This window comes from Nymphaea colorata, chromosome 2 (genome assembly GCF_008831285.2).
Source record: "Nymphaea colorata isolate Beijing-Zhang1983 chromosome 2, ASM883128v2, whole genome shotgun sequence".
Lineage (NCBI taxonomy): Eukaryota > Viridiplantae > Streptophyta > Magnoliopsida > Nymphaeales > Nymphaeaceae > Nymphaea > Nymphaea colorata.
Genome location: NC_045139.1, coordinates 4547019 through 4661804, shown reverse-complemented (window position 1 = coordinate 4661804; position 114786 = coordinate 4547019). Strand labels below are relative to the sequence as shown.

At 37.4% G+C, this 114786-nt stretch overlaps 4 protein-coding genes and 1 pseudogene across 13 annotated transcripts; 4 read left to right on the top strand and 1 right to left on the bottom strand.

Annotated features, from left to right (window-relative positions):
* The first annotated feature begins 4990 nt into the window (after nt 1–4990).
* On the top strand, nt 4991–10858 carry LOC116247648 (protein DETOXIFICATION 12-like). Of its 2 annotated transcripts, none has more exons than XM_031619882.2 (7): nt 4991–5445; nt 6709–7253; nt 7367–7453; nt 8072–8128; nt 8228–8466; nt 10275–10480; nt 10562–10858. In XM_031619882.2, exons 1-7 carry the CDS (start codon nt 5218–5220, stop codon nt 10622–10624), a joined length of 1425 nt encoding a protein of 474 aa, XP_031475742.1. In that variant the 5' UTR covers nt 4991–5217; the 3' UTR covers nt 10625–10858. The 2 variants fall into 2 exon arrangements, with proteins under 2 accessions (XP_031475742.1, XP_031475741.1); XM_031619881.2 differs by having other exon boundaries at nt 5001–5526.
* Nucleotides 10859–27991: 17133 nt separating this feature from the next.
* On the top strand, nt 27992–104738 carry LOC116247223 (protein DETOXIFICATION 12-like). 9 transcript variants are annotated; one of them, XM_050076053.1, is made up of 8 exons: nt 27992–28452; nt 99950–100161; nt 101351–101895; nt 102019–102105; nt 102868–102924; nt 103033–103271; nt 103928–104133; nt 104301–104738. In XM_050076053.1, exons 1-8 carry the CDS (start codon nt 28371–28373, stop codon nt 104352–104354), a joined length of 1482 nt encoding a protein of 493 aa, XP_049932010.1. In that variant the 5' UTR covers nt 27992–28370; the 3' UTR covers nt 104355–104738. The 9 variants fall into 9 exon arrangements, with proteins under 9 accessions (XP_049932010.1, XP_049932008.1, XP_049932011.1 ...); XM_050076051.1 differs by lacking the exons at nt 99950–100161; nt 101351–101895; nt 102019–102105; ... (1 more) ...; nt 103033–103271; nt 103928–104133 and adding exons at nt 72638–72849; nt 74042–74586; nt 74724–74810; ... (1 more) ...; nt 75723–75961; nt 76556–76761 and having other exon boundaries at nt 28011–28452; nt 104301–104734; XM_050076054.1 differs by lacking the exons at nt 27992–28452; nt 99950–100161 and adding an exon at nt 72325–72849 and having other exon boundaries at nt 103033–103080; nt 103156–103271.
* On the top strand, nt 28518–38238 carry LOC116247650 (protein DETOXIFICATION 12-like). Its single transcript, XM_031619884.2, has 7 exons — nt 28518–28664; nt 35073–35617; nt 35739–35825; nt 36573–36629; nt 36745–36983; nt 37643–37848; nt 38023–38238. The coding sequence occupies exons 1-7, from the start codon at nt 28518–28520 to the stop codon at nt 38053–38055; spliced, it is 1314 nt and encodes a 437-aa protein (XP_031475744.2). The 3' UTR covers nt 38056–38238.
* On the top strand, nt 46090–68871 carry LOC116247651 (protein DETOXIFICATION 12-like; annotated as a pseudogene).
* Nucleotides 104739–109577: 4839 nt separating the features above from the next.
* LOC116249024 (sec-independent protein translocase protein TATC, chloroplastic) lies at nt 109578–114221 on the bottom strand. The gene is made up of 4 exons (XM_031622119.2): nt 113868–114221; nt 111585–111883; nt 110026–110316; nt 109578–109918 (listed from the first exon to the last, which is right to left on the bottom strand). The coding sequence occupies exons 1-4, from the start codon at nt 114109–114111 to the stop codon at nt 109709–109711; spliced, it is 1044 nt and encodes a 347-aa protein (XP_031477979.1). The 5' UTR covers nt 114112–114221; the 3' UTR covers nt 109578–109708.
* Between the last annotated feature and the right edge of the window lie 565 nt (nt 114222–114786).

Sequence of the window (114786 nt, the reverse complement as noted above, 5' to 3'; positions counted from 1 at the left end):
CGGATTTGGATTTAAAGTCAGATGAAAAAAAGTTTATACCACATCCGAATCCGATTTTTAAGTTATTTTTAAATCCGATCTGAATCCAAATTTTAAATTATATCTGAATCCGATCCGAATCCAACTTTTTAAGTTATATTCCTATCCGATTAGTTGACATCCCTATTGTTGGTTTCGTGTTTGGATTTCTTCCTACAGTCATCCTTGTTTTCATGACACGCACACACACACATATATATATGTGTGTTTGATGTGCCTTGGTGGACATCACCATTCAAAGACATATAACATATGTCTGTGTTTGATGTGCTATAGTGTTCTTGAACAATGATGTCCGCCAAGGCACATCAAACACACACACACATATGTTATATGTCGTTGAATGGTGATGTCCACCAGGGCACATCAAAAACACACACACACATATATATATATATATAGGCCGTCCAATCTTTGTGATCGGACAACCCAAATCGTCCATCTACTTTTTTCTTTTTCTTTTTTTTGGAAAGCCCAGTCCTCGATAAACAAAAAATAAAAGAATTAAGATTCACAGGGCCGTCCGATTAAAAAAGATGGACGTTGGATCTATAGTAAGAATCCAATCCTGCATGCTGGATTAGTGGAACAAAGTTCAAGCTTGATTAGTTTGCAGTGAATAATGGTGAGAGAGAAACGTGAAGACGGTAAGTTGCTGGATTAAGCCTTTACCTTCAGCTTTCTCATGATATTTGTTGTCCTATTTACGTTTAATGAGAAATACATAATTTAGGAATTTGGATCCGGAAAGGAGGCAAGGGTGTAGGACCCAATCTAGATTTTATTGGATTCTTATAATAAAAATCTAAAACCCATTTTGGATTAAATGAATAAAAACTAATACTCAGCTCATTCCTAGTGAAGCAACATCTTACGGTAGCTGCGGGATCGAATCTCAGTGTTGTCATTCCAAGTTTTTTCGTGATCTTGTCTTAATAAGGCGCAACTCAGCTTTGCCATGAGAAAGGCAAAATAAATTATCCAGGAATTAGGAATGGATATCATGAACAATAAGGTAAATGTGTACCTTCATTTAGACTGGGAATTTGGATCTGAGACTACTACCGACGGCTTTAGCCGTGGCAAAGATCCTTAGGGCCGTTGGCAATTCACCGCCACTAGGCCGTCAGGAAATTAATCCATGAATTTAAATAAATGCTGGGGAGCACTTAACACCTAATTGAACTAGTCATCTAATACAGGCCGATGTGTATAAGGACGTTAATATCTGATTTAGATCGGATATCCAAACCAGCCGTTTCAAGAAAAATCAGATATGAAAAAATAATTTGTAATTAAAAAATCAGATCAAATTTGAATTTTAGAAGTCATATTCAGTCAAATTTGGATTCGGACTAGAATAAACATAAATACCTGGTCGGGATCAGATTTGGATCAAGTACAGTTTTAGATAAATATCTTATATCCAATGCTTTTAAGTTTTAAAACTTTTCCAGATTGGGTTCAATATTTGGATTCAGATTCGAATATGAATGTAAAAAAAATCAGATCTGAACCATATCTGAATTTTGAAATGGATTTTTGATTCAGATTCAGATATGAGATTCAGATATGACTTTCTTTTGTCCTATTTGAATCTGAATTCAAACCTGAATATGTGAATATCTGAAAAAGAGAATATGGTTAAGGGTGTATCTCACTTGAAACTGATTCATAGACATCCTTAGATGTTAAAATTAATAATAGTATACACTGGGTGCTGCAATTCATTTTAAATTATTTGAAATTAAGATTATCTTTAATGAAATTTTTAGTTTCTTTTTAAATATTTTTAAAATATTTTCTCCAAATTCATATCCGATTCTACCAAAATGGATGAGTTAATTAACCGATTCGCTCAATCGGCTGCTTTACAAAATATTTTTTAAATTCTTTTCAGCATGTTCAACATGAACACCGCTGCACTCGAGAAGCAATATGATTACAAAATATTTTTCCATTCTCTGTCCCCCAACCTGCCTTCTCTTTAGGGCACATGACATAGATGTTTTAATTCATCAATTTTAGAAATTTAATTCCTGTTTTATCAAACACGTCATTTTCAATTTGAAAATACTGCCAAACACAAAAACAAACTAGAACTGAAATTTTTCATTCCAAATCTAGTTTGAGATGAAATTTTATTTTTAAAATTTTAATTCTACAATCAAAATTCAAGGCCGTTAAAGGCCCCTTTAATGAATTGCTTATTCGTTTCTCCATTATTTGTGGCTAATGATGTTTAGCGTTACTGCTAAATTTTGCAGGCTGAAAAAGCAAATGATAGAGTGATTGACAACCTGCCCACCTCAAAAAAAAAAAAACTTTTTTAAAAATTTACTTGTATATTTTAGAAAATTTTACTTATATTATATAAAAATTTTGAAAAATGATATTTCGAATCATGTCAAAATTTAAAAACTTTAATTCGACCCTCTTCATGAAAAAATTGGTAATAATTGTAGATTGCACCCTCACATATACCTCAAGCATATTTCTTACAAGTTTGTGATTTTGCAAATATGGATCTGAAGGAGTCCAAATAATTTTTCTTTCAGGGCCAAGAAGGTGTTAGAGATAAGGTTGTCGATCCAACATTCTTGCCAACCTTGTAACGTAAGTCAAATTTTGAATTTCAAGCTAAATATAGAAGAAATGCAATTGACGCTGAAAAGAGGAAAGAAATTAATGTTCCAACCCATGAAGATGCCAACATCTATTTCAAAGGGAAAAAAATTCAAATTTTTAATCAAGATCCAAAATTGATAGACCAACTTGAAATTTCTATTTAGCATTCTTTCCTCTCTAAAATTTTTAGATGATTCCTTTTCAGAATTGAGTAGGTAGAGTCCGACAGAACAACGTAATTTCTTATGGAAATTGTGTGATCTCTCTTTCTCTCTCCTTCCCTCTCTCTTTGTCTCTCTCGTTTCATTATTTTACATAAGGAACAAATAATGCTGCAAATGTGGATCTGGAGTGCAAACAGGAAGAAAGAAACAACATACTTTCACCGTGAATCCTTGCGTCATGCACACCTTCATAGTTCAGCCAAAGTCTATAAGTATTTCGGGTTAGACAAATGTCTTACTTTGGTTCAGATGTTTCAAAGTCTATAAGTATTTCGGGTTAGACAAATGTCCTACTTTGGTTCAGATGTTTGGTTCCGTGTTTGCATTTTTTTTGTACACTCATCGTTGTTATATATATATATATATATATATATATATATATATATATATATAAAATATATAATATATATATATATATATATATATATATGATTGAGGGCCGCCCATTTGATGATGATTAATGATTAAAAGAAAAATATAAAAAAGAATGTGAGAATTCATACTAGATCATTTAACCGTTTATCATGATCGATTGAATAGTCCTAGTTAGGTGATAAACGCTAGAGTCATCACCATTCAATTTTCTTATATGAAAATAAAGATTCACACGGTCATCCGTTTTTAAAAATTGGGCATTGGATTTATAGTAAAAAAAAAGAACCTTCTCCATTCCTCGATCACACCAAAAGAAGAAATTAAAAAGAATAATAATAACTTAAAAACAAATCAAATGAAAAGCTCTCCATCTTTGGATCATTGATGTCTACAAATGCCACCACAATATGAAAATAACAATAACAAAAAATGGTTGAATATTGGGAGGCTTACTACCTAATTAAATGGGTCAAATCCCTGTTTATTTTAAAAAAATTTACAGGATATGGGCTAGTGCAGGCCGTGTATAAGGATGTCAATATTGGATTTGGATTGGATATCTGTTTGAACCATTTAAAAAAATCAAATAATGTAAAAAAAAATATTATTTGATTAAGAAATTAGATCAGATTCCTATTTAAAGGAATAGCATCTAAAAATTTTTGGATTCTGACTAGAATATGCATACAAAAATTCTCATAAGCCCATAGTTTGAAACGGGCCTGCACTTAATATTTTTTATATAATTTTTATTATAAATATAAAAATAATTGTATTTATTCTTTTATTAAAATTAAAATTGGGTCGAGTTGGAAACGGGCCAGAGACCGGCACAGGCACCGGAGCGGGGTGGAGGCCGAGACGATACCGACAATAATTTAAATGCCGCTTTAAACGATGAAGAGAATTTCTAGTCCACCAAATTTTATGTGGAGCAGGAGCAGAGTTCCAAACTTTCTGGCACGTTAGTGGTCCTATCCACTTTTACAATGCCGTGGGGTTCAAGCATTGGGTCCTATCCACTTTTACAATGCCGTGGGGTTCAAGCATTGGGTCCTGTGGTTGGTGTGGTCAAAAAGAAAGCCCGACCACAAAACGATGTTCTCGCCGACCTTCTTGCTTTGTTCCACATGAATAAGATCTCATGTTAATCAATAAATGAACTCCTCTCGACAGTCATAAATACTTGAATTATAAATTAGGAATAATTTCATGGCTCTTTCTAGTAGTTTAACATATTCCTATTTCGGTTGTTGGAAGATTCTCATAAGCCCATAGTTAATTTGTCTGTGATCATAATAATTAGATACTCCATTTTGATTTTCATCTTTATTTTTTTGGTTAAGGGAGAAGCATTAAGATTGTAGTTGAAAGGACTGGATTAAGATCAAATGCAGCTATTACCCAGAAGAGTTGAGCAGATAAAATAACTTATTACTGATTCATGATGACTTATTTCCATGAATTATGGTGGCATTCAATTTGTTGCTATAAATTTACTGTTGACTCTGACAGGTATTGGTTGCTTCGACAGATGGAAGAAGGATCACTTCTAAACAAGTTGCAGGTTCGTGTGTAATATATAGTATAAAAAAAAATAACTTTGAAACAGCGTCAGATTAAATATCAATCTGTGCACGTAATGATATCGAGCTTTCCATGAAGAAAGCCAGACTGATCTTTGGACTACGTGAACAAAGAGACAACCTCTATTTTTCATGGTAAAAAAAGGTGGGCAGCGACGAGACGAATGGCACGGCAGAAACACACTAAAAATGTGTTGTAAAGTTTCTCTCCCGCTCCCTCTCCAATAAAAGGACAGCTCAAGAGAGCGGCCATGGTTCTGATCACCCACTATATAGAAAGAGACGATCGACAGAGCTCGCCTTCGTCTCCTTCTTCCAGAGGGAGTGAGAGAGAGGTGAGTAATTAGTGCAGTTAGTGAAGAATAATGGATGATGATCGGGTTTCGATTGGAGAGAGGCTGTTGGGGAGGAAGGAGGCTGTAGATTCTGGGGAGTTGAGGTCAACGGGAGGCCGAAAATCAGGCAGCAGCTGGCTTGGTGATGGGTGGTGGGGATCGGTGGCGGGGGAGTTGAGGAGGCAAGGCGCCATAGCTCTGCCCATGGTGTTCGTCAACATGTTCCAGTTCCTGCTGCAGGTCATCTCCCTCATGATGGTGGGTCACCTCGGCCGCCTCTCCCTCTCCAGCGCTTCCATCTCCTCTTCCCTCTGCAACGTCACCGGCTACGTCGTCCTTGTAATTAACCATCTTTCTTTCTCTCTCTCTGTCTCTCTCTATACACACACACACACACACACACACACACACCCCTTCAGTTAGAGGAGCCCAACAGACGAACAGCAGGTCCTGAAACTCCTCATTTGAAGCAAGGAGCTTAATTGAGTGACTAGTTGTGTATGCAATTGCAGATGATCAACATATAATTATGCATATATGTTTGTATATGCCCACAATGTATACATGCATGCTAAAGAATTGGCATCAATAATCACGCTGCTTCGTTCAGTTTTGAAGACATGTATCTCAAATGACTCCATCATAGCTCATTTACTTTTCAAGATCATCCTTCGATCCATTTTGAACTATCAACAGATCTGTACAGTAAATTAGCTTGAAGTAAAAGATAAACAACGATGCTCCAAAACAAGAAAACCTTCTTAGTTGGATAAGAAAATTTTTGGAACAAAGCCGACGAGAAACCTGTACAGTCGAGAACAGGAACTGTTCCTTTTATGTGGGGAAGTGACTTTCGCACTGAAAACTCTACTTTTTATGTGGGAAACTAACTTGCCGAGAAGCTACTTTACATGAACCTAAAACTTTCATCTTGATTTCCAATTTATATTTATGAAGCATTTCTCATTTTTGTGTTCAGCCTTGGCAGCCTAATGACATGCCGTACCTCTGGTGTTGGCAACCATGTTTTTAGGTATGCTCGATGAAAAAAGGAATTTGAAAAGCAATATTGTTCAATGAGTGGTTTGACTTGGTTCTATGTGAGCCTATCTAAAGAACCCATTAAGAGCATGCCCAAGTCATGTTATTGAGTGGATTTGCTTGACAAGATCTGATTAATCATGTTTAGAGGTTTCTATCAGGTCCAGATCCAAACTACAGACATCCATAGTAGGGATGGTGCTGAGAAAGGGTGCTTTCTGGCTGTTTTCATAGTCCTTAGACTTAAGGAGTATGTTTCAATTGAAAATAAAGCCAACCATCACAGCATTGTAGAAAACCAAGGGTCAATAAAGAAAACCATGGGATACAATTTAATTTCACTAGCTTAATTCACAGGATTGTTGCTCTACCTTTTTCTTCTTATGTTCCCTTTCTTGATTGCGTCTACATGAAGCTTGGTTCATTGTAAGTTCGTAAGCTTGTAGCTCTGACTTGAATCCTTTCAATTGGCGGCAACAGCTTGGAATGGCAAGTGCCTTGGAGACATTATGTGGGCAGGCCTTTGGGGCAGAACAGTACCAAAAGCTAGGACTCTACACACAAAAGGCTATAGTATCCCTGTTTCTGGTGTGCATCCCCATTACATTATTATGGTTCTACATGGAGAAGCTCCTCATTTTGATAGGGCAAGACCCTAAAATTTCCTATGAAGCAGGCAAGTATGCTGTCTGCTTGATCCCAGGACTTTTTGCTTCTGCACTTTTGCAGCCAATGGTGAAGTTTCTGCAGTCACAGAGTTTGGTCCTGCCATTGCTTGGTGCTTCTATTGTTACCCTCTGCTTCCACATTCCTGTGTGCTGGCTGTTGGTCTTTAAATCTAGTGTAGGACACGTTGGAGCTGCCATTGCTGTCAGTCTTTCCTATTGGGTGAATGTGGCTGCATTGTCACTATATATCAAATTTGCACCTTCTTGTAAAAAGACATATACTCCCTTCTCAATGGAGGCCCTTGCTGGGATATGCGATTTTCTTGGTCTTGCAGTTCCCTCTGCAGTCATGATTTGGTAAAATTCTTTGTTAGGTTCTCCTCAGTGATTTCTTTATTTCTTCCTCGACAACATTTTTTGTTCTTCCCTTGGACTTCATTCACTTTTTTATAATGCTTTCTTTCATGCAGTCTGGAGTACTGGTCATTTGAATTACTGATATTGCTTTCTGGGCTTCTGCCTAACCCTGAGCTGGAAGCTTCAGTGCTTTCTATATGGTATGGCTTCAATTCCTTCTCTTTCATAGATGATTTAGGATATTTGTAAGAGCACTGCGGAATAACTTTAATTAAATTCAGATATCTTCATGTGGATAAACATAAATTCATGGACCAAAGTTCTGCACTTGTAGATGTGATATGAAGATGTTGTATATCGAACATAGAAAAAGAATATATCAGACACTTTCTGTTTTCTTAGTTCAAAAGCTTTTCTAAAAATGGATACCTATTTTATGATTCTCATCACCATGGACAGTTTATGTCCAACAAATTTTTATAAGGATTGCTAAAATCGGATGCATAATTCTTCGTTCATTCATGTGCCATGTAGGTGTTGTCATGGAACAGATCATTTTGTTTGAATAGTTTAAGAGTAAACTTGATTTATTTGAGAGGCATGTTTTTTTAAGAAAACTAATGCATTCAACACTTATTTTATTCTTATTTTTAAAATTATTGAAGCAATGAATGCTAATGTGTGTTTTTAAGTAGCATAAAAGTTCTGTTTGCCTGTGGTAGAGATATTTAGTTGCTTTGGTTTAGAAACTCTTTGTTATTACTTTTCATGGTCAAGAAATTCTGTTTGGTATAACATTCTTTTATTTCCTTAAACAGTCTTTACAGCTTATATTTGGTTTATTCTATACCATTTGGACTTGCTGCTGCTGCAAGGTGCACTCTTCATCCTCTGTCACTTAATAATATTTCTTCTCAAATTGATTTTCATTCAGATCATTGGTACTGACAGTCATGGATGGCTTCTCATTGCAGCACTCGTGTTTCTAATGAATTAGGAGCTGGATGTCCAAGAACAGCTCAGTTAGCAGTATTTGTTGTTATCTTGCTTGCAGTTATAGACATTTCAATCGTAAGCACAACTATCTATGGTATAAGGTACCTGTTGGGGTATGCTTACAGCAGTGACAAAGAAGTCATCCAATATGTTGCGAAAATGGCGCCTTTAGTTTCCCTGTCAACATGCATGGATGCCATCCAAGGAGTGCTTTCAGGTTAGACAAGTTTACGACTTTATGGTTTTAGCCTTAATGAAAATATTTCTTTGGAAATATGATTGAGAACCAATATGATAGAGTTGGCATGCATCAAAGAGTAGTCCAGTTCCAAATCAGATATGCGTTCTGAATTGCTGAACTAGTGCAGTTTAGGACAACAGCAACTTCAAGACTGCGGCATTTAGAGGCACATTCAGCATGCATATGTGACATGTCTAAGAAATGGATCATGATTAATCGGTTAGCTCATGAACAGAGTTCCGTGAGAATTTTCAAGCCATCAGATCAAATTGGTATTTAAAGCCTGTAGCATTAGGTAGGCTGAGGTTTTACCTGCTGTAACTAGAAGCTTACATAAAAAACTGCATTTTCTGTTAATGTCCAAATTATATAATTAATGATCAAGTCCAATTCAAGACCATATTTTTCCTTGTGATTCCAGAAAACACTTGACATGATCCCATCAACAGAGTAGCATGAATTTAGACATCACAGAGAAGACTTGCGCAAGTCAATCACTTACTGAATTAGCTTCATGCTTATATGATGTTTCAGAGCGTTATGTGTTTGAACTTGATATTGTAATTTACTTATTTCTACTTGCAGATGTTTCTTGTGTTAAACTATAACAGCATATGCTCATGACATGCATGTATGTGTTGGTAGTTTGTGTGATCATTTTAGTCAAATCATAGTGCTTGTGTGTGCTATGATTGAATCATGAAATTCATCCACAGACCATCATAGATTGAATCCAGTGATTGCATCATTCACCAAAGCAGGAAATTTATTTCTTTTAAAAGCTGGCTAAATGACCATATTTCTAAATGCAGTACATAATGCCAACAAATTAACTTTCAAACATTCATTTTTTTGGTTCAACAAACAGACATTGATACTCAAAATATTAGACAAACACGCACATGCACTATTCATATACATATGTAGATATATATGAAGCAGTTTCAATTATTAGCAGTACCTGTCCTAATCCTTTTTCTGTTTAAATTCAAAATTTATTGCTCCTTTGAAATGCCATTTGGTGGACCTCGTACTGGCAGTGAAAGAGCATAAGTCAGTTCCAATTTATTTGTATAGGCGAGAAAGATGATTTACAGAAGAAAAAGAAATAAAGCAATATTCTTCAGCGACACACTAGAAGTTGACTATGGAAAAAACTGTTTCCATGTCAAGGATTCCCTCATTGTATGATAGATAGAACACCTATATCTGTGGCACGTTGTTGAATGCAATATCTACTTCTGTCATGTGAACTCCAGCCTCTTAGTGCTTGGGTATGGAACTTGCACAGTTAAAACTTACAAGAATCAGATCAAGTCATCTGAATTTTGACCAAATACATAAGAGAATCATGCATAAGGAGTGTATGATATGTTATGTGGTGCTTCAACATAAACGGAATTAAGTTTATGGTATCCAAAATTCGTTCTAAGGCCTTAGTTTAGGATAAAACGTGATAGAAAGGATCAACTCTTTTGTTCTAGAGTGACTAATGGAGTCAATTTCATTCAATCTATCTATTTATTTTTCTTTCTCTCTCTATATATATATATATATGTGTGTGTGTGTGTGTTGTGTGTGTGTGTCTCTACATACACACACACACACCCCTATGTACATATATATGTATGTATATATGCTGACAATATTTTGATGAAAATGAGGGATGAGCTGCGCTTTCTTTTCATCTATTTAACAAATTTCGTGTTCGTACATAATTTGGACTACTGGTCATCCGTTTTAAATTGAACAACAGATGCCCACATCTTCTTTTCTGTATGTAGGTGTTGCAAGGGGATGTGGGTGGCAGGATCTTGGTGCATATGTCAACCTTGGATCATTTTATCTGTTGGGAATCCCAGTCGCTTATGTTTTAGGGTTCCATTTTCATTTTGGAGGAATTGGACTCTGGATTGGTATACTGTGTGGTTCTACAGTACAAGCAATCCTACTCTCTCTTATAACAGGATTTACTAATTGGCAACGACAGGTCAGTAGGTTTTTATGGTCCCTGTTAATCTTTCATAGCTATAGCTAAGAATGCAGCAAATATTATCTGTCAATTTTGCAGGCTGACAAAGCAAGGGATAGAGTGCTTGACAAGCCCATACCTTTCAATGATGAAGCTGCTTGAAGTTGCTGCAGTTGAATATTGCACCCTCACATGGCCGTAGGGCGCTTCCTTGATAACAAATTTGTGATCCATAAGTGAGATTGAGGGAATTTTGCAGGAGTCCAAACCATTTATACTTGTTAGGGAAGGAACATATAATATTCAGCCAGATGGCATACAATCTATTGGGTATATAACTCCAGTTTGTATTTTTGCAATCATCAATCCAAATTGTCATTTTCCTTGCTGTTTCAAGGTCTGGATGTATTTTTGATTGGTGGCTTCGTCTAAATCTTCTTTCTGCTTCAGTTCTATCTTCTGACGTGATTGCAGAGAGTAAGAGAGATAATGATGTAATCTTTCAGATTGATTAGATGAATCCTTCAGTTGTCCTCTAATCAGTAATTGGTCAGGTGTAATTTCCAAACTGAAATTTGACCTTATCAGTAAACAGATGGTTTGGTTCAAATAGGCACCCAACTCAAACATGCCTCATTCAATATGGAATTTATTGTGGACATGAGCGTGGCGATCTATTTTGGATTTCTCAGTACCACATGGTGGTCCAATTTTAGGTGCTTCAATAACATGACAGTGAGGGTGAAGCTAGTTATATGTGCACATGGCAGTGCATAATGACCAAAATACCCTTGATTAAAATAAAAAGAAAGTCTTTTTTTACAAGCTAAAAAGGGCAATGGAAAAATCAAAAATCCAAAAAAGTATATTATTTATAAAAAATATCAAAAATACGTCAAACCTTTTTTCTTTTCTTTTTTCAGCGCGGGGCAGCTTTGGTACTTCAAAAGAAGAGATGCATATTTTGGTGACATTAAGGGGGAAGTGGACCTTTTTTTCCTTTCACTTTTTGCCTTTGCAGGAGATGGGTCCTTTCCTCACTTCTGAATGCATTTTTGTATTTTTTTTTTCAGCCCTAACATGTTGCCCTTTTTTAATAATTAGAGTTATTTTATGTGATTTTTCCATACCATAGAGGCAGGGACTTTGGTCCCCCTTCAAATTTAAAAATAAAAAATAAAAAATTTGTATATAAACTTTTAAAAATTTTAATTTAATCTATATAAAAAGTTTTTAAAATTCCATTTTTACCCTGTTAAAATTTTAAATGTATAGTTCCTGCAACCAAAAATTCCTGGTTGTGCACTTTTCAAAATCAGTGTTAAAAGAAAATGTTTCCTATGTCGATCTTCTACAATCACTGACAAACTTTGTAGATGGGTTAAATTAAAGTTTTTGAATTTTATCTAGAACCGAAATATCATTTTTCAAAATTTTCAAATAAAACAAGTGATTTTTTTTAAAAATTTACATATAAATTAAAAAAAAAACAAAATTTGAGGTAGGACCAAAGCCCATGTGAGACGTGCAAGGACCGACTTCGATAAAATGTGGGGTGATCGCCTTTTCAGTTTACGGTAAACTTTCAACTGAGATTCTCAGGACGTGTTTGTCATTTAAAAAAAAATTAAATTTTGCACCGTTTTTGTCCTTATAGGGAGGGCTTATTTTATGCTTCTGATGGGCTTTTTAGTCTGACTGACCTTTCTCTGGATCCAAAAGTAGCTGACAGCAATGTTTCCTAGTTACATTGTTGCCAATCAGCTCAAGATATATTTTTTCTTAATTAACTTGACGGCGCATTTAAATTTGGGTTTTGAATCATACCTTTAAACCTCATCCAAAATTTTGATTTCACCAATTTTGGGTTTTTTTTTTTTGACTAAGTGGCACTAATTTAAAAATTATTATTCTTTAAGGAGCATATAATATACAAATAAACAAATAATTTAAAGCACCAATCTAAACATAAAAATTTTGAAGCTAGTGTGGTCAGACAAACTTGGTAGATGAGAATGTCATTAAACGCCCCAAAGCTTTTTTTTTTTTTTTCAATGCAAGTGTCATTTTCCATATTGTTAGGAATATGGAATCTATTAATAAGATACCCCATTCATTTTAATACTTCTATTCGGAGATTGGATAAGAGTTGGACGTGAGTTTCCTGAAAAAGTTAGGCGGGCATTTGCTGTATTTCAAATGTCAGGCGCTCATACGTTATTTGGCAAATTTCGGCAGTTTTTTTATATTTTTTTTTTGTTTTACCGTTTTGTACTTGGTTACCTCCCACCTTGCCGTCCGACAGTCGGTGGCATAGCTATGTGGTTGGTGTCTCGGTGGCATAGCCACACGTGGGTTGGTGTCTGTTCTTTAAAACTCTTTTATTTTCTTTTAAATATAAATGTTTATAAATAGGTGTCTTTTCAATTAATTTTTATGGTTCTGCCATTGCTGATGGTACATTTTTTATTTTATTAACAAATTTATTGGTTGTGTTCGTAAATATAACCTGATGCCTAATCATGTTATATCCACTACTTCCATTTCCTATCTTACCTCCATTTCTTCCGATGATCTTGTTTCTATTTAAGGGACAGAAATTATTGGTTCCCATTATCCAACAAAAAAGAAAAAAAACAATTGACTCGGTCGTCAATTGGCAATAAAAGTAAGAAAGTGATCTTCTTTTGAAATGACAAATGGAAAATATTAAAAATTTATTAAAGTAAAACATTCTTAAAATATTTGAAAGTTAGGAAAATATCACAGAATCAAAACAACTTGATGCGATTATCCATACCACAAATTGTCATTGATACTGAAGGTCACTGGTCAGACAAATTGATGTACAACAAGGTATGATTGGTAGCGGCCAATTTTTATTTTGAATTTTTTGGAATATCAACTCTCTGTGTTGCAAAAAAGAGAAACATCATCGATACACAAGTTAAACGATGATAAAAGCAACACTCTAAAGCACCGAAAGTAGACCTTATATCCCAAGAAAATAAGAGATAAGGTGGATGCTTTGGCCTTCAGTGGAGCTGTGCGTCTGTCACTAAAAACTCGTTTACCTAAACTTTATATTATGACAAGAAAAGTGTAAATATATTTTGCAAGTAATACACACTCTTTGGAAGGGACAAACCTAAAAGCACAATTGATGATCAGAGACTGTTAATCTCTTGCTAATTTCAACCGATAACTTGCTTTTCTCCAGTTGTTTTGTCTTCTGCTTTGCCAAATTCTGCTTTGTGACAAGACCTTGGTAGTCTTTATCAGTTGATAGGAGAAGAAGTCTTACCAAATCATTCTTAGGCATCTTTCTTTTTGTGCAACCCCTTTTTCCCATTTGATTGTCGGGTGAAGTTTAACGCGGTAATTTTTTCTGGAAAAATTTACAGGATGAAATTTCTCCTTCTTCCAATCTGAGGCCCTGTTTGATGCACAAGAAGAATTTACCATGGTAAATTTAACCCTGTTTGATGCACAGGAAGAATTTAACATGGTAAATTTAACCCTGTTTGATGCACATGAAGAATTTAACGTGGTAAATGTTGTTTTTTTTTTATGTCTTCTCCTCTCCAAATTTGACGTGGGAAGAAATTGGAAGATAATCTTCCAAAACAACAAAATGTTTAAGGTGTATTCCCTACCATCTAGAAAACAACAAGAACAAAATGTTAAGGGTGTATTCTCTACGATGGCATTGGATTTCATCCTTGTGCAGAATAAATTCAGAAAATAATGCCAAAAGATCACAAAACTACGCATCACGTCCAAAAATGTCCCTCCAAGTTCTACTAGAATTTCACATCACAATCTGGTATTCAAATTGGCATTTTAAAATTGTGAGATCTGTAATGAAATGTTAGCAGTTGGTAATCATTTGTACTGAAATCCAAAATCCTAAATGTACATTTTATAAGGAATGCAACAGTTAATTATAGTGTCCTCCATGTAAGGGCTTAAATCTTTAGATTACGGTTTTGGGATTTTAGCTTCAGCCGGGAATGTTCCAAAGTTTCTTCGAAGAGGCAAATTCCTTTAGAATTTGAATTTAGTTCAGTTCGACTAAAAATTTTTCTTGATCATATAGATGACAATTGCATGTTGTGGCAAAGCTTTGAGAAGAATGGAAGTGCTGTTTGGTCATGTGTAATTCAAAAGGCAGCAGTTCATGCAGAATGGTGGCTGGGAATGTCTATTGTTTCATGAAGAGTCATCAGTTATTATTGCAGGATTCAGCTTGAGACTGGAACTGAAATATCCTGAACAGATTCAGGAGCTACCGGAATCTGATTTGCAGAGCAGATTATGGAGATCATTAACAGATTGCTCCTAGTGGAAAGTGATTTACTCCTCAGGAACCTGTTGCAGAGGTTGATCATAGAGTATAGATCATGCCGTGGACCTGTTGTTGTTCAGGAAAATGTACCACAATCCTCTACAATTTGGATGCCGCAAGCAATTAAGCTTTTGGATGTTCAAGGAGAATGTCTTAGAATCCTCTACGTTTAACTTTGCTTCTTTCAATTTCATCGGAACTTTACTTCTTTCAATGAAACAATGAGTACCTAACAGTGGAACACTTGTTACCCCAAGGGGGTTTGTTATCATGAGGCAGACAGGTTACTTGCTGGTGTCTTCTGATCCGAGGGCCACAAGCTATGTCCTGGGCAGGTTTGCTGTACTTTAAGTAGGGAGCCAATAGATTATCACATGTTTCTTACACAACCAGCAATTTGCTAATTTTTAGAAACTCAGAACATGTTTTCCATCTGCATAAGACAATGAAGAATCAGTCTTAGCATGCATTTTGAATAAAACCTTTTTGACATGAAGGGAAAACAGGGAATAACATTGTTCTTCTTTTCTTGTGCTCCTTTGTCTATCGTTCGCTATCTTGCATTTAGAAACTTGGCACTTTCCGCATGGGCCTGAAACTGGCTTACCGTTTTTTTTATTTTCAAGAGAATTATGATTTTTATGATTTTGTCACAGGTTGAGAATACGAGAGCAATCGCAATAGCAAGGGACACAGCAATAGCAAGAGACTTATTTTGTCTTACGATGATCTTACAGTGATAGAAGCAATAGCAAGAGAGGAAGGGAGACAATGAGAGCAATGTTTAAAAACAGAGAAAAAATCGATTTGGGTGTTTCTGAAAGGGACGCAGCGATGGAGAAACCCTTACTTGAGAGCGGCGATTGTGGAGTTGGCGAACCAGCGGAGGAGCGGAGCGGCGACGGCGGAGCGGCGACCATGGCGGTGGCGGATGCTGCCTTGTCTTCCCTGCCGGTGAGATGCCAAAGAAGAACAAGTTAGGGCAACAGAGAAAGGGAGAAAGGGAAGGCATCAGAGAGCAAGAGAAAAAGGGAGAAAGAGAACCGGCAGAGGAGCGGAGCTGCGACGGTGAGTGTGGCGACGGCGGAGCGGCGACGGTGAGAAGGCGACGGTGAGAAGTTTTTGCGAGGGAGGAATTTGTTTCGATATGCGACGGTCACAAAGCATTTCGAGCGGGTGAAATTTCACCCGCTCGCTTATACGTTAAACGGGGTGAATTTCACCCCGTTTGATGCATTTTAGGTCGGGCAGGTGAAATTTCACCCGCCCATACCGTTTTTTTCCCTCCCCTCTCATTTTACCCCGGCTATCCAACGGGGCCTCAGTTACCATTCAACTTCCTATCTTATTATTATTGTGGTGTTAAAATCATTTAGCTCGGCAAACCCAGACTCATGACCCAGTAAATGGACGATTCTACCCAACTCGCTCTCAATTTGGAACAATTAACAAAGAGCTGAAATCTCTACAAGCCTGTTTTGGTGTCTTATAATACCTCTTTTGTTATGCTTCAACTTGCACGTCGGTGATCTCTTTTTTTTATCGACTGGTCGTATTCAGCCATTCTACCAACTTCCTCAGGGTTTTTTTTTTCTTAATTCTTAACAAAGGTTGTGTTTTTAATGAAAATTATTTTGTTATGCTTCAACTTGCACATCGATGATCTCCTCTTTTACCAAAAACTAGTCGTACCTAAGCCATTGCACCAACTTCCTCGGGGTTTCTTTTTAATTCTTAAAAAAAGGTGTGTCTTTAATGAAAATGGTCAAAAAATAGCCTGAATTTAACTTTTGTTTCCTAGGCAATTATTTTCGTATTCAAGGTTACAGCTAAATTGTATTCTTACTATTTTAGCCAACAGTTTTCATTTTCTAAGTTAGCAGAAATTTATTTAGGCTCCCGTTTTACAGTTTTTTTATGAAAAATGTGTGCCCTATTATGGTTTTTTGAAACTCATAAGCAAAAGGTTGGTTAAAAGATGGAATTTTGGTTTTTTTTTTCTTTTTTCTAAAATTTGTCTCCAACATAGATCAATATCTACACCTTAAGTGGCATAGCGGCATAGCCTACATGGTCGTGCACACGTAGAAGGTGTATCGCCAGATTGATTCTTGTAGGTGTTATTTTGAACAGACAGGTGCGTAGAAGGTGTATCGCCTGCTCGATTCATGTATGTGTTATTTCAAGCAGACAGGCGCGTAGAAGGTGTATCTTCTACTCAATTCCTGTAGGTGTTACTTCTTTGGACCATTAAAAAAGGGAGCATGATATTCAAGTTGAATGTGTATCAAGCCCACCCAATCCCCCACATAACCCAAGAAGGCAGAGGCAACCAAGGGGCTTTTGGGTCTTTTTCGAGTGGTACATGACTACCCTCCTACTCACACCCTAACAGAGGTCAAATTGTGCATTCATGATGAGAAGACCATTGCAACATCACACAAGATTTGTCAAGTTTTCATTCCTTATTAACTTTGCTCGTGTTGCCATTCACGCCTCATATATCCGTTAATGGAAGTTGGGAAAAAATTCCTTCCTTGTAAATTTTTCCTCAACATCTACATATGCTTTGTAAGTCTGAAAAACGTGTAATGGAAAAACAGAGCAAGACTGCGTGATGGTCTTGCTGTGGATGTAGGATTTACAAATCCGAACCATGTAAATCCATGCATGCACTCTCCTTTCTTCTCTTTTTCTCAAAAATTATCATGGTTTCAGAGCAATGATAGCCTTCAAAGCGTCAAGTTTCCCCTTGGTTTTCTTACTTATCTATGGCGTCGTATGATGGAACCAGTGACTCTCATGGACAGATCGACAAATGGAACTTCTACACAACAGCATATTGTCGTGGAGACAGGTACCACTATTATCAAAATTACAAATATTCCATTGAATGACTTGAATTATATGTCATGGTTCAAAGCTGCTACTTTGTTTTTGGGTGGGAAACTTAAACTAGGGTTCGTTAATGGAAAGAAAGCCCAAACCAGCCATTGACGACCCTAACTATGATGAGTTGGAGTCTGGAAATCATATGGTTATGTCTTGGTTATTAAACTCCATGGATGCTAAAATCGCTAAAAGCTTTTATTACTTCGAAATGGCCGAAGAAATATGGAATGCTGCCAAAGAATTATATAGTGAAAAATATAGTACGGCGCGCATGTATCAACTCTCCCATGAAATCTATGAGTCGAAGAAAGGTCATATGTCCTTGAGTGACTATATTGCTACGCTTAAAGGAAAGTAGAATGAGATGGACTCGCATTGGCCCCTTTCAGCTGAGCTTGCTCGCATTAAGAGGCAGCAAGATCAAGAAAGAACTTTCAAACTCTTAGCTGGTTTAGGCGAAGATTATAAACAAGCAAGAAACCAAATATTAATGACTTCTGATCTGCCCTCTTTGGATATGGTGTGTAACACCCTTTTACGAGAAGGAAAAAGTACGAAGATTATGAAGACCGGTGACATTGTTGATACTAAAACCAGCAGTGAAAATATTGAAAAATTGCTTTTAATGCCTCGGTCAGCAAAAAATTTGAAGAAAAATTAGAGGCGACTGCCGTTCAGAAATAAAGGAAAATGACCAGTGTGCACATACTACAAAAAGGAAGGGCATGTTCGAGAAAAGTGCTGGAATTTACACGGAAAGCCTACCAACAAGGGAGATCCTCCAAAGCAGTAGTATAAGTTGCATGCCCAACTAGTTCAGTCCGATGAAGGTGAGGTTACTCATGCCACTATTGCAAAGATGATTAAAAACCTGAATGGCCAAAACTACACCAATACGGTAACAACCGCATCAGCGTTCACTTCACCCGGGAATCAGTCAGGTATGAACTCAAACCTCTCTCTTACTGAAAAATACTCTTGGATCATGGATTCCGGCGCATCTGAACATATGTAATGTTTTCACAATAACTTGAAAGGTATAGAAAATAAAAGTGAAAATAAAACTATCACTATAGCTGATGGCACCTCCCTTAAAATTGTTGGAGTAGGAAAAACAAATCTTTTTGAAAAGGAATTGAAGACTCTTTATATACCTAATTTAGCATCTAATCTTCTATCTGTCTCTAAGATTAAAATGATCTAAATTGTAATGTTATATTTTCTCCCACCAATGTAATCTTTCAGGACAGGTTGATGAAGAGGACAATTGGTGAAGGAAAAGAAGAAAATGGAGTGTATGTGATCAGTCAAAATCATGATATTGCTATGGTTGGTAGTTCGGGATTTGATTCTCGCTTATGGCATTGCAGACTTGGCCATCCCTCCAGTAGAGTCATGTCTTAGTATTTCCTCAAGAAAGTATTTGATTTACATGTGTGTGAGATTTGTCAATATGCGAAAATGACTCGCTCTTCCTTTGGTTTGTCTGAAACTATTGCTAGTAAACCATTTGATTTGGTACATTCCGATGTTTGGGGTCCTGCCCCAGTAACCTCTTACAATGGTTTTAAATATTATTTATCTTTTATTGATGATTTCTCTAAGGTAACTTGGTTATATCTTCTTAGTTCCAAGGATCAAGTTTTTGAAAAATTTGTGATTTACTAGAATATGATGAAAACTCAATACAATGTTCATATTAAGACTCTGAGAACCGACAATGTGACTGAGTTTAAAACAACTTTTTTGAAAATTTTGAAAATACGAGTGGCATGATGCATTAATATTCTTGTGTAAAAACTCCGCAACAAAATGGAGTAGTTGAGAGGAAAAATCGTCATATTCTTGAAATTACTTGTTCCTTACTTTTTCAGTCTTGTATGCCTAAATAGTTTTGGAGTGAAGTGATTATGACTGCTTGCTATTTGATTAACCGAACTCCTAGTTGCAGACTAAGAGGAAAATCACCTCTTCCCATGTTTACTGGGCGTGAGATCAGTATCAATCACTGGAAGTTGTTCGGCAGTATCGTGTATGTTATGATCGACAAAACTGAACGCGACAAACTTAGTCCAAAAGCTCGCAAATGTGTGTTTGTGGGATGTTCAGTCAACAAAAAGGGCTACAGATGCTACAACCCTCATGACCAGCCCATGTATATTTCTAGAGGTGTCAAATTTGACGAATCAGTGTCGTATTTTAAAAATCACCATCATCAAGAAAGGCGATAGGGGGAGACCACCTTACCAAATATTAGCATATATGATGATTTGGTCGCCATTTCTACAAACCAAGGACATCCTAATGAACAAGAAGAAGCTCAAGTGCAAACCTTGATCGGAAGCATGGAAGATCATGAAGTTGAAATTGAAGGTAACACAACTGAAGTCGCCGAGCCGAGAAGATCACAAAGAATCATTCAAGCATCTAGGCACTTGAAAGATTATGTTACATACAAGGCAGTCATGCATCATATCGAAAAATGTGTGACGTTCAAATTTTTTTTCGAAAAACACTACTTTTTTAGCCACCATAGAAAGAGAGGTAGAGCCAAGATCATATGAGGAGGCCAAAGATAACCCTGTTTGGATCAAAGCCATGCAGGAAGAGATTGATGCCCTAAACAAAAATCAAACATGGGAAATTACTCAGTTGCCTGAAGGAAAATGTGTAGTTGGTTGCAGATGGGTTTTAAAATCAAATACAACAGCGATGGTACAGTGGAAAGATACAAGGTTAGGCACATTGCAAAAGGGTATACTCAAATACAAGAATTGGATTATGAAGAAACTTTTGCTCTGGTAGCCAAGATGAATACAGTTCGAATATTGCACTCGATCACCTGCAATTATGCTTGGCCACTATTTCAATTACATGTAAAAAATGTCTTTTTGTAGAGAGACTTACAAGAGGAAGTATATATGAAGCTACCTCCTGGACGGTCTCAAGGGAACTCTACATCAGTGTGCAAGTTACGAAAATCGATATACGGACTTAAACAATATCCTCGAGCATGGCACTTCAAATTGAGCAAAGCTCTCGAACAATATGAATTCTACAAGAGAAAAGCTGACAACTCTTTGTTTATCAGTAAGAAAAACAATGACATTACTTTGGTGCTTATCTATGTAGATGACATAATTATCACTGATATCAACAATATCAAAATCAAGGAAGCAAAAGAATTGCTTCAGAAAACCTTCGACATAAATGATTTGGAAAGGTTAAAATATTTTTTGGGGGATAGAGATTGCTCAATCGAGGAAATGGTTGTTTATGTCACAAAGGAAATATGTCACTGATCTACTCAAAGAAACTGGAAAAATTGGATGTCGTCCTGTAGATACACCAGTTGTTATCAACCACAAGGAAGATGTTGCTGAGAGACATGAGATCCCAGAAATTTCAAGATATCAACGACTAGTAGGGAAACTTATATATCTCATATTTACAAGACCCAACATCACCTACGCAGTAAATCTTGTTAGTCAACGTATGCATTATCCAACTCAAAAACATTGGGATATGATAGAAGGGATTCTCAAGTATTTGAAAAAGTTTCCCGGCCAAGGATTAATATATAAACAAAATGGCCATGTCAACATTAGAGCATACTTTGATGCAGATTGGGGAGGAAGCATGGATCGTAAATCCACTACCGGTTACTGTATTTACGTGGGTGATAACCTGGTATCTTGGCAAAGTAAGAAACAACGAGCCACTTCTAGGTCCAGTGCAGAAGTAGAGTACAGGGCGATGGCTACTACAGCTAGTGAAATCATTTGGATTTGCACCCTTTTATCTGAAATGGGCGTAGAATTCAACTCTCCCACACCTATGCATCGTGATAATCAAATACACATCGTAGCAAATGCTGTGTTCCATGAAAGAACAAAACATATAGAAATTGATTGTCACTTCATACGAGAAAAGGTTCAGAATGGTGAAATTAATACTCCCTTCACACTGAGCTCAAAACAATTTGCAATGGATTAACCAAAGCGATATCAAAAAAGGAATTACATGATGCTATTAACAAGTGGGGCTGTCATGATTTGTACGCCCCACTTGAGGGGGAGTGATGAGAAGACTGTTGCAACATCATGCAGGATTTGTCAAGTTTTCCTTCCTGCTCGTGTTACCATTCTCACCTCATATAGCCGTTAATGGAACGTTGGGAAAAAATTCCTTCCTTGTAAATCTTTCTTCAACATCTACATATGCTTTGTAAGTCTGAAAAACGTGTAATGGAAAAACAGAGCAAGATTGCATGATTGTCTTGTTGTGGATGTAGGATTTGCAAATCCAAACAACGTAAATCCATGCGTTCACTCTCCTCTCTTCTCTTTTTTTCAAAAATTATCAATACAACATAGCCTCTGATCTTGGGAAATGGTTCGCTGCAGCGTTCAAACATGGTGAATTTCATGGAGTTGGAGGGTACAGTTTGGCTGCGTAATTTGGGGTATGTGGATGTTTACGAATCGGTGTATGGTAGACCAGAAAGAACTTTGCCGAGTCCTGAAAGTTTGTGAGGACAACTGCCTTGCAACTAGTCGGAATGATACTGAGTTCAAAAGCATCAATTTTTGGATTTTAACTGCATGTATCATAGGGGAGTGGCCGAATTCTGATTGTCTCGGCAGCTCTCAAACATGGACTCAAGTTGGCTTACGGTTTCAGAGATTCATATAAATAATTTTTGTGGGAGCGACCTGAAGAACATCACAGATGACCTACTCATGACAGAAACAATGATTTTGCAAGAAGTTCCCTCATTCATCTTCCCTAATAGATGGCAAAGGATTATTGCTATCTCAAACAATAAGAGTTAGATGCATTGGATCAGGAGCTGCTGTGAGGGGCGGCACAGGTTAGATCCCAAATTTCATAAAGTTTTTCTGTACGCTCAAAAGCGACAGATGGTTTTGGATGACCTTGCTAGTTGCTATTGATATAGCCAGTAGGTTGTTGGATCTGCAATCTTGCCTCCCTTCCATGTTTTTGAATGTAAGTGAAGGTCTCGATTTTCTTAATTCATTTTTAGAGGTGATCTCTTGAGAAGGGTCGTTTCTGCATACAACACCACCTAAGGCTGGGCGTCGGGCCGGGAAAATCTCGGCCCGGGCCCCGACAGCCAGGCCCGGGTCGGCCCGGCCCATTTAGGCCCGGTAAGTTAAAAAAAATATATATTTTTTAATTTTTTTGTTTTAATAATATTTTTTTATTCTTAATAAATACATTTTATATTAAAAATGTTATTTTATAATTAAAAAATATTTTTTAAATTTAAATGGGCCGGGCCGGGCCGGCCCGGCCCGATACCCACCCCTAGCACCACCTAAGCCACTTACTCAATTCGTATGCTGTTAATAATTGATTGGTAGCTCTTTCAACAATGTACGTGCAGTTCCCTCTCGCCAGACCCTAGTAATGTTCCACGGGCACCTTGTCCAACCCTTTCCGACAACATCGACCCACTTCATTTCTCCGACCTTTTCCACTGCATTTGGCCTTTTTCTTTTTCTTTTTGGCTGTTCCCTTCTATGCCTGGCAGCCATTTTCCGTCAGCCGAAAAAGGAAGGGTATAACTTGAAATTTTTTAAATTGAAACATACAATTTGTGCGTATCATATGAATCTATTTCCAAGATTGTGACATATTCATAAAGTACTAGTTGTAGTATGTCATGAGTCTACACCAATCTTTAAGGCATATTCATGAAACATTCAATGAGTGTTACGGTTGCCAACCGACCCCTAGAGGGTAGTTTGGCAGTAGGAACACATTGTGAGTATTTTAGGACAGATTCGTAAAACACTAAAATTGGTGTTTCTTGAATCTGATCTAATATTTGAGGCAGATTCATTAAACACTTACAAAATATTATTATTACCAATAACAACTTGTAACTGTTTCATGAATATGTCCTAGGAATTGAAGCACAAGTGTTCAATAAATTTACTCAACCTTTGAAGCGTGTTCATGAAACAGCTATAAACCGTTCTTCTTACAAAGAGTGTCTAAAGGGTTGTTTGGCAAATGAAACATCATGTGAATGTTTCATGTTAATCTTTCATAGCTATAGGTAAGAATGCAGCAAATATTACCTGTCAATTTTGCAGGCTGACAAAGCAAGGGATAGAGTGCTTGACAATCCCATACCATTCAATGATGAAGCTGCTTGAAGTTGCTGTAGTTGAATATTGCACCCTCACATAGCGTGGGACGCTTCCCTGATAACAGATTTCTGATCCGTAAGTGGGATTGAGGGAATTTTGCAGGAGTCCAAACCATTTATACTGGTTGGGGAAGGAACATATAATATTCAGCCAGATGACCTACAATCTATTGGGTATATAACTCTAGTTTGTATTTTTGCAATCATCGATCCAAATTGTCATTTTCCTTGCTCTTTCAAGGTCTGGAAGTATTTTTGATTGGTGGCTTGGTCTAAATATTCTTTCTGGTTCAGTTCTAACTTCTGACGTGATTGCAGAGAGTAAGAGATAATGGTGTGATCTTTCCGATTGATTGATTGGATGAATCCTTCATTTGTCCTCTGCAATATAAAATGGAAGCCGTAATTGGTCAGGTGTAATTTCCAAACTGAAATTTGACCTTATGAGTGGTTTGGTTCAAACAGGCATCCAACTCAAACATGCTCGTTCAATATGGAATTTATTGTGGACATGGCAGTACCACATGATGGTCAAATTTTAGGTGCTTCAATAACGTGACAGTACATGACAGTGAGGGAAGCTAATGTGTGCACATGGCGGTGTATAATGACCAAAATATCCTTGATTAAAATAAAAAGTAAGTCTTTTTACAAGCTAAAAAGGGCGATGGAAAAATCAAAAGTCCAAAAAATATATTATTTATAAAAAATAACTAAAATACCTCAAACCTTCTTTTTTTTCAGCCCCTAACACCGACCTTATATTCTATTTTTTCAGGGAGGCAGTTTTGGTACTTCAAGAAAAGATATGTATTTTGGTCACTTTAAGGGGGAAGTGAACCTTTTTCCTTTCATTTTTTGCCTTTGCAGGAGATGGGTCTTTTTCCCACCTTTGAAGGCATTTTTATATTTTTTTTTTCAGCCCTTACATGCTGCCCTGTTGGTTCAAAAGACAAATTCATGTATGTTTTTTTTTGTAATAATTAGAAGTATTTTATGTGAGTTTTCCATACCATCAGGGGCAGAGGCCGGGGGCCAGCAGGGGCCTTAGCCTCTTTCAAATTTTTAAAAATTAAAAAATTTATAACATAGATTTTTAAAAAATTTAGTTTATTTTATAAAAAAAATTTGAAAAATTATATTTTGACCCCTATTAAAATTTTAAAAGTATAGTTTCCCACTGCAACCAAACATTCCTGGTCCTACCCCTCCATGCCATGCTACTTATTATACGTTTTTGAAAATCAGTGTTAGAGTAAAGGTTTGCTACGTCCGTATTCTACAACCACTGACAAACTTTGTAGTTTGTCATTTAGACAAAAAGTTATTTTTTGCAGAGTTTCCCTTTTGTCCTTATAGGAGGGCTTATTTTATGCTGCTTAAGGGCTTTAATCTGACTGGCCTTTCTCTGGTTCCAAAAGTAGCTGACAGCAATGTTTTCTAGTTACATGGTTGCCAATCAGGAGCGAGATTTTTTTTTTTTTTATTTAACTTGACGGTGCATTTGAATGACATTCCGAAACCATGTCTTTAAAGTGTTTGTATGCCATCAAAACTAGGTTTATGTGGGGTTTGAAGAATACCCTATTTGTTTAATAAGACCCAATGTACCATGAGCGAGACGAACTCGAGCTTGATTAGTTTAAGCACGTCTCATTTGATTTACATATTTAAATAAAAAATCACTAAAAATGTGTCAAAATTTATCAAAATTATTAATATGCTCCTAAAGATTAACAACTAAGGAAGACATGAGTTGAGTTGAGTTTAAACGAGTCGACTTGTATAACTAGAACTCAACTCATTTATAACTTGAGTTTTAAATCAAGCTTGAACTTCATTCCTTTATTAAACAAGTGGAGAATATGTTTGAGCCAAAATTGAGTTGAGTTTTGAATACACAGGCAAGTTTGAGCCAAACTTGAGTTGGCTCGACTCATCTTAATTGTCCTTGAAAAGTGTACAAAGCTTTTCAAGCAGAGTTTCACAATGGTTGAGATCACTGACTCCTGTAAACAAGGAGCAGAAACATTTACATTTTTTACATGGACATGCTTATATTCAATAACATATCCAGAAATCAGTTACATAATTACCTGCGTAAACTCAATTTTTGTGAAGATCTCCATTTTTTGCTTTAAAATCTTAGCAAGATGACTTTCAAGCTGTTGGCTTCGAACTTGCTGTGTATGCTAATTTTTTCGTCCCGAAGAGGGTTACCGCGAGAGGAATTTGCACTACCAGTGCTGTCAAAGCGATGATGCTTTGGCGTTGAGAAGCGAACTAAACTCTGCTTGACTTCGCTTTCTGCAGCTTGCAGCTGGGAACAGGAAAATATATGATAATCAATGATGGCATGTCATCTACTCATACATTCAGAGAAGAAACTTGAATTTTCCTAGTTAGGATACAAAAAATAGTTTCTCAAAAATTTAATACTATATTCTTTTACTTCTACGACATGTATATTACCAATAAATACTACTGAAACTTATGAATACCCTTCTCCCTTCTTTTCCAATCATGCAAAGTGCAAGATCAAGGACCAATCAAATTGACTAAATTCTTTTGTAACTTGTTAAAACATAACATAAAATTGACAACCACTATTGATTAGAAACACTACCTCTATTTTGCACCCACGAACTAAGCTAAAGAAATTTCTGAGAAGATTATGATTGCTCCATTAGAAGCTCCATGATTAGATATGCCTTATCTCCTGCATATTGCAAAAACTTTGAAAAGCCCTAAATAATAATAATACAGAAACCAAAAACCCAAAAATGAATTTGTGAGCCAGAGCCAAATTAGCCATTATGATCTATGTGCTACAGTACAGGCCCACAGGGCATGGAAGATAGTACATGTCACTATAACACCAAATATAAACATTGAGTCACAACTATATTGTCCTTGAAAAGTGTTATTCCTTCTTTCATTATAAACATTTCAAGATCACTGTGTCTGATTATTATCTTCAACATTTTGATTATTAGATTTAGGAATAATATCATATTTCTTATAATAAGAATATGGTGGTTTCGCAATATATATATATATATATATATATATATATATATTACAAACATGATTTTCTTCTTAATCTTGCGTCCTCCTATCGATATTTTAACAGTCAAAGGTAATGCCATGATTGAAAAGCCTTGAATGATTCTCCAAGGTCAAATCCAAACATGAGAATTATGAAAACATGGGTTCCAGTTGTTAGGTTGGAAGGGATACAGCGTTCACGTTTATTGGACTTGTACCAAAGATGTACGATATCATCAGTAGCGAGGAAACATTTAATATAAAGCAGATGAAAAAGTAGTACATAGGAAACATTCAATATAGAGCAGATGAAAAAGTAGTACATAGGAAACATTTAATATAGAGCAGATGAAAAAGTAAACTATGTTTGATGTCATTTCAATGTAAAAATAAAGATGTAAGTATTAAAAGTTGATTGTGCTGCTTTAGAACAATCTTGTGATTTCATTTTGTTTTCAAATAATATTTAGAGTAAACGAACACCTTAGTTATCGTTGATCCATATAAGGCTATAAGCTCGTCTTGACCTTCCAAACAAGTTAAAAAATAAACTAACATTTAATTATTTTTATTAGTATATTGATGTATCGAACCATATTGACTGATATCAGTAGATTTAGCCTTATTAGCATCCCACTTCCTTATGTCAAAAGGTGGAACCAATATATTTGACATCACACCAGGCACCAACGCAAGTATGAATCTCAAATAATAATGTTTCTCTTCAAACCAAATGACATCTGCCAACATTTTAGGTGCAATAGAAATACTCTCGAGTTTTGGTGACAATGTGCTTAAGTTTTGATTTCTTTTGTTTAAGTGAAAATTATAGATCCTATGGTAACTTGAATGCATTTAAAAAATTGAACTCAAATACCTACAAAAATAAAGGACCTTACCATCTAAAACGTAACTCAAACTTTTAACAAACGACTTTCTTGATTAAGGACGGTAAAACACCTTATTCATATGCTTCTGAAGTATCTTTCAGGAATCGCACTGATTTGGGGTGTTAGCAATGGCCACTCAAAATGAAGATGGGGATGTGTGCAATTGAAAAGAAGAAATCGAGAGAATGAGAGTGATGCACGGCCGAGGCCGCCTTTCCAAACTCTGTTTCGGCATCAACACCAAGGCAGCTGCCTGGTGGAAATGGAGGGGCCCGGGTCCCCGTCTCGTCTTCCTTTGCACCAGTTATCTTCTAAATGCCTTGCATTCTACTATTGCTACTGTTTGTCAACTAGCGTTCGACCTCTTTCCACAGTGGTCTCTTTGCCCTTTCGTTTCTCATCAAGTAAGATACGGTGGTCACGGTTGTCATCCACATCTTCCTCTCTCGTCCTATATAGTTTGTAGAGAGGTACAGTGAGAAAGAGTACTACCACATGTTACTTTCCTCCTCCTAACGAGAGCGAGAGAATTTGTGCAGTTGGGGAGCGATGGAAGAACATGTTTCAATGGGAGAGAGCTTGTTGGTGAAGGGGGCGTCCGAGGCAGAAATATCAAGGGTGGGAGGGAGAGGTGCAACTGCTGATGACTGGCTGTGCTGGGGATTGGTGGTAGAGGAGTTGAGAAGGCAAGTTGTAATGGCGCTTCCCCTGGCGCTCGTCACCATGGTCCAGTTCCTGCTGCAGGCCGTCTCCCTTATGATGGTCGGCCACCTCGGAAGCCTCTATCTCTCTAGCGCCTCCATCTCCTCCTCCCTCTGCAATGTCACCGGCTACATTGTCCTTGTAAGAAGCCACAAGAACCGCTTGTAGATTATTTAATTAGAATATTTGCTCCTGACTCTTTAGAAAGATTCCAGAACACCACTGTGGTGATTTGTCATCTATTTGGTTTTTTTAGTACTACCTTTTTTCAAGACTCCCTTTGGTGGCTCAATTACAGAAAACAGTGACCATGGTGTAGTCCTTCCGTTTCATGCTTGACTGTTAAGATTTTGGATTCAGTATAACCTTACTGAGTTCATCTAAGTGGGTTTGCAGGTCAGATACTGATTCCGTGAAAATAGAACTCTACCAACGCGGATCAATAGCCTGAAATAGCTAGACATTAAGCAAGCGTTACAAGATTCCAAAGGCAAAATCCCGACTTTTGCCGAAATCATGTTGCTTGTTGGATTTCATCTGCTTTACGAGTTCAGATTCATCAAGTCTGAATGTGCTCTGCTATCGTACTGGTGTCAGATGCTGACTCAATCTATCCACACTGTATCAAGGATAATGGTGACGGCCTGACAGTGACAGAGGCTAAGATCATTTGCGAAAACTTTTTTGAAAAAGGATCTTACTTCCTTAGATCAGTTTTGTTTCGTGGAACCATTTTTAATGATTATAATGAGGCCTAACACAAGTAGTTAGTTAATGCGACCTAGAGAAATGGATGGGGGAGATCGTTAGTCTCCTTGTGGAAATGATTTGGCAGATTACCTGATCTGCTCATCTTCTGACTGTGTCAAAATGGTTTTCTGTAGGAGTGGTGCTCTAGAAAATAAACAAATTACAGCATACGGCAGCTCCTTGCACTCCAGATGGCTTAGGTATATGATAAATCATTGAATTTAGACGTCCAATTCATTTTCTGATCTTTGGAACGGAATGATTGGCAAAGTCCTGTATCATAGGCACATAATCACTGTTGACATTTCCATTGTGAAATTCATATTAGAAACTTCAAAGAAATGGTCATATGTGTTAAGATAAATGAAAATCACGATCAAATCTCTCGTGATATACCTGACAAAATTTGTGAAGAACAGGATAAAGAAAGAAAAGATATGTTTGGCATATCAAATGCTGAAAATCAGCAATTCTGTAAGCAACCATATCTACCCAAATGTAATCCCACGTAAATAAATAGTGGAACCTGCATCTCTCAAATTCATTGAGAGAAATTGCAGAATCGTGGATGTAAGCATAATGTTGAACCACATTAAAATTGTTGTTCTTCTTTGAGTCACTTTCTCCTTCTTTCTCTTTGAGTTTTAACATGGTATAGAGCACAAGTGTTTGCTGTGAATCGTTAGCCAAAGTCAGCTGTCTGTTACTGTTCCTTACAGTGCGTCTGGTCTTCTGTTCCCCACTGTAACCTGTGACAATAGATTTTGCTACTCTGTTCATTCGGATTCTGTTTTCCACAAGAGTGGTTTCTCTGTCAGGTTGAAAAGGTGAGGAAGCCAGGAAAACAGAGAGCTACGAAGGAGACCGGCTGGAATCGCCTCTTTTCTGGACGTCTGCCCTGTTACTACCAGATTTGGGCGTGGTTTCACGACAACAAAATCCTCAGGTGCTGTTTTCTCTGGAGATTTCTGTTGTCCAGCAGGAGTCCATCGGATTCCTAAGTGTCTGAGGAGCATTCTCACACTTGAGATCTTTGGAGGAATCTGTAGATTTTTGAAGTGCCGCCACTTTTCAGTTACGGCACTTTGGCACGGCACTTTCAAAGTGCCGCCATTCTGTTTCCACCAGACCTCTATTTTGACGACGAATCAAGGAAAATGAAAATCGGTTTGGAGTTCTGTATTTTCATATTCATGGCAGCATCAAATCCATCGTGTCTTGTTTCGGTAAAGTTAAATAGTTCCAACTATTTGCTATGAGATCACAAATAGAATCTGTCATGTTTAGTTAAGATCTGATTAAATTTGTGGATGGTTCTTGTCCTGCTCCAAATCAATTTATTGGCCAAGGAGCAAACAGAGTTGTTAGTCCTGAGTTTATTATTTGGAAGCAAGCAGATTAGTTAGCCTTGAGCTGGATCAAGGCTACAAGAGATAAATTTGTTTTGGGTCAAATCATTAGATCCCCCACATCTAAAGATGCATGGATTCAATTGGAAAAATCTTATGCATCACAATCCAATATGCGGATTTTACAACTAAAACGAGATCTTCAAGACGTGCGAAAGGGAGATCTCCCTATGATCGAATACTTGAATAAATTCAAATTTCTTGTTGATGCATTATGTGCTGCAAATGAAATTATTTCTGATGATACTATTGTACACCATACTCTTAATGGGTTATCCACTGAATGTGAATGTTTCATAACTTCGATCACTACCATGAAGAATCTGCCTATATTTGCTGAGATATATGATCTCTTGTTAAACCATGAGAAACGACTTCAAAATATGAATCGTCATTCCTTTCAACAAGTTGAAAATTCAGTGGCCTTCTTTAGCCAGCGAGGACGTGGGCATAGTCGTTTCCATAGAGGACGAGGTAGGGGCAGACAACATATCCACAGCAATATTCTCAAATATAATGGAAATCAGCCAAAAGGTTCTTATCAAAATCAAGGTAACTGTGGGTTTAAGAACTCTAACTCGATGAATCGGCCTGTAGTATGTCAATTCTGTGGCAGGAAAAACCATACAGCTCGTCAATGTTATGATATTCCTAAGGTGTTTGCCGCTATTGCCTTGGGACAACAACCTACGGATATGGCATGGTACCCGGATACAGGCGCTTCTCATATATGACTGCTCAAGATGACATCCTCTCAAATAAATCAGATTATATGGGTACAAATGGTGTGATGGTCGCAAATGGATCTAATGTTCATATCTCAAATATTGGTAATGTCTCTACCTCTACTAATGGAACAAAATTTAATTTACCTCATGTTCTCTATGTTCTTGGAATTGCTAAAAGTCTGCTATCTGTAGCAAAATTGACTAGAGACAATCACTGCTTCTTTGAATATTATCCTCATAAGTTCTTGGTTCAAGATATGTAGACCAAACACACACTTCATCAGGGACTGAATAAGCATGGACTTTACGTCTGGACCTCTTCGTTGGACTCTCATAGTGGGAAACGGGCTGGTGTGTAGCAGACACGAGAAAAATCCTCAACATATCAAGCATTGTCTACTTTAGCAAGGAATAAAGATGCCACAGTTTGGCATTGTCGCCTTACTCATCCTAGCTCTAGAATATTGAACCTTTTGAATCACACATCTTCTCTGTTTAAACATTTTCAATATGCTAATTTTTGTTCTAGTGTGGTTGAAAAATGCATTGCTTACCATTTGCAAGTTCCAATAAAGTCGCTAGTTTACCTCTTGAAATTGTGCATGCGGATCTGTGGGGACCAGCTCCTTGAGTCTCTAGAGAAGGATATTGGTATTATTTGTTGCTTGTTGATGATTACTCTAAATTTTCATGGATCTTTCCTCTCACCAAGAAATCAGACACCTTTCATTGCTTCAAAAACTTCAAAAACATTGTTGAAAATCAGCTTGGTCAGAAAATAAAAATTTTTCAGAGCGACGGTGGGGGTGAGTTTATGAGTCATGAGTTCTCTCAATTTCTTAATGATCATGGAATTATAAGAAGAATATCATGCCCACATACCCATCAGTAGAACAACGTCGTCGAACGTAAACATCGACATGTGGTTGAAATTGGTCTTACAATGATTTCTCATGCTTCGCTAAAGGATTTCTTATGGTATGATGTATTCAAAACTGCAGTATACATTATCAATCGTCTTCCATCTTGAAAAGAAGTCTTCGTATGAAATGCTATTGAAACACAAACCGGATTTAAAACATCTCTGTGTGTTTGGATGTACATGCTATCCTGCCTTAGAGCCTTATAGATCAAATAAGCTTGCTCCTAAATCCAAGGCATGTGTTTTCATTGGATATGAAATTTGTTATGAAGGCTATCTCTGTTGCGATCCAATTCTTAGAAAAACCATCATCTCTCGTCATGTGGTTTTTGATGAAAATCATTTTTTATTCCCAAAGAAGAATTTTTGTGCTCAAGATATAGCTAAATGGCTTCTAGAAGAAAAACTGCCTTCAACAAGCATGTCAGACAATGAAATTATTAAGCTGCCAAATCCTCTTCACAACACTCTTCCTGGGTCTCAACATAAACAAGATGACCAATTGATCCCTCAACAAGATTTACATGCGACATCCAATTATGCAGAAATCACAAATCACATGCCTCAACACACCCATCACATGGTGATCAGATCGCAAGATGACACAAGATGCCCTAAAGTTCCTTTCTCTTTTCTATCCACCCATCTCGGAACAAGTCAAGAAGATGAGGAACCTCACACCCTTCAGCAAGCTCAAAACAATGCCAAATGGATGAATGCCATGAATGAGGATATGTCAGTCAGCACTTGAACGAAACCAAACTTGGAATTTGGTTCCACCACCGATCAACAAAAAATATTATTGGGTGTCAATGGATTTACAAACTCAAATGCAATGCTGATGGATCTATTGCTCGACACATGGCAAGATTGGTTGCCAAGGACTATAGTCAACAGGAAGGGGTAGATTATTTTGAGACATATAGTCATGTTGTCAAGCCTACCACTATTCGTCTAGTCTTCTCTATTGCCGTAAGTCATGGGTGGACTATTCAACAACTTGACGTCAACAACACATTTCTTCATGGAGCACTACAGGAGGATGTCTATATGATAATACCCTTCAGGATTTGAAGATAAACGCATACCACATTATGTATGCAAACTACAGAAACCGTTATATGGTCTTAAACAGGCTCCTAGAGCATGGTATGACAAATTGAGGATATATCTAGAAAAATTAGGTTTTCATAACTCCAATGTAGATTCCTCTCTATTTATTGCTAATAGCAATAATCAAACAACACTTGTACTTATTTATGTTGACGATATCATTATCACAGGCAGCTCCAATTATCATATTCATAGTCTTATAAAGGCATTTGCTTCCAAATTTTCTATTAAAGATCTTGGATCCATTCACTACTTTCTTGGCATTGAAATTGGTACAAGAGTGAAAGGCTTAATTTTATCTCAGTGCAAATATATTAAAGAATTACTCCACAGATCCGATATGGAAGAAGTCAATCCAACGGTTACTCCTGCAATAGTTAACTTTACACCATCTAAATATAGTGGGCATGCTTTCAAAGAGCCCTCTACTTATAGGAGTATAGTTGGAGGACTGTTATATGCCACTTTTGCAAGGCCTAACATTTTTTTTACAGTAAATAAAGCATGCCAATTTATGCATGATCCGACTGAGGAGCATTGGATCTGTGTCAAACGAATCTTGAGATATCTTAAAGGCACTTTAAATCTTGGTCTTCATATTACTAAGAGTGATTTTAAGTTAGCTGGGTATGTTGATGCTAATTGGGCAGGTTGCCCGGATGACCGGCGATCCACTGGGGGTACCTTACCTTTCTTGGAGCCAATCTTCTCATGGAATTCATCCAAACAACGAACAGTGGCCAAGTCTAGTATAGAGGCTGAATATAAGGTTATGGCAGAAGTAGTTGCTGAAAACAGTTAGTTGCAACAAATTCATCAAGAATTGCACGTGACAAATTCAATCACTCTAGAAATATGGTGTGATAACTTGGGAGCTACATATCTTGTAGATCCTGTATTTCATGCCCGTACAAAACATATAGAAGTTGATTTTCATTTCGTCCGAGAGAAGGTCGCAAGGAAAGAGATTCAAATTCGTTTCATTCCTTCCAATGAACAGCTTGCAGACATTTTAACCAAGTCTCTACCAGGACCTCGGTTCACATTTCTTCGAGACAAGCTCAATCTCCTTCCCATGGAGATTAGCTTGAGGGGTTATGTTAAGATAAATGAAAATCACGATCAAATCGCATGTGATATACCTAACACATTTAGTGAAGAACATGATAAAGAAAGAAAACATATGCTTGCCATATCAAATGCTGAAAATCAGCAATTCTGTAGGCAACCATATCTACTCAAATATAATCTCACGTAAATAAATAGTGGAACCTGCATATCTCAAATTCATTGAAAGAAATTGCAGAATCATGGATGCAAGCATAAAGCTGAACCACGTTAAAATCGTTGTTCTTCTTTGAGTCACTTTCTCCTTCTTTTCTCTTTGAGTTTTAACAATATGCCCATAGTTTCTGCTAAATGCATGTCCTGTTCTGCACCAAAGACAATCAAAACAAAGCTAAAAACAATGAGAAAAGTCAAGAATCAACGAAGTAAAAAATATCTATTTTCATTTAATTAGCTTCATATGATACTTCTAGCATTGGCTTCGTTACAGTATGTGGAAGCAGCTTGCTACGCTGTAAGCTTGTAGCTCTAACTGGTTGGTATCATTTGGCATCAACAGCTTGGAATGGCAAGTGCCTTGGAGACATTATGTGGTCAAGCATATGGCGCAGAACAGTACCAAAAGGTGGGAGTATATACACAAAAGGCTATAGTAACCCTCCTGCTTGTGTGCATCCCAATAACTCTTTTATGGTTCTACATGGAGAAACTGCTCATTTTGATAGGGCAAGACCATGATATTGCCCATGAAGCAGGCAAATATGCTGTCTTCTTGATCCCAGGACTTTTTGGTGCTGCTCTTTTGCTACCATTAGTAAAGTTTCTGCAGTCACAGAGTTTAGTATTGCCGTTGCTGTTTGGTGCTGTTGTGACTCTCTGCTTCCATGTTCTTGCTTGTTGGCTGTTGATCTTTAAATTAAGGATAGGACACGTTGGAGCAGCTATTTCTGTCAGTCTCTCCTATTGGATGAACTTGGTTATATTAGCACTATATATCAAAGTTTCATCTGTCTGTAAGAAAACAATTGCTCCATTCACAACGGAGGCCTTTGCCGGGATACAGCACTTCCTTGGTCTTGCACTTCCATCTGCAGTCATGATTTGGTAAAATTTTTTATTGGATTATTCTCAGTGCATTCTTTCTATTTGTTTTCTTCATCAACTGTCTTATGTCATTCCATTTTTTACTATTTTTTTATATTGGCTGGCATTTGCTTCGATACAGTCTGGAATACTGGACATTTGAACTGCTGATATTGCTTTCCGGACTTTTACCTGATCCTGAGGTGCAAGCTTCAGTTCTTTCAATTTGGTATGGCTTCATTCCCCAGGCTTTCATCCATGAGCTATTTTATCCATAAGTGCATGATTGAATATCATTACTAATAATCACAGCCTCAGGCGCCTTACATCATTTATCCTTCTCTTTAGAGTACAATGTGTAACATGAATTATTGCTATAAAGTATAAAGAAACTGTGCTGCAGATTTTCATTAATGTATAGCTCTGTGGTTTCTTAAGCTAATAAAATTTCCACTCTTGAAAGTTAAAGGATTATGTCTGCGACTTGAACATGTGTTATGAAGATCCCCTGTGGATTGAATAAGAAACACCCGCACTTGCTTCTTTTGTACACCAATTCTACACTTTAGATGTATTTTATGCTTAAGTTCACCCAACTCATCTTCAACCAATCATAAGCCTGCTAAAAAAGCACATATAGCTCTTGTTGAATCAGGTACTGCATTGGTTTTGCTATGAAACCGATCAGTTTACTTTTCCTATTTTAAGTAATTAACCAAAGAGTGCTTTGATTTGTTTGAGAGGGATGTTCTTATCAAAGAAATCAGGAAGATTACATTTGTGTCTGATTTATTGTTTTTCCTGACATTATAGAATGAGAAATGGCATTGTCACATGCCTTTCCTGTGTATAACAGATGCCCCATTTTATCAGTGGGACCACAATTTAGTTGCTTCCTTTCAGAGGCTTATTTTAGTCTCCATTTTCAAGATCAAGAAATTTCTTTGACATAACTTCTGTTTGTGCTCCAAAACAGTGTTTACACCCTGAACGTGGCTTATTCTATACCATATGGCCTTGGTGCTGCTGCAAGGTGCACTTCTCACCCTCTATCACTAATATAAGAAGTTAAGATATGCTTAATCCTTAAATTGATTTTTTGTCAAATTTTATTGGTTTTAATGTTCATATGTTTGCTCTTATTCCAGCACTCGCATTTCAAATGAATTAGGAGCTGGATCGTCAAGAAAAGCTCGGTCAGCTTTTTTTGTTGTTATATTGCTTGCTGTCATAGACATGTTAACTGTGAGTATAACTCTGTATGCCATCAGATATCTGTTGGCATATGCTTACAGCAGCGAGAAGGAAGTCAGCCTGTATGTTGTAAAGGTGGTGCCATTAGTTTCCCTGTCATCATGCATGGATGCAATCCAAGGAGTGCTCTCAGGTTAGATGATTTTATGATTCGACGATTTACTCCTAAAGAGAATGCTCTAATTGAATGCTTCGGAAATAATTAGACACACTTGGCATGCACGAACGAACAGTCCAGTTCCAGTCACACATGCACTTCATGAATTGCTTAATTCATGGGGTTAAGGAATCAACCTAAAGACTGCTACTTGTGGAGAACTTTTAGCATCTACATGAGAGGAACCCTACACAACAGATCATGATCTAAATCTTGAATGAAAATACGTGCCTTTTTCAGGTCATTGCATCAAGTTGATAATGTCAAGCAAGACGTGTACTGTTTGATGCATTAAAAGTCTTACCTAGGTTTAACTAGAAGCGCACTCCGCTGAAAGGAAGAATCAAAACAGTTACATACTGAACTAAAGATTTTATCGCATCAAGAGTGGACTTGTTATTCATGCTTCAATTGTATAAAGGAATCCTACAACTGGATTCAATTGAAGTACTCAAACTTTCAACTCTTTGCAAGCCTACAGATTTGTCAATAAAATAAATGAAGAAAAATATTTAAACCTTCTAAAGCTATAGGTTTTGGCATCTTTTTCAACCTATAAAAAGTGGTAATTTTGGCTGATGCACCTAATTTAAACTATTAGCCACCAAATGCCGTTCTCTTTTTCATCTATTCAGGTGTAGCGAGAGGATGCGGATGGCAGCATCTTGGGGCATATGTCAATCTTGGAGCATTTTATCTGCTTGGTCTACCAATTTCAGCCATTTTAGGCTTCTATTTTCATTTTGGAGCAATTGGACTCTGGTTGGGTGTATTATGTGGTTCCACAACACAAGCAATTCTTCTCTCTATTATTACAGCACTTACCGATTGGCAGAAACAGGTCAGTAAGTTATACCAGTTAGTCAATTATGTTGTATGGCATCATTCATGAATTTCTTTAGTTAGCTGATTGCAAGAGTGTAGCTTTTAATCCCTGTTGTTGGAATCTTTCGTAGCTTGATATCTGCCTTATTTTGTGGCCAGAGTGTTTAACTATTACTGCTAAATTTTTCAGGTTGACAAAGCAAGGGATAGAGTGATTGAATGACAGGCCTACAGTTAACAATTGCTAAACTGTTTGAGGCTGTAATAATTGCATATTGCACCCTCACATAAACCTTGGGTACATTCCATACAAGTTTTGTTTGTTCTACAAGATGTAATAAGCAATTCTGATTGGCAAATTGTCTGCAGGCATCGAGAGAGAAATAGCGATGTGATCATTCCGATTGATATTGGATGAATGATGTGGAGCATTGGCATCTTCTACCCTCCCTTATTGACTATCCATAGATCCAACCCTGTCTTCTACTTAAGCCCTTCCAAACGAAACTACGGAATTGGTATTTGAAATTTTGTGTTCTTTCCAAGATGGATCTGAGATCTTTAGACATGCAACTATTACATCATTGGTTAAAGTGAGTCCCATGCCTAATCAGACCATTGGACCTAATCAAATAATGTAGATTTATATTTACCTATCCCGACGGTTTTTTTGTGATGAACTTCATAAAAACCCATGTAGGCACACATGGCATTAGGCAGATTTTAAAAATCCTTTTTCTTTCTCTTATAGCTTTTGTTTTTTACAGTTTTTGTTTCTTGTTTTAAGATGGGTAATTGTGTAAGTTACGCCTTTAAAGAGAAGTTTTTTATTTGGAGGTATTGATTTGAGAATCATAAGAAAAAAATGAATGCTTAATTACTAGGCTATAAAAGTTGGGACCCTTTTATCAAGCTGCTTTTATAACTTTTTTTTTAAACTTTTTCTTGGGTTTCCTTTATTAAATGTATAGCAAAAGATATTGAGTTATTGGGCTGTCTCAAGCGTTACCAGTCAACATCTTTTATACTATTATCCATATGTATTCTGGGGTTCAATTAATTTCATACCCTTATGCTTGCCAATCATGAAAATGAAATTTAAAATACACTAAATCCAGGTTTATTACTCGTTAATTCTTTTTTAAAATCACATGTGAATCCTTCTAAATTCTAATTGAAATTCAATTCAATTTCTCAAAGGAAATTCCAAATTATATTGCTATACATCAAAACCATATATTTATACCTAAATATAGGAAATGGGTCTTCATCAACCATAAATGAACAAAGAAATATTTTTCATATCATTCACAATATCGGGTTCTGTATAAGATATAACTCTCTTCTATGCCTAAATCATTTGAGTATAAATTTTCAGTTTAACCTGATACATAATCATGTTGTACCACTACTTTCATTTCCTATCTTACCTCCATTTCTTCAGATGATCTTGTTTCTATTTAAGGGATGGAAATTATTGGTTCCCATTATCCAAAAAAAAAAAATTGACTCGGTCGTCAATTGGCAATAAAAGTCAGAAAGTGATCTTCTTTTGAAAAGACAAAACAAAAATATTAAAAATTTGTTAAAGTAAAACATTCTTAAAAAATTTGAAAGTTAGGAAAATATGGACACATGGCATTCTTGGATATATGTCACTGAATCGAAACAACTTGATGCCATTATCCATACCACAAATTGTCATTGATGATACTGAAGGTCGTTGGTCAGACAAGTTGATGTACAAACAAGGTTGGATTGGTAGCGGCCAGCTTTTATTTTGAATTTTTTGGAATGTCAATTCTCTGTGTTGCAAAAAAGAGAAGCATCATCGATGCACAAGTTAAAACACGTTGATAAAGGTGACACTCTAAAGCACCGAAGGCAGACCTTATATCCCAAGAAAACAAGAGATAAGGCGGATGCTTTGGCCTTCAGCAGAGTTGTGCATCTGCCCCACTCACTAAGAACTCATTTACCTAAACTTTATATTATGACAAGAAAAGTGTAAATATCTTTTGCAAGTACTACACACTCTTTGGAAGGGACAAATCTAAAAGTGCAATTGGTGATCGGAGACTGCTAATCTCTCGCTAATTTCAACCGATAACTTGTTTTTCTCCAGTTGTTTTGTCTTCCACTTTGCCAAATTCTGCATTGTGACAAGACCTTGGTAGTCTTTATCAGTTGATAAGAGCATAAGTTTTACCTAATCATTCTTAGGCATCTTTCATTTGGTGCAACCTTTTTTTCTTTCCATCACATTTTCCATCAGTTACCATTCAAATTTCCTATCTCATTATGATCATGGTGTTACCATCATTTAGCTCAGCAAACCTGGACTCATGACCCAGTAAATGGATGATTCTACCCAACTCGCTCTCAACTCGAAACAATTAACAAAGAGCTGAAATCTCTACAAGCCTGTTTTGGTGTGTTATAGTACCTCTTTTGTTATGCTTCAACTTGCACATCGATGATCTCCTTTTTTATCGAGAACTGATCGTCTTCAGCCATTGTACCAACTTCTTCAGGGTTTTTTTTTCTTAATTCTTAACAAAGGTTGTGTTTTTAATGAAAATTATTTTGTTATGCTTCAACTTGCACATCAATGATCCCCTCTTTTACTGAAAACTAGTCGTACCTAAGCCAATGTACCAACTTCCTCGAGGTTTCCTTTTAATTATTAAAAAAACATGTGTCTTTAATGAAAATGGTCAAAAAATAGCCTGAATTTAACTTTGGTTTCCTAGGCAACTATTTTAGTATTCAACGTTACGGCTAAATTGTATTCTTACTATTTTAGCAAACAGCACCACCGAAGCAACTTGCTCAATTCGTATGCTGTTAATTATTCATTGATACCTCTTTCAACCATGTACATGCAGTCCCCTCTCCCTAGTAATGTTTCACGGGCACCTTGTCCAACACTTTCTGACAACATCGACCCACTTCATTTCTCCGACCTTTTCTACTGCATTTGACCTTTCTTTTTGGCTGTTCCATTCTCTGTCTGGCAGCCATTTCCCGTCTGCCACCAACAGAGAAATGGCTGGAAAAAGGAAGGGTATAACTTGAAATTTTTTAAATTGAAACATATAATTTGTGAGTATCATATGAATCTATTTCCAAGATTGTGACATATTCATAAAGTACTAGTTGTAGTATGTCACGAGTCTACACCAATCTTTAAAGCATATTCATGAAACATTCAATGAGTGTTACGGTTGCCTACCGACCCCTAGAGGGTAGTTTGGCAGTACGAACACATTGTGACTGTTTTAAGACAAATTTGTAAAACACTAAAAGTGGTGTTTCTTGAATCTGGTCTAATATTTGAGGTAGATTCATTAAACACTTACAAAATGTTCTTATGACCAATAACAACTTGTAACTGAATATGTCCTACGATTACGAATTGAAGCACAAGTGTTCAATGAATTTACTCAATCTTTGAAGCATGTTCATGAAACAACTATAAACCTTCTTTTTACAAAAAGTGTCTAAAGGGTTGTTTAGCACATGAAATATCATGTGAATGTTTCACGTCAATCTTTCACAGCTATAGCTAAGAATGCAGCATATATTACCTGTCAATTTTGCAGGCTGACAAAAGCAAGGGATAGAGTACTTGACAAGCCCATACCTTTCATTGATGAAGCTGCTTGAAGTTGCTGCAGTTGAATATTGCACCCTCACATGGCCATAGGGCGCTTCCTTGACAACAAATTTGTGATCCATAAGTGAGATTGAGGGAATTTTGCCGGAGTCCAAACCATTTATACTTGTTAGGTATACAATCTATTGGGTATGTAACTCCACTTTGTATTTTTGCAATCATCGATCCAAATTGTCATTTTCCTTGCTGTTTCAAGGTCTGGATGTGTTTTTGATTGGTGGCTTCATCTAAATCTTATTTCTGGTTTAGTTCTAACTTCTGACGTGATTGCAGAGAGTAAGAGAGGTAATGATGTGATCTTTGGGATTGATGGATGAATCCTTCAGTTGTCCTCTACAATATAAAATGAAACCAATAATTGGTCAACTGTAATTTCCAAACTGAATTTTGACCTTATCAGTAAACAGATCCAAAAAATTTATACCAAACTGTTTTTGAAATCAGAGGAAAGGTTTCCGACGTCGCTATTCTACAACCACTGACAAACTTTGTAGTGCGTTGGAAGGATCGACTTCGGTAAGATGGGACTGGTTGCCTTTTTAGTTTACGGTAAACTTTCAGCTTCTCTGGATTAGTTTGTCATTTAGGGCCCGTTTAATTGTCAGGTGAAATTTAACATGGTAAATTTACAATGGTAAATTTTTTTGAAAAAATTTACAGGATGAAATTTCTCCTTCTTCTAATCTGAGGCCCTGTTTGATGCACATGAAGAATTTAACGTGGTAAATTTAACCTTGTTTGATGCAAAAGGTAGAAAAATGAAGAGAATTTTTCATAACTGTTAAATTTAACGCTGAGAATCTTCCAAAACTACAGTAGACTAAAGTTGTATTAGCTTAATTCAATGACTGCTCCTGCCAAAAACTTCTGCAGGATCTCTCGATAGTTCATCAACAATAAAAATGAATGAACTGTCTAGGAAAAACAAGTCACCAGATAATCTATCAGGTGAGTAAGCATATAGCACCCAATTATCTGAGCTTTGAAGAGGAATGGTTCATGTGAATCTTTTATTAGACAGATCCAAGCTTCTCATGGACAGTGACATGAAGAAGTCACTCAAAATGGGTCCTGAAAGTTTGTTAAAGCTAAGGTCCATCACAGTTAATTTTGTGTATAATTTTCTAAAAAAATATGCACGCTTCAAGGAAAAAAACAGGACATCAAAGAATTGCAGGGATTCAAAAAAGAACCAATTTTCATATTGTTCTGCAAATTCTCAGCGTTGAAGATAGGCACATCAATGTTACCATTCTCCAATTTCTTCTCGGAAGCACCCAATTCATCTCCAATCGCCAATGTGAGGGAGCTCGTCGACTGCAGGAGCACCCAATTCAAAGACGCTTCACACGCTCCCAGCTCCAAATTGAGCGGGAGCACCACCAGCTTCCTCATGGCATTTTCCGTAATCCAGACACCACTACCATGAACTTCATCGACGTCATGGGGATCCCTTTCCTCCTCCGACCTCCCTCGCAAGTACCGGCCTCCCTCCAAAGCCCTGATATTCCTCAACTCGTCGTTTACTCCATCCCCTACTGACCTTCATTCTGTTGTGCCGCTCAAGTCCACCAATTCCCCTTCTTCGTCTCCCATTTCCGATTTTGGCCTCCTCTTTCGCCGCAAGCTCCTTTAGCTCGAGAGCCTATGGGTTAACTCCTCAGCGGCCATTGCGAAGAACCCCAATCTCCGGTCCGCTTCCATTGACAGCCTCAGAACCGTTGAGTCTTGCTTCCGGAGTATGGGACTCAGCCGCGATGACATCGGCCGGATCCTCAGCATGCACCCCCAACTCCTAACCTGCGACCTCCGTCGGGTATCGAGCCGGGCCCGAGCTCGATTTTTGGATGTCGGGATGGCCCGATGCTCCAGCCTACTTTAATCTGACTGGCCTTTCATTGGTTCCAAAAGTAGTTGACAGCAATGTTTTCTCGTTGCATGGTTACCAATCAGGCTCGAGTTTTTTTTTTTAATTAAGTTGAGCGCATTTGAATGACATTCCAAAACCAGGTCTTTAAAGTGTTTGTATTGCATCAAAATAGGTTTAAGCGGGGTTTAAGAATAGCCAGTCTTGATAAAACCTAGTTTTGAAGTAGGGCGTCCAAAACTTAACCCTCATTAGGTTATTCATAAAAATTGGGTTTTGGACCATGCCTTTAAACCTCATCCAAGCATTTGATTTTCACCAATTGTGGAGTTATTTTTTTCATTTTTGCTAAGTGGCAATAATTTAAAATTTATTATTCTTTAAGGGGCACAGAACATAGCTACAAATAACATTTTAGAGTTTTAAAACGGTGAGGTTTTCCTCATGCATAATACGGTGAACTTGAAAAAAATGAGAAAAAAATGGTAAATTTTTAAAAATTAAAAAACTAAAAATTAGAAGAAAATAAAATAAGTGAGAAACTAATAACACAAACATCAAAAGATAAGTAAATTTGAAATAAATAAAATGAAAAAAAAAACATTTGGCAATAAAAAAATAAAAAAAGTGAATCATTTTTAATAAAAAAACATGTTTTTTTAAGTTTTAAATGGTAATTTAATTTATCACGTTTTTTGTTGTTGAAAAAAACACGTTTTTGTGACTAGATTCTAAAGATAAAAATTTTGGGGCTAGTGTGGACAGATAAATAATAGTGTGGTCAGATAAACTGGGTAGATGAGAATGTCATTAAACGCCCCAAAGCCTTTTTTTTTTTTAATGCAACTGTCATTTCCATGTGGTTAGGAACATGGAATTTATTAATAACATACCCTGTTCGTTTTAATACTTCTCTTCGAAGAGGAGTTGAGTTTCCCCAAAAAGTTAGGCGCTCATACGTTATTTGGCAAATGCTAGGCGCTCATATGTCACATCATTGATTCATTAGAAATATAAAACGAGACGCGAATGTAAACTCAATATTGTTTGTGTTGTATCGTATCGACCCCACAAGTATCGCTCATCCGGTCATGTTACCGGCCAATTTTATAGTGACAGGTGTCGTATATTCAGATGCAACAAGTCAGCCAAGCTATAGAGCCGTGGCCCGGAGCCATGTACAACGAGCGAGACGAATTTGAGCTCGACTAGTTTAAAACGTATCATTTGATTTACATATTTAAATAAAAAAATCACTAAAAAGTTGTTAAAAAATTTATCAAAATTATTAATATGTCCCTCAAGATTAACAATCAGGGAAGACCTGAGTCGAGCTTGAACCAGTCAAGCTTGTGTGACTAGAACTCAACTCATTTATAACTTGAGTTTGCCCGACTCCTTTATTAAACAAGTCGAGAATACACATGCAAGTTTGAGCCGAGTTGGCACGACTTGTCGTAACAAGTTAATAAGACTGAGCCGCATCTATATTGTCCATGAAAAGTGTTATTTTTTCATTATAAACATATTTCAAGATCACTATGTCTGGTTACTATATTCAACATTTTGATTATTAGATTTAGGAATAATATGCATAATATCGTATCATACTTCTTATAATAAGAATATGATGGTTTCACAACACACACACACACACACACACATATATATATATATATAACATGATCTTGTTCTTAATCTTGCGTCCTCTTATCGATATTTTAACAGTCAAAGTTAATGCCATGATGATTATCCAAGGTCAAATCCAAACATGAGAAATATGAAACCATGGGTTGCAATTGTTAGGTTGGAAGGAATCTACCGTTAACATTTATTGGAGTTGTACCAAAGATGTACGATATCATCTGTAGCGAGGAAATATTTGACATAGAGCAGAAGAAAACTATGTTTGATGTCATTTCAATGTAAACATAAAGAAGATGTAAATATTAAACATTGATTGTGCTGCTTTAGAACAATCTTGTGATTTCAGTTTGTCTTCCAAGAATATTTAGAGTAAACGAACACTTTAGTTATCGTTGATCCATATAAGGCTATAAGCCCGTCTTGACCTTCACAAACAAGTTAAAAAATAAACTAACATTTAATTATTGTTATTAATATATTGATGTGTCGAAACATATTGACTGATAGTCTTCACATTCTGCAACAACAACCTGCTCATGATATTTTGTCTCTTTTAGCTCGTTCACTGTAGTTTTGGTTCATTTCCTTTGGTGTACTCTTGGTTTGTTTTTCTTTCCTGGCTCGCGCTAGCCCTTAGGGCGTTGTGACTACCTATTTTTGTTGTACATATTGACTGATATCAGCTGATCTAGCCTTATTAGCCGCCCACATTCTTATGTGAAGGAGGTGGAACCAATATATTTGACATTACACCGCACCAATGCAAGTATGAATCTCTAATAATAATGTTTCTCTTCAAGCCAAATGACCTCTGCCAACATTTTAGGTGCAATAGAAATACTCTCAAGTTTCGATAACAATGTGCTTAAGTTTTGATTTCTTTTGTTTAACTGAAAATTTTAGATCCTATGCTAACTTGATTGCATTTAAAAAATTGAACTCAAAATTTTTTTAGGTGAGCAAGAGGTGATCCTCCCGTCTCAATGAGACCTACAAAAGTCAAGGACGTTACCATTTAAAACTTTAACTCAAACTTTTAAAAAACGACTTTCTTCAATAAAGACGGTAGAACACCTTATACATATGCTTCTGAAGTATCTTTCTGGAATCCCACTGATTTGGGGTGTTATCAATGGCCACTCAAAATGAAGATGGGGATGTGTGCAATTGAAAAGAAAAAAATACAGAGAATGAGAGTGATGCACGGCCGAGGCCGCCTTTCCAAATTCTGTTTCGGCATCAACACCAAGCATCTGCCTGGTGGAAATGGAGTTATGGAGGGGCCCGGGTGGCCGTCTCGTCTTCCTTTGCACCTGTTATGCTTTGCATTCTGCTGTTGCTACTGTTTGTTAACTAGCATTCCACCCCTTTCTACAGTGGTCTCTTTGCCCTTTCGTCTCTCATCGAATAAGATACGGTGGTCACGGTTGTCATCCACGTCTTCCTCTCTCGTCCTATATGGTTTGTAGAGAGATACAGTCAGAAAGAGTACTACCACATCTTACTTTCCTCCTTCTAACGAGAGCGAGAGAATTTGTGCAGTTGGGGAGCGACGGAAGAACATGTTTCAATGGGAGAGAGCTTGTTGGTGAAGGGGGCGTCCGAGGCAGAAGTATCAAGGGTGGGAGGAAGAGGTGCAACTGACTGGCTGTGCTGGGGTTTGGTGGTAGAGGAGGCGAGAAGACAAGTTGTAACGGCGCTTCCCCTGGCTCTCGTCACCATGGTCCAGTTCCTGCTGCAGGCCGTCTCCCTTATGATGGTCGGCCACCTCGGAAGCCTCTATCTCTCCAGCGCCTCCATCTCCTCCTCCCTCTGCAATATCACCGGCTACATCGTCCTTGTAAGCAGCCACAAGAACCGCTTATAGATGATTTAATTAGAATATTTGCTCTTGAGCCATTAGAAAGGCTCCAGAACACCACTGTGGTGGTTTGTCATCTATATGGATTTTTTAGTACTACCTTTTTTTCATTTTAAGACTCCCTTTGGTGCCTCAATTACAGAAAACAGTGACCATGGTGTAGTCCTCCCGTTTCATGCTTATGGCTGTCAAGGTTTTGGATTTAGTATGACCTTACTGAGTTCATCTAATTGGGTTTGCAGGTCAGATACTGATTCCGTGAAAAATAGAAAAACAACTCAGATCAATAGCCTGAAATAGCTAGATATACAGCAAGCGTTACAAGATTCCAAAGGCAAAATCCCAACTTTTGTCAAAATCATGTTGATTGTTGGATTTCTTCTACTTTACTAGTTCAGATTCATCAAGTTTGGATGTGCTCTGCTATAGTAATGGTATCAGATGCAGACTTAAACTATTCATACTGTATAGGATAATGGTGACCGCCTGACAGTGACAGAGGCTAAGATCATTTGCAAAAACTCTTTTTTTGAAGAAGGATCTTACTTCCTTAGATCAGTTTTGTTTAGTCGAACCATTTTTAATGATTGTAATGAGGCCCAACAAAAGTTGTTAGTTAATGCTAGCTAGAAAAATGGATGGGGGAGATCGTTAGTGATGGAAGATGCCACATCTTATAATTGGATCTAGTTAAATTTTCTTGTAAATGGATTCAGATCCACAATCCATCCCTTCTCTATAATAAAGGAAACATTGGTTCATTTTGTAGGAGGGTGAATCAGAAATGCAATCCCTTTTAGTTTTCTCTCTTCTTCCAATTAATATAATCGTTTGCTTAAAGAAATAGTTTGCTGTTTTTTTCTCCTGTTCTTTTCTTTCCCAAGTTATAGTTAGGGTTAAACATAGTTATTAGTTTAGTTGTGGATGCAGTTGGATTAAGATCGCTTTGTTTGGTTGGAGGGAAAGGAAGGGATGGAAAGGAAGGGAATGAGAAGGGAAGGGAAGAGAAAGGGAAGGAAAGGGAAAAGAATGGAATGGAAAAGAATGGAAAGAATTGATTAAAAAGTTTGTTTGAATAGAAAGGGAAGGAAGAGGTAGTGTGAGAATAAAAAATTCTTCCAATTACATTTCTTTTCTTTCCTTCTCAATTCGTCGGATTTGGGAGGCAAGAAATTTACACTAAACAATCATTTTCTTTCCTTTCCTTTCCCTCTCCTTGCAGCCAAACACCTTTTGCCCATTTCCATCTCTTTCCCTCCTTTCTAATTAACTAACCAATTGCTCAATCCCTCACTTTCCCACCCTTTCCCTCCTACCAAACAAGCCCTTAATCTTAATTTTTTTGCATCAATTTATCAGAGCAGGGTTTAGAAAGAAGCAAAATTCTACGGTTAATGGAAGAACGAGTGCAACAGATCTTAGATCTCATCGATCAAAGGTTTGATGAGTTTAGGGACGAATTCAAGGGGATGTTTTGTTCAATTTTGCAGAAAGCACAGAGTTTCTCACCTGCTTACTAGTGTGAACCACAGTCATGCCATCTTCCCATCGGAAGTTGAAGGAAGCGAGCAGTCACGGGATCCCTTTCAGAGAGGCGCCATGGTTTTTGGGGAAATCTGAAATCAGGATTATGCATCAGTTCCCGTCGAAGCTCAGTTGGTGGCAGGCATACCAAATCCGACGCCAAGGCTCCCCGCCACATCCTCCTGACATCATTAGGCAGAAATCTCGGCCCTTGTTGGTCTGCCCACCGGTGAGCAGACGAAGGCGCCGTGTCCGGCGAAGGGAGCGTTGGCAGCGACAGGTCTTCCCATCACGTTGGGTGGACCAGGTGAAGCACGGCAGTTATCTTGTACTCTGAACAGGAGCTCCCTCTCATTCTGGTACTCTCTGCCCTCTTGCGCCATCCAGCTTCCTCGAATGCAAGAAACCCTAACAATGGAAGAAGAAAGCAAAAAAGAAAAAAGACACGCAGAAAACAAGGTGCAGGGAACGCCGCGAGGATGATGGCGGTGCAGGGAATGCCGCTAGGGATGTCAATATATCCGGTTTGGATAGGATATCAGACCCATTTGATCCGAAAAAAACCGATATGGATAAAAATTTAATATCCGATTAAGAAATCGGATCGGATTCGGATTTAATAAATGACATCCGATCGGATTCGGATTCGGATTCAGATTCGGATATACATGAATATCGAATTGGATTCGGATACGGATTCGGATCGGATTCAGTTTTAGACAAATATCCTCCATCTAATGCTTGAAAAATGGCAAAATTCGGTTCAAAATTCGGATTCGGATTCGGATATAAATATAAAAATCGGATTCGGATTGTAAAATCGGATTTCGGATTCGGATATGACTTTGCTTTGTCCGAATTCGAATTCGAATATATGACTATCCGAAAAAACGGATATGGTTGAAGATGTATCCAATCCGAATCCGATCCGTTGACATCCCTAAATGCCGCCAGCACTTCTGCAACCTGGAGGCAAAAATTGGAGGTGCCTCTGTCCTACCGGCCGCTGTCTGTCGCTCTGCCAGCCGCCGAAGTACGAGAACTGGGGGGGGGGGGGGGGGGGGGGGGGGTCGCCCGCCACCGCTGTCCACCCACCATCATCGTGGGAGGGGGGCAGTGGCCGCCCCACCCTCCGCCGGTGATTTCCCCTCTCTGCCTGAGGCGGAAAGGGGAACCCCGATCCCGACCTCTCGAATCCTTTCGAGAGGCCCGATAGGTCGAACTGGTCTCTCGTGAGACCGGTTCAAACCGATTCGGGTTGTGGTCCCCATTCGGACCGTATCGCCCGATTCCCGGGAATATGCGTTCGAATCCGGGTCTAGGCAACATAACCACCTCTTTTCAACCCGGTTTGGATATGATGTTGTCTCCTAACCTAGATCGGACCCAGTTCCTTCCATCATTTGAGAATGGATCTGATTTGGGGATGCCCAGAAATCATGTCCAAGCTTGCATTCCTTCTCCAAAGCCACCATTGAAGCTGCCACCTTGATCATCATAAGAAGATAATGAGCAAACCACCACTTTATAATACGCAGGCGGCAGGTCCTTTTGTTCAGCAGATCAAAACCTTATTCAAACCCTCTAAGGTGAAGAATCATTTTGGCATAATGAAAATTTAAACTCGTCGAGAGCGACCCTTTTCCAACTAGGGGAGTCTCATACAAGATGAAAGCGTAACCACATCTTATAATTGGATCTAGTTAAATTTTCAATACTTGTAAATGGTTCCAGATCCACAATCCATCCCTTTCTCTATAAAAGGGGGACATTGGTTCATTTTGTAGGAGGGTGATTTAGAAATGCAATCCCTTTTAGTTTTCTCTCTTAGTATAGTCGTTTGCTTAAAGAAATAGTTTGTCGTTTTTCTCTCCTATTCTTCTCTTTCCCAAGTTATAGTTAGTGTTAAGCATAGTTATTAGCTTAGTTGTGGATGCAGTTGGATTAAGATCAGTTAATCTTAATTCTTCTTGCATCAGTTAGTCTCCTTGTGGAAATGATTTGGCGGATTATCTAATCTGCTCATCTTCTGGCGGAGTCAAAATGGTTTTCTATAGGAGTGGTGGTCTAGAAAATAAACAAATTGCAGCATACGGCAGCCCCTTGCACTCCAGATGGCTTAGATGTATGATATATCATTGAATTTAGACGTGCAATTTATTTTCTGATCTTTGGAAGGGAATGATTGGCAAAGTCCTGTATCACAGGCACATAATCATTGTTGACATTTCCATTGTTAAATTCATATTAGAAACTTCAAAGAAATGGTCATATCCCTATATTTGCTGCTAAATGCATCTCCTATTCTTCACCAAAGAAACTCAAAACAAAGCTTAAAACAACGACAAAAGTTGAGAATCAACAAAGAAAAAAATTTGATTCATTTTCATTTATCATAAGATACTTCTAGCAATGGCTTCGTTACAATATGTAGAAGCGGCTTGCTTCACTGTAAGCTTGTAACTCTGACTGGTTGGTATCATTTGGCGTCAACAGCTTGGAATGGCAAGTGCCTTGGAGACATTACGTGGTCAAGCATATGGGACAGAACAGTACCAAAAGGTGGGAGTATATACACAAAAGGCTATAGTAACCCTCCTGCTTGTCTGCATCCCAATAACTCTTTTATGGTTCTACATGAAGAAACTCCTCATTTTGATAGGGCAAGACCGTGCGATTGCCCATGAAGCAGGCAAATATGCTGTCTTCTTGATCCCAGGACTTTTTGGTGCTGCTCTTTTGCTACCATTAGTAAAGTTTCTGTAGTCACAGAGTGTAGTATTGCCATTGCTGTTTGGTGCTGTTGTGACTCTCTGCTTCCATGTTCTTGTTTGTTGGCTGTTGGTCTTTAAATTTAGGATAGGACACATTGGAGCAGCTATTTCTGTCAGTCTCTCCTATTGGATGAACTTGGTTATATTAGCACTACATACCAAAGTTTCATATGCATGTAAGAAGACAATTTCTCTATTCACAACGGAGGCCTTTCATGGGATACAAAACTTCCTTCGTCATGCACTTCCATCTGCACTTAGACCTGGGCAATGGGCCGGGTATCCATAGGGTACCCAGTACCCGGCCCGGTCGGGTCCGGGTCCAGGCCGAGAAAACAGCCCGGCTCTCCGGGCCTGCGTTCGGGTCCGGGTCCGGGTTCGGGCAAAGAAAACGGCCCGTTTATAATTAAAAAATATTTTTTAATTTTTTTTAAATTTTATAATATGTATTTTATTATTAAAAATATATTTTATATTACAAAAAAATTATTTTATAATTAAAAAATATTTTTTATTACCAAACGGGCCGGGCCGGGACCCGGGCTATCGGCCCGGGCTGGGTCGGGACCCAGGCTATCGGTCCAGGCCCGGGCCGAGTTTTGGGCCCGGGCCGGGTTTTACCGGGTCGGGCTGACCCGGCCCGGCTTGTTGCCCCAGTCTATTGCAGTCATGATTTGGTAAAATTTTTTATTGGATTACTCTCAGTGCATTCTTTCTATTTGTTTTCTTCATCAACTTTCTTATGTCATTTCATTTTAGACTTTTTTTTTTTTTATTGGCTGGCGTTTGCTTCGATACAGTCTGGAATACTGGATAATTGAACTGCTGATATTGCTTTCCGCACTTTTACCTGATCCTAAGGTGCACGCTTCAGTTCTTTCAATTTGGTATGGCTTCATTCCCCAGGCTTTCATCCATGAGCTATTTTATTTTGAATATCATTACTAATAATCACAGCCTCAGGTGCCTTACATCACTTTATCCCAATGTTGTAAAACGTGTATCGTAAGCCGTATCGGTCGAGCTTTGAAATACGCTGTATCGTAACGTATCATAACCGCATCGTAAATTTTTTTAAAAATTATTAATAAATCAGAAAAATTTAAAAAAAAATCAGAAAATTCATAAAAAATCAGAAAAAATTAAAATAATAATTCTTCATAGAAAACATGTTTGAGATAGTGATAGACTTATTATTGCTATAAACTTACGCGTTCATCATTCAATGACATCAAAATTCATAACAATATCATTCAAGAAAGCATAAGCAATAAACTGATAAAACATTCAAGTATTCAACAACCATAGATTCATAACTCTTAAGTCGTTCGATATATATAAAATGAAAGCACTCTTGACTTGACTCTCATTGATGATTCATCATTCATAATCTTCATCATCTTCATCTTCATCGTAAAGAATTGGAAGATCCTCACCAACATATTCAGCACCAGCAGTGACAGTATCAGACTCTCCTTCATCAACAAAGCCTTCTGTTGCTTCAACTTTAAGGTTGAAGCATTCAAGATCTTCATCATCAAATATTGTACTTGGTTCTTCCTCAACCCATGGCTCTAGATCGTTAAAATTTTTCAAGCTGATAGGATCAAACTGAGATGTATGCTTCCTTGCTAATGATTTTTCTATTCTCTACGTTAAATAAGAGAAAACATGTTAATATATAATTTCATATAAATATATTGTACAAAAAATGTAAAAATTAAGTTATATGTCTATATTACCTTTGTTTCAACCTCATATTATATCGAACAAAGACAAGGGCATTCAACCTTTTATGTTCGAGTCTATTCCTTTTTTTGTTATGGATATGTTGGAACACACTCCAGTTCCTTTCGCATCCACTTACACTGCATGTCTGGTTGAGGACTTTGATTGCAAAACGTGCTAGGTTTGAACAATCAAACTCATACATATTCCACCACAAATCTAAACAAAAATATAACAAATCAATGTAAAAGTTTTAAAAGAATCAAATGTAACAAATGTAAAGTAAATTAAAAATTTCTATGTATTTACCTCAACGCATGGTTGTTCTGGCTCGAATGGCGACATGTTGTCTCATGTTTTGAAAACGAGTATCATATAGATCCAACTCATTATGCACAACATCTTGTTCTCTAGAATCTGTCACTAACACGTTAATACAATCCAATAAACCACCTAAGACTTCTCTGTCCTTCTTAAATGTAGGAAAAAATCTAATTGCAGGATTTAGATAGTAAGCTACTGCATGAAGATGTTGATGAAACTGTCTAGTCCACCTTTTATCTATAATCTTCCATATGGGCATATATAACTTTTTCTTTCCTTTCAAATTGTTTTGAATTGCCTCTTTTGCTTTATCCATAACCTCATATAAGTACCTTATGGAAGGTCTATCCTCGATGTCAGCTAACCTGAGAACTTTAACTAATGGAACACAAACCTTCAATAGATTCACACATGATTCCCAAAATTCGTTATTGAACACAATATCCACAACTAAAGAAGCATTTCTTTTATGAGCATGTGGATATGTAGCCCATTCTTCACTAGCGAACATCTGCCTCAAAGGAATTCTTTGTTTCACCACACTCTGCACAGTCAATACATTTGTGACAAATCTAGTTTGTGCAGGTCGTATTAATTCAACTCCTTTTGTAAATTTTCTCATCAAACTCAATACATATACATGATTATAGATATATTTTGTTACCTCTTGACATTGGTCAATGACTGATTTCATATCATGCATCTCATTAAGATCTTGAAGGATTAGATTAACACAATGAGTGGCACTATACTTTTGAAATAACAAATCTCCTGCAGCTCTATAATTTGCAGCATTATCTGTAATAAACTATACATTGTTTGCAGGTCCAACTTCTTGTACGACATTATCAAAAACATTAAACAAAATCTCAGCAATCTTAGGAACATCAAATAAGTCAAGAGATTTCAAGAACATTGTACCTTTAGGGTAATAAACAAGAAAATTTACAAGTGTTCTTGACCTTGTATCAGTTCATCCATCTGACATAATGAAGCAACCTATTTCCTTCCAACATAATTTCAACTCATCGCAATGTTTAGACACTTCTTTGACTGTATCCTGAAGAATTTTACCCCTCAACTGATGATATGATGGCATTTTGAATTTGGGACCTATAGAAGCAATTGCATCTGCCATGGCTTGGAATTGAAAAGAATTAGATGCATTAAATGGAATATATGCATCATAAAACCATTTACCTACCATCTTTTGTGCATGACATAGCATATCTTTAGATGTCATAGCAGCACGAATCTGCAGCTGAGCACCTGGGCTAGCATATGAAGGGAAAAAACTCTTAATAGAACCAACACTAGACCTACCAGTAGGAACTCTACCACTATGTGGTCGCATACCACGCCTGGCCCTAGTATTTGTTGTGTCTCTTTTCTTCCTCCCCGTTATGCTAGATTACATGATCCTTTTTCCTCTAAGATCTCTACATCTTGAGGTTTTCAAATCTGTTCTTAGACTGCTATCATCTTTATCATCACATTCATAAGTTTCTTCCTCTTTTCTTCATCTTCCAAAGGCTCATTATAGCCTACATCTGCCTCTTCAATTTCTTTTTGTATCCTCTTTTGATGTAAAACATGAAACATATCTAAACATTACTGACGCACAAATGAAGGCAAAGGTTTGTTTGGTCCTCCAACACAAGGAGACACATCTTTGGAGGTCCTGCCAAATAGTGTTTCATTTTACTAATTCCTCCTGAAAATGTATTCCCACAAAAGCTACATTTGAGTTTCAAGTGGTTATTCCCCTTCACCCTTTCGCACCATTGCCATGTAGGATCGATATCTTCAAAAAATAAAAACGAAATCCTGTGGTAAACTTAATGAAAAACATTCCAAATCTTTCAATGTACGATTGTACGATAAAAAATTATGAATATATGGTAAAAACATGAGATTTCAAACCTTACGAAGAAGAAATGAAGAAAACCTCTTTCCTCCCAACGAAAATCAACCACCCACGCACAATATGACCCTTTAATCTTTGATTTCATGGTGAAAATCGATGTTTTCACGGTGAAATTTGATGATCTCCCCCCTTGAATGCACAATCCCCACATTACAAATGAAGAACCCTCAGACGTTTTAAAGAAAAAGATGCGTCGGGAGCCTCTTTTTAAAAATTAGCACGTATCGTGTGATAGGGGCTTATTGCCCCGTATCGTACAATACGGGCCCTATATCGCACGATACGTGCGATACAGGGCCGATACACCCTCCATTTACGATACGGGGGGTGTTCGTATCGTAAAATGTAATCGATACGATACACTCATATCGTACGATACGGGCTTGTATCGTACAATACGTACAACACTGCTTTATCATTCTCTTTAGAGTACAATGTGTAGCATGAATTATTGCTATAAAGTATAAAGAAATTGTGCTGCAGATTTTCATTAATGTATAGCTCGGTGGTTTCTTAAGCTAACAAAATTTCCACTCTTCAAAGTTAAAGGATTATATCTGTGACTTGAACATGTGTTACAGAGATCCCCTATGGATTGAATAAGGAAACACCCGCACTTGGTTCTTTTGAACACCAGTTCTATACTTTAGATGTATTTTATGCTTAAGATCACCCAAATCAACTTCAACCAATAATAAGGCTGCTAAAAAACCACACATAGCTCTTGTTGAATCAGTTACTGCATTGGCTATGAAGCAGATCAGTTTACTTTTCCTATTTTAAGTAAATAACCTAAGAGTGCTTTGATTTGTTTGAGAGGGATGTTCTTATCAAAGAAACCAGGAAGATTACATTTGTGGTCTGATTTATTGTCTTTCGTGACATTATAGAATGAGAAATGGCACTGTTACATGTCTTTCCTGTGTATAACAGATGCCCTGTTTTATCAGTGGAACCACAATTTAGTTGCTTTCTTTTAGAGGCTCATTTTAGTCTCCATTTTCAAGATCAAGAAATTTCTTTGACATAACTTCTATTTGTGCTCCTAAACAGTGTTTACACCCTGAATGTGGTTTATTCTATACCATATGGTCTTGGTGCTGCTGCAAGGTCCACTTCTCACCCTCTATCATTAATATAAGAAGTTAAGATATGCTTAAATTGATTTGTTATCAAATTTTATTCGTTTTAATGTTCATATGTTTGCTTTTATTGCAGCACTCGCATTTCAAATGAATTAGGAGCTGGATGGTCAAGAAGAGCTCGGTCAGCTGTTTTCGTTGTTATATTGCTTGCTGTCATAGACATGTTAATTGTGAGTACGACTCTGTATGCCATCAGATATCTGTTGGGATATGCTTACAGCAGCGACAAGGAAGTCGTCCTGTATGTTGCGAAGGTGGTGCCTTTAGTTTCCCTGTCATCATGCATGGATGCAATCCAAGGAGTGCTCTCAGGTTAAATGATTTTGTGATTGGACAATTTACTCCTAAAGAGAATGCTCCAATCGAATGCTTGGGAATTAATTAGACATGCTTGCCATGCATGAAAGACAGTCCAGTTCCAGTCACACATGCACTTCATGAATTGCGTAATTCATGGGGTTAAGGAAACCACCTCAAGGCTGGTACTTGTGGAGAACTTCAGCATCTACATGAGAGGAACTCTACACAACAGATCATGATCTAATCATGAATAAAAACATGTGCCTTTTTCAGGTCATCGCATCAAGTTGGTAATGTCAAGCAAGACGTGTACTGCAAGATGCATTAAAAGCCTTACCTAGGTTTAACTGGATGCCCACTCCGCTGAAAGGAAGAATCAAAACAGATACAGATTGAACTAAAGATTTTCTTGCATAAAGAGTGGACTAGTTATTTGTTCTTAGATTGTATAAAAGAAGCCTAAAACTGGATTCAACTGAAGTACTATGAACTTTCAATTTTTTGCAGGTGTACAGCTTTTTCAATAAAATAAGTGAAGAAAAAGATTTAAACCTTCTGAAGCTATAGGTTTTGGCATCTTTTTCAATCTATTAAAAGCGGTAATTTTGGCTGATGCACCTAATTTAAACTATTAGCCACCAAATGCCGATCTCTTTTTCATCTATTCAGGTGTTGCGAGAGGATGCGGATGGCAGCATCTTGGGGCATATGTCAACCTTGGAGTGTTTTATCTGCTTGGACTACCAATTTCAGCCATTTTAGGCTTCTATTTTCATTTTGGAGCAATTGGACTGGTTGGGTGTATTATGTGGTTCCACAGCACAAACAATTCTTCTCTCTATTATTACAGCACTTACCGACTGGCAAAAACAGGTCAGTAGTATTACTTGTTAGTCAATAATGTTGTGTCACATCATTCATGAATTTCTTTGGTTAGCTGATCGCAAGAGTGCAGCTTTTAATCCCTGTTTTTGGAATTTTTGTTAGCTTGATGTCTGTCTTATTTTGTGGCCAGAGGGTTTAACTATTACTGCTAATTTTTTCAGGTTGACAACTCAAGGGATAGAGTGATTGACAATCCTACAGTTAACAATTACTAAACTGTTTGAGGCTGTAATAATTGCATATTGCACCCTCACATAAACCTTTGGTATATTCCATACAAGTTTGTGATCGTAAGATGAGAGAGAGAAAAAAAAATAGTTTCGATCTTCGCAAAATGCATCTGAAGGAGTTCAAACTATTTCTCTTACTGGACCTGGAATGAACAAATAATGCTGCAAATGTGGATCTGAAGTGCAAACCATTTATTCTAATCAGGAAGAAAGAAATGGCATGTTGGCATGGATATAAAACTCAGATTTGTAATTTGAGAATCCTTGGTTCATGTGCTCTTTCGTTTGTTCTATAAGATGTAATAGGCAATTCTGATTGGCAAATTGTCTGCAGGCATCGAGAGAGAAATAGTGATGTGATCATTCCGATTGGTATTGGATGAATGATGTGGAGCATTGGCGTCTTCTACCCTTCCTTATTGACTATCCATAGGTCGATCCCTATCTTCTACTTAAGCCCTTCCAAACGAAACTGCGGGATTGGTATTTGAAATTTTGTGTTCTTTCTAAGATGGATCGGAGATCTTTAGACATGCAACTATTACATCATTGGTTAAAGTGAGTCTCATGCTAAATCAGAAAATTGGAATTTATTAAATAAGGTATATTTATATTTACCTATCGCGATAGTTTTTTTTGTGATCGACTTCTTAAAAATCCATGCAGGCACATATGGCATCCGGCAGATTTTTAAAATCTTTTTTCTTTATTTTTCTTATAGCTTTTGCTTTTTACAGTTTTGTTTTTTTTGTTTTGAGATGGGTAATTGTGTAAATTACTCCTTTAAAGAGAATTTTTTATTTGGAGGTAGCGATTTGAGAATTATAAGAAAAAATTGAATGCGTAATTATTAGGCTATAAAAGTTGGGAGGTTATTTGTTATTTACCCATTTGTCAAGCTGCTTGTATAACTTTTTTTTTTTTCTAGTGCTTCCCTTATTAAATGTTTAGCAAAAAAGATATTGAGTTATTGGGCTGTATCAAGCGTTACCAGTCAGCATCTTTTATATATCATTATGTATATGGGGTTCAATTAATTTAATACCCTTATGCTTGCCAATCAAGAAAATGAAATTTAAAGTACACTAAATCCAGGTTTATTACTCCTTAATTTTTTTTTTTTAAATCACATGTGAATCCTTCTAAATTCTAATTGAAATTCAATCAAATTTCTCAAAGGAAATTCCGAATTATATTGCTATACAACAAAACCATATTTATACCTAAATATAGGAAATGGGTCTTCATCACCCATAAATGAAACCAAGAAATATTTTTCATATCATTCACGATATCGGGTTCTATATAAGATATAACTCTCTTCAATGCCTAAATCATTTGAATATATAAATTTTCAGTTTAACCTGATGCCTAATCATGTTGTATCCACTACTTTCATTTCCCCTCTTACCTCCATTTTTTCAGATGATCTTGTTTCTATTTAAGGGACAGAAATTATTGGTTCCCATTATCAAAAAAAGAAAAAACAATTGAATCGGTCGTCGATTGGCAATCAAAGTTAGAAAGTGATCTTCTTTTGAAAAGATAATCGAAAATATTAAAAATTTGTTAAAGTAAAACATTCTTAAAATATTTGAAAGTTAGGAAAATATAAGCACATGGCATTCTTGAATATATGTCACTAAATCGAAACAACTTGTTACTTCTTATTTGACTCGAGCGATTCGGATGACAGTGGTCTATACAATTGAAATATGAGATGGTATAGAAAACAATAAACTTGAGAGGATGGTGAAAGAACTCATCTATCTAGGGAGTTGGTGTACAAACAAGGTAGAATTGAAGGTAGGATTGGTAGTGGTCAGTTTTCATTTGGAATTTTTGGAATGTCAACTCTCTGTGCTGCAAAAAGAGAAACATCATTAATACATAAGTTGAAACAAGGTTAGGAATGTCAATATATTCGATTTGAATAAGATATCCGATCCAAAAAAATCGGATATGGAAAAAAATTTAATATTCAATTAAGAAATCTGATCAAATTCGGGTTCAAATATACATAAATATCCGATCAGATTTGGATACAGATTCAAATCAGATTCATTTTTAAACAAATATCATGTATCTGATGCTATTAAATTTTGAAAATTGGCAAAGTTCGGTTCAAAACTTTGGATCATTTTATTTGTTGGGAATACCAGTCGAAAAGTGCAATCGAATATCGAAAGCTGCTCATCTCTCATTTGCCTCATTAGAATATCAATTTGCTCGATTTTTCGACCGACAACTTGCTTTTCTTTTGTTGATTTAGTAAATGAACGATTCTATTCAACTCTCTCTCAACTTGAAACGACTAACAAAGAGCCAAATTCTTTACAAGCTTGTTTTGCTGCTTCATAGTGCTTCTTTTTTTATGCTTTAACTTGCACATCGATCAGAGGAGGGGGGGCGCTTGGGTCATGGCCCCACCCCAACGAATTGAAAAAAAAATATTGAAAAAATTAAAAAATTTAGTTGCGCCATGTATTGTTTGGATTCAGGTTCAATTTGGCCTTACTTGGATCTAGAGGTTCGACTGTTTAGCCCGACCCTAAAAAAAATCTTAACTTCGCCTCTGATATTGATGATCTTCTCTTTTACCGAGAACTGGTCATACCCAAGCCATTGCACCAACTTCTTTGCGAGTTTTTTTTTTTAATTCTTAACGAAGGGTGTGTTTTTAATAAAAATTGTCAAAAAATAGCCTGAATTTAGTTTTCTTTTCATAGGCAACGATTTTCGTATTCAACGTTACGGCAAAATTGTAATCTCACTATTTTAGCTAACAGTTTTCGTTTTCCAAGTTAGCAGAAATTTATTTAGGCTCCTGTTTTACAATTTTTATGAAATATGTGTCCCCTGTTAAGAAAATTAGAACGAGTGGTTCCTTTTGAAATCATAAGCAAAAGGTCGGTTTGAAGATGGATTTTTTTTTCTTTTTTTCTAAAATTCGTCTCCAACATAGGACAATATGTGCACCTTAATACCTAAATGGTCGTGCAGCGTGTGAAAAGTGTATCACCAGCTCGATTCTTGTAGGTGTTATTTCGAGAAAGCAAGTGTAGAAGGTGCATCACCTGTTTGATTCCTATAGGTGTTATTTCAAACAGACAGGTGCATAGAAGGTATATCGCTTGCTCGATTCCTGTATTTGTTACTTCTTTGGACCATTAAAAAAAGGAGCATGATACGCAAGTTGAAGGTATATCATAGCCCACCGAAGCCCACCAGTTAACCCAAGACCCCAGAGGTAAATGAAACGGAGGGGCTTTTGGGTCTTCTTCGAGTGGTGGCTCCTACTCACACCCGAACAAAGGTCAACATATGATACAACATAGCTTCTGGTTTTAGGAAATGGTTCGATGTAGGGTTCAAATGTGGGTGGCTTTCACGGAGTTGGAGGATACAGTTTGGCTATGTAATTTGGGGTATATGAATGTTAGGATCGGTGTATGCTAAGCCAGAATTCTGTTGGAATGGAGGTTGAACTTCGCCGAGTCCTGAAAGTTTGTGAGGACAGCTGCCTCATGACCAGCCAGAATGAGGGACGGAGCCAGGATTTTTTTCAGGGGCGGGCAAAATGATCCAACCTCTGGATCCGGATGGAGACAAATTGAACCTGAATCCAAACTATATGGCGCAACTAAAAACTTTCAAAATTTTCAATGTAATTTTTTTTTTCAATTCGTTGGGGTGAGGCCATGGCCTAGACACCTCACCTCCCTCCGCCCCTGGCCATAATGATACGGAGTTCAAAAGTATCAAGTTTTGGATTTTAACTCGATGTATCGTAGGAGAGTGTCCGAGAATTGGAGAAGGCTGCATTTACGTTCTCATTGTCTCTGTAGCTTTCAAACATGGACTCAAGTTGGCTTACGGTTTCAGAGTTTCATATAAAGAATTTTTGTGGGAGCGACTTGAAGAACATCACAGATGACCTACTCATGTCAGAAACAATGATTTTGCAAGAAATTATATTATTCATCTTCTCTCATAGATGGCAAGTGATTATTGTTATCTCAAACAATAAGACTTAGCTGTGTTCGATCAGACGCTTCTGTGGGGGGCGACATAGGTTAGAACCCAAATTTCAGAAAGTTCTTCTATATGCCCAAAAGCTACAGATTGTTTTGAATGACCCTGCTATTGATATAGCCAGGATCTGTGACCTTAGCTTCTCTCCATGTTTTTGCATGTACGTGGAGGTCGTGCATAGATTTTTGTGAAGTATTTCTTAGTCTCGCAGGTTTTTCTTTACCCCAAAGGCCCAAAGGGATTTCATATAGCTCAATTTTCTTGATTCATTTTTAGAGGTGATCTCTTGAGAAGAGAAATGGTCGTTTCTGCATACAACACGACCCAAGCCACTCACTCAATTCGTGTGCTGTTAATAATTCATTGATAGCTCTTTCAACGATGTACATGCAGTCCCCTCTCCTTAGTAATGTTTCACGGGCACCTTGCCCCACACTTTCCGACAAGATAAACCCACTCCATTTCTCTGTCCTTTTTCACTGCGTTTGACCTTTCTTTTGGCTATTTCATTCTATGTGATGGCAGTCGTTTCCCGTTGAAAAATGGCTGGAAAAAGGAAGGGTATAACTTGAAATTTTTTAAATTGAAACATGTAAATTGTGAGTCAAAGTATTTCCAGAACGAAGAAGGAAATTAACACACGAAAAAAATGCCAGGCGAGTTACGTGGTTCGATCATATATTTATCTACATCCACGGAATGATGGTCTTCTATATTTTTTATTTTTCAACTCTCATATTTTACAGATTTCCTGCCTTTGATTTTATACATTGATTCTAGACGTTGGAGGGTTCAACGTCTCTTTCAACGACAGGATTTTGTTTCTTTTCATAGTCATCTCCAATAGGAAATCATGTTTTGTTTCCTTCATTGTTGTTGTGTTGTTTTCGTCAAGAGTATCACCTTGTATGGAGAGAGCCGTTGATCCATTTTCTATTGTGGAGAGTCTTTGGCCTGTTTTCATCATTTTTGTTAACACCCCTCATCAATCTCATCCTGTCTTTGATAGGGTTGAGATTGAACTTGATGACCTTTAACTTTGGCGTTATTGCTACATGTGTCTACTTTAATAACGGTTTGGTCAAGATGTCAGCAATTTGATCCTTGGTTGTGACCAATTCTCCTTTTGCAAGCTTGTCTCTAACAAAGAGAAGATCGATTTCTACATGCTTGCATCTATAATGATATACTGGATGTGATGCTAGATATGTGGCTCCAATGTTATCACACCAAAGAATTGGTTCTCGGGATGATTTTATTCCAAGTTCTTGCAATAGAAATTTGATCCAAGTAACTTCGGCTGTTGCATTAGCGATGACTCTGTATTCTGCTTCAGTACTTGAGCGAGATACTACATTTTCCTTCTTTGAACTCCAAGAGACAAGATTTTCCTCAAGGAATATTGCATAGCCGCAAGTGGATTTTCTGTCATCCGGGCATCCAGCCCAATCAGCATCACTGTATGCTGAGATATCCATTTCCGTACACGGCGTTAGATTTAATCCATCATCAAAGGTTTGCTTTAGATATCTTAATATTCGTTTCACGGCAGCCCAATGGATGTTTGCTGGATTGTGCATATATCGACAAACTTTGTTCACTGCAAACGATATGTCTGGTCTCGTCATTGTAGCATAGAGTAAAGCTCCAACTATGCTTCTATATAGGCTTGGATCATGGAAGGAAAAACCTGAGTGTGCTGTCAAAGTTGGTGATGTAGCCATGGTTGTAGAGATCGGTTTTGCTCCCACCATATTTGTTTTCTTAAGTAGTTCCAAGATGTATTTCTATTGAGATAAGAACAAGCCTTGAGGAGAATGTTTTGCTTCAATGCCCAAGAAGATGTGTAGATCTCCTAGATCTTTGATTGCAAATTCTGATTTGAAGGCGGCAATCAGGTTTTGGATGTGCATATCTGAACTTCCTGTCAATATGATGTCGTCCACATAAATGAGAATGTACATGACCGTGTTTGTATCCTTGTAGATGAAAAGCGAGGTGTCTGTTTTGGCTCCTTGAAAACCCATCTTATGAAGAAAAGTACTTAGACGTGAAAACCAAGCTCTTGGGGCTTGCTTCAAGCCATAGAGCACTTTGTGAAGCTTGCAAACGTGATTGGAATAGTTCTTATCCTCAAATTCGGGTGGTTGAGACATGTAGACTTCTTCTTCTAGTGTTCCATGGAGAAAAGCATTTTGGACATCCAGTTGGTTGATTTTCCACCTGTGACTCAAAGCAATAGTGAGTATTATTCTAATGGTTGTTGGTTTGACTACTGGGCTGAAGGTTTCAGTGTAATCAATCCCTTCCTTTTGGCTATATCCCTTGGCTACAAGTCTTGCTTTATACATTTCTAGCTAACCATCAGCCCTTCGTTTCATTTTGAAGACCCATTTGCATCCTACAATATGTTTGTCACTAGAGATAGGTACAAGACTCCAAGTTTGATTTTTGAGAAGAGCGAGGTGTTCATTTTTCATAGCTTCTTTCCATTGTCTACAGGCGAGAGCTTCTTGAAGAGTATTGGGCTCGGTCTCAAAAGCCAAATTTGATGTTGTAGATAGGACTAAAGGATACTTGGTAGCTGAGTGGGTTTCATAGGTGGTATAGCCAGTGTTGGGCTTAACTATACCAACTTGAGATCGTGTTATCATGCTATGGGTTCTAGTAGTCTCAATGATGGGCTTGATATTTTCAGGTTGGACCCGGTCAGCTTGAGAACGAGTTATCATACTATGGGTTCTGGTAGGTCCACTACTAGGTTCGGCACTTTCAAGTTGGTCTTGGTTTTGGTGGCTCTCATTTGAGCTAGATTGTATCAAATCGACTTGCTCATCATGGTTGGGAAGGCTTGGTTGAGGGTTGGACGTGGCATGGTTCTCCTCATTATCACTTCTATGATCATTGGTGTCTCTCGAGTGGTTGACGTTTGAGAAAATGGGAACAAATTGAGGTGGATGTTGATCACTAGAAGCAGGTTGATCATTAAGCTTTTCTTCCTTGAAAGGAAAGGATTTTTCATTGAAAACGACATGGCGGGCGGTAAAAATTCTTTTATTTTTTAAATTCAGGTAGTAGTAACCTTTGTGTTGAGAGGCATACCCACGAAAAACACATCTTTCAGATCTGAAATCAAGTTTGTGATTCACATAGGGTCTTAAGTAGGGATAACATTCACAACCGAGGACTTTAAGAAAATTATAATCTTGGATTTTTTGAAATAACTTTTCCAATGGTGAAAGATAATTGAGAAATTTGGTGGGCATGCGGTTGATAAGATATATAGCAGAATTGAAAACATAAGGCCAATAATTTTTGGGAATATTTGCTTCGGCTAGAAGAGACAGGCCAGTTTCAACGATGTGCCTACGCTGTCTTTCAGCATTCCCATTCTGTTCGGGAGTGTGTGGGCAGCTTTTTCGGTGTCCTGTCATTCTCAGATAAGAATGGTTGTAGGTTTTGGTACTCACCACCCCCATCAGAATGCAAGAATTTAATCTTGTGTCCTGTATGATATTTAGTGAGCGCTTTAAAGGATTTAAAAGCAGCCCTAACATCAGATTTCAACTTAAGCAAATAAAACCATATATATCTAGAATATGCATCAACAAAAATAACATAATAACGATAATCATTTGTTCCCATGATTGGGGCAGGTCCCCAAACATTAGAGTAGACAATCTCAAGAGGTTTTTGTGCTTTGTAAGAAACAGCTTGAAATGGGAGTTTATGACTCTTTGCCTTATGACATGCTTCACATAAAGTTGAAGGAAACAAATTATCATAGCATAAATCAAAATCATTTATGACACGCCTAACTGTAACAAAAGCAGGATGGCCAAGTCTTTTATGCCAAGTCTCCAAAGATGCTCGTTCGCTACACATGGCCTCTTTATTTGTTGCAAAACTAATTTTGTAGAGGTCATTCTGGCTGATTCCTTGCTGCAGTACCTTCCCAGCTTGGTCCTTAACAAAACACGAGTTAGGATGAAACTCAATATAAACATCATTATCCTTACAAAATTTTTGAACAGAGAGCAAGTTTCTAGTTATATTTGGAACATGTAATATATCATTTCAAATCAAATTTCTAGTAAGCATGGATGAACCAATGTGGAGTATAGACAAACATGTTCCATCGCCAACCTTTAGAGTGTCTCTCCCACGATAGTCTGAATGTATAGAAAGTTTGTTTATATCAGTGGCGACGTGGTGGGTTGCGCATGAATCGGGATACCAATTGTCACCCCCAACTGGTTGATTTGAGGAGTTTTCAATGCCAGCATGAAATGCTTGAGGATTTGTGCTCTTGTTCTTGACGAGATTCAAGTAGGTATAGCAATTTTTAGCTACATGCCCTGTCTTCTCACAAATCTGACATATTGATCTTTCTTTGCCTTGAAAATTTCTGTTTTTGTATACAAATTTTCCTCGACCATGATAAGTATGTTGTCACACATTGAGCCCCTTGAAAACATTATTCGCAGTAGGCAGAAACTCATCATCATGACCCTTTTGATTTGCTCCTTGCATAAGTAGGAGGCCATAAAGTTTGTTAAGACTAACAGATTCCTTCCGTGTCTCCATGCTTATCTTGAAGGCAAGATGCTCAACTGGCAGACCTCTCAAAATGTATAAAACCAAATCATCTTCATCTACAGGTTTAGATGCTATAGCTAATTGATGCGCTGTCACCCTTACTTTATGAAAATATGCATCCATGGACATATTGCCCTTTTTCAAATCTTGTAACTGAGATTTCAACTGCATAACTCTGGACCGCGAATGAGCGGCGTAGGAATGTTTCAACGCATTCTAAACCTCTGCCGAGGTTTTCAATCCAATAATCTGAGCATGAACATTTTCAGATAATGACGACTTGATCCAACATAGAAGGATTTGATCTTGTCGCCAATTGAGATAGTCTTGGCTTATTTCTGTCATGCCAGACTTGTATTTTTCTGGTGCCGGTTTCATTCCATCAACGAACCCCATCAGATCACATGACATGAGTATGGGTGTGAATTGAGATTCCCATACCAGATAATTTTCAGTGTTCAATTTGATGCCGAGAGAGAGTTGCAAATGATTTGGGTGTTGCAGTAAATAAAAAGAGGGAGTTTCCATACCATTGCCCATCTAATTTCCACGTTTGTTGTTTGAAGAAGACGCCATGACAGAAGTTGATCCTCAACGATGTAACCTGGCTCTGATACCATAAAAGTATTTCCAGAACGAAGAAGGAAATTAACACACGACAAAAATGCAAAGCGAGTTACGTGGTTCGATCATATATTGATCTACGTCCACGGAATGATGGTCTTCTATATTTTTGACTTTTCAACTCTCATTTTTTACAGATTTCCTGCCTTTGATTTTATACATTGATTCTAGACGTTGGAGAGTTCAACATCTCTTTCAACGACAGGATTTTGTTTCTTTTCATAGTCATCTCCAATAGGAAATCATGCTTTGTTTCCTTCATTGTTGTTGTGTTCTTTTCGTCAAGAGTATCACCTTCTATGGAGAGAGCCGTTGATCCACTTTCTATTGTGGAGAGTGCCATTGGGCTGTTTTCATCATTTTCGTTAACAGTGAGTGAGTATATATGAATCTTTTTCAAAGATGGAAACATATTTATAAAGTTCTAGTTACAGTATGCCATGAGTCTACACCAATGTTTAGAGCACATTCATGAGACATACAATGAGTGTTACGATTGCCAACCGACCCGTGGAGGGTAGTTTGGCAGTACGAACACCTTATGAGTGTTTCAAGACAGATTCATAAGCCACTAAAACTCGTGTTTCGTGAATTTGATCTAATATTTGAGGCTGATTCATCAATCACTTACAAAATGTTCTTATTACCAATAACAACTTGTAAATGTTTGATGAATATGTCCTACAAATTGGGACACAAGTGTTCAATGAATCTCCTCAATTTTTGAAGCATGTTTATGAAACAGCTATAAACCATTCTTTTTACAAAAAGTGCCTAGGGGGTTGTTTGGCAAATAGAACACCATGTGAATGTTGCATCAATCTACTCCAAAATAAATACAAATTCATGAAACACTAGGTTTCATTGTTAAAAGAATCTACCCAATTTGTCTGGCAGATTCATGGAAAACTGATACCGTGATTCATTTGCCAAAGCACCTTAGGGGGTTTGACGTGGTTTGTTGGGTCAGCACTCGCATAAAGACTGGTCATGTGTTCAATTCTCTTGGGACTCGACCCTTTGCAAACAGAAGTAAACATAAGCCACCACTAGACCAGTAACAAAATCTCTCAACGTGGGTGCAGTTTTCCCTAATAATAGACAAAAAACCAATCTTGAAACTTCTTTCTTTTCTTTTTTCTAGAGTGACTAATGGAGTCAATTTCATTGGTAAATATATAACCATTTATGTATATATATATATATATATATATAACCATCTATATATAGATAGATAGACATATATGTATGTATATCTACATACACACACTTATGTACATATATATGTATGTATATATGCTGAGAATATTTTGATGAAAATGAGGGATGAAAATACTTTGATTATAATATGTGAAGACAAAGATCTAAACATCCAAGTAGAATCATGAGCTGCGCTTTCTTTTCATCTATTTAACAACTTTAGTGTTTGTACATAATTTGGACTACTGGTTGTCCATTTTAAATTGAACAACAGATGCCCACATCTTCTTTTCTGTATGTAGGTGTTGCAAGGGGATGTGGGTGGCAGGATCTTGGTGCATATGTCAACCTTGGATCATTTTATCTGTTGGGAATCCCAGTCGCTTCTGTTTTAGGCTTCCATTTTCATTTCGGAGGAACTGGACTCTGGATTGGTATACTGTGTGGTGCTACAGTACAAGCAATCCTACTCTCTCTTATAACAGGATCCACTAATTGGCAACGACAGGTCAGTAGGTTTTTTTGGTCCCTGTTAATCTTTGATAGCTATAGCTAAGAATGCAGCAAATATTACCTGTCAATTTTGCAGGCTGACAAAGCAAGGGATAGAGTGCTTGACAAGCCCATACCTTTCAATGATGAAGCTGCTTGAAGTTGCAGCAGTTGAATATTGCACCCTCATTCCTTGATAACAAATTTGTGATCCATAAGTGAGATTGAGGGAATTTTGCAGGAGTCCAAACCATTTATATTGGTTGGGAAGGAACATATAATATTCAGCCAGATGGCATACAATCTATTGGGTATGTAACTCCAGTTTGTATTTTTGCAATCATCGATCCAAATTGTCATTTTCCTTGCTCTTTCAAGGTCTGGAAGTATTTTTGATTGGTGGCTTCGTCTAAATCTTCTTTCTGGTTTAGTTCTAACTTCTGACGTGATTGCAGAGAGTAAGCGAGATAATTATGTGATCTTTCGGATTGAATGGATCAATCCTTCAGTTGTCCTCTACAATATAAAACGAAATCCGTAATTGGTCAGGCGTAATTTCGAAACTGAAATTTGACCTTATCAGTAAACAGATGGTTTGTTTCAAATAGGCATCCAACTCAAACATGTCTCATTCAATGTGGAATTTATTGTGGACATGACAGTACCACATGGTGGTCAAATTTTAGGTGCTTCAACAACATGACAGTGAGGGAAGCTAATGTGTGCACATGACGGTGTCTACTGGCCAAAATACCATTGATTAAAATAAAAAGAAAGTCTTTTTACATGCTAAAAAGGGCGATGGAAAAATCAAAAGTCCAAAAAAGTATATTATTTATAAAAAATAACTAAAATACGTCCAACGTTCTTTCTTTTCTTTTTTCAGTGCCTAACAGGGACCTTATATTCTATTTTTTCAAGAAGGGCAGTTTCGATACTTCAAGAAAAGATATATATTTTGGTCAGTTTAATGGCCTGTTTGGTAGGAGGAAAAAGGAGGGAAAGGATCAAAGCGTGTTTGTTGCAAGGGGAAGGAAAGAAAAGGAAAGGGAGGGATTGTATAGTGTAAATCTCTTCCCTATTAAATCGGGTGGATTGAGAAGGAAAGGAAAGAAAGGTAAGTGGAAGAGTTTTTTATTCTCACACTACCCCTCCTTTCCTTATCATCATTTTTAAATCCATGTGCTATTTAGTCTTTTCTTTCATTTTCTTTCTTTCTATCCAAACAAGCTTTTTAATCAACTCTTTCATTTCTTTTCCATTTCATTCCTTTCTCTTCCCTTTCCTCCCTTTCCATCGCTTCTTTTCCCTCCTTTCCCTCCAACTAAACAAAGCGTAAGGGGGAAGTGAACTTTTTTTCCTTTCATTTTTTTGCCTTTGCAGGAGATGGGTCTTTTTCCTACCTTTGAAAGCATTTTTTTGGTTTTTTTTTTTAGCCCTAACATTCTGCCCCGTGTTGGTTCTAAAGATAAATTTATGTGTTTTTTTTTTGTAATAATTAGAAGTATTTTATGTGATTTTTCCATACCATCAGGGGCAGAGGCCGGGACCAGCAGGGGCCTTGGCCGGTCTTCAAATTTTTAAAAATTTAAAAATTTATAATATATATTTTTAAAAAAATTAGTTTTTTATATAAAAATTTTTAAAAAATTATATTTCGCCCCTATTAAAAGTTTGAAAGTATGGTTCCCCACTCCAACCAAACATTCATGGTAACCTACCCTCATGCCATGCTACTTATTATATGTTTTTGAAAATCAGTGTTACAGGAAAGGTTTCCTACGTCTATATTATACAACGACAGACAAACTTTGTAGTGCATTGGAAGGATCGACTTGGGTAAGATGGGGGTGGTTGCCTTTTTAGTTTCCGGTAAACTTTCAGCTTCTCAGGACTAGTTTGCCATTTAGGAAAAAAGATATTTTTGCACAGTTTCCCTTTGTCCTTATAGGAGATCTTATTTTTGCTGCTTATGGGCTTTAATCTGACTGACTGACCTTTCTCTGGTTCCAAAAGTAGCTGACAGCAATGTTTTCTAATTACATGGTTGACTGACCTTTCTCTGGTTCCAAAAGTAGCTGACAGCAATGTTTTCTAGTTACATGGTTGCCAACCAGGGTCGAGATTTTTTTTTTCTTAATTAACTTGACCGCACATTTGAATGACATTCCAAAACCAGGTCTTTAAATTGTTTGTATGCCATCAAAACTAGGTTTAAGTGGGTTTGAAGAATACCCAATTCTTTTAAAAAAACCCCATGTATCATGAGCGAGACGAACTCGAGCTCGATTAGTTTAAACACGTCTTATTTGATTTACATATGTAAATAAGAAATCGCTAAAAAGGTGTTAAAATTTATCAAAATTATTAATATGCTCCTAAAGATTAACAACCAAGGAAGACATGAGTTGAGTTGAGTTTAAACGAGTTGAGCTTGTATAACTAGAGCTCCACTCATTTATAACTGAGTTTTATCTCAAGCTTGAGCTCGATTCCTTTATTAAACAAGTCGAGAATATGTTTGAGCCAAAATTGAGCTCAGTTTTTAATACTTTAGCCGAACTTGAGTGAGTTGGCTCGACTCATCCTACATCCCTAAGACATGTTAATAAGATTGAGTCACAACTTTATTGTCCTTGAAAAGTGTTATTCTTTCTTTCATTATAAACATTTCAAGATCACTATGTCTGATTATTATCTTCAACATTTTAATTATTAGATTTAGGAATAATATCATATTTCTTATAATAAGAATATGGTGGTTTGGCAACATATATTTCAAGAATATATATATATATATATATATATAGATATATATATATATATTACAAACATAATCCTCTTCCTAATCTTGCGTATTTTAAACAGTCAAAGTTAATGTCATGATTGAAGAGCCTTGGATGATTCTCGAATGTCAAATCCAAAAATGAGAAATATGAAAACGTGGGTTTCAATTGTTAAGTTGGAAGGAATACACCGTTCACGGACTTGTACCAAAGATGTACGATATCATCAGTGGCGAGGAAACATTTAATATAGATCACAAGAAAAAATAGTACGATATCATCAGTGACGAGGAAACATTTAATAGAGAGCAGATGAAAAAGTAAACTATGTTTGATGTCATTTTAATGTAAAAATAAAGATGTAAATATTAAACATTTATTGTGCTGTTTTAGAACAATCTTGTGATTTCAGTTTGTCTTCAAAGAATATTCAGAGTAAACGAACACTTCGGCTATAAGCTCGTCTTGACCTTTACAAACAAGTTAAAAAATAAACTAATATTTAATTATTTTTATTAGTATATTGATGTATCGAACCATATTGACTGATATCAGTTGATTGAGCCTTATTAGCATCCCACTTTCTTATGTCAAAGAGGTGGAACCAATATATTTGACATTACACCAGTCATCAATGCAAGTATGAATCTCAAATAATAATGTTTCTCTTCAAACCAATTGACATCTGCCAACATTTTAGGTGCAATAGAAATACTCTCGAGATAACAATGTGCTTAAGTTTTGATTTATTTTGTTTAACTGAAAATTTTAGATCCTATGCTAACTTGAGAGCATTTAAAAAATTGAACTCAAAATTTTTTTTTAGGTGAGCAAGAGGTTATCCTCCCGTCTCAATGGAGGGGCCTGGTCCCCGTCTCGTCTACCTTTACACCTATTATCTTCTAAATGCTTTGCATTCTGCTGTTGCTATTGCTACTGTTTGTCAACTGCCATTCTACAGTGGTCTCTTTGCCCTTTCGTCTCTCATCGAACAAGATACGGTGGTCCTCTCTCGTCCTAGGGTGAGAAAGAGTACTACCACATGTTACTGTCTTCCTCCTAACGACAGCGAGAGAATTTGTGCAGTTGGGGAGCGATGGAAGAACATGTTTCAATGGGAGAGAGCTTGTTGGTGAAGGGGGCGTCCGAAGCAGAAGTACCAAGGGTGGGAGGGAGAGGTGCAACTGCTGATGACTGGCTGTGCTGGGGATTGGTGGTAGAGGAAGCGAGAAGACAAGTTGTAATGGCGCTTCCCCTGGCGCTCGTCACCATGGTCCAGTTCCTGCTGCAGGCCGTCTCCCTTATGATGGTCGGCCACCTCGGAAGCCTCTATCTCTCCAGCGCCTCCATCTCCTCCTCCCTCTGCAATGTCACCGGCTATATCGTCCTTGTAAGAAGCCACAAGAACCGCCTGTAGATGATTTAATTAGAATATTTGCTCCTGAGTCATTAGAAAGACTCCACAACACCACTGTGGTGGTTTGTCATCTATATGGATTTCTTAGTACTACCTTTTTTCATTTTAAGACCCCCTTTGGTGCCTCAATTACAGAAAACAGTGACCATGGTGTGTCCTCCCGTTTCATGCTTATGGGTGTTAAGATTTTGGATTTAGTATGACCTTACTGAGTTCATCTAATTGGGTTTGCAGGTCAGATACTGATTCCGTGAAAATTGAAAAAGAACTCAGATCAATAGCCTGAAATAGCTAGATATACAGCAAGCGTTACAAGATTCCAAAGGCAAAATCCCAACTTTTGTCAAAATCATGTTGCTTGTTGGATTTCATCTGCTTTACTAGTTCAGATTCATCAAGTTTGGATGTGCTCTGCTATAGTAATGGTATCAGATGCAGACTTAAACTATCCATACTGTATCAAGGATAATGATGACGGTCTGACAGAGGCTAAGATCGTTTGAGGAAACTTTTTTGAAAAAGGATCTTGCTTCTTGCTTCTTAGATCAGTTTTGTTTCGTCGAACCAATTTTAATGATTATAATGAGGCCTAACAAAAGTAGCTACTTAATGCTACCTAGAGAAATGGATCGGGGAGATCGTTAGTTTCCTTGTGGAAATGATTTGGCAGATTATGTAATCTGCTCATCCTCTGGCTGTGTCAAAATGGTTTTCTGTAGGAGTGGTGCTCTAGAAAATAAACAAATTACAGCATACGGCAGCCCCTTGCACTCCAGATTGCTTATATATATAATGACTCATTGAATTTATACGTGCAGTTCATTTTCTGATCTTTGGAAGGGAATGATTGGCAAAGTCCTGTATCACAGGAACATAATCATTGTTGACATTTCTATTGTTGAATTCATATTAGAAACTTCAAAGAAATGGTCATATCCCTATATTTGCTGCTAAATGCATGTCCTATTCTTCACCAAAGAAACTCAAAACATAGCTTAAAACAACGACAAAAGTCGAGAATCAACAAAGAAAAAAATTTGATGCATTTTCATTTAGTCAGCTTCATAAGATACTTCTAGCATTGGCTTGGTTACAATATGTAGAAGCGGCTTGCTTCACTGTAAGCTTGTAACTCTGACTGGTTGGTATCATTTGGCGTCAACAGCTAGGAATGGCAAGTGCCTTGGAGACATTATGTGGTCAAGCATATGGGGCAGAACAGTACCAAAAGGTGGGAGTATATACACAAAAGGCTATAGTAACCCTCCTGCTTGTGTGCATCCCAATAACTCTTTTATGGTTCTACATGGAGAAACTCCTCATTCTGATAGGGCAAGACCATGTTATTGCCCATGAAGCAGGCAAATATGCTGTCTTCTTGATCCCAGGACTTTTTGGTGCTGCTCTTTTGCAACCATTAGTAAAGTTTCTGCAGTCACAGAGTTTAGTATTGCCATTGCTGTTTGGTGCTGTTGTGACTCTCTGCTTCCATGTTCTTGTCTGTTGGCTGTTGGTCTTTAAATTTAGGATAGGACACGTTGGAGCAGCTATTTCTGTCAGTCTCTCCTATTGGATGAATTTGGTTATATTAGCACTATATGTCAAAGTTTCATCTGCCTGTAAGAAGACAGTTGCTCCATTCACAATGGAGGCCTTTACCAGGATACAGGACTTCCTTGGTCTTGCACTTTCATCTGCAGTCATGATTTGGTAAAATTTTTATTGGATTCTTCTCAGTGCATTCTTTCTATTTGTTTTCTTCATCAACTGTCTTGTGTCTTTCAATCTTAGACTATTGGTTTTTTTTTTTTTTTTTTTTTTAATGGCTGGCATTTCCTTGGATACAGTCTGGAATTCTGGACATTTGAACTGCTGATATTGCTTTCTGGACTTTTACCTGACCCTGAGCTGCAAGCATCAGTTCTTTCAATTTGGTATGGCTTCATTCACTAGGCTTTCATCCATGAGTTATGTTAGCTGTAAGTGCATGATTGAATATCATTACTAGTAATCACAGCCTCAGGTGCCTTACATCACTTTATCCTTTTCTTTCGAGTACAATGTGTAGCATGAATTATTGCTACAAAAGAACTGTGCTGCAGATTTTCATTAATGTATAGCTCTGTGGTTTTCTGAAGCCAACAAATTTTCCACTCTTGAAAGTTGAAGGATTCTGTCGGTGACTTGAACGTGTGTTACGGAGATCCCTTACGGATTGAATAAGGAAACACCTGCACACTTGCTTCTTTTGTACACCACTTGTATATGTTAGGTGTATTTTTATGCTTAAGTTCTCCAAAAATCATCTTCAACCAAGAAAAAGGCTGCTAAAAACCCACACATAGCTCTTGTTGAATCAGGTACTAAATTGGTTTTGCTATGAAGCAGATCAGTTTCCTTTTCCTATTTTATGTAAATAACCAAGAGTGCTTTGATTTGTTTTAGGGGGATGTTCTTATCGAAAAAACCAGGAACATTACATTTGTGGTCTGATTTATTGTTTTCCCTGACATTATAGAATGAGAAATGGCATCGTTACATGCCTTTCCTGTGTATAACAGATGCCCTATTTTATCAGTGGAACCACAATTTAGTTGCTTTCTTTCAGACGATTATTTTAGTCTCCATTTTCAAGATCAAGAAATTTCTTTGACATAACTTCTTTTTGTACTCCTAAACAGTGTTTACACCCTGAATGTGGTTTATTCTATACCATATGGTCTTGGTGCTGCTGCAAGGTCCACTTCTCAACCTCTATCATTAATATAAGAAGTTAAGATATGCTTAAATTGATTTTTTATCAAATTTTATTGGTTTTAATGTTCATATGTTTGCTCTTGTTGCAGCACTCGCATTTCAAATGAATTAGGAGCTGGATGGTCAAGAAGAGCTCGGTCAGCTGTTTGTGTTGTTATATTACTTGCTGTCATAGACATGTTAATTGTGAGTACGACTCTGTATGCCATCAGATATCTGTTGGGATATGCTTACAGCAGCGAGAAGGAAGTCATCCTGTATGTTGCAAAGGTGGTGCCTTTAGTTTCCCTGACATCATGCATGGATGCAATCCAAGGAGTGCTCTCAGGTTAGATGATTTTATGATTGGACGATTTACTCCTAAAGAGAATGCTCTAATTGAATGCTTGGAAATAATTAGACACACTTGGCATGCACGAACATCAGTCCAGTTCCAGTCACGCGTGCACTTCATGAATTTCTTAGTTCATGGGGTTAAGAAACCACCTCTGCTACTTCTTGAGAACTTTCAGCATCTACATGAGAGGAACCCTACACAACAGATCATGATCTAATCATAAATGAAAATATGTGTCTTTTTCAGGTCATTGCATCACGTTGGTAATGTCAGGCAAGACGTGTAAGGAAGAATCAAAACAGATACAGATTGAACTAAAGATTTTCTTGCATAAAGAGTGGACTTGTTATTTGTGCTTAGATTGTATAAAGGAAGCCGAAAACTGGATTTAACTGAAGTATTCAAACTTTCAATTCTTTGCGGGCCTACATCTTTTTCAATAAAATATGTGAAGAAAAAGATTTAAACCTTCTGAAGCTATAGGTTTTGGTATCTTTTTCAATCTATTAAAAGAGGTAATTTTGGCTGATTCACCTAATTTAAACTATTAGCCATCAAATGCCGATCTTTTTTTCATCTATTCAGGTGTTGCAAGAGGATGCGGATGGCAGCATCTTGGGGCATATGCCAACCTTGGAGCATTTTATCTGCTTGGGCTACCAATTTCAGCCATTTTAGGCTTCCATTTTCATTTTGGAGCAATTGGACTCTGGTTCGGTGTATTATGTGGTTCCACAACACAAGCAATTCTTCTCTCTATTATTACAGCACTTACTGATTGGCAAAAACAGGTCAGTAAGTTATACCTGTTAATGTTGTGTCGCATCATTCATGAATTTCTTTAGTTAGCTGATTGCAAGAGTGTAGCTACTAATCCCTGTTTTTGGTGTCTTTTTTAGCTTGATATCTGCCTTATTTTGTGGCCAGAGTGTTTAACTATTACTGCTAAATTTTTCAGGTTGACAAAGCAAGGGATAGAGTGATTGAATGACAAGCCTACAGTTAACAATTGCTAAACTGTTTGAGGCTGTAATAATTGCATATTGCACCCACATAAACCTTGGGTATATTCCATTCAAGTTTGTGATCGTAAGATGTGGAGAAAAAAATAGTTTTGATCTTTGCAAAATGGGTCTGAAGGAGTCCGAACTAGGACCAGGAATGAACAAATAATGCTGCAAATGTGGATCTGGAGTGCAAACCATATATCCTAATCGTGAAGAAAGAAATGGCATGTTGGCATGGATATAAAACTCAGATTTTTAATTTGAGAATCCTTGGTTCATGTATTCTTTCGTTTGTTCTATAAGTTGTAAATAAGCAATTCTGATTGGCGAATTGTCTGCAGGCATCGAGAGAGAAATGGTGATTCTATCATTCCGATTGATATTGGATGAATGATGTGGAGCATTGGCATCTTCTAACCTCCCTTATTGACTATCCATAGATCCATCCCTGTCTTTTACTCAAGCCCTTCCAAACGAAACTACGGGATTGGTATTTGAAATTTTGTGTTCTTTCTAAGATGGATCTTAGATCTTTAGACATGCAACTATTACATCATTGGTTAAAGTGAGTCTCATGCTAAATCAGACCATTGGAACTTATTAAATAAGGTAGATTTATATTTACCTATCGCGACAGTTTTTTTTTGTGATCGACTTCTTAAAAATCCATGCAGGCACATATGGCATCAGGCAGATTTTTAAAATCCTTTTTCTTTATTTTTCTTATAGCTTTTGCTTTTTACAGTTTTGTTTTTTTGTTTTGAGATGGGTAATTGTGTAAATTACTCCTTTAAAGAGAATTTTTTTATTTGGAGGTCGCGATTTGATAATTATAAGAAAGAATTGAATGCCTAATTATTCAGCTATAAAAGTTAGGAGGTTATTTGTTATTTACCCATTTATCAAGCTGCTTTTATAACTTTTTTTTAAAACTTTCTCTAGTGCTTCCCTTATTAAATGTTTAGCAAAAAGATATTGAGTTATTGGGCTGTCTCAAGCGTTACCAGTCAGCATCTTTTATATATCCATATGTATATGGGGTTCAATTAATTTAATACCCTTATGCTTGCCAATCATGAAAATGAAATTTAAAGTACACTAAATCCAGGTTTATTACTCCTTAATTTTTTTTTATATCACATGTGAATCCTTCTAAATTCTGATCAAAATTCAATCAAATTTCTCAAAGGAAATTCCGAATTATATTGCTATACATCAAAACCATATTTATACCTAAATATAGGAAATGGGTCTTCATCACCCATAAATCAAACAAAGAAATATTTTTCATATCATTCACGATATCGGGTTCTATATAAGATATAACTCTCTTCTATGCCTAAATCATTTGAATATATAAATTTTCTGTTTAACCTGATGCCTAATCATGTTGTATCCACTACTTTCATTTCCTATCTTACCTCCATTTTCTCGGATGATCTTGTTTCTATTTAAGGGACAGAAGTTATTGGTTCCCATTATAAAAAGAAAAAACAATTGAATCGGTCGTCGATTGGCAAACAAAGTTAGAAAGTGATCTTCTTTTGAAAAGATAAAACGAAAATATTAAAAATTTGTTAAAGTAAAACATTCTTAAAATATTTGAATGTTAGGAAAATATGGGCACATGTCATTCTTGAATATATGTCACTAAATCGAAACAACTTGTTACTTCTTATTTGACTCGAGCGATTCAGATGGCAGTGGTCTATACAATTCAATATGAGATGGTATAGAAAACAATAAACTTGGGAGAATGCAAGAGCTCATCTATCTTGGGAGTTGGTGTACAAACAAGGTAGGATTGAAGGTAGGATTGGTAGTGGTCAGTTTCCATTTGAAATTTTTGGAATGTCAACTCTCTGTGCTGCAAAAAGAGAAACGTCATTAATACATAAGTTGAAACAAGGTTAGGAATGTCAATATATTCGATTTGAATCAGATATCCGACCGAATCGATCCGAAAAAATTGGATATGGAAAAAAATTTAATATTTGATTAAGAAATCTGATCAAATTCGGGTTTAATAAATGGCATCCAATCGGATTTGGATATACATAAATATCGATCAGATACAGATTCAAATCGGATTCATTTTTAGACAAATATCATGTATCTAATGCTATTAAATTTTGAAAATTGGCAAAGTTCGGTTCAAAATTCGGATATAAATACAAAAATCGGATTTGGATCAGATTTGGGTTGTAAAATCAGATTTCAGACTCGGATATGACTTTTCTTTATTCGAATCCAAATCTGAATATGTGAATATCCACAAAAGTAGATATGATTAAGGATATATCTGATCCAAACCTGATCCGTTGACATCCCTAAACACGGTAAAGGCAACACCTTGAAACACCCAAAGTAGATCTTGTATCCCAAGAAAATAAAAGATAAGGTGGGTGCTTTGGCCTTGAGTGGGGCTGTCTGCCCCACTCACCAAGAACTCGTCTACCTAAACTTTATATTATGACAACAAAAATGCAAATATATTTTGCAAGTAATACATACTCTTTGTCATGGTGAATGTGACAGTCTGAAGCACCGAAAGCAGACCTTATATTCCAAGAACATAAGAGATAAAGTAAGTGCTTTGGCCTTCAGCGGGTGTGTGAGTCTACCCCATTCACCAAGAACAACTAGTCCACCTAAACTTTATATTATGACGACAAAAAGTGTAAATATATTTTGCAAGTTATACACACAATTTGGAAGGGACAAATCGAAAAGCGCAATCGAAGATCGGAAACTGCTCATCTCTCGTTTGCCTCATTAGAATATCAATTTGGTCGATTTTTCTACTGACAACTTGCTTTTCTTTCGTTGATTTAGTAAATGAAAGATTCTATTCAACTCTCTCTCAACTTGAAACGACTAACAAAGAGCCGAAATCTTTACAAGCTTGTTTTGCTGCTTCATAGTGCTTCTTTTGTTATGCTTTTACTTGCATATCGATCAGAGGAGGGAGGGGGGGCCGCTTGGGTCATGGCCCTACCCCGACAAATTGAAAAAAAATATATATTGAAAAAATAAAAAATTTTAGTTGTGCCATGTATTGTTTGGATTCAGGTTCAGTTGGGCTTTACCTGGATCTAGAGGTCGGACTGTTTGGCCCGCCCCTAAAAAAATCCTAGTTTCACCCCTATCTTGATGATCTTTTCTTTTACCGAGAACTGGTCGTACCCAAGCCATTGCACCAACTTCCTTGCGAGTTTTTTTAAATGCTTAACGAAGGGTGTGTTTTTAATAAAAATTGTCAAAAAATAGATTGAATTTCGTTTTCTTTTCATAAGCAACCATTTTCATATTCAACGTTATGGCTAAATTGTAATCTCACTATTTTAGCTAACAGTTTTCGTTTTCTAAGTTAGCAGAAATTTATTTAGGCTCCTGTTTTACAGTTTTTATGAAATATGTATCCCCTGTTAAGAAAATTATAACGAGTGGTTCCTTTTGAAATCATAAGCAAAGGGTTGGTTTGAAGATGGATTTTTTTTTTTATTTTTTTCTAAAATTCGTCTCCAACATAGGAAAATATGTGCACCTTAATAGCCTAAATGGTCGTGCAGCGCATGAAAAGTGTATCACCAGCTCGATTCTTGTAGGTGTTATTTCGAGCAAGCAAGTGTAGAAGGTGTATCACCTGTTTGATTCCTACATGTGTTATTTCGAGCAGACAGCCACATAGAAGGTGTATCGCTTGCTTGATTCATGTATTTGTTACTTCTTTGGACCATTAAAAAAAGGAGCATGATACGCAAGTTGAAGGTATATCATAGCCCACCGAAGCCCACCACATAACCCAAGACCCCAGAGTCAAATGAAACGGAGGGGCTTTTGGGTCTTCTTCGAGTGGTAGCTCCTACTCACACCCGAACAGAGGTCAACATATGACACAACATAGCTTCTGGTTTTAGGAAATGGTTCGATGTAGGGTTCAAATGTGGGTGGCTTTCACGGAGTTGGAGGATACAGTTTGGCTATGTAATTTGGGGCATATGAATGTTAGGATCGGTGTATGCTAAGCCAGAATTCTGTTGGAATGGAGGTTGAACTTCGCCGAGTCCTGAAAGTTTGTGAGGACAGCTGCCTCATGACTAGCTAGAATGAGGGGCAGAGATAGGATTTTTTTCAGGGGCGGGCAAAACGATCCTACCTCTGGATCCGGATGGGGACAAATTGAACCTGAATCCAAACTATATGGCGCAACTAAAAATTTTCAATGTAATTTTTTTTTTCAATTCGTTGGGGTGGGGCCATGGCCTAGACACCCCACCTCCCTCCGCCCCTAGCCAAAATGATACGGAGTTCAGAAGTATCAAGTTTTGGATTTTAATTGGATGTATCGTAGGAGAGTGGCCGAGAATTGGAGAAGGCTGCATTTACGTTCTCATTGTCTCGTAGGTTTCAAACATGAACTCAAGTTGGCTTACGATTTCAGAGATTCATATAAAGAATTTTTGTGGGAGCGACTCGAAGAACATCACAGATGACCTACTCATGTCAAAAACAACGATTTTCCAAGAAGTTCTGTTATTCTTCTCTCATAGATGGCAAGTGATTATTGTTATCTCAAACAATAAGACTTAGCTGCGTTCGATCAGGAGCTTCTGTGGGGGGCGACATAGGTTAGATCCCAAATTTCAGAAAGTTCTTCTATATGCCCAAAAGCTACAGATTGTTTTGAATAACCCTGCTATTGATATAGCCAGTAACCTGTTGGATCTGTGATCTTAGCTTCTCTCCATGTTTTTGCATGTACGTGGAGGTCATGCATAGATTTTTGTGAAGTATTTCTTAGTCTCGCAGGTTTTTCTTTACCCCAAAGGCCCAAAGGGATTTCATATAGCTCGATTTTCTTGATTCATTTTTACAGGTGATCTCTTGAGAAGAGAAAGGGTCGTTTATGCATACAACACGACCCAAGCTACTCACTCAATTCGTGTGTTGTTAATAATTCATTGATAGCTCTTTCAACGATGTACGTGAAGTCCCCTCTCCCTAGTAATGTTTCACGGGCACCCCGTCCAACACTTTTCGACAAGTTAAACCCACTTCATTTCTCCGTCCTTTTTCACTGCATTTGACCTTTCTTTTGGCTATTCCATTCTATGTGATGGCAGCTATTTTCTGTCGAAAAATGGCTGGAAAAAGGAAGGGTATAACTTGAAATTTTTTAAATTGAAACATGTAAATTGTGAGTCAAAGTATTTCCAGAACGAAGAAGGAAATTAACACATGACAAAAATGCAAGGCGAGTTACGTGGTTCGATCATATATTGATCTACGTCCACGGAATGATGGTCTTCTATATTTTTTATTTTTCAACTCTCATTTTTTACAGATTTCCTGCCTTTGATTTTATACATTGATTCTAGACATTGGAGAGTTCAACGTCTCTTTCAACGACAGGATTTTGTTTCTTTTCATAGTCATCTCCAATAGGAAATCATGCTTTGTTTCTTTCATTGTTGTTGTGTGGTTTTCGTCAAGAGTGTCACCTTCTATGGAGAGAGCCGTTGATCCACTTTCTATTGTGGAGAGAACTGTTGGGCTATTTTCATCATTTTCGTTAACACCCCTGGTCAATCTCATCATGTCTTTGATAGGGTTGAGATTGAACTTGATGACCTTTAACTTTGGCGTTATTGATACATGTGTCTGCTTTAACAACGGTTTGGTCAAGACGTCAGCAATTTGATCCTTAGTTGAAATGTACTTGATGACCAATTCTCCTTTTGCAAGCTTGTCTAACAAAGAAAGAACCGATTTCTGCATGCTTGCATCTATAATGATATGCGGGATGTGATGCTAGATATGTGGCTCCAATGTTATCACACCAAAGAATTGGTTCTTGGGATGATTTTATTCCAAGTTCTTGCAATAGAAATTTGATCCAAGTAACTTCAGCTGTTGCATTAGCGATGGCTTTGTATTCTGCTTCAGTACTTGAGCGAGATACTACATTTTGCTTCTTTGAACTCCAAGAGACAAGATTTTCCCCAAGAAATATTGCGTAGCCACTAGCGGATTTTCTGTCATCCGGGCATTCAGCCCAATCAGCATCACTGTATGCTGAGATATTCAGTTCCATACACGCGTTAGACTTAATCCATGGTCAAAGGTTTGATTTAGATATCTTAATATTCGCTTCACAGCAGCCCAATGGATGTTTGTTGGATTGTGCATATATTAACAAACTTTGTTCACTGCAAACGATATGTCTGGTCTGTCAATGTAGCATATTGTAAAGCTACAACTATGCTTTTATAGAGGCTTGGATCATGGAAGGAAAAACCTAAGTGAGCTGTCAAAGTTGGTGATGTAGCCATGGGTGTAGAGATCGGTTTTGCTCCCACCATATTTGTTTTCTTAAGTAGTTTCAAGATGTATTTCTGTTGAGATAAGAACAAGCCTTGAGGAGAATGTTTGCTTCAATGCCCAAGAAGAAGTGTAGATCTCCTAGATCTTTGATTGCAAACTCTGATTTGAAGGTGGCAATCAGTTTTTGGATGTGCATATCTGAACTTCCTGTCAATATGATGTCATCCACGTAAATGAGAATGTACATGACTGTGTTTGTATCCTTGTAGATGAAAAGCGAGGTGTCTGTTTTGGCTCCTTGAAAACCCATCCTGTGAAGAAAAGTACTTAGACGTGAAAACCAAGCTCTTGGGGCTTGCTTCAAGCCATAGAGCACTTTGTGAAGCTTGCAAACGTGATTGGGGTAGTTCTTATCCTCAAATCCGGGCGGTTGAGACATGTAGACTTCTTCTAGTGTTCCATGGAGAAAAGCATTTTGGACATCTAGTTGATTGATTTTCCAATGCGACTCAAAGCAATAGTGAGTATTATTCTAATGGTTGTGGGTTTGACTACTGGGCTGAAGGTTTCAGTGTAATCATTCCCTTCCTTTTGGTTGTATCCTTTGGCTACAAGTCTTGCTTTATACGTTTTAAGCGAACCATCAGCCCTTCATTTGATTTTGAAGACCCATTTGCATCCTACAATATGTTTGTCACGAGAGATAGGTAGAAGACTCCAAGTTTGATTTTTGAGAAGAGTGAGGTGTTCATTTTTCGTAGCTTCTTTCCATTGTCTATAGGCGAGAGCTTCTTGAAGAGTATTGGGCTCGGTCTCGGTAGTCAAATTTGATGTTGTAGATAGGACTAATGGATATTTGGTAGCTGAGTGGGTTTCATAGGAGGTATAGCCAGTGTTGGGCTTAACTATACCAACTTGAGATCGTGTTGTCATGCTATGGGTTCTAGTAGGCTCAATGATGGGCTCGATATTTTCAAGTTGGACCCAGTCAGCTTGAGAACGAGTTATCATACTATGGGTTCTGGTAGGTCCACGGCTAGGTTTGGCACTTTTAGGTTGGTCTTGGTTTTGGTGGCTCTCATTTGAGCTAGATTGTATCAAATCGACTTGCTCTTCATGGTTGTGAAGGCTTGGTTGAGGGTTGGACGTGGCATGGTTCTCCTCATTATCACTTCTATGATCATTGGTGTCTCTCGAGTGGTTGATGTTTGAGAAAATGGGAACAAATTGAGGTGGATGTTGATCACTAGAAGCAGGTTGCTCATTAAGCTTTTCTTCCTTGAAAGGAAAGGATTTTTCATTGAAAACGACATGGCGGGCGGTAAAAATTCTTTTATTTTTTAAATTCAGGTAGTAGTAACCTTTGTGTTGAGAGGCATACCCACGAAAAACACATCTTTCAGATCTGAAATCAAGTTTGTGATTCACATAGGGTCTTAAGTAGGGATAACATTCACAACCGAGGACTTTAAGAAAATTATAATCTTGGATTTTTTGAAATAACTTTTCCAATGGTGAAAGATAATTGAGAAATTTGGTGGGCATGCGGTTGATAAGATATATAGCAGAATTGAAAACATAAGGCCAATAATTTTTGGGAATATTTGCTTCGGCTAGAAGAGACAGGCCAGTTTCAACGATGTGCCTGCGCTGTCTTTCAGCATTCCCATTCTGTTCGGGAGTGTGTGGGCAGCTTTTTCGGTGTCCTGTCATTCTCAGATAAGAATGGTTGTAGGTTTTGGTACTCACCACCCCCATCAGAATGCAAGAATTTAATCTTGTGTCCTGTATGATATTTAGCGAGCGCTTTAAAGGATTTAAAAGCAGCCCTAACATCAGATTTCAACTTAAGCAAATAAAACCATATATATCTAGAATATGCATCAACAAAAATAACATAATAACGATAATCATTTGTTCCCATGATTGGGGCAGGTCCCCAAACATTAGAGTAGACAATCTCAAGAGGTTTTTGTGCTTTGTAAGAAACAGCTTGAAATGGGAGTTTATGACTCTTTGCCTTATGACATGCTTCACATAAAGTTGAAGGAAACAAATTATCATAGCATAAATCAAAATCATTTAAGACACGTCTAACTGTAACAAAAGCAAGATGGCCAAGTCTTTTATGCCAAGTCTCCAAAGATGCTCGTTCGCTACACATGGCCTCTTTATTTGTTGCAAAATTAATTTTGTAGAGGTCATTCTGGCTGATTCATTGCTGCAGTACCTTCCCGGCTTGGTCCTTAACAAAACACGAGTTAGCGTGAAACTCAATATAAACATCATTATCCTTACAAAATTTTTGAACAGAGAGCAAGTTCCTAGTTATATTTGGAACATGTAATATATCATTTAAAATCAAATTTCTAGTAGGCTTGGACGAACCAATGTGGAGTATAGACAAACCTGTTCCATCGTCAACCTTCAGAGTGTCTCTCCCACGATAGTCTGAATGTATAAAAAGTTTGTTTATATCATTGGTGACGTAGTGGGTTGCACCTGAATCGGGATACCAATTGTCATCCCCAACTGGTTGATTTGAGGAGTTTTCAATGGCAGCATGAAACGCTTGAGGATTTGTGCTCTTTTTCTTGACGAGATTCAAGTAGGTATAGCAATTTTAGCTACATGCCCTATCTTCTCACAAATATGACATATTGATCTTTCTTTGCCTTGAAAATTTCTATTTTTGAATACAAATTTTCCTCGACCACGATAAGTATGTTGTCGCTCATTGTGCCCCTTGAAAACGTTATTCGTAGTAGGCAGAAATTCATCATCATGACCATTTTGATTTGCTTCTTGCATAAGTAGGAGGCCATAAAGTTCGTTAAGGCTAATAGGTCCCTTCCGTGTCTCCATGCTTATCTTGAAGGCAAGATACTCAGCTGGCAGACCTCTCAAAATGTATAAAACCAAATCATCTTCGTCTACAGGTTTAGATGCTATAGCTAATTGATGCGTTATAACCCTTACTTTCTAAAAATATGCATCCATGGACATATTGCACTTTTTCAAATCTTGTAACTGAGATTTCAACTGCATAACCCTGGACCGTGAATGAGCGGCGTAGGAATGTTTCAACGCATTCTAAACCTCTGCTGAGGTTTTCAATCCAATAATCTGAGCATGAACATTTTCAGATAATGACGACTTGATCCAACATAGAAGGATTTGATCTTGTCGCAGCCAATTGAGATAGTCTTGGCTTATTTCTGTCATGCCAGACTTGTATTTTTCTGGTGTGGGTTTCGTTCCATCAACGAACCCCATCAGATCACATGACATGAGTATGAATGTGAATTGAGATTCCCATACTAGATAATTTTCAGTGTTCAATTTGATGCCGAGAGAGAGTTGCAAATGATTTGGGTGTTGCAGTAAATAAAAAGAGGGAGTTTCCATACCATTGCCCATCTGATTTCCGCGTATATTGTTTGAAGAAGATGCCATGATAGAAGTTGATCCTCAACGATGTAACCTGGCTCTGATACCATAAAAGTATTTCCAGAACGAAGAAGGAAATTAACACACGACAAAAATGCAAGGCAAGTTACGTGGTTCAATCATATATTGATCTACGTCCACGGAATGATGATCTTCTATATTTTTTATTTGTCAACTCTCATTTTTTACAGTTTTCCTGCCTTTGATTTTATACAATGATTTTAGACGTTGGAGAGTTCAACATCTCTTTCAACGACAGGATCTTGTATCTTTTCATAATCGTCTCCAGTAGGAAATCATGTTTTGTTTCCTTCATTGTTGTTGTGTTGTTTTCGTCAAGAGTATCACCTTCTATAGAGAAAGCCGTTGATCCACTTTCTATTGTCGAGAGAGTCATTGGGCAGTTTTCATCATTTTCATTAACAGGGAGTGAGTATATATGAATCTATTTCAAAGACTGAAACATATTTATAAAGTTCTAGTTACAGTATACCATGAGTCTACACCAATGTTTAGAGCACATTCATGAGACATACAATGAGTGTTACGATTGCCAACCGACCCGTAGAGGGTAGTTTGGCAGTACGAACACCTTATGAGTGTTTCAAGACAGATTCATAAGCCACTAAAACTCGTGTTTCGTGAATTTGATCTAATATTTGAGGCAGATTCATAAATCACTTACAAAATGTTCTTATTACCAATAACAACTTGTAAATGTTTGATGGATATGTCCTACAAATTGGGACACAAGTGTTCAATGAATCTCCTCAATTTTTGAAGCATGTTTATGAAACAGCTATAAACCGTTCTTTTTACAAAAATTGCCTAGGGGGTTGTTTGGCAAATAGAACACCATGTGAATGTTGCATCAATCTACTCCAAAATAAATACAAATTCATGAAACACTAGGTTTCATTGTCAAAAGAATCTACCCAATTTGTCTAGCAGATTCATGGAAAACTGATACCGTGATTCATTTGCCAAAGCACCTTAGGGGGTTTGACGTGGTTGGTTGGGTCAGCACTCGCATAAAGACTGGTCATGTGTTCAATTCTCTTGGGACTCGACCCTTTGCAAATAGAAGTAAACATAAGCCACCACTAGACCAGTAACAAAATCTCTCAACGTGGGTGCAGTTTTCCCTAATAATAGACAAAAAAACAATCTTGAAACTTTTTTGTTAGTTTTGTTAATTGAATTCTTGCTATAAGTTAGCAGAGAAGACATAAGCTAAACCATCATCAGTCATTTATTATAACTTAGTACTAACCTAACCTGTTGATCTTTGATCAAGTCAACATTCCATGGTGTTTTCCTTGTAAGGATTGATAGGCCGGAGTCGGTTTTTCCTATTAGAGTGTTCCTTATTATACAAAGAAAAGAAAACCACAAATGTTTTCTTGTCAAGGATTCCCTCATTGTATGATAGAATAGAACACCTATATCTGTGGCACGTTGTTGTATGCAATCTACTTCTGTCGTGAACTCCGGCCTCTTTGTGCTTGACTATGGAACTTGCACAGTTAAGCCTTACAAGCATCAGATCAAGTCATCTGAATTTTGGCCAAATACAGATTGCAACATTTTCCTTTTTCATAAATAGCTTTAGCTAGAATTTGCTGGCTATTAGGCATCATTATCCATTGGGATAGTTCGATAACCATTAAACTACATGCAAGACCATCTACATGTTTTTAATCAAATTCAGTAGCAAGAAAGTAACTTTGAAGACCAAAAAGTAGTCCAAGATAGGGTAATTGCAAAATAATGGTGAGCAGGGTTTGCTTCCTAAACAGCTTTTCATACTTTTTATGTATTCTTCATTCTAAAGATGCAGCAAATCCCGAATGACGTGATAAATGTGTGTGTGTGCATCTGTTGCATATGTGCTATTTTGTAACATATGCATTTTAAACTGAAATTTAGAAGCATATGTTGTCTTGCAAAAGAAAAGAACAAAACTCTATTTGTAAAAGAAATTATAAATGATGTAGAATCTCAAAGCTTCACAATATTTTTTCTGTCAGTATCTTACCTTATGAACATGGGGAAGCTAACTATAAAGTAAATTGCATAGAACAATGATCCCACTCTGTACATTGTTGAGCGATCTACAAACTCATAGTACGGGAACTGCAGATCATTCAACATAAATGTGAGAATGGCACATAAAACTTTCTCTGGAAAAGGATTGAGGATAAAACACAGTAAGAAAGTTCATTGCCTCAACCTAATTTCAGATCAAAAACAGGCAGAAGAGAAAACTTTTAGTGCAGAATCCACTTTTACATTGGGTACCCGTGATTTATCAAGATGTTAAAATTGGTTCTAAGGCATTAGAAGACCTTAGTTTAGGATAAAACGTGATAGAAAGGATCAACTCTTTTGTTCTAGAGTGACTAATGGAGTCAATTTCATTGGTAAATATATAACCATTTATGTACGTATGTGTGTGTGTGTGTGTATATATATATATATATATATATATATATATATATATATATATATATATATATATATATATATAATCTATTTATCTATCTATCTACACACACACACACACACACATATATATATATCAACATACACACACTTATGTACATATATATGTATGTATATATGCTGAGAATATTTTGATGAAAATGAGGGATGAAAATACTTTGTTTATAATATGTGAAGACAAAGATCTAAACATCCAAGTAGAATCATGAGCTGCGCTTTCTTTTCATCTATTTAACAACTTTAGTGTTCGTACATAATTTGGACTACTGGTTGTCCATTTTAAATTAAACAACAGATGCCCACATCTTCTTTTCTGTATGTAGGTGTTGCAAGGGGATGTTGGTGGCAGGATCTTGGTGCATATGTCAACCTTGGATCATTTTATCTGTTGGGAAGCCCAGTCGCTTCTGTTTTAGGCTTCCATTTTCATTTCGGAGGAATTGGACTCTGGATTGGTATACTGTGTGGTGCTACAGTACAAGCAATCCTACTCTCTCTTATAACAGGATCCACTAATTGGCAACGACAGGTCAGTAGGATTTTTTTATCCCTGTTAATCTTTGATAGCTACAGCTAAGAATGCAGCTAATATTACCTGTCAATTTTGCAGGCTGACAAAGCAAGGGATGGAGTGCTTGACAAGCCCATACCTTTCAATGATGAAGCTGCTTGAAGTTGCAGCAGTTGAATATTGCACCCTCATTCCTTGATAACAAATTTGTGATCCATAAGTGAGATTGAGGGAATTTTGCAGGAGTCCAAACCATTTAGATTGGTTGGGAAGGAACATATAATATTCAGCCAGATGGCATACAATCTATTGGGTATGTAACTCCAGTTTGTATTTTTGCAATCATCGATCCAAATTGTCATTTTCCTTGCTCTTTCATGGTCTGGAAGTATTTTTGATTGGTGGCTTCGTCTAAATCTTCTTTCTGGTTTAGTTCTAACTTCTGACGTGATTGCAGAGAGTCAGAGAGATAATGATGTGATCTTTCGGATTGAATGGATGAATCCTTCAGTTGTCCCCTACAATATAAAACGAAATCCGTAATTGGCCAGCTGTAATTTCGAAACTGAAATTTGACCTCATCAGTAAACAGATCCAAAAAATTTGTACCAAACCCGAGTAAGCAGGTTTGGTTCAAATATACTTCCAACTCAAAGATGTCTGTTTCAATATGGAATTTATTGTGGACATGAGCATGGCGATCTATTTTGGATTTCTTAGTACCACATGGCGGTCAAGTTTTAGATGTTTCAATAACATGACATTGAGGGTGAAGCACATGGCGGTATGTAATGACCAAAATACCCTTAACTAAAATAAAAAGTTAGTTTTTTTACAAAAAAGGGCGATGGAAAAATCAAAAGTCCAAAAAAAGTATATTATTTATAAAAAATAACTAAAATACCTCAAACCTTCTTTTTTTCTTTTTTCCTTTACTATACACAAGGTGGTGAACGCAACTGGATCTCTAATGAGAGGGGGATTAGCTCCCCATTTTCCTAAAGGCACTGTATATTCTACTTTTTCAGAGGGGGTCAGTTTTGGTACTTCAAGAAGAGAAGTATATTTTGATCACTTTTTACCATGGATTTTTTTATGGTAAATTTACCGTTTTAAATTTTTATCTACCATCAAACTGGGCCTAATGGGAAAGTGAACCTTGTTTCCTTTCTTTTTTTGCCTTTGCAGGAGACACAGGTCTTTTTTCCCACCATTGAAGGCATTTTTGTATTTTTTTTTAGCCCTAACATGCTGCCTCGTGTTGGTTCCAAAGATAAATTCATGTATGGTTTTTTTTTTTCTAATAATTAGAAGTATGTTATGTGATTTCAGAGGCTGGGGGCCTGTAGGGGCCTTGGTCCTCCTTCAAAATTTTTAAAAATTCAAAAATTTGTATAAAAGTTTTAGTTTAACTTATACAAAAAATTTGAAAATTTTTATTTTGACAGCTGTTAAAATTTTGAATGTATAGTTTGGCCCCTCCAACAAAAAATTTCTGGTTCTACTCTGCATGGCATGCGACTTATTATATGTTTTTGAAAAGCAATGACAGAAGGAAAGTTTCTAGCGTCGATATTCTAAACCATTGACAAACTTTGTGGTGCATTGGAAGGATGACTTCAGTAAGATGGGGATGGTTGTCTTTTTTTAGTTTACTGTAAACTTTTAGCTTCTCTAAGTAGTTTGTCATTTAGGGGCCGTTTGATGAACAGGAAATACACTGTTCATCGAGAAATAAAATTCAAATGTTTAAAATTTTTCCACCGTATCAAACGGGGAAAAATTTATTCGACCGTTGAGGTCGATTCCGGGCAATTTTTTCCGGAAAAAAATTCCCATCCGCGGAGACGGAAATTTTTTTCGAGAAATAATTTTTTGCCCGTTAGGGCACGCGAGCGCTCTCGCGTCTTCCTTCCCATGCCGCAGCCGCTCCCTCTGCTTTCCCGTTGTCGATCAGGCGCTCCCTCTTCAGCTGCGTCGGGTGAAAGCCGCTCCCTCCACTCCACCCGTGCAGTGCAGCCGCGTCGGGTGAAAGCCGCTCCCTCCACTCCACCCGTGCCTCTCTTTCTCGCAAGGTAGTGTCTCTCTCTCTCCCTCTCTCATTCTCTCTCTTGTTCCCCTCTCCAAGTCGGCCTTTGCAATGGAGCCCTTTCTAATCCGCTGAAGCAACCTGCGCAGCCTCTTCGTCTTCGTCTCTGCCTCTCTCTTTCTTTCCCCATCCGTTGCAATCTAGACATAGGGAGAAGATAAAGAGGACTCGACAGATCGCCAGATTAACTCACCGTCTCTTTTCCTTGCCGTCAGAGAAAACCGCTGCTGAGTGGTGCTGCTCCTGATTCTCCTTCTCAACAGAAGTCCTTTGTAAGTCTCTCTCTCCCTATCTGCTCTGTCATAAGCAGCCTGAACGACTTCCGATTAGGTCACGGTTAGGGTTTGTCGTTTTTTCCTCTTTTTTTGTGAAATATTCAGTATAGCACATTGTACGCAGCCTGAATGCATCCGTAACATGGTATTTTTCGTTTTTGGGTATGATGTTTGAACATTGTAAAGCACACAACTTCAGATCTTATATTGATTCACATATATTTTCATGATTGCACAAAGCATCACAGATTCACAGTCCCTTCTTTGCTGGATTGCCCTTCAGCACCACTGCTTGTTTCAAAAGTGAAAGGACAAGCATTGCAGCAAATATGCAGGATGGTGACTTCTTTCTGAGTGCAAGTTTTTGCAGGCACGCTTGATTGACGTTTATAATTCAAAGTAATCAACCATGATTTGAATGTCAAACTTTATCTGCAATTGAATCCTAATATGGTCTATTTATATGTATACAAGCCTCGTTGGATGGACTTGGTTGTCATGCATAATTGCAGATAACTCCTAATAGACCTGATACTACGTTAGCTTCAGTGACTGTAATCCTTTGGGTTGCTGATGACACTGGTCTGTTGATGTCATCGTTGGCTGCATCCAAACGTTCTAATTCATGAGTTTAGCTTCCAATTTCTATTGTGGGACTGGTATTTGTTTCGCATGTTGTGTTTCTCTGTAACATGAAAATATTCATTCATTTCATTGCTCTTGTCTTAAGATGGAAGGGAATGAACAATCGTTTCATTAAGTTGACTTCGTATTTGCTACGGTATACATTTTCTTATGCAGGTTGTTCTTTGTCTTGGTGTCCTTATTTTCTTATGCATGTTCTTCATTTGTTTTGGTGCTTCAACTTAAATAAGCATTGCTTAACAAGAAGCTGATCAGCTCTTTCAGTTGCTCTACTATTTCTGCTGCTAGCCATTGTTTTTTGTTCCTATCTTGGGGTTTGCATTTACTTGATGTTTTTTCCTAAACTGTAGTACCTATGGAAGGTTCAAGCTCAAGAAATGATAGTCTTGTGTGGAGTGACGCTCAACTAGATCATCTTATAGAACTTCTAGTTGAGCAATCAAGACTCCCTGGCATGAAGTCAGGTGCTAATTTAAAGCCAAAAGCGTATAAGGTCATTGAACGACAAATGATAGAAATGTTTGGCCCAAATTTCAAAGTCGATAAAATAAAAAACAAATTGAAGAGTACGAAAGCAGACTACAATGTGTGCAGACAAATTTTGTCAACAAGTGGGTTCGGTTGGGACCCGATAAACCAGTGCGTAGATGTTGAAAATGAAGTTTGGGCGGAGTACATTCAGGTATGGCAGAGACCATTTAGTGGAAATTAACCATCATGTCTATTACATTATACAACATATGTGACTATAATTGTGTTTGCAGAAATTCCCTCATCGGCACAAGTTTAAAAGGGGGCAAAAATGGAAACATTATCAACAACTAGACGAAGTGTTTGGCCAGTCCATTGCAAATGGTATTGGTAGTTTTACTTGTTCTTCATTGAATAGATCTAATGACTTACAAACTGATGAACCACCCGAGACGCCTACAACACATAACCCTGATTTGGGTTACAATGTTCATGAAAATGTATCATTTACACAAATGTTGAACGAAGATTCTCCTGTGCCATCACCGACGCAGGTTCAACAAGATTCACAACAAACTGGATTTGAAAGTAGGACAACAAACTCATCAAATAAAAGAGCAAGAGTAAGTGCGAATCACGGGGGTTATGAAACGATATTGCAGGAAATAGCTGATACTTTTCGTACAATGATAGACACATCCTCATACAGCTGCTTGAACAAATGTTTAGAGCTATTGCAAGAAATGCTCGAGTTGGGAGAGATAGATGCTGGCATGCACTTAAAAGCCACGATGCTAATGGAGAAGCCAAACAAGCCAGTCGTCTTCCTCAAACTTCTGCCGACCCAACGTGTGCCTTGGTTGTTGGCTAATGTAAATCATCCATAGTAAGTAGTATGTGATCTGTTACATCTTTATAATTCAATGATGTGCTTCTTCTAATTTACATGCAATTGAATGGATGCTATTGATATTGCTTTATACTTGATTGCGTAACATGTTTGTTTTTATGGCGGTTAACTCCTTTCCCCTTTCCATATTAGAATGTTTTATTTGTACATTCACATGTCAAACATGAAACAAGTTGTTTTTCTCCTTCTGCTACCTAGTGCTGCAGTCATGTTGTCAGATGAAGAAGAAAGAAATCTTGTGATAGGAAGACTCATGTTTGCCGTGGCAATCATAATTTCTAGACTTCTTACTCAACCTAGACAAATCGTTCACCCTTTTAGAAATGCTGGTTGGAGATTTGTTGATAATATCATCAATGGTCATCCAAGGAATTGCTTGGACTTAATGCGCATGGATCGCCTCTCGTTTATTACATTATGTAATATCTTGAAAGAGAAAAATTTAGTAGAAGATGGTCGGGAAATCAGTGTAGAAGAACAAGTTGCTATCTTTCTACTTACTGTTGGCCATAACGAGCGCAACCGTGCATGCTAGAACACGTTTCAACACTCAGGTCAAACAATTAGTAAGTACGTCAACATCATCCTACGAGCCCTATGTCAATTGGGTGAACAATACATCAGTCGACCAAACGATGACACTCCATCAAAAATCCGACTCAATCCTCGTTTCAATCCATATTTTCAGGTAAGGTAGTTCACGATCACACAGTACATTGTACTAAGACAGTTCGACTAACATTTTTCATTGTACATAGGATTGTCTAGGAGCTATAGATGGCACTCACATACCAGTATGGGTACATACATCAGAACAATCGAGGTTTCGAAATAGAAAAGGAACTCTCTCACAAAATGTACTGGCTGTAGTTGGTTTCGATATGCGATTCCACTATGTTTTGGCGGGCTGGGAAGGCAGTGCGACAGATTCAAGAGTATTGTACAGTGCACTAGACAACGATGTCGATCCTCTTCTCATACCTACAGGTTAGGTTGTGAATCTACTATATTGGTACTTTTTAGGTTACAGTTGCATTTAATGTCGAACTCATAATAACTGTACTGTGTAGGGAAATACTACCTTGGTGATGGAGGATATCCAAACATACGTGGTTTACTAACTCCACATCGAGGTCATCGATACCATCTCTCTGAATTTAATGCACCTGGGGCACGACGTGTTACATGTGCAGAGGAACTATTTAATCATCGTCATTCATCGTTAAGAACAACTGTGGAACGAGCTTTTGGTTTATTAAAAGGACGGTTCCCTATACTAAAAACACAAGTGTCGTACCCTTACCATACACAAGTTGCGATTGTGTTAGCCACGTGTGTTCTACACAATTTCATTTTAGACCATAATCTTGAAGCAGAGCAGTTTGATGTTGATGAAAGTGCATTTGATGATGCAAATGAGAGCACATCGTTTGTAAACGAGGATGAAAGTAGGACACAAAGTGTTCGTCGAGGATCGAATAATGATCTGCGCAGTACAATAACATCTCAAATGTTTACAGATTTTCAAATTCGTAGGTGCGGATTAACTTATCACACACATAAACAATTCTGTCGCAGTACAATAACAATTTCATTTTATCGCTTTTTATCTTCATAATCTCTTCGAAAATGTGATGTCTTTGTTTATGTTTTCAGGACTGATGGAAGATGAAGCACTGACATAATTGTGACGAATGTTCGAAGGTCGTGGAAGGGGAAAATTTGATTCTGTTTGTGTTTTTTGTTTTTTTATGGTGTAGAGACACTACATATGTATTTGCTTCTATGGATGCTCGACACATGCACTTGGCTTTCTATTGAACGTTGAAGCTCTTTTGAATAGTGAACACTGATGGGAATATGTAAATATTTTATCACTGATGGGACAATGTATGTGGTTTGATGCACATTTTATCATTGATGGGGCTATGTATGTTGTGTTGACGTTGCGCCTTGTTGTTGAATTGTATGGTATGTTTGATAGTCTATTGACGTGTTGTTGAATTTTGGAAATTTTATGGCTTTCATGTTTGTTATATGTTCCTTATAATTGAGTTGTGGCATCCACGTAATGGAGCGTGAAATGCAATTGGGCAACAATTCAGTACTTCGTAATGAATATCTCAGTTTAGAATGTTAAAATTGTGATTTTGTTTTCATGCAATCGATTGTGTGGGCGAGTATGTCCGGTTTATACGTTCATACATGCATAACCATGTTGTTGCCATGTTTTTGTAAATCTGGATAAATGTTTCCTTATTATCAAACTAAGAATTAAATTTCTGAAAATATATTTCTGTACTATCAAACTTAGAAATATAGAATTGGAAATATATTTCTGAGTCATCACACACACACCAAAATTGGAATCGGAAAATTTTTTTCCATTCCATTTTTCCATTTCCTATATTTCCAGCAATATATTTCCAGAAATTTTTTTCCAGGCCATCAAACGGCCCCTTAGGAAAAAAATTATTCTTTTGCAGAGTTTCCCTTTTGTCTTTATAGAATGGCTTATTTTATGCTGCTGATAGGCCCTAATCTAAGCCTCGGTATCGAGCCTAGGTACCCAAGAGCACCCGGTACCTGACCCGCCCAAGGGCACCTGGTACTGGCCCGATGGGCATAGGTTGAGCTAAAAAAAAAAATCAGCCTGTGCAGGCCCGATAACGAGGCCAGATTCGGTTTAATTTATTTTTATATTATTTTTATTTAACAATGATATATATTTTATTATTAAAAATATATTTTATATTTAAAATTTTTTATTTTACATTTAAAAATTATTTTTTAATTTTAACGAGGCTGAGCTTGAAATGCCCAGCCTACTTTGATCTGACTGACCTTTCTCTGATTCAAAAAGTAGCTGACAGCAATGCTTTCTGGTGGGCTCCAGATTTTTTTTAATTAACTTGAGGGCGCATTTGAATGACATTCCAAAACCAGGTCTTTAAAGTGTTTGTTTGCCATCAAAACTTGGTTTAAGCGGGATTTAAAGAATAAGTAATCTTGATAAAACCAAGTTTTTTAGAAGAGCGATGAAAACTTAACCCTAGCTAGGTTATTCATAAAAATTGGGTTCTGGTCATTGTAGCCATTGTAGGGGAGGATGTGATGGAGTTGTCATTTCACCTTGATCTCCGCCAGTACTCTTCTGTTTATGGTTTAGGCCAAATCCGAGTTTACTTGCCGTGCGGAATTCTACAAAAAAAAGTACATTTTCAGGTTATCAAATAGAAAATAAAAGACAAAATCGTCGCTTGTCTATGTTTTAGTATTGTTTCATCAGTTTTTATTTTATTCTTGTTTTAAGTATTTCGGAATCAGTGCAGTCCATGGTGTTGCTAGCCTGCAATTTTGCCCCACAATATTAAAAAAATATGTTACAAGAGCTCCATTTCTATATACACTTTACATAATTGCTTGCTTTTCAATCATTTTCGTTCAGTTCTATGGATGTCATAATATTCTGGTGGATTTTTTTTATGTAGAAACTGAAAACTGCGGTTGAAGTAGACCTTTCCTTTATTTCAACAAAATGGACATATACAAGGAAAGACCAACAGACCTTAACAGTAACCATTCACCAAAAAATTGAAATCAAACATAGCCACCAAACTATGTCTATACATTGAAGTCAGCAAAAAAGTCATGGGGATCATGGGCATGTTCCACCTAAATCAACTGTTGCTTCACCGTGTTTCACATAAATTCTCCCCTGAAATTGGCCAAAAAACATAGTCCAGCCAGCATTGTTCATTTTACCTTCCAGCGTCTATGTAGTTTTTCTCACACACTCTTTAGTTGGGGAGATGATAAACACACTCTTTAGTTGGGGAGATGATAAGATAGTCCCCACCATGAAATCTGAGGATACACTCCAATACTTTCATTTCTCCTTCATGGATCCTTTCTCGGTCCTTGATAATGACGACACAACCCAATTGGCCATTATCCTCATAGCTTAACCCAGCTATTTTCGGTCTATGTCTGGTTTGAGCTCTAATAATGTTAACAAGCATACCACTTCTACCAGAGGCAATAGTGTCGACACTATAGAGCTCAGTTTTCAGCTAAATTCTCAATTTAGTATCCACCTCGGGCGACCATTTAGCAGTGAAAAAACTGTCCATGCAGTTCCTCCAAACCTCTCTTTTGAGACTACCAATCTGGGGCTGAAGACTATCATGGAAGCATCTGTTTCTTAGGTGCCACAAGCTCTAGCAAACAACTAAAAAAAACATCCTCTAGCACCGTCGCCTCCACTGCTCCAAAAACCCAGCTTGTAGCCCTCTTTTGAACTCAGATGCAATCTCACCTTGGGAAAACTTCACTCTACCGAGCTTTGCAGCAACATACCTCAATACTTCTTTAGTAACTTTACACTTTATTAAGACATGGCCATTAGTCTCCTCCACACAAAGGCACATGTAACAACAATTGGCAAGATGAATTCCAGCTTTCTGAATTCTATCAAGAGTGGGATGCCTGGGTTCGCATGCAACGTAGGAGTGCCAGCAGCTCTTGACCGGGGCGTAGTTAGCCCAAATCTTCTTCCGTCACCACTCTTTAACACCCTGAGTTCGACACTTCTTGATGATCTCACCTGCTTTGAAAATCGCCTTGCCATCCTCACTCCAAACTAGCCTGTCAGTTTTTGTAAGCCTAATGTTATCAATGGAAACTCCAAGAATCATAGCACTGCCTACCACAAGTAATCTCTCTAATGCTGAAGTTTAAGCTCCCTACAAATCAACATATACTCATTCCCATCAACTCCATTTAAGAGGACTTGCCCCAACTATGGTTAATTAATCAAGCAAAGCTGGTAGCATGAAATAAAATGACATTTAATTATTTTTATTAATATATTGATGTATCGAACCTACTGACTGATGTCAGTTGCTTTAGCCTTATTAGCGGCCCACTTTCTTATGTGGACGAGGTGGAACCAATATATTTGACATTACACCAGGCACCAATGCAAGTATGAATATCTAATAATAATGTTTCTTTTCAAACCAAATGACATCTGCCAACATTTTAGGTGCAACAGAAATACTCTCAAGTTTTGATAACAATGTGCTTAAGTTTTGATTTCTTTTGTTTAAGTGAAAATTATAGATCCTATGCTAACTTGAATGCATTTAAAAAATTGAACTCAAATACCTACAAAAATCAAGGACGTTACCATTAAAACTTAACTCAAACTTTTAACAAACGACTTTCTTGAATAAGACGGTAGACACCTTATTCATGAAGTATCTTTCAGGAATCCCACCGATTTGGGGTGTTATCAATGGCCATTTAAAATGAAGATGGGGATGTGTGCAATTGAAAAGAAAAAATAGCGTGTGTGAGACAGATGCACGGCCGAGGCCGCCGTTCCAATTTTTGTTTCGGCATCAACACCAAGCAGCTGCTTGGTGGAAATGGAGGGGCCCGGGGTCCCGTCTCGTCTTCCTTTGCACCTGTTATCTTCTAAATGCTTTGCATTCTGCTGCTGCTGCTGTTTGTCAACTAGCATTCGACCTGGTCTCTTTGCCCCTTCGGCTCTCGTCGAATAAGATACGGTGGTCACGGTTATCATCCACATCTTCTTCTCTCGTCCTATATAGTTTGTAGAGAGATAAGTGAGAAAGAGTGCTACCACATGTTGCTTTCCTCCTTCTAACGAGAGCGAGATAATTTGTGCAGTTGCGGAGCGATGGAAGAACATGTTTCAATGGGAGAGAGCTTGTTGGCGAAGGAGGCGTCCGTGGCAGAAGTATCAAGGGTGGGAGAGAGAGGTGCAACTGCTGATGACTGGCTGTGCTGGGGATTGGTGGTAGAGGAGGCGAGAAGGCAAGTTGTAATTGCGCTGCCCCTGGCGCTCGTCACCATGGTCCAGTTCCTGCTGCAGGCCGTCTCCCTTATGATGGTCGGCCACCTCGGAAGCCTCTATCTCTCCAGCACCTCCATCTCCTCCTCCCTCTGCAATGTCACCGGCTACATTGTCCTTGTAAGAAGCCACAAGAACCGCTTGTAGATGATTTAATTAGAATATTTGCTCCTGAGTCATTAGAAAGATTCCAGAACACCACTATAGTGGTTTGTCATCTATATGGATTTTTTAGCACTACCTTTTTTCATTTTAAGACTCCCTTTGGTACCTCAATTACAGAAAACAGTGACATGGTGCAGTCCTCCCGTTTCATGCTTATGACTGTTAAGATTTTGGATTCAGTATAACCTTACTGAGTTCATCTAAGTGGGTTTGCAGGTCAGATACTGATTCCGTGAAAATAGAACTCTACCAACTCAGATCAATAGCCTGAAATAGCTAGATATACAGCAAGCGTTAAAAGATTAAGGCAAAATCCCAACTTTTGTCGAAATCATGTTGCTTGTTGGATTTCATCTGCTTTACTAGTTCAGATTCACCAAGTTTGGATGTGTTCTGCTATAGTAATGGTATCAGATCCAGACTCAAACTAGCCATACTGTATCAAGGATAATGGTGTCGGTCTGACAGAGGCTAAGATCGTTTGCGAAAACTTTTTTTTTTTTTTTTGAAAAAGAATCTTACTTAGATCAATTTTGTTTCGTCGAACCATTTTTAATGATTATAATGAGGCTTAACAAAAGTAGTTAGTTAATGCTACCTAGAGAAATGGATGGGGGAGACCGTTAGTCTCCTCGTGGAAATGATTTGGCAGATTATCTGATCTGCTCTTCTTCTGGCTGTGTCAAAATGGTTTTCTGTAGGAATGGTGCTCTAGAAAATAAACAAATTACAGCATACGGCAGGTCCTTGCACTCCAGATGGCTCAGATATATAATAAATCAGTGAATTTATACGTGCAATTCATTTTCTGATCTTTGGAAGGGAATGATTGGCAAAGTCCTGTATCACAGGCACATATTGTTGACATTTCCATTGTGGAATTCATATTAGAAACTTCAAAGAAATGGTCGTATCCTCATATTTTCTGCTAAATGCATGTCCTATTCTGCACCAAAGAAACTCAAAAACAAAGCTGAAAACAACGAGAAAAGTCAAGAATCAACAAAGTAAAAAATTTGATCCATTTTCATTTAATCAGCTTCATAAGATACTTCTAGCATTCGCTTGGTTACAATATGTAGAAGCGGCTTGCTTCACTGTAAGCTTGTAACTCTGACTGGTTGGTATCATTTGGCATCAACAGCTAGGAATGGCAAGTGCCTTGGAGACATTATGTGGTCAAGCATATGGGGCAGAACAGTACCAAAAGGTGGGAGTATATACACAAAAGGCTATAGTAACCCTCCTGCTTGTGTGCATCCCAATAACTCTTTTATGGTTCTACATGGAGAAACTCCTCATTCTGATAGGGCAAGACCATGTTATTGCCCATGAAGCAGGCAAATATGCTGTCTTCTTGATCCCAGGACTTTTTGGTGCTGCTCTTGTGCAACCATTAGTAAAGTTTCTGCAGTCACAGAGTTTAGTATTGCCATTGCTGTTTGGTGCTGTTGTGACTCTCTGTTTCCATGTTCTTGTTTGTTGGCTATTGGTCTTTAAATTTAGGATAGGACACGTTGGAGCGGCTATTTCTGTCAGTCTCTCCTATTGGATGAATTTGGTTATATTAGCACTATATATCAAAGTTTCATCTGCCTGTAAGAAGACAATTTCTCCATTCACAACGGAGGCCTTTGCCAGGATACAGGACTTCCTTGGTCTTGCACTTCCATCTGCAGTCATGATTTGGTAAAATTTTGTATTGGATTATTCTCAGTGCATTCTTTCTATGTGTTTTCTCCATCAACTGTCTTGTGTTTTTTCATCTTAGACTTTTTTTTTTTTTAATGGCTGGCATTTGCTTCGATGCAGTCTGGAATACTGGACATTTGAACTGATGATATTGCTTTCCGGACTTCTACCTGACCCTAAGGTGCAAGCTTCAGTTCTTTCAATTTGGTATGGCTTCATTCCCCAGTCTTTCATCCAAGAGTTATCTTATCTGTAAGTGCATGATTGAATATCATTACTAGCAATCACAGCCTCAGGTGCCTTACATCACTCTATCCTTTTCTTTCGAGTACAATGTGTAGCATGAATTGTTGCTATAAAGAAACTGTGCTGCAGATTTTCATTAATGTATAGTTGTGTGGTTTCTTAAGCCAACAAAATTTCCACTCTTGAAAGTTGAAGGATTCTGTCTGACTTGAACATGTGTTATGGAGATGCCCTATGGATTGAATAAGGAAACACCTGCACTTGCTTCTTTTGTACACCAATTCTATACGTTAGGTGTATTTTTATGCTTAAGTTCACCCAAATCATCTTCAACCAATAATAAGGCTGCTAAAAAGCCGCACATAGCTCTTGTTGAATCAGGTACTGCATTGGTTTTGCTATGAAGCAGATCAGTTTACTTGTCGTATTTTAAGTAAATAACCTAAGAGTGCTTTGATTTGTTTGAGAAGGATGTTCTTATCAAAGAAACCAGGAAGATTACATTTGTGGTCTGATTTTTTTTTTTTTTCGTGACGTTATAGAATGAGAAATGGCATTGTTACATGCATTTCCTGTGTATTACAGATGCCCTATTTTATCAGTGGAACCACAAATTAGTTGCTTCCTTTCAGAGGCTTATTTTAGTCTCCATTCTTATTTTAGTCTCCATTCTCAAGATCAAGAAATTTCTTTGACATAACTTCTGTTTGTGCTCCTAAACAGTGTTTACACCCTCAATGTGGTTTATTCTATACCATATGGCCTTGGTGCTGCTGCAAGGTGCGCTTCTCACCCCCTATCACTAATATAAGAAGTTAAGATATGCTTAAATTGATTTTTTATCAAATTTTATTGGTTTTTATGTTCATACGTTTGCTCTTATTGCAGCACACGCATTTCAAATGAATTAGGAGCTGGATGGTCAAGAAGAGCTCGGTCAGCTGTTTTTGTTGTTATATTGCTTGCTGTTATAGACATGTTGATTGTGAATACGACTCTGTATGCCATCAGATATCTGTTGGGATATGCTTACAGCAGCGAGAAGGAAGTCAGCCTGTATGTTGTAAGGGTGGTGCCTTTAGTTTCCCTGTCATCATGCATGGATGCAATCCAAGCAGTGCTCTCAGGTTAGATGATTTTATGATTGGACGATTTACTCCTAAAGAGAGTGCTCTAATTGAATGGTTGGGAATTAATTAGACACACTTGGCATGCACGAATGACAGTACAGTTCCAGTCACACATGCACTTCATGAATTGCTTAATTCATGGAGTTAAGGAAACCACCTGAAGACTGCTACTTGTGGAGAATTTTCAGCATCTACATGAGAGGAACCCTACACAACAGATCATGATCTAATCATGAATGAAAAAATGTGCCTTTTTCAGGTCATTGCATCAAGTTGGTAATGTCAAGCAAGACATGTACTGTAGATACATTCAAAGTTTTACCTATGTTTAACTAGCAGCCCACTCCGCTGAAAGGAAGAATCAAAACAGATACAGATTGAACTAAAGATTTTCTTGCATACAGAGTGGACTTGGTATTCGTGCTTAGATTGTATAAAGGAAGCCTAAAACTGGATTCAACTGAAGTACTCAAACTTTCAATTCTTTGCAAGCCTACAGCTTTTTCAATAAAATAAGTGAAGAAAAAGATTTAAACCTTCTGAAGCTATAGGTTTTGGCATCTTTTTCAATCTATTAAAAGAGGTAATTTTGGCTGATGCACCTAATTTAAACTATTAGCCACCAAATGCCGATCTCTTTTTCATCTATTCAGGTGTTGCGAGAGGATGCGGATGGCAGCATCTTGGGGCATATGTCAACCTTGGAGCATTTTATCTGTTTGGACTACCAATTTCAGCCATTTTAGGCTTCTATTTTCATTTTGGAGCAATTGGTCTCTGGTTTGGTGTATTATGTGGTTCCACAGCACAAGCAATTCTTCTCTCTATTATTACAGCACTTACCGATTGGCAAAAACAGGTCAGTAAGTTATACTTGTTAGTCAATTATGTTGTGTCGCGTCATTCTTAAATTTCTTTAGTTAGCTGATTGCAAGCTGTTAATCCCTGTTTTGGGAATCTTTCTTAGCTTGATGTCTGCCTTATTTTGTGGCCAGAGTGTTTAACTATTACTGCTAAAATTTTCAGGTTGACAAAGCAAGGGATAGAGTGATTGACAAGCCTACAGTTAACAATTGCTGAACTGTCTGAGGCTGTAATAATTGCATATTGCACCCTCACATAAACCTTTGGTATATTCCATACAAGTTTGTGATCGTAAGATGAGGGGGAGAAAAAAAAATAGTTTTGATCTTCGCAAAATGGGTCTGAAGGAGTTCAAACTATTTCTCTTACTGGACCAGGAATGAACAAATAATGCTGCAAATGTGGATCTGAAGTGCAAACCATTTATCCTAATCAGGAAGAAAGAAATGGCATGCTGGCATGGATATAAAACTCAGATTTGTAATTTGAGAATCCTTGGTTCATGTACCCTTTCATTTGTTCTATAAGATGTAATAAGCAATTCTGTTTGGCGAATTGTCTGCAGGCATCGAGAGAGAAATAGTGATGTGATCATTCCGATTGATATTGGATGATTGATGTGGAGCATTGGCATCTTCTACCGTCCCTTATTGACTATCCCTAGATCCATCTCTATCTTCTACTTAAGCTCTTCCAAACGAAACTACGGGATTCGTATTTCAAATTTTGTGTTCTTTCTAAGATGGAATTGAGATCTTTAGACATGCAACTATGACATCATTGGTTAAAGTGAGTCTCATGCTAAATCAAACCATTGGACCTTATTAAATAAGGTAGATTTATATTTACCTATCCCGACGGTTTTTTTGTGATGGACTTCTTAAGAATCCATGCAGGCACATATGAAATCAGGCAGATTTTTAAAATCCTTTTTCTCTCTTATAGCTTTTGTTTTTTACAGTTTTGTTTTTTGTTTTGAGATGGGTAATTGTATAAATTACTCCTTTAAAGAGAATTTTTTTTTTTTTTTGGAGGTAGCGATTTGAGAATTATAAGAAAAATTGACTGCCTAAATATTAGGCTATAAAAGTTGGGAGGTTATTTGTTATTTAACCATTTATCAAGCTTGTTTATATAACTTTTTTTAAACTTTTCCTAGAGCTCCTCTTATTAAATGTTTAGGAAAAATATATTGAGTTATTGGGCTGTCTCAAGAGTTACCAGTCAGCGTCTTTTATATATCCATATGTATTATGGGGTTCAATTAATTTAATACCCTTATGCTTGCCAATCATGAAAATGAAATTCAAAGTGCACTAAATCCAGATTTATTACTCGTTAAATCTTTTTTTTTTTATCACATGTGAATCCTTCTAAATTCTAATTGAAATTCATTCCAATTTCTCAAAGGAGATTCTGAATTATATTGCTATACATCATAACCATATTTATACCTAAATATAGGAAATGGGCCTTCATCACCCATAAATGAAACAAAGAAATATTTTTCATATCATTCACAATATCGGGTTTTATATAAGATATAACTATCTTCTATGCCTAAATCATTTGAATATAAATTTTCAGTTTAATCTGATGCCTAATCATGTTATAACTTATAACCACTACTTTCATTTTCTATCTTACCTTCATTTTCTCGGATGATCTTGTTTCTATTTAAGGGACGGAAATTATTGGTTCCCATTATCCAAAAAAAAACAAAAAAACCAATTGAATCGGTTGTCAATTGGCAATAAAAGTTAGAAAGTGATCTTCTTTTGAAAAGACAAATCGAAAATGTTAAAAATTTATTAAAGTAAAACATTCTTAAAATATTTGAAAGTTAGGAAAATATGGTCACATGGCATTCTTGAATATTATGTCACTGAATCGAAACAACTTGTTACTTCTTATTTGACTCGAGCGATTCGGATGACGGTGGTCTGTACAATTCAAATATGAAATGGTATAGAAAACAATAAACTTGAGAGGAAGGAGGAAGGAGGAAGAGTTCTATCTAGCTCTCAACTTGAAACGACTAACAAAGAGCAGAAATCTCTAGAAGTCTACTTGGGTGCCTCATAGTGTCTTTTTTTTATTATGTTTTTTTATTATGCTTTAACTTATACATCAAAAATCTCCTCTTTTACCGTTTACCGAGAACTGATCCTACCCAAGCCATTGTACAACTTCTTCAGGGTTTTTTTTAACAAAGGGTGTGTTTTTAATGAAAATGGTAAAAAAAATAGCCTGAATTTAATTTTCGTTTTCTAGGCAACTATTTTTGTATTCAACGTTATGGCTAAATTGTATTCTTACTATTTTAGCCAACAGTTTTCGTTTTCTAAGTTAGCAGAAATTTATTTAGGCTCCTGTTTTACAGTTTTTATGAAAGATGTGTGCCCAAGAAAATTATGAGTGGTTCCTTTTTGAAATCATAAGCAAAGATCGGTTTGAAGATGGAATTTTCGTTTTCCTTTTTTTTTTTTCTTTTTTCTAAAATTCGTCTCCAACATAGGTCAATATGTGCACCTAAGTGGCATAGCCTAGATGATTGTGTAGACATGCAGACAGGCGCATACAAGGTGTATTGTCTGCTCAATTCTTGTAGGTGTTATTTCGAGCGGATAGGGGCGTAGAAGTTGTATCGCCTGCTCGATTCTTGTAAGTGTTATTTCAAGTAGACATGCGCATGGAAAGTGTATCACCGGCTCGATTACTGTAGGTGTTATTTCTTTGGACTGTTAAAAAAGGGAGCATGATACTCAAGTTGAAGGTATACCATAACCCACCCAAGCCGACCCAAGACCCCAGAGGCAGAGACAACAGAGGGAATTTTGGTTCTTTATTGAGCGGTAGATTACTACCCTCCTATTTACACTCCGAACAGAGGCCAACATGTGATACGACATAGCTTCTGGTCTTAGGAAATGGTTCACTGCAGGGTTCAAACGTGGATGGATTTCACAGAGTTGTAAGGACAGCTACCGGAATCAAGGACAGAACCAGGATTTTTTTCAAGGGCGGGCCAAACAGTCCAACCTCTAGATCCGGATGGGGCCAAATTGAACTTGAATTCAAACTACATGGCGCAACTAAAAATTTTCAATTTTTTCAATGTAATTTTTTTTTTCAATTCGTTGGAGTGAGGCCATAGCCTAGGCACCCCCTCCCTCAGCCCCTGGCCAGAATGATACTGAGTTCAAAAGTATCTAGTTTTGGATTTTAACTTGATATATAGCAGAGTGGCCAAGAATTGGAGAAGGTTGCATTTACATTCAGATTGTCTTTGTAGCTTTCAAACGCGGACTCAAGTTGATTTACGGTTTCAGGGATTCATATAAAGAATATTTGTGAGAGTGACCTCAAGAACATCACAGATGACTTACTCATGCTAGAAACAATGATTTTGCAAGAAGTTAACTCGTTCATCTTCTCTCATAGATGGCAAAGGGTTATTGTTATCTCAAACAATCAGACTTAGCTTCTGTATGCTCAAAAGCTACAGATTGTTTTTTGGATGACCCTGTTATTGATATAGCTAGTAAGCTGTTGGATCTGTAATCTTCGCTCCCCTCCATGTTTTTGCATGTACGTGGAGGTTGTGCATAGATTTTTGTGATGTATTTGGCAGTCTTTTGTTTATCACAAAGGGATCTTTATATAAATCGATTTTCTTAATTCATTTTTCGAGGTGATCTCTTGAGAAGGGTCGTTTCTGCATAGAGCACCACCCAAACCACTTCCTCAATTCCTGTGCTGTTAAAAATTCTTTGATAGCTCTTTCAACGATGTACGTGCAATCCCCTCTCCCTAGTAATGTTTCATGGGCACCCTGTCCAACACTTTCGAACAAGATCGACCCACTTCATTTTTCCGTCCTTTTTCACTGCATTTGACCTTTGTTTTTTGGTTATTCCACTCTGTGTGCTGGCAGCCATTTTCCGTCAGCCACCAACAGAAAAATGGCTGGAAAAAGGAAGGGTATAACTTGAAATTTTTAAATTGAGATATAATTTGTGAGTATCATATAAATCTATTTCAGAGATGGAGACATATTCATAAAGTATTAGTTGTAGTATGTCATGAGTCTACACCAATCTTTGGAGCATATTCATAAGACATGCAATGAATGTCACGATTGCTAACCCACCCCTAGAGGGTAGTTTGGCAGTACGAACACTTTATGAGTATTTCAAAACAGATTCATAAGCCACTTAAACTAGTGTTTCGTGAATTTGATCTAATATTTAAGGCAGATTCGTCAATCACTTGCAAAATGTTCTTATTACCAATAACAACTAGTATCTGCTTCATGGATATGTCCTACAAATTGGGGCAAAAGTGTTCAATGAATCTACTCAACCTTCGAAGCATGTTCATGAAACATCTATAAACGGTTCTTGTTACACAAAGGGCATAAGGGGTTGTTTGGCAAATGAAACACCATATGAATGTTGCATCAATCTTCTCCAAAATAAATACAAATTCATAAAACACTAGGTTTCATTGTTAAATGAATCTACCCAATATATCTGGTAGATTCATGAAACACTCATGCGGTGATTCATTTGCCAAAGCACCTTAGGGGGTTTGACATGGTTGGTTGGGTCAACACTCGCATAAAGACTAGTCATGTGTTCAATTCTCTTGGGACTCGATCCTTTGAAAACAGAAGTAAACATAAGCCACCACTAGACCAGTGACAAAATTTCTCAACCTGGTTGCAGTTTTCCCTTATTATAGACAAAAAGCCAATCTTGAAGCGTTTTGTTATTTTTGTTAATTGAATTCTTTCTATAAGATAGCAGAGAAGACATGAGCTAAACCATCATCAGTCATTTATTATAACTTAGTACTAACCTGACCAGTTGATCTTTGATCAAGTCAGCATTCCATGGTGTTTTCCTTGTAAGGATTGATAGACCGGACTCGGTTTTTCCTCTTAGAGGGTTCCTCATTATACAAAAAGAAAAGAAAACCACAAATGATACAGAGAATAGGTTGAATCGGTCGATTTTGATTATTTGAAAGTAAGTTTCAAATAATTAAAAGATAGAAAAGAAAAAAGTAAGATTCGTGTGCGGTTTCCGAACCAGACATACAGGGATCACAGATCGTATCTCCTCATGACTTCCTCGTCCTCAGTGCTCAGGAGGGTTTAATCTTCTCCAGAAGGAAGAGGACACTCTTCTTCAACCCCAATCAAGTTTCCCAGTGGAACTTCTATGGAGTTGGCCGCATCCGATTCGATCCTCCACGCCGGAAGCTAGACTGTTGATACAGGCCCATACCCACAAATATTAACAAGAGTGCTGCTGATAAAACTGACAAAAATAGAGCATCTATGAAAAATAGTAAAGCCTGTTTTGAAATGATGGTGGCAGTTTGAGTTCTTGCTGTTAAAGATAGAATTGATAGCCTAATGAATAGAATCAATGGGAAAAAGATCTCTTCTGTAACCGAGAGACTCGAGTTTTATGGATCATCATACATTACATTGATGGTCGGGCTTCAATCATATAGCACATATTGTTTACATTCCTCTATCTAGATACAGTTAAGAGAAGTTAACGACCGATGAACTTCACCATCCATGCACCCCCTAGATAAAGACCCAACAGAGGGCCTGCCAACAATACTTGTGTCAATGGATCTGTTGATGGTGTGAGAACCGCAGCAGCTATCACTGCTCCTACTACAACATATCTCCAGATAGACAACATCTGATCTCCTGAAACCAAACCAATTTGACCCAGGAGAAGTTGTATGACAGGAACCTGTGAATCCAGACAGGCACTCAAAATAAGAGAACTTGCAGATGAATAGAGGGTGTAAGAAAAATGAAACTAACATTCCCATAAATGAGTAATATACTAGACTGTACCTGGAAAGACAAACCTGTGCTGAACATAAGCACCAGGACAAACTCAAAGTACTGATCAATAGACCATAGAGATTCAACTGCTCCTTGTGCATAATTGACAAAAAAGTTCAAGGCTGCTGGAGTGAGAATTAAATAAGAGAACACGATCCCAGCATAGAAGAGAACTGAGGAACCCAAGACAATGGGGCCCAAGAACCTCCTTTCATCTCTTGTTAGTCCAGGTAGAACAAATGCAATTATCTCGTAAAGAATAACAGGGCTCCCGAGCAATAGCCCGCAGTATCCAGAGACCTGAATGTTCACACGGTCTCCAATAGTCAGTTTGATGTCACCACTTTCAAAATGAGAACCTAACAATATTTGTGCCTCGATAGTAAACAGTGCAGTAAGAGGGGAAAAAAAAATCCTGATATTAGCCATAGAATGAAGATCACAATCCTCATGTAATTTACTTAGCAGACAAGCTACCAACCCTCAGGAAAGAAGTTATTACACACACAAACCAACATTTAAGTTCTTAAACACATAGGCACATCCAAACACCAAATATGAAGCATCCAACATGGTCTCCCATGTTTCCAACAGATGACATATTTGGCAGCCCTATATGTGTTTTGAACCAATATGGTAATCACATGGGTATTTTGACACATAACAGGATGCCGCTGATGCACTAAACATCTTTTTTGTATTTGCTTGCACATTTTTGAAATAATCATGGAGAGACATGTTACAACTGCCAACTATGATAACCTAAGAATACGTGGATTGAGCAAAGGGCTAACTACGACACTTTATGCACCAGAAAGATCACATGGAGATGGAAGTTTGTCAAGGAAAATAAAATTGTAAAACATATAGTTAGAAAAACAACTCACCACCCTTGCACCCTTAAGCAGTTTTCACCGAATAATGGTCGTCCAGTACATCACACGGGTATGTTACTCGCATGTTCATGGCTATATAGTAAGTGTTCTCTAGAAAGCTGGTATGTTCTCTCTCTCTCTCTCTCTGATATATATATATATATATATATATATATATATATATATATATATATATATATATATATATATATTTTTTTTTTTTTTTTTTTTTTTGAAATTTGTCAGCTACCTCTAGTTGCCAGATGGATTTTTATTTATTTCCATTGTCAAAAACCATTGAAAAAGGTGCATTGGTCACAGTTTTTCAAGACATTTAGCAAAGATTTCTAGTTTAAAAAAATCCATCCGGCAATAGAGGTAACTGGTAGATTTCAACGGCATAACGGACCAAGCCATTTGTAAAGACTCCTTTAAAAATGCTATAGGCGTTCCAGTGCAACTCTGAAGCATATAATGACTACTTCACAAGAAACACATCAAGTTATTAGCATAACAATGCAGGTATGTTTTCAAATACAATTACTAATTATTAGAAAAGATTCAAAATGTATTCTGCTTTGTAATGCATAAAGTAAGCATATAACGAGAAGAAAAACACCAAAGACTATTGGGGCAAGAACTAACTCTAGGTCGAAGAAGAACCACAAAACCTTGAAAGACATATATCTGTACCTTCAATGTAGTAAAGAAGAACTCCCCTGGAGATAGCTGCAAAAATCGAACTCCTTGTGAACTAACAGGAGCTTCAAGAAGCAGTATCAATTCTTTAGAAAATGCAAAGCATCCCAAGATAGCTGCCCCCACAGCCAAAACTGAAACAAACATTCTTTGCCGTAGTTCTTCCAAGTGATCGAAAATACTCATTTCTTTGTCATCAGGAAGAAGCTCTTTGTCGGGATAGAGCCAATCATACAACGAACTCCCTCCGCTTCCCTGTTCCATATTTTCTGTAAATTCCTCTTGCAGTGCACCTGCCATGTCCGATTCATGAACATATTCATTAATAAGTAACCCAGACCAATATCCTTTTTCCTTCTTTTTACCACTAAGCTGGGTCAGGCCCTCACCAGCTCATGCCAACCATTCTCTTGAACAAGATCAAACCAGATACCGTAACAAATAAACAACAGCTACCATCCTTAGAAGATGAGAAAACACCCTGAGTTCAAAAGTAGTCCAAGTATCCAACTACACATCCATGTGAGACAAATGTCATATGGTATATGCCAGACTCAAGGTAGCCCATGCGGTTACTGCATAACAAGAATTAAGGTACAGAAAAGTGCATGCATAGCCTTAACCTTAAAATCCATTTATGTGCTGCACTAAAAATAGCAATCTTAATATGAGAAGATGATGCCACAATAGAGTTGTTAAAAAATGACAGCAATCACTATGACAACCTCCAGCAGGTTCACCGTTCACTGTTACTTCATAACTACCTTGAAATTATGCATCAAACAAAAAGTGTTACAAGAATCCTTCATCCTACTGGAACTAATCCATAATGTAGAATTAAAATATTTGATGTTTGAAATATTCAAATAATAGACATCAATTATTTAACATCAAGTCTTACACAAATTTCCCTTCACTTCCAAGATGGAAGAGATGCATCACACCTAAAATAAGTTAAACTTTTAGCCCCCAACTGTTGCTAATAAAACATGGAAAAAGAAAATGACGCTAAAGATTCAAACGGACTCGTAAGAAAACACTTGGTCATCCTGTTATGCAGTAAAGCATAACTCTGCAGATGGCTACCTGCAGTGCTTATCATAATCGATGCCAAGATAACATGCACGCTTAGCTCATTTTTCTTCAAATCCTTCGCATGTTTTTACATATTCCTCGCATACCACATAAGCTACCTTCTTATATTATACCTTGACCTAATCCCTTTTTCCAGTTGAAGGCCTAATTATTCCAGCTTCTTTCAACCTCAACCTCATTGTTAGCTCCTGACCTAATTTCTTTCCCAGTTCAAGAAGGCTTAACCATTCCAGTCATTTTTGGAGGCCTATCATGCAACTTAGTTGAAAAAGGGCTCCGGACCAAAGTGGAACTCAAACAAAGACACCACGTAGCAGCATTTCCGACTTCTGAGGATTCAACTAGTGCACCAGCACCCCCTATCTAGATATTGGGGTGTACAATCCCCGTATCGCAAGTAACATGCGATCAGCCCCCTGTATCGTATGATGCAGGGCTACTTTAAAAAAGTACGAAGAAACAATCCTCAAGCTCCATATAGATCAGTTAAGCAACTGGGTACTGGCGCTGCTGGACTAATGCTACTAGACAGAGACACCGTTTTTTGTTTTTTCTTTCCTTCTCTTATCTATTTTGTGGAAGACTTCACCATTAGAGCAGAACAAGTTGAACTGTTGAATCTGCATAATAAAAGCAGAGGTACTTCTCCTTAATCCCCCGGCTTTTTCAACGGTAAAAATTTATTCTGCATCAATTCTCATCAACGACAGAGTAAGGTGTACACCGTACTCCTCGGCCTCCAACGTTACCAGCTAAAGATTGAGATACAACTGCCAACCAACCACTGGTTGTCAATAAAATCATTAAAAATGCCAGTAACCCATTACTGGCAGTTTTTTCATTCTTAGGACTTCACTACCGATACCACCATTCCTTTGTCCTCAAGAACTGGCAGAAAACTTCCTGCTATACACAAAAGACCTTTGTCTAATTCGCGAATTACTGCTCTCATTCAGGCTTATGAAAATAAAATCCCGCAACCATGCCCATCAGTTCAAACAGGCAGCACATCCTTTCTTGTTTCATATCGGAGAAGCCTGCTCACTAAAAACATGAAAGCAGAGTAAAACAAAAAAGTTGCACGGGGAAGAAGAAGGAAATTCAACGGATGGAAATATTAATGTTGGTCGACTAGATTTCATTAAAAAACTTCAAAAATAATGGAAATTGAGAGATGGGTACCTGGTCTTTCTTCCAAAGCTGAGCCAACGCCACTTGAGTTCTCTTGCTTGCCTTCTTCGACGGCATGACGGACCAAGCCACGTTTCCTTTTCCGCAACTTCAAAGGATGGAATACCACAGATGAGGTCACCCTCGATTCCGAAAGAATGAAGATGGCGGTCCTGCTGATTTTCCGAGAAGCAGGTGCTTGAAGACTCTGGAAGGCGTTTGGTTGAGGATGCGATAGCCACACCGTACTCCCCATCTCTCCCGTCCGGCCACAAGAAGAGAGTGAGAGAGAGAGAGGATTTTTTCTCTGACTTTCATGAATATTATATTTTTTGCATTTTCAAGAAGTTCAGGAAAATTTTATCACCAGACAGAAATTCCGGTTCTCCACTACAACAAGTTTATTTCCCTTTGTAGGGAAGCTCATGATATCTGGATATTTTAGCTTTTAACAATATCTCCTTATTTCTCAATGATCTTACGAGGTGAATTGCAATCTGAGCCGAATCGCATCCGATCGAAGGAGATCTAGATTTAGTAGGTTCAATTAGCTTATCAAGTCAGACAAGAAAGATCCGAAGCAGACTACGGTACACGGACCCGGTCTGAATTCAAATCCGAGCAAAGTCCAAAACGTCTTCTGAATAAGAACCATAAAATCTTGAAATAAGAAGTGCAAAAGCCAATATTCTACTAGATGTCGAGTTATACAATATCTTTATTTAGATGTGTAATATCAAATGGAACCAGAACCAGATCTGAAACCAGGAACCCAATTTCGTCCCGGATCATAAATAATTTGGATTTTGGTAAAATAAGACAGAAAATCCAATTCAGTTGATTCTTTATAAGGTACTTCAAAATTCCCAAACCTTGGCAGTCTTGAATTTTGATTCTAGAATTCATTAAAAAACTAGAAACAAAATTCCAC

Coding starts and splice junctions, on each gene's coding strand:
- LOC116247648 (XM_031619881.2), top strand. CDS start 5,218: ATGGATGATGATCGGGTTTCGATTGGAGAGAGGCTGTTGGGGAGGAAG. Junction 5,527..6,708: donor TCACCGGCTACGTCGTCCTT/GTAATTAACCAT, acceptor TGGCGGCAACAG/CTTGGAATGGCAAGTGCCTT. Junction 7,454..8,071: donor GCTTCAGTGCTTTCTATATG/GTATGGCTTCAA, acceptor TTCCTTAAACAG/TCTTTACAGCTTATATTTGG.
- LOC116247223 (XM_050076053.1), top strand. CDS start 28,371: ATGGAAGAACATGTTTCAATGGGAGAGAGCTTGTTGGTGAAGGGGGCG. Junction 28,453..99,949: donor ATCAAGGGTGGGAGGGAGAG/GTGCAACTGCTG, acceptor TGGGAGAGAGAG/GTGCAACTGCTGATGACTGG. Junction 100,162..101,350: donor TCACCGGCTACATTGTCCTT/GTAAGAAGCCAC, acceptor TGGCATCAACAG/CTAGGAATGGCAAGTGCCTT.
- LOC116247650 (XM_031619884.2), top strand. CDS start 28,518: ATGGCGCTTCCCCTGGCGCTCGTCACCATGGTCCAGTTCCTGCTGCAG. Junction 35,618..35,738: donor CCATCTGCAGTCATGATTTG/GTAAAATTTTTT, acceptor GCTTCGATACAG/TCTGGAATACTGGACATTTG. Junction 35,826..36,572: donor GCTTCAGTTCTTTCAATTTG/GTATGGCTTCAT, acceptor GCTCCAAAACAG/TGTTTACACCCTGAACGTGG.
- LOC116249024 (XM_031622119.2), bottom strand. CDS start 114,111: ATGGGGAGTACGGTGTGGCTATCGCATCCTCAACCAAACGCCTTCCAG. Junction 111,884..113,867: donor AGCTTTGGAAGAAAGACCAG/GTACCCATCTCT, acceptor CGGACATGGCAG/GTGCACTGCAAGAGGAATTT. Junction 109,919..110,025: donor GCACAGGTTTGTCTTTCCAG/GTACAGTCTAGT, acceptor CTGGATTCACAG/GTTCCTGTCATACAACTTCT.